At 40.2% G+C, this 144,179-nt stretch overlaps 1 protein-coding gene and 1 long non-coding RNA gene across 5 annotated transcripts; one reads left to right on the top strand and one right to left on the bottom strand.

Annotated features, from left to right (window-relative positions):
- Positions 1–30,101: 30,101 nt before the first annotated feature.
- PIK3R1 (phosphoinositide-3-kinase regulatory subunit 1) lies at positions 30,102–90,725 on the bottom strand. Of its 3 annotated transcripts, XM_075020315.1 has the most exons (17): positions 90,566–90,725; positions 89,383–89,475; positions 84,976–85,736; positions 57,188–57,280; positions 55,353–55,427; positions 52,903–53,034; positions 51,821–52,022; positions 51,542–51,621; positions 41,096–41,198; positions 40,327–40,425; positions 40,021–40,201; positions 39,430–39,555; positions 38,246–38,388; positions 37,802–37,978; positions 37,630–37,698; positions 35,107–35,277; positions 30,102–34,677 (listed from the first exon to the last, which is right to left on the bottom strand). In XM_075020315.1, exons 3-17 carry the CDS (start codon positions 85,307–85,309, stop codon positions 34,488–34,490), a joined length of 2,175 nt encoding a protein of 724 aa, XP_074876416.1. In that variant the 5' UTR covers positions 85,310–85,736; positions 89,383–89,475; positions 90,566–90,725; the 3' UTR covers positions 30,102–34,487. The 3 variants fall into 3 exon arrangements, with proteins under 3 accessions (XP_074876416.1, XP_074876415.1, XP_074876417.1); XM_075020314.1 differs by lacking the exon at positions 89,383–89,475; XM_075020316.1 differs by lacking the exons at positions 51,542–51,621; positions 51,821–52,022; positions 52,903–53,034; ... (3 more) ...; positions 89,383–89,475; positions 90,566–90,725 and adding an exon at positions 42,556–44,595.
- A 298-nt stretch (positions 90,726–91,023) lies between these two features.
- Positions 91,024–140,233, top strand: LOC142026804 (uncharacterized). Of its 2 annotated transcripts, XR_012648915.1 has the most exons (4): positions 91,024–91,673; positions 92,499–92,742; positions 107,701–107,832; positions 140,178–140,233. It is a non-coding gene; the product is annotated as an uncharacterized LOC142026804 (long non-coding RNA). The 2 variants fall into 2 exon arrangements; XR_012648914.1 differs by lacking the exon at positions 140,178–140,233 and having other exon boundaries at positions 91,030–91,673; positions 107,701–108,283.
- The last annotated feature ends 3,946 nt before the right edge of the window (positions 140,234–144,179 follow it).

Genomic DNA, 144,179 nt, shown 5'->3' with positions numbered 1-144,179 from the left:
CAGGTGGCTTGGACAGACAGGTGAGAGTTTGGCATACACTGTGAAAAGATGGCTCTTTTACACCGGATTTAGCAGAGACAGTGCTCTGTTTGAGCAGTGTTGGGGGGAGGAATGCAGTAATACAGATAACAGGGTGAATGAAGAAGTGGTCTGTACACTGCTGTAGGCATGCGGTTTAGAAGAGCAACTTGAAAGGAATATGTAGGCAGGAGAGGCAGTTTCTGGAAGGAAATCCCAGGTTCAGGAGGAGCATAGAAAGCATCAGAGAAAGAGGTGGCAAAGGCATGTTTCCCTTAGCACTGGCACAGCAAGCAGTGAGCAAGCAGAAAGGAACTGTGCAATAAGCTCTGGATAAAGGCCATTTTTGGCTCTGTCACTAGCCTCTGTCTGTGACGACAGCCAAACTATTTTACCTTTCCTGTGCTTTTTTCTCCTTCCCACTATGGAAATGTCTCTTGCTCCAGGTTTGCATGGTTCTAGCACAGGAAGGCCTCAGGTTTTCTGGGGCTTTTGGGCACCATGGCAACAAAATATTACCTAATTATAACAGAAATAATAGAAGGGAGGCAAGGTCCAAGTACAGACCTGGAAAATGAAGGTAATAACACAGAGGGAAAAGACAAAATGTCCATAAACTTTACTAGGAAGGAGCAGCACTCATTGGCTTTGAAATCTCTGGGTCTCCTTCCCTTTATCCATCCCTTTCCCTCTTGTCATTCCTCTTGTATTGTGCCTTCATTTTTATAGGCATCAGCTGACATCCAGCAGCTAAAATCTGCATGTATCATTCCCAACTATAGCTTTCACATTGCTACAAACTGCCTCTCTAGCCCTGTTTCCATGGAAATGGAAGCTAGCAGCATGACAATAAAATAGGAGAAAATCATCAGAAGAGAGTAGTCTAATACCTTTATCTTACTTCTGCTTAGTAGTAGCAACAAGGCAAATGCTTTCTATCTAGAGCCATTTCCAGTGGTGGATCTCAAAGTGCTTTCAAAACATAACTGTAGTTAGCCTCAAAACATCCCCCAGGTAAACAGTACTCCCATTTCATAATGGGCAAATAGACTTTTTAGACTTGAAGCTCCCGTCCCAGGTATGTACAGAGTCCTTGTTTGAGACTGGGCCTTTTAGGCGCTGCATAGCAGTGTCACGCAGCATGTGACATGACAGGACCATGCTAATGTGTTCAGGAATAGACCCCAGGGCTGCCCATCACACCACTTTCCCCAAGAACAGTCTTCTTCCTAGGCGTAGAAGGAAGTAAAATGTCCTTTCCTGGCTTCCTAGGTGTCGTGGTTTAACCCCAGCCAGCAACTAAGCACCACGCAGCCGCTCACTCACTCACCCCCCCCACCCAGTGGGATGGGGGAGAAAATCAGGAAAAGAAGTAAAACTCCTGGGTTGAGATAAGAACGGTTTAATAGAACAGAAAAGAAGAAACTAATAATGATAATGATAACACTAATAAAATGACAGCAGTAGTAATAAAAGGATCGAAATGTACAAATGATGCGCAGGGCAATCGCTCACCACCCGCCGACCGACACCCAGCCAGTCCCCGAGCGGCCAAATCCCTGCCCCCCCCCCCCTTCCCAGTTCCTAAACTAGATGGGACGTCACATGGTATGGAATACACCGTTGGCCAGTTTGGGTCAGGTGCCCTGGCTGGGCATGAGAAGCTGAAAAATCCTTGACTATAGTCTAAACACTACTGAGCAACAACTGAAAACATCAGTGTTATCAGCATTCTTCACATACTGAACTCAAAACATAGCACTGTACCAGCTACTAGGAAGACAGTTAATTCTATCCCAGCTGAAACCAGGACACTAGGATTACAGATTCGAATTAAATACCAGCAAAAGTAACAAAAACTGAGTGTCTGGCTTTCATTCCCACTTCCATTCTCAGACAAAAATGAGATCAGAGAATAGCAAAGCCTTTTAAGCACCTTTAAAAGAATTGCCTATACCATATGTCTGACCTTCTCATTCCCATTTCCAAGGAAACAGAGCAGAAAAAAAAAATGCAGTAGAATGGGACAGAGGACAGTTACACAAGTGTATGTAATAGTTCTCACTAGTAGTCTCCAATTTCAGGTTGGGTGCATTTTAAGCAGGGAAATTTAAATCTGGAACATACATGAAGGTGGATCTCTCCCCTGTACAAATCTTCACCAGCTAGTCAGATCTCTCTTCATTCTTAGCATTCATATCACAATAAACTCTATTGCATTGATTGATAGGTCTCTTCAGCTCAGTTGTAGGTTGCACCAAACTTTGCCTTGTAGTCCTATGGAACAGATGTATTAGAACAGGTACAAATGAACATCACAATCTTAAAACAAGTCTGACACATTGAAAATAAATCTGTCTATTTGTCTATCCATCCAGCTTTGGATTACCTGTGCACTTCTGTGTTTCCACTGAGCCAAGCACGTAGCACTGATTTCATATGCCAGCTGCCATACAGTTCTCTTCGCTTTATGGGGTGATACAAGCATTGTAATGAATGATATTATTCATTCTGGACAGTACCACAGCTTAATGGGAACACAACAGCATTTTTCCTGTGGGTATTTGTTTTACTTGCCTTCAGTGAAAAGTTGTATGTGCATCAGCAAGTCCATGGGAGGCAGCAGGCTTGGGATGTAGGTTCCTGGAGCAGAAGGCTCCCAACTTCCTCCTTTCTTTGGCAGTGAGGTGAGACAAAGTGGCGACCATGGGTTCACACACACTTGTTTATTTTGTGTCACTGACAGAAGCGATGACAGAAAATTCCAGAGCAATCTGTAATATACAGCTGGAATACTTTAAAGGGATCAAACAGTCATTTGGAAAAAAGGAAGGAAAAGGTTTCCAGAGCTTTTTGCTGTCACCCTGGCATGGAGGTTGTCCTGCATGTGCATGAGGGGACACTTCTGCATGGAATGACTGTTGCAGAGGTCTGTCTGGGCTCAGAAGTTTGCCTGTGGGCATCATTTTATGGGTTAAGCAGTCAGGAAACTTTCAATGACACCCTCCTAAATGAGATGTATCCTCCAGAAAAGCAGCTGGTCTTACAGAGAAGGAAGAGGGGGATGCTGACTGTTGGGACTTTACCCAGTTAAACAGAGCTTGCTCTCAGGAAAGACTCTTTGAGCAAGAAGCCTGTGTGGCCTTAAACAAGAATTTTATACGATACTGTAATTCTTCATTACAGCTGCTTCAGAGCTACTTTAGACTCTCCTCTGCCCTCACTGTGGACCATTCAGTCAGAAAATAGGCAAAAAAATGCCCTGAGGCCAGTAGCAGCCAGCTACTGAAGGCTCTTGTTAAAATATCCGAAGGAGCTCAGAAAAGGAGACTGAGGGATTTCAATGTGCAAAGGGGAGTCGCTGAGGACAAGAGAGGGGGAGAGACTCTCAGGGAAAGAAAAGCCATTTAAAGGAGTCCAGCTGGCAGGAGGAGGACAAGGGAGCAAGTCATAGACTATAATCAGTCTTGCAACATACTCATTGGGAAAATGCAAATAAAGAGTAAATGAGGGGGAATTGTGGTCTGCTTATGGATATTCTGTAAGCAGATAAATAGGCTGACTTAATTGGATAAGTTATTAACCATGAATTATTCTTTCCACCTGGATGATTAGCAAGTCTGTTTATTCTTGTAGCCCATTTTGTATTTTTTCACAGATCTCGCAGGTAAATGCAGAACAGGTTACTTAGGTAAGGCATTTTGATAAAGGAACAAGGTAAACTAGTCAACTTGCTTACAATGGCTTCCTGCCCAAGGGCACTTGACACAGATTACTTTACACAAAGAAATAATTCAGATGTGACTCTGAAACAATCACATGACTCACACTGAACCTTTATTAGAAACCTTGTTAATTGTTTACATCTACAATTAAAAAGTCTATACCTCATTTTGGCCTGAATAGAGCCAGTTCCATTCTCCTTGAACTTCACTCAGAAAAGTCTGAGTTTAGACCATGTAAAGCAGATGTTCTTTTATCTGTAAAGCTAAGATGTTTTGGCAAGGTTGATCTGAACTGTAGAGAGATGTTAAGTGATGGTGTCCTTCCACTCCAGCAAAGGAAAGCTGGAACTGTGTTACTAGCTAATTTATTTATCTTCAGATATTGCATGGAAAGAGAATTGCCACCTTGGGAGAGCCCTGCCTTTCTGGTGCTAGGAAACAGTCAGGGCAAGGTTGGTCAGAAAAAAAAGGTGCAGCATTAAAATTCAGCTCCTCTTTGAACTGTTTGGGAAAACCTTGCCTTCTGGTCCATCTAACTTTTCAGTAAAGTGAGATCACAGCAAATATGACAGACTTTTTGCCTGTATGCCAGGGCACCCAGAGCAGTTTACTTCTTTTACGAAGCAAGTCTGCCCTTGGTCTGATTGCCATGGTCACTTGCCCCAGGCCTGCTAGACCTGCCTGTACCTCTGTGAAGGCACAGCTCACCCAGAAACACTTCTTAAGATCCAGATTGTGCTTCAGGCTCTCCACATGGCCTTGCAGCCTGCATAGCTCATGTTACTCCTCCCTCCATTTTCACAGCTCTGCTCCGGTCCTGCAGGGAAGGGGTGTCCTGCAGTGGGTCCTGTGCTCCAGAGTGAGACTGCTCTTGGCCCACTACGTCACCCAGCATTTGTGCTTTGCAGACAGTTTTGGGAGCCAGGGACAGGTCCCTTTCTTAGAAGATTCTCAAACCTCTGGCTTTCTTCTGTGACCTGAAATTAATACACCAAAATGGCAAAGAAGGCATACAGTGGAGTGAGGTATGGTAAATCTGAAGGTATTTTTGGTTTACTCTCTTTCGGAAGCTGTGTGGCTTGTTTACTGGAAATCCTTCGGGTCTTCTGAGGAAGGAGTCATCCACTTACAGAAACAGTCCTGCTCATCCCTGGGTTTCAGGAGCTGTTTTTAAAGCTGTCTCTCTGTCAGCTCAAAGCAGCTCAGTTCTAGCTATCTCATCCACACCACAGTGCCTCCAGATTGCTGTGGTGCAGTGTGGGGTGGTACTGCTGGGAGATGGCACCAGGGATGCCCTGGGTGCACCCTGCTCATTGCTATCAGACGCTACGAAGAATATGGGTGTGGGGCCATCCATCTCCTTAAAGAGATATAACTGCAGCCTTCTTGCTTTGTCTTTACCGCTCATGAGGTTGGGAATGTAACCTTGGAAATGCACTTCAGTTTTGCAAATATTGCCTTTTGCTTCCAAACATTCTTCAGGAATCTTATCAGCAATGCTGAACGGTTTTTGCATTGAGGTAAATTGCCAAAATAGCTATTCAGTGCGGTTGTAACTCAAAAGATCTGATGTCTGTTCAATGCTATGCTATGGAGTTCATCTGCAGTAATAAGCAGATCCCTTCTTCTGGCTGTAATGTAGAGGGATCAGCTAAGAGTGAAGTGGGGGGATTTAATTAGCTAATGTTTTGCTTGTTCAGATGCAGAAATTGTCATGGCCCCATAACATGTTAAGAAGGAAGGCAGCAAGTGAAAAACACTGATAAATTCTGCACAACTTCAGCACAGAACTGGAGGGCAGAGAAAAGGAAGAAACAAGCTTCTAGAAAGTTCCAGCCAGTCCTGCAGCTACCTGAAGCCTCTGGAAGTCTTTTAGCATTTATCAGGTCAGAGCGTTTATCAGGCTAATATTTGAGTTTATAAAAAAAAAAGCAAGCATGTATGTATGTATTTATGTATGTAGTTTTACAGTTATATAGTTGTAATTAAATGTAGGTGTGCTGGTTTAGGCTAGGTATGGTTAATTTTTCTTAGTAGTAGCTAGTATGGGGCTATGTTTTGGATTTGTGCCGGAAACAGTGTTGATAATGCAGAGATGTTTTCATTGTTGCTGAGCAGTGGTTACACAGAGCCAAGGCCTTTTCTGCTTCTCACACCACCCCACCAGCGAGGAGGCTGGGGGGGCACAAGAAGTTGGGAGTGGACACAGCCGGGACAGCTGACCCCAACTGACCAAAGGGGTATTCGAGACCATATGAAGTCATGCTCAGCATATACAGCTGGGGGAAGAAGAAGGAGCCGGGGGGGACGTTGGAAGTTACGGCATTTTTCTTCCCAAGTAACCTTTATGCATGATGGAGCCCTTTCGTGGAGAACGCTTTGCTTGTGCATGCAGCTTTTGCTTTACCTATTAAACTGTCTTTATCTCAACCCATGAGTTTTCTCATTTTTATCCTTCTCATTCTCTCCCCCATCCCACCAGGGGAGAGTGAGCGAGTGGCTGTGTGGTGCTTAGCTGCTGGCTGGGGTTAAACCACAACAGTAGGTTAGAGTTGTGCAGGTAATTTAAAGTTATATAGTTTTTATATATAACTCTACACATACATAACTAGAAAATCATACACACTTACATGTATATATATTTTTTTCTGGTTTAAAGAAAGAGTGAAGACCACTCCCAGTATAACAAGGCTCTCTCCTAAAAAAACCCAAACAACCAAACCAAAAAATCAGCTCAAGTCTATCTCTCTGCCCTTCTAAATGTGGTAGAAATCAACCAATCTATTCAAAAGATATTGGAGACACAGCAGAGCAACAACAACATAATCTTCATTGCCTTAGAAAACAAGCCCAAAAATCAAGCTTAGTATTTGGAAAGATTTCTATAGTTCTCACACTCTACCACTTGAATAAGCAGAAATAATTCTTTTGAAATGTCTTCACAGAAAGACTGTTTTATCAATTTGTTTACCTTTTTACACTCTAATTTTGCTGGATTATTTACTGTGTTTTTCAGACTTGCCTCCCATTTTCTGCCCCTTTCTTTTTTCCTGTTGAAAACAACTTATAAAAGAGCCAGGCAACAGTCTGCATGGCCTCAGACACAGGCTGGTGATACCTTGGATCAGCTCCTCGGTACTTAGCAGCTTTATCTTGGTCTACAAGTACTTTTTAAATTAGGGTTGTCCACCTGGCTGGTCAGTGACTGTACCCACCCTGTGAGATGATTATGTCCAGCTCCCAACCGACTACAAGTGTTTCCTGGTGTGTTGATGCATGCCTGTGTCCTGAGTTCCTCAGCTGTTGTTGCATCTATATGTGTGTCCTCAGTCCCTGAGCCATTGTTGTGTCCAACTGACTGGCCCATAGCATGTCCTCAAAATCAACATCGCAGTTTTGGAAAGACTGGCTGACACAGCATTCAGCTTTAAAAGAGCAACTCCTCAGTTGCCTTTTAGCCAATACCTCCCATTGCCCCGAAAATCCACGAAAGGGTCCTAGAGAGCTTGGGCACATGGAGGAACACTGAGAGAGGTTTGGAAACTATGAAGAAAGTGAGAAAAGGGCAAAACCACCAACTGGGTATGTTATCTACTGTTTAGTTTTGACCCAGAGTGTTTATTCCTTCTTACTAACTCTGATTACAGAAGTATTTTGCATTACTGTCTATATGCGGTATGAAGCTTGCTTGTTCTGAAGAAGAATGTGGACACGCTGCTTGTTGTCAGTGAGGAAGCTTCTCCAAAGTCTTGCTTAGACTCTCTGCAAAAGGAATCAGAGCTGTTCCCTCAGCTTCCCAACTCCAGACTGCTAGCCAAACCTCTCCAAACATTTTCAGGAGTGGTCATAGGGCTGACAGCATTTTCTGGGAACATTCTCACTAAGGAGAGTTCCAGTTATGTTACTTCTCCAATCTACAGAAGACTTTATGGGCAGGACTCTCACATGTGGCCAAAGATGCAGGACTGAACTATTACAGTCAAACTACTTGTGATCTTCAGCTACTCTTGAGCATCATCCTGCCAGAGGCTCCAGCCTGACTCCAGTGGTATTACAGAAAATTGAAGGAATTCAGCACCATGTATATAGGGTGTGGCCCAAATAAAGTCTTAATTGCCTTTGGCAGCAGTTAATTTTGACTGCTTTCAGGGCATGAAAGACACCCTCTAAATAGTCTCTTACAGATGATGCAACAGAGATTAGACGAACCAAGAAAGCTGGAAAACATTTTGCTTTGGAAGAATTTTATCATTTCAGATAGCCTCTCAAAAGTTTACATATTCATCAAACTGTATTTTTTGTCAGAATACATCAGTTTTGTATAACATTTTTTGGGTGATCAGGGGTTGAGAGTACTTATGGCCGTTTTTGACAGGTTCCCATTTCTTGTGACATCTGAGCTGTGGGAACCAGTGCAAAAGCTTCCTTTAAGTTCCACACAGACATGAGTTCCCTTCCTTTCCTCTCTTTACTCCAACTCTGTGACCCCCATTATCAAACACAGTTTAATCTTCCAGGGCTTCATGCTCAGCAGCCACATTTCCAGGAACAGGAGAAGTCTTTGCAGCCTCCTGACATGACCATTTACTAAACCTTGTGTGCTGGCACTGCTTATATTCTAGGAGATTGCATACATGCTGTGCAGGCACTGGCTTTTGGTCACGTCTATACCCTGTTGTAGCAGCCTTTGTTCTCCTTGCCCTGCCTGTTTCTCTCCCCTCCTACTCCTCCACTGGCCTGCCTCAACGCCAGTGACCACTGTCTAATGACATAAAACATAGCAGTTAGAAATATTTACATAAAAGCACTATCTACTGTGGAACAGTATGGCCACTGGAAAGCCCAAGTACTTTACTTATTTTTCCTGTATCGTATTTCTTTAGTTCTTTCTACTTTTTAAAAATTACTTTTTTAAGCTTATGGGGACTAAGGCTTTTCACTTCTGGTCTTGCATCTTGTTGATCATGGTGGACTGTGTTCAGTAATAACATAAGATGTTATAGCAAGATGGCAATGGTTTTGGACGTGGTAGGACACAAGGAAGTTAAACTGCGCCAGCATGAAACAAGCATCATGGTTTTTGAAGCTTACTGGTAGTCTTTTATCCAAGTCATAACTGATCAGAACAACCAGAATAAATGAATTATCAGATTTTGTGCACCTCTTAGTGCTTCAGTAGGTGTCCTGTCAACTGCAGAAAATAAACTTTTGCCTGAAGGTATTCAGTTGCATAAATAACCTATTAACCCATCAGCATGCAGGCTGGTCTAAGGCAAAATATCCATGTGACACTTCATTTCTGAGAGTATGTCTTTCTCCCATTCTTCTTGGCTGTACTACCAGTCCTGGATCTGACAACTTTTTTTTCATCCAGTCTCAAGGGGAAAAGCAAACAAGGATATTTTTGCATCTCTTCCATGCAATGCTGTGAATTACTTTGCTATAATCCTGTTTCTCCTTTGTACAAGAAACCAGCTGCTCTTATTCTGCTTGTGAGAATACATGAAGTTAGGAAAAAAACCAGTTATCTCCAGATCAGTTATGGCCTCTCCCATTATGTTCTGATGGAGTTAGAGTGTAGTTCAGTCTCCCTCTTCTTTAGCTAGGAGTCTTATGGGGAAAAAAATTCACCAAGAAAAACATTTTTTAAATTCTGCATGTCATTAGATGGATTTAGGTCCACAATGTGTCATAAAATGAAGAATATCAGATCAGGTTATATTGATAGAGAATGAGGAAGGGCAGGTAAGCATCATTTAGCTTAGTGAAACACCTTGAAAGATCTCAGTCACTGGGTGGAGTAACACTCAATGGACTCAGCATGCTGTTGAAGGTTATTTTTTGCAGTGCAACCTTAGCCTAAATACACCCTCTCTGCTGCTGTAATTTGTATTGGTTGGCCACGGATTCTTCAAAGAAGATGAAACACTGTTCTCTCCTGAATTTCACATTTATTAAAAGATTTCATCTCCCCCTGTGTAATGTTTGCATCACAACACAAATCATCAGCTTGCTTTGACCCTGACACCATTTTGTAGGCTTAATAATAATAAATCTATGTCCTGAAATAGTTTCTGCAGATTACAGCAATCAATCAAAATTCAGAGAGCCTTACACCATTAATGTCATCAGCAATGATCCAGCACCCTGGGAATCCATCTAAATCAGCCATTATTACTGAAAATGCTCCTTAAGAGCCTTAAGATAAAGGTAGTATTTGGGAGCATAAATTGCAGTTCTATTTTTATAAGCCATTGAGGGATGATTTTCATAGCGATTTTTTTGTATCTATTTTGAAGAAGACAAAGCCAGAACAATTCTTTCTTTTGCCTCATGCAGCTGTTTTGGTTATTGTAATACAAAAATAGAAGCCAATACATAGCAGATCGCTTTACTAGATTGAAACTGAAGTATTTGTTATGTAATGTAGTCTCTGGATTCTTTGAAGGAAAAGAGATGCCATCAAAAGCCCTTAGTGCACTTCATGTTGAAACATTTCTAGCTCGAGGCAATGATCCCAAGAGAAGCCGTGCCCACCTTATTGGACTACAGATATCTACAGGTTTGGTAGTTTCACACTCTGGAGTTCTGTGATGTGGAGAAACAATGCAAGAGTTCAGGACAAAGCAATTTCTTCACTGAGAGATACATCTACAACTCTTTGTCTTGGGATTTTCTGTAGCCATCCATTAGCAGAGTACCTGAAAGCCTATCAGGTAAAATCAATGGCAATAGTGAAATGTTGCAGAACTCAGATACTTTTTTCTTTTGTGGGTAAAATTCTGTTTACTTTCTGGTTTGTGTGTAGATTTTTTAAATTAGTTTTATTTTACCTGTTTTAATTGCATTTGTATGTGATTTTTAAATTTTATTTCTTGCTTAGATGGTTGGGTTAAAGGGTATTAGTGAAACAGAAGGGCCACATGCTTTGGGGTAGGATCTTTTGAAAGTGTCTAAACTATGTCCTGCTGATTATTTTGCCTAATGTGATCTGACAACTTGTTCCCACCCAGCTATAAGTACATAACACATCTCAAACACATCAATGCTGAGAACAGCCATCATGTTATAAAGATCAGTGCTCCATCACTAGTGGGAATGGATTCAAGACACCATTGAAGACTAGGTCTGGCTGCACAGGTTTGCTAGAAGCTAGCTGATCCCCCAACAGCCTAAACTTAAAGGACAGTGCTGAGGCAGTCCAGCAGTCTCCATCTTCAGCAATCAGTAACTCAGCAGAGATCCAGCCAGATATGTGTAAAACATACGAGCAAACTCAAAGTCAGAGGAAAAATGTTTAAGTCATGTTGCGACAGATAGGAATGTAAATCAGGTAATCAGACTGTCCTTATCACAAGGCATGTCTGAAAAGGGAACAACCTTTTTTCCACCCAATGGCTTAATTTATCCACAGGTGCATCTACTGTTATGTTGTTCGTGCCTTGATTTTTCCCCAAAATAGAGCAAACTTGAACTGCATGGATGATTTTGAATCTTAATACCTAAAAAAGAAAAGAACTCAGACAAAACTCTGTCTCAGAAAGCATGTTGTGTGACACTCATTGAAAAGCAGCTTAAATTTTGGTCTAATTCAAAGGAAATATATCTACAGACAGGTTTTCAGCCTCCCATTTCACACTGAAAAGTGGAATATGTAAGAGAATAATTTTCTGGTTCCCTACTTGTGAGAAGCACTCTAGTCTCACTTGGTGGCTCCCTGTTTTTGCAACTACTATAATTCCCTGATTAAGAGGTTAGCTGCTGTTCTGCACTTGAAACATGACATTGGCATTGTTGTCTGATAAAGGTTCAAACCAAGCTTCAGGTCTCTAGGGAAAAAGGTTTCCACAGCTGACTCATTCCCACTGAGAAATCTCTAAACTTTGCTCCCCGTCACCACAGAGGTCTATAAAATTCTGATCCCACAAGAAGCATGCCGAGTTCCTTTACATGAAGCTGGATTATAGCCTGCAGAGTCTATGCAGTAGAGAGAGACAGGTGTAAGGGGAAAACAAACAGGTATTGTTGTTTCTAATCTGTTCTGTGAGCTAATGGAAGAATAATCTATGAAAATCATAACCTAAGGAGCATGCAGCAAAATCACCTTCTCTTATTCTCCCCTTAACTTTGTATTTCCTAAAATGAAACACTTGACCTTTTACATGTTTTAAATTTGATAGCAGTATCTTTCAAAAAGAGACAGGCAAGTGTGACCTCAACAATGTCAAATAGTTTTATCTACCAGTCCTTCTCATTTAACTGATTTGCATTCGGGACTGCAGCTCTCCCTGAGCTAGGTGGCTGTTAATGGTGCCTGCTGCTGTGGTTGGTGATGCAATGAGCTATAAATGCAAGCTTTTATTTTAGCTTTTACTATGCAAGTAAAACCAGTTACTGTAAAAGCTGTTTGGGAAAATGGGTGACGAAGGCCATCAATTGAATAATGTAGCCCATTCTATGTCTGAAACTTTTCTACAGGAATTGCAGTTAAAGACAGAGGGTGGGGACCAAAAAAGCCCCAATGCCAAGACTTTGGAGGTGGATAACTACTATTTTAATGGAGTAGAAGAAAAAGCAACAAAGTTTTTACTAGGTTATTTCTGAGGAAAGATTCCCAGATGTACTGAACAAAGCACTTGGCTAAAAAGGAAAAGCATGTGAGAAGGATCTATGTAATTTCTTGGGGTTCATGAAATCCCCTAGTGTCATGATTCCGAGGCTGGTCTAGGCTCCATCTCATGGCTGCTACCCACATGGTAGGCAGGAGAAATGCAGATTTCTCTGGGTTCTTCCTCTTTTGCACCTCTGTGTGTCACACCTATCAGGCTGCATGGGGTTGCTTCAGGCTCTCCTTTACAGCTCTAACAAATGGTTGTGAGATCAGTATGTAAAGTGGCATTACCGTGCAGGAATGAGCCATAACAGATCCTCAGGCAATGATGAAACCCATGGACCTGGGCTGTAACAGAGCTCAGGGATGTGCCAGATAATGACCTAATCCTCAGTTGAGGATAAAACTAGATTCTGAGTTGCATTTTATCTTCAGCAGAACAAGCAAAGGTTAGTGAAATATGTATATTCACCAAACAAGTTTGGAAAGAGTGAAATCCCTGGAAGCTCTTGGGAAGAACATCTGGACTCATGAACAGCTAACTCTTGACACAGTATCCCTGCTCTCAAAGGAGTGTTATCTTATCCAAAAGAAGTGCTAATTTGCACTGAGTTGTATTTCTATACAATCTAAGCAGGAAGAGAGTATTTCAGAACTGGGACGTCTAGTGTGTGTGGACTCCCTGTGCTTATGAACATTTAGTCTTTTGCTTAACTTTTGACCTTCCAGTTCTGACTGTCTGGTTCTGGAAATCTGAGGGTTTTGATCTGTGAACTCTCATCTTTCACCTAAACTGCAAATTGAGACATTGACATTGGGACAGCAAGGGAGAAAAAAGACCAGCAGGATCACCTGCATGCATGGTATGTTATATAGCAGACAGTCCTTCTGGTAAGTAACTCCATCCCAGAGATTTCTAATGCTCTCTTGTTTCTTTTGAGGAGCAGCCCCAATTCTGTCACATTGCACTCCAGCGAAATTACACTCCAGTGAATTGTTGTATCAGTGACAGCGCGTATACTACAGTACATAAATTAGGTGATAATCTTACAAATCTACACCTGATTTTTACAAATACTTACATGTATTCAATAGAGAGTTCATTGCATTTAGTTAACTGTATGCATAAAATGTCTCGAAGAGCTGAACCTTAATTATTGAATGCATGTCATCCTGTTTTACATTCTCTTGGATTTATACCATGAAGAAGAAATCAGTGAAAAGCTCACAATAGAGTGACCTTCCTGGAGATTAATGAAGACAAATTAGTATAGAAAGACCTGCCTTAAAATTATATAAGTTTTGCTAAATAAATCAATCATGATATTTCTGAGTTTGGATTAGTTTAATCTTAGCAGATTTTGGTTTCCTAATTTCCAAGTTTCATACCCTAGAAGACTCAAAATTGTTCTGCTGGTCCAGGCAGCTCTGGGGGGTCCAAGTTCCGCTGGTCCCAGCACCAATGAGAAGCTATGCCATAAAATACCCCTTCCCTCCAAGTGCACAGCAGTCCTTCATCTAGTGAAGTTTAAGCAGCTCCTCAGGAACATCAGGTACCCCCTGTAGGACCTATTAGAGATGTGAGGTCTTGAGGGATTTGAAATAAAGAGTACAGTTCAGAAATGGCACTGTGGTACCCAACCATTATTCCTGCCTACAGGAGCTAGGCCCTTTAGATCTGCTACAGCTGCAAGATAAAGCAATCCAGCCCACAAGTTGGTAGGGTGTGTTGAAGGGAAAAATTAGAAAATGGGCAAAAAGAGAAGCATAGTCCTACAAAAATGGACATAGAAAAAGTCTTCAAACCTTCTGCAGGCTTTTCTGCTCCTAATCTGAAAACCTAAATCTTTTCCTCAGTGACCTGGTTCTCCCAATACCTGGCTCAGTCCTTCTCAGTATTTCCTCTGGATGAGGACTAGAGAGAAAAAGCAGTAGGTGAAGGCAGACTGGTGAAGTGGGAGAGAGCAATACTTACACTTTTGGTTTTAGTAAGAGGATAACTTAAAAGACTTAATGCTTATTGCTTATTGCTTCTGATATTTCTGAAGCTAAAGATGGAAGGAAGGATTATTATTTTAATTACCATTCTTCTGAACATCTGAGAGAGGCATTTAACAATCTCCAAACTGTCCATGAGGAAGTGTTGGTTCTCCCTGGATTTTCAGGAGATTAGGGAGGCTATCTGGTGTTTGATGTTCTATAGATCCAAGGGTAGAAGAAATTAAGTACAGTAATGAACAGTAGGATTACAGTTCTTTTCCAGAAAAAATAAATAAGATCTTGCATTAAAAATTGTGAAAAGTGTCTCTTAGTCTTTCAATCCTGTGTAGACATGTGCTGTCATTCTTATTGGGTTAAGGTGGAGCCTGGATGGGAGAAGAAAAAGCTGAGGGTACAAAACAGTGTTGTCTGCATGGTTGTAGAGTAATGGTCCATAGTTGGAAAATATTTTAAGCATTTAGACTTGATGTTGTGATGAGGATCTGTATAACCAAGGCCTAATGAGGCCTACAGAACAGATTGGCCATAACAGAGAAGCAACTTTCATCATCTCTTTTTTTAATCCACATTATTCTAGATATAATGGGAAGCAACCTCAAGGAGTTACAGCTCTGAAGTGTCTAATAAAATTTCTTAGTCATGGATTTTGAAATGTGAAGTTTTTCCTTCTTCAAGATGAAATGTCAAGTGGAAGCGTTGTCTGTATTGTGGATGATGAATTCTGAGTGCAGTGAGGGAGCAGAGAGCTGACAACTATACAGGGGAGGGTTTCTGAAAACTAACTGTGGTTTTGAGTCACTAACTGTACAGCAAACCTGTGCTTGGCCTGACATTATGTGCAGCTATTAGCAGAGATGTAACAGAGATATATATCCCATTCAGTGTTTCCTCTGTTAGGGCTTGCCAACTGTTGTATAATTCCCAGTGATGATCAATATGTTTGAATCCCAAGAAGTCTAAAGGATCAGTAGGTGTTCAGTACCTCTCCTCTGTCAGGACTGCGCCAACAGTTTCATTGCAAATCTGGTCCCAGAGCAGTGCAGGTACGGAAGTGCCTATCTGCTGATGGGCAGAGGTTGAAAGGACTATAATCCCCTGATCAGTGTCAGCCCAGGCAGGCTCAGGTGCAGTCCTGGGAAAATGCAGAAGTTTGGCTTTGTGTAACAGAGAGCTGGACTTGGCTGGCAAGGAGTGCCTGACTGAAGTCCCATCCACCCACAGTGGTCCTATGCATGTCAGCTGCAGAACAGCAGTCTTTCATGCTTTCCTGCACTGCAGCACTACAAAGTGTGTTGTGTTTCACTGACTGTGTAAGGATATGGTTGAATTCAGGACTAGAAACCTCACTGGGGAGAGCAAGTAGCTTTTGCACCACACCTATACCACAGCTGTGACAACATTCATGACTATTCAGGATTTTACCTCATTATTTTGCTGGGCAGAAAAAAAAATCCGCAGCATAAGCTTATCCTTTCATTTTAAACTCTGTTCCTCCTTCCTCAGAGATCCTGTCTCAGTAGGCTAAAAAGCATAATTTTTCACTCATGTTAGCTCAAGCAATGCAACTCATGCAGCTCAAAAACTATGTTAGACTGCAGGGTAGTAAGCTCAAAAACTTGTTAGCTGCCCATATCTGGCATGGGGGGGGAGTCTAGGCTACAATGCATTGAGTAATACACCTTTGAACTTTGCTTTGCTCTTAACTTAATATAAATAAAACCCAGAAACCATATGGATATAATTGGATTCCAAAGAGGCACATCCATCACTGATAGGTATGCAGATAGATATACATATACCTTCACTATCTAACTTCTCTAGCAGGTTTCCAGCTGCGTTCACAACAGTGAAATGAAAGACCACACAAAAGCTACTGGATATTAGAGAGATACTAAAATTTTTGCAAGCTGCAGCTATGTACTGTACTGGGCTTTTCAATCACCTTGAGTTAACTTAGCTGCATCTTTTCTACTCCTAAAGAAGGATCAAAGACACATGATCAAAGATACCTTTTCTGTATCCCTGACTTGTGGTGAATGAGGCTTATCTGACTGAATAGTCAAGCTAAATCAGCATGATAGTTCTGCTTTACTTGAATAAGTTTCTACAGGAAATATATCTCCCATTGTTCCTAATGCACATGACAGCTCAATACAGGTAAATTTGTGCAGGGATTTGCTTCCTGGCTGCTGATTTCAAACCCAGACTGAGAATCAAGCCTCAGATTTTCCAGGGATTCAGCTCAAGAAAGAGATGAGGGCATTGTGGATCATTACTGATTCAGACCCCGGGTATCTAAACGCAGAGGTGAACTGTTGCTACTGCAAGCCTATCCCAAACATACAGCATGATACAGGTTTTCTGCCTCCCAAAGCCTTCTGGCAGATGATAATGTTTGCTGTTGCGGTGGCTCAGTTTCTGTTTGAGGTAAATGTTACTAAAACTAAGAAAAAGATTTCCTATTTCACACCAGAATAACATCTCATGTGCACAGGGCAGTTCCTGTATCATGCCCTGCCAAGCACCCTCTCCCATGAGAGAGACTTTTCTGCACCAGCCCTTTGGGGTCTGTTACCCCTGCCCCACTCCTTATGCTCGTGCTTGCATGACTTCCTCCTCCATGCAGCCTCCATCACTAGCAAATCTTCTTGAATGCTTTCTTTGAAAATCTATCCAAAAAATATCCAGAGCACCCTCCTAGTCTTTCCTATTACTCATAGCTTTAAAATACCTAAGCAGGTTATTTTAAGCCACTCCTTCACCTAATTCCATGTCTCTAATCAAATTTTCCTGCTGTTAGCTGTTCCCTCAGTAATCTTCAGAAAATTGTTTCTCAGTTAGGTTGATTTGTAACAAAGTCTCCTCCACAAGCTCAACTCTGGGGCCAGAGGTCTTGGTCTGGTCCCTCCACCCTGACCTGGAGCTTTTAAAGTCTTGAACGTTCCCTCATGGGATTGCTTTGCCTGGATGTAGATAAGACAAGGTGATGCCACACTGCTGAACAGCTCCACAAGCAAAGTCTGCTTCAGGTGACTTCAAAGTCCATTTGCAACAGTCCTTGGCTTCCTTCTATACTCAAGAAATCTCTGAAAAGGTATCAGCTGGGCTGAGGCAACCCACCAGATGGGATGCAGGTTTTTTTGCCACGTCAGTGGCAGGCAACAGTTTGTTTCTTTCATGAAAGTAAATGAAATATAAATATTACTGTTGTTTGGTGAGAGAAACCCAAGGGGAAGGGAGACCAGTCTTCTGTACACTAGAATGGCTAATTGAGCTTCTGTCTCTGAGTCAGTTTAAGAATAAGAAAGCATCTTTTTCACAATGTAGTGGAGTACTCCCACCATGATGCTAATAGGTACTCGGAACAAGACTTTTTCAAGTGAGATGTCTTGTTAGTGCTATTAAAGTAGATAAATAGTGTCTATTAGGATATATAAATAATTAAATGAATGTTGAAGTAGGATCTTGAACCTTGTCCTCCTATATCCCCCCGTGAGAGGTCTAGCCACTGTGACATCATATCTCTCCTAATTGCCTATGCTTGCTCTGGGCCTGTGAATGTTTAATTATTTCTACAGAGAGGAGTAACTCCCACAATAGAGCTTGGTATTGATGGAGTCTGGTAGTGATATTGGTTTGCTGAACTTAGTGTGGGTTATAGTATCACAATGCTCTTTCAGAAATGCAGTGTCCTTGGTCATTTCTCCAGACGCTAAACGTGGAAACTTGGTGGTAACAGAGCCTGTGGAAATTGCTTCTGTTAACTTTCAGAGGTTTTTTCTTTTTTGTGTGTGTCTAATTTTTCACTTTTCATTTATTATGGATTGAATGTTCTCTCATGCCTTTCCTCCCCACCTCAGAGAAGCTTGTGGCAGAAAGCTAAGAGATAAGACTTTGCTGAAACAGAGAAAAAGAAGAAATGTGACCAATTGCAATGACAAGCTTGCACTGGGTAATTTAATACACACTCAAATGAATTCCTGCTTGCCTAACACACTGTATTAGTCAGTGTAGTAGTCAGATGGCCACAAGAAAAGACAAAACAAAATGAAAAAGAAAGTATCTGAGGAGGGAAGAACCCACCCATATTCCCAGGGAGGGATTAATAAATTTTTAGTACATGAATATTTTTGGTCACTTGTCTCAATTTCTCCCCAGAGCCATCTAGATCGAATAGGCAAGCTGATAGGAGTCATCAGTGGGGTTCCCATGAACAGCCTGGTCTGATAGACAAAAAGCTTTTGCACAGCCTCTTGCCAATTAACTCCTATTCTCACACAAGGCCAAAAAAGAAGTAAAATGGCTGCGAGGCTACTGGGTGAAACTGAGGAATCAAAGAATAGGACAAAGTTTATCAGACCCATGTTACACAGTCTTTCCTATGACAGAGCTTCATCTATTGCCTGGAATGAATTCCAGATGTTTCTTCATGTGCCACTGAAGAGAAGGAATTGGGATATTTGCCTTGAAAATTATTCAGAATGATATAATTTGGTACCAGCATGACTCTTTGGTCAAGCTGGAGGGGAAAATTTGGGTTGTCACTGTCTTAATTTGAAAGAGGGTTTTTTTGTTTTGGTTTGGTTTTTGTATTTGCAGTGTTTGGAAATAGAGGGAGATTCCATTCTACTAGTAATTGTTCAAGTAATGGAGAATGAAAAAATATACAAATGGCAGGAGGGAATACAAATTTGGAAATGCATGAGATGGAAATGCGATGACTGACCTACGATAATTCAGGGATGAATGGGCTGAATCTGGCATGATCCTAAGGCTTTTGTTTTCACTCCTTCCACTCCAAGAAAAAAAATTCCCCTTATGGCTAAACACTGGGTAATAATGAAAAAAAATCCTAATTTTTCATCCTTTTTGGGGAGAGTTTTCCAGAATGGAAAGGAGGAGGAAGCCTTATTTGAGTGACTGGAAATTAAAAAGACTAAATGATCAGGAAAATGTTTCTAACAAAGAGAATGTTATTTTCATGCAATATGAGTTCTGAATATATGGGCAGGCAATTACCCAATCTATTATAGGCCACTGCATATTGGATGGCAGCTACTGAACTCTTGGCTTCAACATGTTTGGATAGAGCAGTACCTTAATTCTTCCTCCCCTTTCTGCTAATGGGAAGAACAGCAGCTGGGAGGAACATTTGCTGTGGGCAGACTGCATTAAGGATCAAACATTTAAGCAGAACATTTCAACAGGGATGCAGAACCCATTTAGATTTCAGCTGTGAACATGTTCAATCTTGTTTAAAACTGAGCCTCTTAGAATGCCTCTGCAAAAGCTGAGAAATACTAGAAATTAAGCTTGCATTTACCTTTGAAGCAAAAGGTCATAAGAACACAGTAAGAATATCCCCTTATTTGTTTATGTTGACAAATATTTGGTGTCATTTCAGTATGTGTATCTATGGTACTGTACACCCCAGAGTTGAAAGTAAGTCTCACATCCTTTTGTGGAGATGGAATTCTGACAGATTTTTCCAAAACTTTTATTAGATCAGTCATGAGCTTCTGGAGACTTAAAAAAAAAAAAAAAAAAAAAAAGTAATATTCATGAGACACAAGTTTGAATCAAAATTCTGAAAAAAAGCCAAAGCAGAACACCACCCCACATTTCTGAATGCAGAAGTTTAAATAACTATGTGGAGCTGAACGTTGCAGCTGAAGTTATAATGAGCCTAACCCTCAAATCTTTAACAAATTTGGAATCCAGGTCTGAATTATCTCAATAACTTTTTTCCAGATACTTGATTAGTCCCCGTATAATAGCATCCTTGGTTTATCATTGCTTCAGTTCTACCTGCAGTCTAAGGATTTTACTCCCTGGCAGTCGTAGCAGCATTTTTTTGTTCAGTAGTCCTGATGGATTTGACTGCAATGAATTTGTCTAATCAGTCTTCAGTATTCTGTTTCCCACATCAAAGAATTTCACAGTTCACCTCTGTGTAATTTGTATTCATGTGTTTTAAATCAACCACCTGTTAAGTTCACCTGATGCCCCTGAACCTTGTGTTCTGAGAAGCAGTAACTAAATTTTCTGTTTGCCTTCTGTCTTTCAGAAGTGGTGGCACCTATCAAACCTCCTCATCAGCCTCTTCTCCAAACTAAAGCAACCTAATCTAGCTTATGTCCCCTCTCACTGAAGCTACTCCACACCTTCAACCATCTTCGTCATCCTACCTGGTACTTCTGCTAGTTTTTTCATCTGCTTTTCTAGATGAAGGACACCACAACCATATGTGGTCTAAGACTTCCACTATCTTCGAAAGAGCTGAGTTGCTTACCTAGTTATGAACTGATCTTCTCTGGGTTGGGTAATATATAAGGGCTTTCTCAGAGATTCAGGTTTGATAAGGCAATGGACTGAGGTGTGAATTTCCACTGCCAACCTGAGAAAAAAAGGTAGGTATGGGACTTCTGACTGTGCTTATGGTGCAAGCTGGTGCTGTAACAGTGACAATTACTTGTCCTATATGCCTGTCTACACCCACACACAAAACCCTGAGCAGCTTTATACATTGCACTTTTAGAAGAGGAAATGTACACCTCCCTTTACCCTTACCACTGACGAAAAAACCACTTCCCCCCCTCCCACTCCCAGCTATCTCCACAATAAAAGAGAGACAGAAAAAGTTGAACCTTCCTGATTCAGGTGACTGCCACAATATGTTTTCACCAGCCCCTGTGAATTTGCTCTCTTATCAATTGTTTGTCCCATCCTGAAAGTGACTGCTGATGACTAGGTAAGCCAAGCATCTGATAGGACTACCAATTTGCCCTCTATCCCTCCCTTCCCCAGCTTATTTTTTAGGCAGGGAGGTGAACATGCAGAAGAACATTAAAAAAAGAAATCCCTCCTGTGGGAACAATATTTAAACAAAGTTTATAGTTCATATTCAATGGACAGAGAGCTCAAGAAACTCGGGCATCTGTAAGAATATTTTCCATTGCAAATATCTTTCAGGTACACTGGGTGCATGCAGTCAGGCACACAAGGGAAACAGGTTTCTATGACACTAGTACAAAAGCACTCTACAGGAACTGGTGGCAGCAAAATTAAAACAGAGTGATAATTTACACTTTCTCACTTACAAATGCAGTATCATCAGTGTTAGATAAATTATTGAAAAAGTTATCAAATAAATTGCCTAGTGGATATGATCACCATTTTGCTGGTTGAACAGCATTTGAACACATGTTCCTCCAATACCCTCCAAAAGGGATTATTTGAGTGAAGTTTTAATGTGACCTTCTTCTACTGAACTTTCTTCAATGAATACCCTTGGTGTAATTCTATCACCTGCTCAGGATTTTTGCAGTTTGATATTGCTCCCATGCCAAGGGTAGGAGAAAACTTTCTCCTTTACCGGACCATGCATGTCTTCAAGGCTAGGAGGCCTGACCAGTGACTTCTGTTCAGTCACATTATAAAATGTTGGCAAAGAAAGCAGAAACCATTTAAAAATATTTTAGCTTAGCAAGTAGGCAGGGCTAATCACTTTAACAGTAAAAATAGTAACCTAAATGGCAGCCAAATCTGCCTATAGGGAGTGAAGATAATTGTGGGGAGATTCTTGTGCTGGGATTAGATGGAGTCAGTGAACCTAAAGAGATTTTTGGCACACACCACCCCATCAGGTATATTTGTCCATTTCTAGTTTACATGAACTTGTGCTGGGATTGGAGTAGTCTTGAGTGAAGGGGTTTGAAATGAAGACCCAAGGGTCTTTACTGAATTGGATCTTCCAATCAGTTAACAGTTAGTTACACTGTGGTACATTTTTAGAGCCATAAAAACTTCTAATACATTCATTGGCCTTTTTGTTACTGCTGTGTTCAAATGTTCATGTTTCTGATCCAAAAGACTAGGCAGTATTGAGCTTTTCAGGAAAAACAAGACAAACCAAAATTGAGGATCTAAAATACCTTTGATTTCTGAGTGGATAAAGTACAGTTATGAGAACACCAGTCCAGTCTGGTTTCTGTGTCATACTCAGATCTGGCTGGGTTTGGTTTCCTGTTCTGTTTTTAAGTTACATCTGTTCAAAGCAGAAAGTTTGTGATTTCTACAATTGCATGAGATGGTTTCTCATGGCGGAAAAACCTCCCAGACTTTGGTCCTTTAGAATCCAGACACAGACTCACATTGCAGACCAATTAGGCCTTGAAATGTGAGTATTGATCTAAAAGTAGTTCTGATCTAGATGTCACTTCTTGAGCTATAATACTCAGTAAAGAACCAAGAAATCAAACTGCTTAGAGAAAAACACCACCATCTTTAGAGCTATACAACTACCTGTCTCAGCCTAAGCCTGCTTAGTTTTCAGGAAGCTTGAGGCTTCATGCATACATATGGAGTAACCACTGGAGCAGGGATGTGAATTCAGTCTTCCCTTGTCCTGGTGAGTACCATAATGGCTGGGCACTAAAATCAGTTTTCTTTATCCTAATGAATATTTTTACTTATATGGAGTAAACCTACCAGTGGATTGAAGCTAACTCTTCAGTCTGGTGGGAGAAGTGTTCACCTAGGATGCCTTACCTCTGACTTCAGCCACTGCTCTCCAGAGACTCCCCTAGACCTCACATATGCTAAGTGACTACTGGCATGGTCACTGTAGGCTAACAGGCTATATTAGATGGAAAATGGAGTCCTGTTTTAATTTTGAACATTGATAGATTCTTTTGAATCCATAAGCCTTGTGAGGGTTTCATATCAAACAAGTGAGGTTTTTTTAATGAGAATTGTCCTTGCAGAACTATTCTTAATCAACTCTAGCATGTGCATGCTGAACCTTACATTCCTAGTCTTTTCCAAGGTCCATGACTAGATTAATTTCTAGGAAAGGATGGAGAACGACGACACGTTGTGCTGAGTGGGCCATTAACATAACACAGGAATGTAGCCTTGGATTATTAAATGCATCAGCACTAACAAATACATCAATAACTTTAAATTGATGAAGATGTTGGGCTGGAAAATTTTGCCCTTAATGATCTGCAGAGCACAATTAAACAGATAAGTTAATCTGGGGTTTTAGAAGACTATGTGAATAGAAAAGCTAGTCATTAACAGTCTTGTCATATTTCTCTGCCTTGACCCTTCCCCTTGCATTCAAGTAGGTGTCTCAGGAAATTGATCCACTGAAAATGGGTAGCTCAGGAAAATACTGGAAGAAAAGCTTTTTTACAGGTCTCATGGTCCCTCTCTCACAGTGGGAGCTAGTTCTCAAAGCTCCAGAGCCAGGTTTGCTTCAGAAGCTACAGAGGTGAAAGTGTAGAGAGACTTCAGATGTGAAGTATCTGCTGGCACTGATATCCACAGGTAGCCATTATTTTTCTCGTAGGGAGCATACAGTCAGCTATTTCAGCTTCAAGACTGTACAGAATAGAGCTGACATTAAAAAAAAAAAATTAGAAGAAACCAGCTGCCTAACTTGTGCTGATGCTTTTTGTGAGCTAAAAAGCTTTGATGACAGCTCAAAGTAGAAAACGTACATGTTGAATTGGGCATGCATCTGTCAAGGCTTACATATGTATTACCACATATGGAAGCACTTTCTTTGAGTTTCTGCTGTCAGGCATGTTCCTCAGGTGCATTCTGATTTCATCTCAGGGCATAAGCTAGCTACTACCTTCTCTTGCAGCCCCATTGCCACAGAAAACAACCCAGGTGTGTGGGTGGGAGCAACTTTGGCCTACTTCAGCTGGTTCCCCTGTCAGTGGCTGGAATACTAAGATTTGAGGACAGCCAAAAGGTCTTTGTTTTTTGACTGGAGGTGAATCCAGCAAATCTGATCTAGAAATCATAGATACATACAATAAGGATGGGATGCAGTGATGGAGCTGTGGTAGACTCACTTTCTGAACTCCAGAGTGTCTTTTCTGGAAAACTCCTATAGCAGTCTGTTTCACTCATGCAGCGGGGTTACTTGTTTACTGAGGCATTGACATGGATTTCTCAGGCTTCTCAAGTTGCTTTTCACTAATTTTATATCATTTCCAAGGGATAAATGAATTTTAAAAATGGGGGTAGTGTGGAATTTTGACATTAACATTATTCATTGACACAGCCCAGCTAAGAAGCTGAATACATTCTCAATTAGTCAGCTTGTCTTCAGTCCTGAGGCCATGTTACTGGTTGTATTCAGCTAAGAAATGTCAGGTGAGCCCAGGTGTGCCTGCAGGTATTGTAGTCACAGTGTCTGCAGCATAGACATGCTGAGGAAGCATGTGCATTCACATTGCTATAGATGTTCTGAAAATAAGGGAGGGAAACCTGTTCATTTAATTGCCACAGCTAACTACCTTCCCCAGTAAAAGGAGCTGTCTTGAACCATCTTAAGAGGATGTGCTCTTCTGTATGTGACACCAAAAGGAAGATTCTTGCGAAAAAAATTTCTTACCAAGACTTTAGTAGCCATCCCTTTCCCTTCCCTGCTGCTCCTGTCCTCTGAAAATGGCTGTTTTGAGCCAGCATTACCCAGGAGCTGTCACACACAACTGGCCAGAAGGGTGCACATGCACCCAAGTGACTTGTGCTAACGAAGACAACTTGGGTCCAGCCTCTGGCTGTACCATGCTGGAAGCCCATGTGGCCCAGCCAGATAAGAGGCATTTTCTCCACTGGAGAACTATGGACGAGACCTGGCTTGTCTGTGCCTGCCAAGATTACAGTGGGAAATGGACAGACCATTACAAGATTTCAGTTTTAGTAACACTGTTATTGATAACAAAGATCAAGACATTTCAAAACATCAACACCATTTAATGGTGTGTATTTTTACACCATTTGGACTTTTTTTCTTAATCAGTTTGTCCTCTCATCCCCTCTGAAATACTTACAGCCCTGCAGAAGGGTGGTTGTGCACATTTATTCACCTGCTAGGTCAGTCTGTCTTCACCGAGGAGCATTGTTCTTTTGTTCAGAAGCCTACAGTGCCTACCATAAAGAGGTGCAATGCTGTGAATCCATTCTGAGGATCTTACTCACATATCCTGAGGACTCCTGCTGCTCATGAGTTGTTTGACAGTACATGCCTTTCTTGTTTACATTGCCTGTTATCAGTAGAACAGCTGTTTGCATAACAGCTTCTCTTCTTTCATCTCAAGTATCCTGAAGCTTCTCCCCAAAATGTTGTTCCTGCCTTAGACCTGTCACTGCATCTGCTCTAGCCACTGAGGCTATGCAAGGCCAGATCTTCCATTTCACTGGACAGGGAAACTCCCCATGCAGTCTGCAGAACCTTCTCAGCAGAGCATTCTCCACTGAAAGGTTTGGTTTAACTGGGGGAGGTATGCATATACTCCTGTACCCCCAAAATATCGTGGGGCCTGCCACCTTCTTGAATTTTCCACATAGTAGGTGCATGGGAATTTCATACAGCTGTCCTGCCCTGAGGTAGAGCGCAGTGGGACTGGGAGGTAATTTGACTGAAGTCCTTCCTATCTCAGCTTTATTGTCACAATACCCCACCCTGTGTTCTTGGCTATGGATCAACTGGAAGGAAAGAAAGTCAAGTTCCCTAAGTTTCCTCTGGATAAGAAAGGAAATACAGATGTGGTGACTAACAAACTGATCTCACTTGGAAAAACCAGCAACGTCTTCTTCATATTTGTCTTTTCAGCTGACCACATGGCTGGCAAGAGACCAAATTATCTCCCAAAAGACAGGTCTACAGCTTTCACATAGACAGGCCATTGGAAGGCACTGATAAGCCAGGCCTGAGACAGTGCCAGGGTTTGCCCTGGAGCAGGCAAAGAAACCGTCAGTATCCTGGCATTCCTGCTTATCTGCATTCCTCTGCTTGGAGTCCAGCATTACAGCTCCAAGGAGGATATGGCCCAGCATCTTTCTGAATGTGTCTGCCACCTTCACAATTCTTATGAAAGACCCAAATTCTATAAACCAGCTGAACTTCCAGCCCCAAATTAATTGTCCTTTATCATTATGCCTAAGAGCAGAAGATATTGCAGCTGGTACTGGAAAGATTAAAACCCAACTGCCTATCAGCAGGGGAGAGACAGCTCATTTGACCTTAGCCACCTTAAAGTTGCATGTCTAGCGTAAGCCATTTGCCTGGGCTCCCCCTTCAGTCAATGGAGTGATTCCAGAGCTGATTCACCACATCCTAAGAATAGTGCCTGAGGTAGGTGGGGTGAATCACCCTGGGGAATTGCCTGGCTCTCTCTGTGAAGAGAGCTTTGCCAGATGGCTTTGATGACAAGCCTTTCTTTTAGGTGCTTAAAATTAGATGAGATGAATCCCACCTCAAAATGTTCAACCTCACTATCTTTCTGAAACAGGGAAGAGCTGCAAATATTGCATGAGCATATGAAGAGCCGCTGTTTTTAAGTGGCAGCCTTTACCCAACAGAATAATAATCCTGCACAGGTTTCACAGGGAAGGTGGAAGGTGCCTGGAGCCCCAGCATGGTGCAGTCTGTGTCCCTGCCCAGAGAGTGTGGTGAGAGGTGCGAGGCTGTTCCCTTCACCTCTGCCCCCTGGTATGGCATGGCTGGCTCCAGCTCTGACAGCTGCTGGATTTGCATTCCTTTCGTATTTCCACTTCATGCTCTTTCAGGTCTCTACTCCCATTCAGCCTCACAACATAAAAGCTGCCAAGAGTTGCTATACCCACCTTTTAGATAGGTAAAGCTTACATGTCATTGCCCTGAGTGCAGAGATAGGCCTGAGGGCACATGAAAGGCAGCATCAGTATGAAGCACTGCCATGGGTGCTGGACAGGCAGGTGCGATGGATCACCTTGTCACACAAACCAGCCACACGATTCCTTGCAGGAAGGTCACCAAATGTTGACTCTGGATGTGTCTGTTTCACCTAACATCCTGTGGACAAATCTGCCGAATTACTTCTGGTAGTAGCAACACTAAAAAAAAAGAAAAGGAGTAATCCAGCACCCTTCACAGAACGTTGTTTTACACCAAGCATAAGACATGTGGAAAAATAAAGTAGCCATGTAGGAAACAAACATTTATAGAGGAAGAAATGCTCTCCGGTATGAATTAATTTTCTTTCTTCTTGGGCTACAGTCTTCTAACAAGTTAGGAATACCAGGCACACAACAGTGAAATCATTACCTGAATTAACTACATTCATGTCCTGTTTGTTCAAAGACCTGAGGATGGCAAGTTTTAGATCCTTTTGTGTGCTACCTGTTAAGTTTTTCTCCTGTCAATATTTGCACATTTAAATCAGTGGCCTAAAAGCCTCCTTTTTCAGTATGCAAAGGTAATTTCTTCATAGAGGAAAGAACGGTACAACAAGAGGTGTCCTTGCATTGCTGTTCTGGCAGGAAACATGGCCTGGGACAGCCATGGATAAAAACCTGCTTTTTCAAAGAACTGTCAAAAACGTTTCTGGTTATCCAATTGCTGTTCAGAGGTTAAAGTGCTGGTCCATGCAAAGATTATCCAAAGTTTGAATAGCGGCTGATCAACTGATGTCTGTTTACTCAGAAGGTCCCTACAGAGTTTCTATTTTTGGTAGTCTGTGTATTTGAGGACACAAGTCCTCAAAGGGATTAAAAAAACCCCCACCAGAACCATGTCCTCAGCAGCACTCCCACAGATCATGCTTTTTGTTGTTTCAGAGGCGATAGGAAAGGCCTAGTGCCTTTTGTACAGCCCACGTCTGACGGGAAGCATGTCTGACCCCGCTCCCCCACGTGCCGTCCTGCAGGGAAAGCAGAATTTTTAGAACGCTTATTTTTAGCCTTCTTTCCAGCCAGGGATGCTGGCAGGACCTCACTGTGTGCCATTTCCTCAGTTTCCACCCTCTAAATGAGGGCCCCTGTGGGGTGTCAGGCCCCTGTGGGGTTTCATGACCCTGGGGCAAATGTTAGGTGTATCCTAAACATAAATGCCATCACAAAAGGGTCCCTGTGCGAACAAGAGGGGCTCTTCCCCGTGGTGTAAGGGAGGGCCGCCTCTGCGGGAGGCCATCATGGGCAGTGAGAGGCAGCCCAGGGCCTCAGCAGGGCTGTCCCACAGCCTGCCATTTTGTGCCTGGCTGCCCCCACCTGCAGCCATGGGAGGGCCTGTGTTTGTGCACGCAGAGATGTCTACAGGCACCCAGTCGGGCCCTGCCTGCCCCCCCTGTGTGGCCTGTCTGCTTTACGAAGCCACCCTTTCTCCCTGGCCAGCTGACCAGTGCTGGCGTACAATTTACAGTGGGCCCAGTCTATTCGCTTAAGAAAGCCCCTCCCTGGGCAGCAGGGAAGCCCGGGGGCCGGGGCTGGGGTGGGGTGTGATGCTGGAGGCTGGGGGGGAAGGAGACACCACCCGTCCCATCAGTGAAGCCCAGAAAAGGCAGTGGTGAGAAGTTTTAAAGTTTCCTCTTCCTTTTTGGCTTCGCAGCTCAGACAAAGGGATTTGTGTGAAGTCACTCACACACGACTTTGCACAAGTCAAGTACCTTGGGGAGAAAAAACACTACGACGAGCATTCCCAAGCCTTTAAACATATCTCACCCCCTTTTTCATATTCCCTGTGAGAAATGACCATCAAGACTTAGCAAGAGAGCAGAGAGGGAATGTGGGGGTGTGTTTGTCTGCAGATAGCAAAAATAGAATGACATTTTTGCAAAGTATTTTTCCAGTCTGCCAAGAGTGATTTCTATACAACATATGATACAGGCAAGAAATCTGCAGGTCTGTAGATTTCTGCAGATTATGATCAGCCAGTCTTAATTTCTCTCAATAGCTGGTGATGGACAATGTGTGATTTATGACCTAGGTAACCTGATTTTCAGATGTTTAGCCCTATGGCTGCAGAAGATTTGTGTTGCTTAACATCGGTTCAGGGAGCAGGAATAAGATAAACTTGGTGTCTGTTGAAAAGAATCAGCTTACTCACTAACAATAACTGCAACCTATACTTTCACTGGAGATCTAGCCTCACTTTCTATTAAGCCAGCTAACAATATAATACCCTTTAATCTAAGTTTCTTATAAGAACGTCTAAGGGCCAGTGACAATGTTGTGATTATTAAAAATTATTTTAAGCCTGTGCTACCTGAGTACCTCAGTCAGGGGGTATTATGTGACTAGTGTGAGCAAAATGTGGGCAGATTTTGGAATGGAAACGTTGGACAGAATGGGAAGAGGAATCTCTTTCTGCTTCCAGAGTGGCTGGCTGACTTCTGTGGAGGACGTCTCCTGGGGCAAGATATGGATGGGCTCAAAGAAGTCAGATACCACATACCAATAACGAGGGGAAGAAAACAATGCTCAGAATTGGTCTTGCCCAATCACCTCCTTACTTAATCCCTCTTTTGCATTCTCACGTTGGTTTTCACTATTAGATGCAGCCATGAAGCTGGTAGATGACTTCTAGCTATGAAGGCTGACAGGCTGGCTTCATGGAAACCACTGACAAAACACACACTGATTTCAGAAGAACCAGAACTTCATCTGAGTGTAATAGGCAGATCACAGATCATGAATGTCGTGCTGTTTTCGCAGGAGTATGAGATGACCAGGACTGTCATTTTGGCACTGTTTGGCATGAGACTATTTTGGAGCTACTCAACTACTCCATTCAGTTCAATACATAGGATGGCTGTGAGTCAGCTGAAATTATTTGCTCCCTGGTTCCCTCTAATAATATGAGCATTTGGGTCTCATTTTCAAAGTAGGCCACATACAGACAGGAAGAGTTGGCCAAGGATGCTGGTAAATAACCATCTCGGTCCTTAGTGAAGCCTCAACAACTGAAATGCAGTTTCAAAACAACTTTTATTTTGCTTGAAGACTTATTACAATTTTTAAAGCAACTTAAAAACAAGACACAGCTCCATCAACTCTATAGCTTGAACAAAATTTCAAGGAGGCATGTTTTCACTGTTGCCTTGTAAAGGCAATTTACAACCCACTTTACCCTCCACCTCCTCAAAGACCATTTTAAAACAAAGTAATCTTAATGTTTTAAAGACATTTAACAGAACAGAGCTTTATTTTTAAAAACAAGAATAAAAAAAAATAGCAGCATCTTGGGCAGCTAATGCAATCTCATTAGGACAAGTGCAATGTAACGTTACCAACTCCCACAGTGCAGTTTAGTCTTCAACTGCAGTAAATACAACATGATTCTACACAAAAAATTGCATTTTGGAACCTTGTCCCATGGGAGGCATTGTGCTTTGAGCTGCCCATTTCTAAAGTGACCCTGAAAAAAAATAGTATCAGGATTCACTTTCCCAACTTAATACCATGCATAGCAAAAGCACTGTGTGAAAATTGGCAGAGGTTTTCCCCATTAGAAGCATCTGAATGTTTTCCCAAGCGTTATTATTTCATTGCCAATTACAAGACAAAGCCATTTCTTCACTACAGAACAGTTGACACCAAATAGAAAATGTGAAGATTTGGTTTTACAGATTGCTTGACAAGATTTCTTAGATAACTGAACCATACAGACAAGCTTTTTTTTTTTTTTTTTTTTTTTTTTTTTAAGAAAATATCCAACAACACAGAAACTCAGTTTTCTAACTGTATTTGGAAACATGCTGCACCCACAAAGGTCTAGTGTGCATGTGTGTGTGTCTTTAAACACAGTTAATGATATCACTTACTGAATTCAGCAAAATGATCATGTTTGGTGAAAATGCACCTATACTGGGATCTATTCATACATAAACACAGTAAGTGTGCACGCACGTGCACAGATATATATCCCCAAATCTGCAAATTCAAATTTCAACTTAAGGAAATCAGAAACTTCTAATTTTGCTTGTGGGTTTTGGTTCTCTGTGTTACGTCTTGTACCTTTCAAAGGCCTTGTGAAAGTGCTGCTGCAGCGCAGCATAACTCAGGGATTTAAAGTAAAACAAAATTTCCCCAAACCAAAGAAACGTAACAAAACAAATCCCACCCTTGAATTGTATTAGATGGAAAACTATATGTCAATAGAAATACAGAAAAGCACTGTGTTTCTTCAGTTATATCCACGTGCTTTTTTTCTGTGTATATTAGTCTGTTTGAGATCAAATCAAAACTGGAGTGAACAATATGGTACATTAAGGACAAACAACTCTGCAGTGAATAGGGCCTTTGGCAGGACTTAGCTCTGTGCATTAAGGAGGGAGGGAAATGCAGAGGCCACACAATACATAAGTACCAGTGAAAACCCACTCATGCCAATTTGAGGGCGTAAGTGATCCTTGCAGATTGCACAGACCCTGTGTAGGCAGAATATCCCCTTAAGAAGCCATAAGCACTAATCCTTACAATATAGTGCTTATTTCTCATTGTTGCTTGTGCAAGAAAAGCAAGTGTCAAATTTGCACACACACTATTTTTTTTCCTCTGCTACAGCCACAGATGAAGAGAAGTTGTACAGCATGACAGGAACAAATGATACTCCATCCTAGGCTGGGCATACTAAGGATATGGCCCACTAACATAGCAGAGGTTTTATTAATATGAGGAAAATTAGATCCAAATGCCTTAACTACGATAAAATTTCTTGACAAATGCTACGTGAAACATCAATTCAGATTACATATATTTTGCTTATAGAGAAAAAAATACAATTTTACTCTTAAAATACTTAACATTCAAAAATTAATATATGTCCAAAGAATATCTTGAATTGCTACAAGTGTTAAATTGTTGTATATTGAACTAATTTGTAACTTCAAGCACAGTAGTATAACTGGCATGCTAGAGTAGTTGTTGGTGCTTTTCATAGTAAAAACCAGTTATTAGTAAACCAAATTTACATGGTCCTACAGGCCTGAAAAGAGTGTGGAATGAGGAAGGGAAGGGATGAAGACTAAACTTCTATTCAGAAAAAGCATTCAGAGTAATTTTATAAGTGGTGACTATCTTGAAACACTAATGTTGGTTAAATCTTGTTTCCTGATATAAATTCTAGTACGAAAATACATCTGTAGGAAACCAAAGACAACCCACCCAAAAAAAAAAAAAAATCACAAAATCAAAATAAAATCAAATGCCTTACGGCCTCAGAAATGAAGGAATAATGTAAAAATTAAAAGATAATATAAAAACTACTGGAGACTGGCAAATTTCTTATTATTTCCGATAGCTTAATAAGCACTGCATACTTTGAATTAAAACACATGTGTCTCTAAAACAGAGCTATTATGAGAGAGCTCCATGGGTCTTACTCTTTTGATTGTGTGTGCAGCTCTCTTTAATAGTAATGAGTCTTGCCTTTGCATCTTGGAGGAAGAATCAATTCATATGTTCACTTAGTCAAAACTTTTCCAAGATGTCTGTGAACTTCATTACTTTATCAGTTTGCAATGTATGAATTTCCTCGGTGGTAAGGACAATAAATAACCATTGCAAACCACCCACAGTGAATTGTCCCAGTATTCTTAATAAGTTTGCTTTAATGGGATTCATGTGTTGTTTCCTTTAACTAAACCATAATTCTGTAAGTCTCTGGTGCCTGAAATTATAGAAGTGTTCACTTTGATATTGCCTCAGGCTAAAAACTTATGAAAATAAATCCAAAATGTTAAATATGATAGCCTAATCATTTTCAAAACAGACATTTTCCAGTCTTAATTAACTCTATGTTGTATCCAAACGTTCTCAGTAAAGGTAGGAGCTTTTTTTTCCCAATACTACTCCAAAAAACAAACCTAGGCAACAGATTAGAGAAACTTCCTTCATATGAAATGAAAATACCTTTACATGCTGACAAAAATTCTGCCACTGTCTGTCAAGAAGTCATTTATTTACTATGAAGAATGGATTCATTCTGAGATCCAAACTATCTACGGCAGTAGCCAAATTTCCTGTTTTTTCTGCAATGACTATCAGAGAAGGATACACAATTTTTCGTCTTCCAAATCCAAAGACAATCATGATATAAGTTCAAAATGCTTCAAGAAGCAAACATTGCGTGGTACCGTATTCTAAAGATATCTCTGAAACAATATTGTTGGACTCAGTGATATTTTGTAATGTCCATGTATTTTTAATTGAATAAAGCAGCTTTGAAGCTTATCAGGCACTGCCCAACAAAATATTTAGTCAAAAAAAATTACGAACTTTTTAAATTTTGAGCTAGTTGCTCAATATTCTATAGAAAGAAAATTGTAAAATATTTCATAGTTTTAATTGTGAAGCCAACTCTTGCTGGCTTCCTGTACATTTTAAAAAAAACCACAAACAACAAAATGAATAATAAAAAATAATGATCAGAAAAAATATTCTCAGGCAAAAGAAAGAAAGAAAAAAGAAGACAAGGAAACAAGAAAGAAAAACAAACTTAACCTGTAGATATGCTTGAGAGAAGACTACAGCCTAAAGAAAATTCAGTATTGCATAGCATGGTCTAAGAATTCAGCTTTCAGCAAACAGAAAAGGGAAAAGAGAAGCAGTTTGGTATTGATAGTTTCCATCAATGATAGTTAGTCATCCAATACTATGTACATTATTATATACTGTATGCCATTGAAAGTCCTGTTTTCTTCAGTCTTAAATATATTCTTAAAACAGGATTTTTAAACGTCTAAACAAAACACTTCCTGGCACTTTGCTATTACAATTACTCTGAACAACATACTGTAACTGAAGTCCTTTTAAAGTGTCCCTTAGAAATGAAAGTGCCATTCTGCTACATATCATTCACCAGAAACCAAAAAATCCACAATGCTGTGTGTCTGGATCCACTGAGTGCAGCAACACCAAATCCAAGCCAGGTCGTGACCATGAAATTCCAATAACCAAATGACAAAGACATCTTATACCTTGTGTCTGGAGAATCCAATGTTCTAGCTGGTAAAGCTTGAGAAGTGGTCGTAAACAAGCACCATGGTTAAAGGCCTCTATGTCCCTGCAGGGAGATCAGGTTTGGATTTCTTTCTTTTGTGTTTTTCTTTTCTCAATAAAAAAAAAAAAAAAAAGCACTTCAGATTAGAAACATACAGGTCACAGCTTAGTACTGTGATCTCTGCCACTGCAGATGTGAAGGAAAGCTCTAGTCCCATCTGAAGACAGATAGCTTTGATACTGCAGCTCAAATTCTTGAGTAAGGCTGAAAGGAGCCTTTTCTCTCCAGAGGCCTCAATGTTGTCAAATCCTTCCTTTAGAAAAAAACCAAACAACCCAGAGTATTAAGATCTTCATCGCCTCTGCTGTGCATATACCGGGTAGGCTAGTGTGACATTGAGAGAGTCATTGTGCTGCACAAGTGATGTGTGTTGATAATGTAGCACCAGTTCTTTGAGCGAGTTGTACAAGTTATATGGCTCTGCAAATCCATACCCAGTAGGTGTTTTGTTTATCACACAGTGCTTTACTTCTCCATCCACCCTAAAGAGGAAAAAAAACCAACCAGTTTTTAGTTTGTCAGTACAGTAAAGTTAAGCTAGAAAATAAGGTATTGGCAATAAATCTTAAGATGCTAGTCACTACATAGAATTCCTGTCTTCTGTGGTGGGATAATGGTAAAAGCCTAGGTTAAACCCAAATTCCCAGACGTTGTGTTAGCTTAGGGAGGCAGGAGATAGGCATGACATAGCAGCTGCACACAAAGGAGTGCATCTGTGTGAGGCTCATCTGTGGGAGTGGCAAAGGTTTGAGCTGTGTAGGAAATGGAGCAGCAATAAGGATGGCCTCAGGACTTGTTGGTCTGCTTCTAAGGTCCAATGGGATCCATGCATATGCAAGTGTCTTGCTGCCCCTGGCTCAAGGTAGGTCCCTCAAATGCTGGTTACATCATTCACAAATTAGGGTACATACACAACAGAGCAGGCATAGCAGCCTTGTTTGCTGCTCTCTCGAACAAGGAATGTTCCATCTCGCTTTCCACGCAGCAGATTTTCAGCTTGGCTTCTGTTGATATTTCCCACATTCCACGTTCTCTCATCATGATGGGGCAAGTCCTCATCATCTTCCACCATAGAGTATTGGCTGTTGAAATAGGACAAAATGTGTTTGTGAAACACATAGCAGAGCAAAATTCATGAATTAAGTAGTCCTCATTTCACATTACTTAAAACCAAGTAAGTCAGTGGTTAGTAGGATGCCTCCCTGGTAAAACTAGGGATTGTAAACCATGTAATACTGCACCATTCAAACCACTGAATAAAAATAAAATTAAAGTTCTGGTTCTTGTTTCTTTAAAAAACACTCATGTAAATCTGAAGAAGGATATAAAAGGATGCTGTGCTATCTTTCAGAATCTGCTGTGAGCACTTCAGTACTTCTACCATTGCTCACTGTTTTGGTAAATGGCAAGCCCAATGAAATCAATACCCTCTGAGTTGGCGTCATTTCCAAAGATCAGGACACTTGGTCAGCAGTGAAAAATCATGCAATGTATCAATTACAGCTGCTGCTTGGGAAAGCTATGAACAGTTGTACAGGTAGATGGGTTATTTATTTATAGGGGAGATGGCTCTGTGGAAAGGGTGGAATAGTAGAGTGCCTTCTCTCTCCCTAAAACCAGATTATGAGAAGAGCATATAATATAGGGCTTTCTCTATCAAAACAGCCACCAACTATAAAGTTGATTTAGAGTTACAGAGAACACACTGAGCTAAAGCCCACCATGAAAGAAGATGTCTCTGGATCAGCTGTGTGGACACCACTTCGATATTCTGCAGTTCCAGAGCTCCCCACTCCCCCAGCAGCCTGCACTGGTGGGCCCTGCCTCTTTTGCTCAGCTTACAATCAGTCTGTGTTTGGCTAATGCATTTATTCTCTCTGTAATAGGTTTTTAATCAGTTTTCCTCGGTCTAAGAAAACATGACTTCTCACTCATCCACATTCTCTTTCTGAAGATTCTCAAAGTATTCTACAGAAGTCAGCAATCTCACACAGAACTCAATTTTTCAGAAAGAAGAAGCTTTCTTTTGTTTCAGATGACAGTCTCTCTAGTCTCTTATCCCATCATACTCCTTTGTCCTGCATGATATTCAAATGCATTCAGCAATAGCTCTATTTTCAAACAGCACCTAGAGAAAGCAATTCGCATTTTTCCTGCTGCTCATTATATTGTTTTTTTCTGCATTACAGCTTTAGAAAAAAAGTCATATTCTGAAAGTTTAATTTTTCAGCAGAAACCTGAGCACTTACCAGACTCACTGGCAAGGAGAATCACAGAGTGAGAGAAAAGGAAGATTTTCTTTAAACAGTTTCACTTACTGTTTTGATGCTATGCTAAAACCATGGTCTGGCATTATTCTTTGTCTACTGTTTAAGTGATGGAGGTACTACTGGAAACAGGTGCCTACATATTCTCCATCATACCATCTTTGAGCTGTGCTAAGTTTTAGTAAACAACATGGTTTTAAAATGTGTATGCCATTTTTATCCCCTGCTTCTACCAGTGCAGCCACAGCAGAGCTGCACAATTTCCAGGATAACAGTATGAGACTCAATAAACCAAGCCACATTAAAATAGATGTGGGCAAGCCTAGAGTGTAAATCCACTAAACAGTCATTGTCAGTCTGCTGCTTTTGCTGTATGTTCAGCCAGGCAGGCAGCGTAAAAGGCATGCACAAGAAACTACAAAAGCAGAAAATGTTGATATATTACTCAGACAACTTTGGTTTTCTATTTGTTCATTCTTCACTCTTACTACACTTTTGATATTATTTTGTGGCTTGCTTTTGTTTAAATTTCGTCTACATTCACACCACCCAGGTGCTTTTTGCTTTTTTCCCAGGAATGAAGTGAAACGTATTTATTAGCCAAGCCCCTCTCAGAACTTAGAGTAAACTGAATTGCTTGAAATGACAGAACACTAGCCTGCCACCTCCCAGAAAAAATAAACAGACCACAGAACCAGAGAAGGACCACTCTTCAGCATATACAATTTTATCATCTCCAATAGCAATGTGGTATACTGATGCGGGTGCCACTATACTAGATAGCACCATGGTACCAACATTTGAAATTTGGAAAAAGCCTGCCCATGCCTAAGAGACCTTATGAACAATTTACCCATCTATATGGCATCTCTATAAGATACTAACACCTTATGATCTTCATTTTGCTGGTAAGAATAAAGACACAGGTTATATTCTGGTGCTTTGCTATAGTAACTTGATTATGCACTTAATGGAGCATAGGGGGTGAGACAGAGTCCTTTCTAATACTTGCATTATGTAGGCTGCCATGTGTTAACAGTGTGCATTGTTACTAGAGACCTAGGCTTGGTATTTCCTCTGTGTGGTCCAGGAATTAAATATGCTTTATCTCACTTCTGTGTAAGATGATTTGAAATACCAGAAATATTTAAATCTTTTAATACTTACTCTTCTGTATTTTCATTTCCAAGCCATTCATTTAGCTTCTTTTGCCGAACACCTTTTTGAGTCAGCCACCTGGACAATAAATGCAAATAAAATTAATGTTTAGTCACAGAAGCTGGATACCAATAGAAAAAAAACCTTAAAATTTTTTTTGTTAATTCATAATGATACTCACATCAAGTACTGATCTCTTGTCTTCCTCAGCTGTATGAGGTCTGGCTTAATGCTGTTCATACGCTTGTCTATCTCTCTATACTCAGCTGCTTGCTTCTTTAAATCCTCTTCTAATCTACGCCTGCTGTCCACAATTTCACTTATTCGAGACTTCAGTTTTTCATAGTTGTGCATAATTCTGAATGGAATAATGTGGTAGGTTACACTCTGATGATGTGTTATTCATGATTTTCTAATCTGCAGTGTAGACACTTAAGAGAACAGATTATTTCTCTAGATGTAGCTATACATTTTGCAAGTTCACATCTACCCCATTTGAGTCTTTTTTGCTTAGAACTGAACAACTTTAAACTTGCCATCTTGCTTTAGTTTTAGGCAGATCTATACTTGGCATTGTTTCTTCTTTCAAAATAATACAATTTGAAATGCAAATACAAATACTGACCTTTGTATTTCTTTTTCATTTCCTTCCCGTTTAAATTTTTCAATGTATTCCTTACTGTATCTTTCTTGTGTCTGGCACTGCTCCTCAAATATTTTTATTGTTTCATTAAATGCTTCAATAGCTGTTCTTTTCATTTGAATTTCCTGAAAATAAAATAATTGTTATTACAGTTGTTATCAGACAGAGGGCATGACTTATTGGTTGTATCACAGAAACACTTCAGTATATTGTAAAAGAAGACTTCAATATTCCTTTACCAGAATGCATTCTGTCTGCAGAGCCTTATAACACAGAGAGAACAGCCCTGTGCAAAAGGCTACCGTGATGAGGCTTTCCATGCTGAGGTTTTCCAAAAAAGAAAAATTGCTAGAGAAAGAGCTAGCTACAATCTTTGTTTGGTGTAAGTTAGTTTTATTTGCGACCATTAGAGCCTTATGGCAATGCACTTTGCCCTTTGTATCAACTAATGTCCTTAAGAGGCACATCTGACTTTCTGAAATAGAAGTGTGAGATACTGGCCTGGACAGGTCTCAAGAGGTCACCTAGTCCATCCTCCTGCCCCTACATAGCTAGTTGACAGCCAAGTCTTTTAAGTCATTAGTTGAAGTTGCCTGCACTTCTTCGCCTTTATTCAATTATTTTCAGGCATATTTCCTGCTCATTTTAAGAAGCAATCTTGATTTTGGGTCTGTAAAACTGCACTAATTCACTGGCACTTCAAGACTTGGCTAATAACTGATTAAGTTGAAAGGACAGAGGCATCTTTTTGTTCCTGCACTTTATCTACACATGCCATCTCTCTACCCTGCATAGATGAAACCAGACCCTTCAAAAACTAGTAACAAAATACAGTGCTTCCCTGCAAATGTGCCTTGAAAGCCGTAACTCAGCTTGATGAGGTCAGTATGCAGAAGTATTGGTAAATCAAGATAGTTCTGTGCTGGCTTTGGATGCAGGTGTCAGACTTTGGCACAGCGTGGGTTGGTTACAGGTGGTGACTGTTCAAATGTGAGTAAGCAATTCTACTATATGGAGCAAGCACATCAGGTATGTTTTCTCTTTTGGGCAACAGCAGTGGTGGCAGGAGGAGAGAAAGATGGAGGAAGATGGCAGTATGAATTTACAATATTTTTCTAAATCTACAGAAGTCTTCCACTCTCCCTTTTGTTTCAAATCTAGCTCACCTGAGATGTTCTTGTGTAGTCTTCATAGAGTCTGTCATATTCTCGGCTTTTTTCTTGGAACTGGGTATTATATTCATGTAATTTCTTTCCCACTGCTTCAATGCTATCCTCTTTTACAACTTGATCCTGGAATGACGAGCAGAAGGAAAGATATTCCATAAAGAAACAATTATATTGCACAGATTTTCAGGATAAAAGTGCTTAAAAATGCCTAGATAGTTACATGGTAAATGTGACTCCTCTTTCATCAATATGGATATATAATACACTACATGCATAATATGCAAATGAGAAGTTAATGACAAATAGCAATTTTGCATTGCAAGTGTTCAGCTTTATACTGATATATTTCTTCTTTAATGAGTGGGATATTTATTAATGTAAGTTTATTTCTTAATATGGTATATGCAGTATTTAAAGTTTTAATTATTTATATGCAAACCGTGGAGTTGGTTTTAAACACAAATATCCATTTTTATACCCACTTTATTTTTTCTAATATTAACAGAAGTTCTTCATGATAAACGACTACCCAGTCTGCAATAATTTCTCTGTATTTAAGTGAAACACAAAGAAAATAGACCAAATTACCTGCTGGTACTTAGATACTGGATACAGTAATTTTACATCTAGTTTAGGATTATACTGGGCTAGAGATTCATTCCGGTAGTGGTTTATTAGCTCGACCACAGAGTTGAAAGTTAATGGGTCAGAAAAGCCATATTTTCCATCTCGATGAAATATTTTGATTAATTTGTTATTTCCTCCTTTCCTGCAAATAAAGTTTGTTGAAAAGTTAGGCATACTTCAAGTACTATTTCCTAAAGAACACTGTATTTTAAATGCAGTATTGCATTTTACTGTCAAGTATTACAAACTTAGTGTAACTAATCTTACCTTAGTGTAAGTGTGTAATCCCCATGCATTTTGGTTGAAGCATCTCGTACCAAAAAGGTACCGTCAGCAGTGTCTCGAAGCTTCTCGTTTACTTCTTCTCTAAAATGAAAGCAAAAGTAACCAATCATTTCAGCTATTTCTTATTCATTTATCCTCTTACTGTGCTCTAAATTCTTCTGTTTTAAAATGGGTGGTTTTAGAAGCCTTGACCTCCATATTAATAAATACAGTTATTTAATACCTTATTTAACATTGCTGGAGAACAACTGGAATATAAAAATGGTATATTCTATGTCCTCTCACGCTGGACAAAATTATATTTATGCAAAGGTCTTTCTGCTTGTTCATACAAGCCTGCACAATTGGAGTAGCCAGTGCTGGTCTAAAGTACCTATATATAGTACAGTTAAAAGTGTTGCTAATATATGGTACTTGTTAGTCTGGCTTCTTAACTATTGTGCCTACAGTTGAGGTTCTGGATGAAAGACAAGAAGAAAATACTTATTTCTTGGTGTTGTCCTTTCATGCTAGCATTTCATATAGCTGTCTTAAAGTAACAGAACAATTATTTCACATACTACATTCTAACTGACTGCTAGTAATATTTTAGTCATGTTTGGAGTAAAAAACCGTAATACGTTTGTGTTGGAAAATATCCTAAAATGGTTCTTAGAACTGTAATTTTTCTATACTTAAGCATAATATATACACACAGAATAGCATAGCCATAAAGCCAAACATAAGAAATACATGTCTTGAGCTGATTTACCTTGAGATATCTCCCCAGTACCATTCAGCATCTTGTAATGACATGTTGTTATTCATGCCGTTGTTAGTTACAGTATTAGGTTTCGGTGGCTTAGGAGGCAGTGCTGCAGATGAAAGGGAAAAAAAAAAAAAGTTGATTATAACTTATTGGAAACCTGACCATATATTCCTTGAAATTACACATTATTACAGGAATGAGAAAAAAAAAAAGTTACAAAATAGAGTTTTCCATCACTAACAGTCTCTAAAAGACATCAGAGGAATCAAGATATTTTACTGAAAACTATATAATTCAACAAGAAAGATGTACATTTCAAAGAAGTATGTTACTCTTGCAATAATATATTTTAAGCAAAATCTAACACCATACTCACCTCCTCTCCCTGTGAAGAAAGCATTTGAGAAAAAATAATTCTTTTTTGAAGTTTGCTTTTACCTTCTTCCACTATCTTCAGGTGAATATAAATAACAAAACATAGAAAATGTCTTTTTTTTTTCTCCTGTGTAATGATCTTAGAAGAATATTGCTGCTTCCTTACCTAGAAGCTGAGTAATAAGAGATGCAAACCCACAGCAATACTGTGTGTTTTAAGCAGAAGAATTGGGGTTTTGTGATCCTCAGCATTCTGTGCAATGATTTGCCAAAAAATCACTTCAAGAGACCCATCTGTGACCCAAATATCCCTTGTGTTAATCTTAGTATCCTACAGAATAAATAGTGTTCCAAATGCCAGGACTGATTAAAAACCACATCCCCCTTTTCTCAATGTCAAAGCTGTATATGTATACCAGTGGGTGCTGGAAAAGATACTGCAGCACTCCTGACTTAGTAGCAAGGGGGACTACATTGGAATCAGGATTAAAAATCAACTCAGCTCTTTTAGTTCTCCAGTGAGTACATCATTCCTTATGGACGTCTGTCCTATATATTATGATAGGCTACAAAATACAATGTTTTAAAGTCGCAATGAATATCAAAATAGCATAATATTTTTATATTATATGAAAAATGATGCGATATCAGGTATTCAATTACTATTGCTAGATTTTAAAATCTGGTTTTTCCTCAAACACTGTTTCAGGCACAAAAAGTGTTACTATAGCATCTCCTTTTAGTCACAGTGTGGAACAGAGATAGCAAAAATAATAATAAAAGAAATACAAAATTTTTTATATAATAGCAGAACTAGAATGACATCTGACAATAAAATCAAAAAACAGGTAAATTCAGTAAAAATTCAGTTAAGTAAGCAGACAGGTATTTCTACAGGTTAAGAATCTAATTACTATAACCATGCACTAAACCACAATTTAATTCTAATTTATGAAAGAAAGGAAAAAGAACAACAATTTGTATCAATGTCAAAGTAAAGAAATCCTACATATCCACTAAGAATTTTTCAGCAGCTATTGTAAAGACCAAAATGAATTAAGTCTTCCATAATAAGACTGCAGTTTTACCTGGTGGATCCATTTCTATGTAAAACATCAAGTCTGTGCCACAATTTATATCTGTCTTAGGATATTCTATATCCAGTTCTTCCATATTCCAAACAGTATTGTACATTTGTATGAGTTTCACTGAGTAAGCTCAGATACAAGAAAAGAGTCAGGCTCTCTTTGTAATGGTGTCTTGGAATTCATTTTAAAACCTATAAGGGGCTGCACTGTAACCTATTACATCATAATCCTCAGCCAATCATGTCAAAATAATGTCACCAGACCACTCCTGTTTCATCATTTTGTTCTACATTAATCTTAAAACAATCTCAGTTTCAGAAAGAATCTACATTTAGCAGAACTGCAGTATAAACCTGATATTGCAAACAAAAGGAGCGAGTGGGCTCTCCTCGCCGTGTTCGTGGCTCATTTTCCTGACTTTGCAGCATGGTACAGTCCAAACCTGGCAGGATGACAAAAGGCTGATATGCTGCAGCACGTAGCTCTTACACACAAGCGCACACAACACATGCACACTCACACACAGGGCAGCTCCCTTTAGAAGTAGGTCGGTCACATCTCAGTTGCATTCTCCTGTTTGGATGCCTGAAGTTTACCATTCAAAAAGCTTTAAAAGGCTTCTGGACCTACTGTACATATTAAAGATGCAGAATGGAAAAGAGCACGACTCTGCGTGTGTGTGTATCCAATACACACTCATTTTACATATACATACACACACAGACTTATAAGTTTCCTCATAATGAAATATGGATAATAATTTTAAACTGTGCAGATTTCTATTATTTTAATGGACACACAGGTCTGATATACTTGATATTATCACATAAAATGCATTTACTGCAGAGGTGTCTTCCCCCACCTATAATTTTGTAATAAAATACAATTCCAAATGATCTAGATTAACTCATTTTGAAATCTAAAAAACAAATATTGTAATCTCACATTCAGCAGACTTGCCTAAACCATGGAAGAAAGTAAAAACTGAGCAAGATCTTGAAAAGTGATTTTGCTGAACATAAAAATCCAGTCTGTCAGGATACACAAAGATTTAGTCTGCCTTTTCACACTGTTTCTCTACCCTGTTCTCAATGAGATATTTATCAAGTTAATTGTTTTTAAAAGCAAGAGTCCCTTGTCAGTGTCTCGTTCCTCACTTGACTTTATGTCATCAGTATCCTCCTACCATTTAGAAATATTCCTTCTTAACTCCCCCCCATCGCTGACTGTAACTCTCTCAGACCTCTTGGAAGAAACATGCACAGAACAGACTATTAATTCCAGAGCAGAATGCTATGTAAAGCAATGTGAGTGCTTTATACTTGCTATAATCTATGGGGGCAGAAAACCAGATACCAAAAATAACCACAACAAAGAGTAGCTGTAGCAACTATCTGTGCCTACATCATAAGAAATCCTGGTGCGGCTGAAATGTGCTCTATCTCACAAACACTCATTAAAAAAATTAATACAATTTATATCCTTCCCAAATATTTCACACATACCTACCCCTGCTCTGTGCCCCTCAGCAGCTTACCCCTTTTAGACAAGTATTAACATACAAGAACATGTCTGGAGTACCAACAGCTACAAAAAAATGCATGCTAGTTTGCTTTATATGTTAACAAGCTTAAATTCATTCTGAAGTAGACTCTCCCCTCCCTGCTTAGGTAGACATGCTCCAAAGATTCCTACCATTTCCAAAATGAAATAGGATACTTAAAATTATCCCAGCCACAAGTCCAAACACTGAACTTAGAGGTTTAGCCCACCTGCTACCCAAACAGTTGAGTTGCCAAGGTAATTATTTAAATTAAGTTATAAAGATTTCCTACAAAGACTACATTGCTGCATTTAGGTCTCATGTGGGATCAGTAAGATTTTTTATTCTGTTGAATAAAGTCTTTTAGGAAAAATTACTTCTCCAGGGCTTCACTACTGCCCAAATTTTGGACTGCCTAGACTTGTATAATCAGGTTTGTGCTCAGCTCAGACCAGCCTAGCTTGCAGGCAAGAAAAGACAGGAGGCAGACAGGCAATTCCCTGTTCCCTGTATAACCGGGGGGGGGGGGGGGGGGGTACTGAGGTACTTGACTTTCATTCACGTATCTTAAGACCATGAAAGCTCTACCTGGTAATCAGTTATAGTACAATACTTCCACAAGGTGATGAAGAAAATACACACATAAATTCAAAATCACTTACTTTGTAAATTATGCATCGCAAATGCTTGCCCTTGTATTACAGCCTGAAAATACAATCCAGTAACTTGAAAAATTAATTGGTTTCCACTTATAAAAATCTTGCTTAAACCCCCTCCCCCCCAAAAACTCCTTTTAGTAAGAAGCTTCTCTGCAGCAATGAAGAAAAAAAAAATTCTGAAAAAGAGATTGTTCTGCTTTCCAACCCATGTTCCATAAAAATCCCTAAAAGAGCTGTAACATGCAGTGAGAAAATCCAAGCCCTCTCTCTCTTCTTAACTGCTTAAAGCTCTGTGCTGTGCAGAAGGTATCCCCTTACTCTGGTTCATCATTAAAAAGTGAACCTGACTTTAGTACTGTGGAAAAAAAAAACCCAAACCACCACCCTTGGTAGCTTGCACGTCTCTCTCAGATAAAGATCTTAGTTTCATGATTAACTTGGGCAGGTTCAAATATTTGCTGAGCCAGGGATTTCAGGTGGGGGAGGGGGAACCAGATTCAAAGTAAAAGTTGTCATCAGCTAACAAGTGGCCAATGTAGGGCTAACTTTCTTGTTTTAGCTAAGTAAATGAGAAGACCATTGTAAGAGGCCTTAAAATAGTCTCTGTCACTGGCTGCTGAGTGCAGTATTAAAGTCGAGAAAAGCATCATGAACAGCCAAATACAGGAAGTGGCTAACTAACTGACTGCAGAAAAAAAAAACCCCAGAATCAAAATCTTCCTTGAAAAGAGCTGGATGTCTCAGAGCAGCCCTGTGCAAGGACAATAGCCTGCTTGCAAGCACAGCATCGCCTCCTACACACTCACACTGGATTGCAATTACAGGTGCTGCTTCAAGACCCTTAGCATGATGCTGAGAGGCATTTTATCCGTTTCCTATAAACTGAAAACAGTAGAAAAACCACCTGTCTGTATCCATGGTGTTTTCCAGTATGTCAGGATTGTTCAGTTCTTGGGCAGGCAGGCAGGAAAAGGGACTGAACAGAGAGGGGGCCGTTTAGGTCAAATACATTTTCCTTGCCTTAGAGTTTGCCGGAGATCAGACTTGCTAAAGGAACAGAGCAGGAACTGTAGAGACTGCTCCCCTTTGCCTACAGAAGTTAACTTCTTTGCAAGCTATACTTCTACGAGGAAATAAATTCAAAGGGAAAGGAGAAGCAGACCACAAGATTTAGTTCAGAGAAAGAAGAGAAGGGGATTAATATTTTCTTCCCACTTGTTGGAAACAGTGAGAACTCCTAGTAGCTCTGTTCCTTGAGATCTGCTTGTGCTCCTTACAGCAGTCAAATGGCATTGAAAAGTTTTCATCTCCTGAACACTCCATCTACCAAAATCGTCCTATGCTACAAAATACCACTTGCACCTAATAATGAAATCCCAAATATCTGCAGTACATTTTTGATGTTTTACAGCTGATTGATTAGCTTCTACCTGTAACAATCCCTTGCTTTTCTAGTTTTAGCCTTTGCCTACTTGAACAATTGTCAGTTCTATATATAATTTAAAGCAGCACAGTCATAAAGGTACAGCCAACTTCAAATGGAGATGGTAATCTGTGTTTCTGAACTAATCCAACTTCTGGCAGTAACTGATATGCCTCCTATTTACTGTTAAAATTACACAAGGGGTTGATAACTCTTCTTGGTTTATAGGGCCACAATACAGAACCATATTCTCAAAGGAGAAAAGACAACCCAAACCTTGTTCACTGAAGTGTTTATTATTTTAAAAAGCACAGATACCCACGCAGAGGTAAAAGATAAGGCTTTGTTCCTAAGTCCAATTTTTTTTTGCATTCCAGTGCCTTGTGCAAAAATGAGTACCTAATCATCCTGCAGAAGGGAATCAAGTGTCTTGTCAAAAAAAGATACTGGCACACACCTGCATTTGCACACAATTGCCCTATCTTAACTGTTATTTAAATTTAAATTTCAAAACCTTGAGTGGTGCCCATTGAATCTATATATTTGTATTTGCAGAAAGTCAGCAGCCTACTTTCTTTTGCAGTCATACTCAGTGTTCTTCTATCCATGAAGCATTATTTTTCTAAAAAACGATGTATGAAGCAGGAAGAGAACTGATCAGGTTTGACAGGCTTGCATGTGTGTGTTACACATACTTACATACAAATACACACACATATCAATCTGTAAAAAATTCTAATAATGTCGTACATGTTGTTTCAGTTTTACCACATACTTTCGATTAGGTCTGAGAAACATAAAGCACAGACTACTGTCAAAACCAAAACCAAGAATACAGCGTTCCTAAGTATGGTGGTTAACAAAGCATTTTGCTCTCCGTTAAATCAGGTATAAAGCCTGAATTCTATTAGCTTAGAAGGGGAGCCCTCTGCCGGGTGATGCGCGGACGCGCAGCATCCTTCCCGTGCGGCATCAGCTCTCCCCGGGACAGACCGCCTGCTGCATGCTCCACACCGCGCTCGGCGCTGCTGGCGGTCCAGCCATGCCCGTGAGAGGATGCAGAAAAGTCCTGACAAGGGACAGCATTCCTGCATGTTTGTTTGGGTCCCCAAGGCACTACCGACGGGACTGTGGGCTGAGCCTGGCCACTGCAGCAGTCCAGGGGAGCTTTGTGTCCGATCCCAAGAGGAACAGATCAGCCTTCACACTCCCCTGCTCTGGCTGTTAACGCTACCACACTTGCTAATATTTTGGGCAGCTAAAAGTAAAGCGTCTGCATCTTGGCAATACTGCCAGGACTCTCACCCCATCCCTAGCAAGTGGGCAGTTACGTGTAAGGCAGTCTCACTACCTCACTCGTTCTTCGCTATGACCCAGTGAGTACCAAGACCTACCTCTTCATGCTTAAAACTGCACTATTTCACAGCTTGAGCCATCATTTGCAATGCTCTTTACAAGCCGGGGAAACAGGAATGAACTAGCATAGGCAGTGGAGACGAAGCAGCTCAGCTCGAGTTAGTACACAGGCCATGAGAGGCTCCAGTTCACCCGTACAGGACGGCAGCTCCTTCTTGCCGCTGCAGCAGCTCTTGCCCTGCTCCTCGCCAGCCTGTCTGCCCCCAATGACACCAGCTCCCCGCGTCCCCTCGCCCTCCCGCCATGTCCCCCTTCCTCTTTGCCTTCCTGCAATAAGACACACCTTAATCTCACAAAGCCACTCCACGCTCTAAACACCCCCTGACCCTGAGAGGACCCCCATTTCCCTGAGGTCCCCCCAAAACCACCTCCCAACTCTCCCATTGCCCCAGCTCCCTCTGTACGACCCACCTTGGCAGCTGCCCGCTCCAAACCCCCCGTGCTGCCCCAAGCACCTGCTGGGCCCCGTGGACGCCTCTGGGACCTGCATCCCGGACAGGTCTCCTTCAGACGGGAAAGCCAGGAGCCTTTACAATCCCTGAAAATTAACTGAAAAAAACATCTGGTCTTCTATACCTAAATTATAGCCTGTTTTTCAATATCTGCCTCTAAAAGCACACTAGCCTTCACACCTCTGTATGATGTATGAGATTCTGTGAGACACAAGCAGCACTCTTAGCTATAAACTGTTGTAATTAAGATATTTTCTTCTAATACTACTGTTTTGAAGAGCATATTTAGAGACATGGGCTTTGTTTCCGATTGTCAAATCAGCATTACTCTTTAAATTAAAGCCTGTGTGGCTGTTCATCAAGTTGGGATGTTAAAATGGGATGCTTCATCGCCTAGCTTGCCCACTAACACCATCTTTTGGCTCTCCTACTGATAACCTCGAAGAATGAGACAGGAATCAGAAAATGGGTCTGATTACCAGTTATTCAAAACACCAACCATTTCTCCAATCTTAATTCTCCTGCAACATTACTTTGTCTTCACCTACTACACACATAGGCACAACATGTATTTTAACTTTAGTACTTTAACTACTGTGGAGGGCTAAGCACTATTCTAATTCACAAACTAAAATGCGTAGTTTGCTGTTGAACACTGTGACAGAGAAAAAAAAAATTCAGTCCAGAGCTGTTCTGTGACAAAAAAATCAAGTAACAGCCTAGGAGTAACTCCTGTTTTTGAGTTACAGTGTGCAAAGCACCACGCTAGCTATAAAATGACCAATTAAAGACGCCCAATTTAAGATACCAATTTTAAGATATATTAAGATATGAGGTCCAATTGCATACTTTCTATTGCTTTGAGGCAAGGATAATTAGTGGGTGATGCAATAAAAAAACCAACCCCACAGTTGTGCAAAGATCTCCTCCCTATTCAGATCTGTTATCTCCAACACTACATTTAATGTAGCCAGGTACTGTGTAAGATACCACTAAAACTTCACGCACAGCTTGTTTTAGACAGAATGTTTTCATCCAGGCTTGAGAATAACAGAAAGAAAAAACAAAGAAGGAAGCTATCACTCCAGCCTGTGAAAAAGAGAAGAAACCTGGCAGCATTGGCTTCCCTGTTATCACTTAGTTGTCATTACATTATTTTCAACACTTAAGATTCTTTCTGCTTAAAACCTCTTGGGTTCTGCACTTCTAAAATTCTATTATAGACTGTAAGTCTCAGAACATTTATATGACAAGTAAGTTAACTTTTCTAGACATCTTCATTTTATTACAATGTCTCTAAACAATTTTTATGGAAACCCAAGCTACTACAAGCAATAATCTTGAAGATGATAATTCTGAAAAATACATCTTAGAGTCTTCCATGAGAACTATAAAACCAGAGCACTTCAGATGATCAGGTCACTGAATGATTTTAGTGTGGAAAACAGACTTGTGTCCTAATTTGGCAAACTTACATGACATACTGTTAGGACTCAACTTTTGAAAATTATTCAAGCGCTTTAGAGGCCTAAGAGCAGAGGCTAGCTAACCATAGACTACAAAGCTTGAAAATTTGTATCTGAGTCTTTTTCAGAATATTAATAGATGTGCAAATGTTGTACTAAAAACATTCCACTGCCCAGGATGGACTTTGAAATGCACAGGAAAGGAGTTCTATTTTTGTAACAGATCATATGAAAAATTCCAGGAGGACCCTCAAAATAAACTACTGCATTACAAAGTATTAATCAATGCAGAGGCAATATTAAAAACAAGCAGACATTAGATTATGGTTATTAATGTAGTGTCAAACCCTATAAATATGATGGATACAGCCCTATTTCTTCAAGCACTCTAATGATACTCTCAAGATGACTAGACTTCTTGTCCTTATTAGTAGTTCTAACATCAACACCTTTCACTTTTATGCTTTCCTTACATGAAACAACTCAGGACATTAGGCAACTAAGTGATCTCTCACTTTGAAACGTAAGAACCTCTCACTGGTGACCCTACCTTTGTAACCTCCTAGTCAGTGCCTCTAGCTGTATAAATTTACATACGCCAAAGCATTAGCAAACATATGATTTAAAAAAAATGCTATTACCAAGCTCATAATTTAAAAAAATGCTATTAGCAAACTTTTTAGAATATTAAAGGATTCAATAATGTATTTTGCTTTTTAAGGCTTATAACAGGTGGCAAAGGAAAGAATTCTTTAACGATTTAGCAGTTATTATTAGTAAAATAGGACAAATAGTCATAAAAGTTTGGACTCTCCTGGTTGTTACGAAGCATTAGGAAGAAAAATACACAGTGGTTCTGGAAATGCCTGCTTAACAACTTTGACAAAATGGAACAAAATCAAATAGGTATAAACTAGTTGAAAATAGATGTACATTAAATGTTAGGGAATGGTTCCTAACTAATAGAGCTGACAAGGTTGGGAAAGCCTTCCAATCAAAGCAGTAGGAACAAAAATCTTAGCCATTTTAAATTAATCATCAGTAGTTCATGAAGGGGATTATACAGTAAGCCTAACTGAAATATGAGAAATAAGGCATTTTTCTGCTGCTGTTTTTCTGCTGATGTGTTCTAACTCTTGAAATCTTAACCAGCCCTACAGAACCTACTGCCATGAACTCCACATTATACTTTGAATAGAGAGGTGGGAAAGCTACAGCCTGCCCAATGTTCTGTTCACCATTGCCCTATCCTTTGTTCAGATAGTCTCTGTTAATAAGCTGTAAAAGGAATTACTTTAAGCTAACAGCTAAAGTCTCCTTGCATTAATAGTTTCCTTTGCACATAGTTAGCCACTCTGCCTTGCTCCTACCAAATATTTGATTTAAAAATGGGGATTTTTGCATAAATTAGAGGTGGCTTTTACTGTTTGTCAAATAAATTAGATGCTAACTCACAGAACCAATACAAGTGTAATCTAACTTTCCTGAATGGGGTTTTAATATTTTCCATGTTGTTTATTGATATCGATAAATAAATCTTTTGAGTCTCTGGATTAAAAAATACATCTATATAAATAAAGGGGGAAATCCTACTTTCTTCCGATGATCTCTATGGGGTAATGTAGTTCTAAGAAAATTTGCCTGGGAGTAAAGTGAAAGTTAAATAAAATCTCCAGAATTTACACCGTGCCACCACCGCGACTGTATGATATGCATTCTAATGGTTTACAGGTCTTAAATATTCACGAATTCCTCTTTGCTGTTTACTGAAAAAGAAATGAAAGTCCTAAGGCTGTACAAACTATGAGTACTAAATTATCTTAATGAAAAAGACCATTTCTTATAAAACAAATGTTGCACACCACTACAGAACATACGAACAACTTCTACTTAGTTCTGTAAATCTGCACTTTTGCATGAAGTTTGATTAAAAAGGAGAAACAATGAGCATTTACTGTCTGTAAGTTGAATTTTAGTATTTGAGAAAAAAATGGTATATAACCTTTAAAATTAAAAATAGTTTTTACCTGGTACAGGCTGTCTCTCATTCAATTCACTTGTGATTAAAACCTCTAGGATTTTTATGTGGTGTTCAGTATTATCAGAGCTGCAAGAGATGGATTAGGCAGTAAGAACTAAGAAAAATGCAAAAGTTTACATGAGATTTATTCAAAAAACATTGGAAAAATTTACAACAATGCCCTCCACATTAGAAGTAAGGTCAGAAAATTAATTCATTAAACTTACTTTTGTATATAACTAACCCATATTTAGAGTCCAAAATATAATAAAGATGACCCACATACCTTGCTATCTGGAATTTGAAAAGCAGAGGGCTGAAAATTTCAGCCAGAGACCTTGCATTCAGGAGATTTTTGCTGGAGGCTTTACAAACTCTGAGGAAATGTTTGAGCAAATACTGGAGTGTGAGCCAATACTGGGGAGGTATATTTGGAGACCTGATGAGTTTCTTCAGCAACTGACCATATTCCTCTGAGCTCTGCACTTCTGCAAGCAAACATGTAAAAGGCTCTTGATATCAGCACAGGAACATTCAACAGGTAAAATGAAATTGTATATAACTCCTTTGGAAGCATCAATTTTACAGAAAAAAAATAATTCTGTCCTTCATTAGTGCTGTAAGACTTCTTTCTTCTTTTGACAAAAGTGAAATGCTCAGGGAAGAGTAAAAAACAAGTGTTTAAAAGTCAAATGGAAACAGATATGCATTTTGGTAAAAACCACAATGTGTTCAGAGTGTACTGGTAGAAGTCTGTCTTGTGTTTAGCGTCACACATGATTGGGTAATTCTGAGATGCACTAGATAAGTCTCACAGGTGCTGTTCTAACTTTGAAGGTTACCAGTAACAATATCCTGTCCTGAGATATACAACAGAATACTTGGCCCATGTGCTGAAAGCCTGTAAGCTGTACTTGTTTGAAATGACCACTGTAGATGATGAATCTTACATTCATGTATTTCTCACTTCATAATCTGCAACTCCCAATGTACTGCAGAACACCATGACCTCTAATACATTTACTTTGTCAGCACTGATAAAAAGTTAAAAATTAGCTTTCTGCATACAGATAAGACCTTGATTCCCCCCCCCAGTTTTTCTATAGTCATTCTACTTACTAAAATGAAGAGAACTGTTATCCCTTATATTTTCCATTATGTTTACCTAAATAGGTAAATAAATAATGCATGTCTAGATCTGAGTTGAAACAGCTTTCATTAAAAGTGGTGAAGGTATTATGTTTTCTGAGATGCTGCCAGGTTGCGCAGCATCTTCCCTGTTCTGTGGGTGACAGCTGGACCACCGGATATTCAGAAATGTAATAAAAGCTTTTTTGTCTGACATTTCAAATAATGTGATAATCATACCTTGAGGTACAGAAATGATGTCACTGTAAACAGTTGCTGGAATGATGGGATTTGGCAGGTCCAGGATATACCTCTTGAGAGCATCTGATAAGGTGGGCACATCGTATGTCTCTATATCCAATGAAGAGGCATCTAAAGGGAAAGAGCAACATACTTTTTAGACATTAGAAACAGGAAAAATATACAGGCTCATGATACTAGGGCTTTACACCAAGCCAGAACTGTCAACTTCTATCTGGTTTACGGGATACAACTTGTAAGAAAGAATGTAAGACACCAAGAAACATCTTTGAGATGTAGAACATAGAGTGCTCAGCGCTATGGACAGGCCTCTGGCATCTGATGAACCAAATGGCTTCCACACCTGTGTGTGGCTTTCCGTCATATACAGTGCAGGGCTGAATTCAGAATAATGGTAGTGACTTGCTGCATGTTGGCAATGTTATGGAACATCAGAATATTTTTAACAGGACTCTGTTTTACCTGTAAATATTTTGTGTAAGAAGTAAGTATTAATCAAGGGTTTGTTTTCCCCAAAGGAGAGCTTGCAGTATGAGCTCAATTCTTACCAGACACTAAAGGATTTGCACGAGAAAATTATGCATTATGAATGGCTCAGATGATAAAAAACTTGCAGCGTGGGTATGAATTCTACAAAAGCAGTTATGTGTCAGAGAATCCAACCACAAATTCATAAGAAATAATTTTCATTAGTTTTGTTGCTCACAGGATGTTTTCTATTTCATAAGCCAAGTTAAACCCTGGTTCTTTCAGTGTTGACCCATTCTCTGAAGTATATCCCAAATTATTATAACGAATACATGAGTAGGAATAAGCTTGTGGTACTCTGCAACTCTTTGGGTGTAATGTCATAAATGGACCTGAACTCTTCCATCTGCTGAGCTGGTCAGATGCAAGTTAGCTTTGATTTTGGAGCTAGATAGCACCATGTTGAAGTTAACAGGCAGTTACCCAATTAATACGGAGAGCATTTTAACCATAAGCAGAACAGCACACTAATGCATTTTGCAACTTTGAGACCAAAGCCAACTTTGCTCTCTGAATTAGCACTCTGCTAATTCAAAGAGAGTAGGTGGAGGAGATGAGAGCTGTCTGCATCCATGCATCTGGACACCCACTGCACCAGCTCTGTGCTGGACGATTCTGATCCTATCTTAAAGAGAACTCCAAAAGATACACTGTTACTAAAGGGTAAAGTCCTGTTTTCTTTAATTCTTTAATTACATTTTAAATAAGAATACAGATAAACTACAAGTTCTTGATCTCAGGAGATAGATGAACCTTTCATAAAAGTAAACCTCAGTTTAGAGACTTAAAAAAGGATTCAGACAAATTAAGTAATATATTCATATTGGTGCTACAGAAAATCTGGATTTATCTGGACTGAAAAATCTAATTACAATACCAAAAATATGACTTAGGCTGCTAGCACCACATGCATATCTCCTTTCTCTGCGTGCACTCATACTTCTTCACTCCCACCACAATCAGCAGAGGACAGGCTGCTCTTTTGATTTGGAGGAACAGACAACGCATACTATCAGCTCTTGTTCATTTTGTTAATATTTGCAATTACTAAAAATGAAGACAACAGCTTGAGTTTGCTTCCTTTGTCCTTTTGGCAACACAGCATGTACCCAGTTTCATTTTCTAGCCTTTGTATTTTCGTGCTGTTTTATGCAAGTGGAAGCTCACACCCCACATTGCACCCCAGCTTGCAGAAGTGTGGTCAAGCACCTCCTACAATAGCTCCTGATCTCTCAAACTGCACTCGAGTGTTGCCATGCCAGTATATTCTCGCCTGAAGCAGAAATGAGGAGTACCAAAAAGAGAAGGAAATATATTTCAGGAAACTTGAACGGATATGTGGTGTTAGTGGTGTAGCTGCATTTTACTGTCCAAAACCTGAGAACCCAGTCTGCTGCAGCAACATTAATTCAATTCTCTCCTTCCCTTCCAGAATCATCTCTGTAGCAGGCAAGGAATGTGCAGCTATTGCCTTCCCACCTACTGGACCAAGAAAATGCACACACACACACCAGTATGTAAATACATGGCATTTGTTTACAAAATAACCTGCAGCCTTACAGGAATAGCATATCTTTATCTTGCATCGGAACATAACACCTTGTTTTTCTCTGTACAGCTAGACTGTCAGTCCCTGAACAAGCAAGTGACCAAAAAATGATTAAAATAATTATTCTTGGAAAAAACCATACAGTGAAGACATGAAAAAAAGACAACCTGTAAAAGTGAAAAATACATTTCATATTAAGTGTAAAAGTTAGAAACCTTTTTTACTTATATTTGTCTTTTTAATATTATTCAGAACCAGCACATATATATAAAAGGAGTAAGGGAGCAAAGAAAGGAGGAGCAGTCTGACCACAAAATCTGTCTAGTGCTTTAAGGAAGAGAACTGTACTTACCACATTCAAGAATTTGTCTTAATTCTGCTGAGCTGCTTGAGCCTTGTGTTCCATACAAAGTTGAGCACTCCAGACCTTCAAACCAAAATTGATGGGATACATTAATATTCCAGTGACGGTTGCCATGACACGACATACTTCTGTTTTCTTCAAGTAAGTACTTACAGTATAAATTAGCAACATTCTCCCACCACCACCCACCTACCAGACTACAGAGTGTGAATGCTTTTTAAGGCTGTAAAACACCTCTTTGTACATGCAAACTGCTGTGTCTGCAGAAAGAGCTGGCCAAGGAAGATCAGACATGCCAGCAGTTCCACGTATTCTGTACAGCTCTCCATGGGCTGACTGTAGAAGGCCCAGGACTAGGAGACAGATTCACATACCCCAGGGAAGAAAACAGCTTGCAGGAGCAACATGGGAGCCAGATCTTCCTTTACACTCCACATGCCAGCTGGAAACACCAGGTCTTTCAGGTGGATAAGAAGTCAGCAATCTGAGTCAGGCCACCCCACAGGAATGGGACAGGGACATGACAAAAGTTCTGACACATCCTAATTAGCTTTAAAGATTTAACTGAGCCTTCTAAGTTACAAGGGTGCCTAACCTTTGGCACCCTATGCAGTCAACAGAGACAGAGAGCCCCTTCTATGGGACAAGTAACCCTTTGGTGACCTTTGACTATCCATACAGCCCATAACCTCAGAGTGTATGTAGGGCGAGTGTCACATCACTGGTGTGAGACAAAATGTCTGTATATGTCACATAACATGTCTGATAATCCACCTCAATAAAAGACACCAATACAGTGTTTTCATGTGAAAGATACTGTTTACAGCTTCCCTACTTCAGTGCAAAGAGAGAAGACACAAGGAAAGAGACCACACCCACGGATGCAGAGCAGCAACGATTTAATAGTATCAGCAGTGTTTCCTGGAAGCAGCAGTTGCTTATGCAAACTGTTGCTAAATACTGGCCCTTCTCATCGATATTAGTAAGCTTCCACTCATTCAGGAAAGGCTTATGCTCTCTTAAAGTGTCAGAGCAGTATGTGAGAACCTATGTCCCCAAGGACAGCAGCCTGAGTCTGATCAGAATACCACTTTTCCTTTCGCTCCCCAGCTGTAAGGCCACTGAATGAGCAGGACCCACTGAGCTGCTCCTTACCTCACCAGGACTATGAAGGTGACATCAAAGGAGGAGCCAGGAAGAGAGAAACAGGGCAAAAGAGGCCCTGGTAGAAAGAGGCCCTAGTAGAAGAAAGGGGAAAGCCTCAGAAAGATGGAGAGACATCAGCAAAGGAAAGCAGGAGAGCAAAAAACCATAAAAATAACACTGGCTGGCTCAGCCAGTGAACTTTTGTCATGTCCCTGTCCCATACAGCAGCAATAAAGAATTGGCTCCTGAAGCATAAAAACAGTTCTTTTACAACTTTTTCATATTTTTTCTTCCCCGCTTTGGGGCAAAACATTACTTGTTTGGCTGTGTATCCAATTCAATGTTACGATGGCACTTCCATAACCAACTTAAGGGGCTTATCAGTTAGAAAAAACAAAACAATACTAAATTTTTCTCCCTTACCTTTCAGTAATACTTGTATTAGTTGAGTTATTAAATGTCATTTGAAGTAAGTTTTGGGTTTGCTCCTACAGTCCAAATGGGCTCTACTGAGCAGAAACAAATGCAACAGACCTTAAATGAGATTATTTCAAATCTGTTAAGTAATGTGATGCATTAGCTGCTCTAGAATGGGGAGATGCCAGCTCTGGATCTGATTCTGCAGTCTTGGCTCACATAAGAAACAAAAAACCTTGGCAGATCATTCTTCAGCCTACCTTTCTTTTCAATTGTCTCCACTATCTTGATAAGAATTGGTGGAGCAACATCAGGAGGTGCAAACTGTTCCGTAAGATCTGGAAGTGAAAAAGCTGCAAAAGAAAAAGAAGAAAAAAAAGCCAAACTACAGGTGAATGTTTATGAAAGTCATGACACATAATGCAACCAGTTAATTTTTAAGTATGGAACAAACATCCCACTTGTCAAGTCTAAACAAGAACACTCCACAAGTAATCAGAAAGCTGAATAAAAATTATGACAATTGCATTTTCTTTTAGGGACCTCAGTCAGCCCTAGAATCACTCGCTATATTGCCTAAGAAAAGAAAACACAATAAAAGGTTGCAGTCTGTGGATGGGCAGAAATACAATGAAAGGAAGAAAAGAAAAAAATCTTTTGGTCTGAAATATTTACATTCAGTGTGCACCAGATGAGGGAGCTAAACACATCACCATCTGGGAGTTGCTGATCCCCTGGGTAAAACAGACTTACAAAGGCCTGAAATAGCAGTAGAAACAAGTATTTCACACTCATACAAAAGTTCAAAAACTTCTGTTTGCTTTCAATTTTCAAGCATAATACTATTAACATTACAGTTTTCTTGAAGCAAGAATTTTCTTTTCTACAATGACTGGTTAAGAATAAACAGCAGTATAATCAGAAAGTGAGATTTTGCAGATTCAAACCAACTTGCATACAGATTTTACACAAAGTCAGTTTTCACTCAATCCAGTTTCTTCACAGGGAGAACATACAGTATAAAGGAATGTTCTGGCTCTGTGATGTGAGGGATGATCTATCTCTAAACGCACTATTTTTGCCAAAAGAGCAAATCAAAAGTTTTAGAGTGGTCCTGTTTAACTCTGGGAAAGCAAGAACATTTACATAAAGATATTATTAAACTACTGCTAGAAACATCTGGCACAGTTTGATGGATTATGATTGACAAACAAGTTTAATCACTGAAGTAAAAGTTGCCAGTTGCCTAAGCAATGGTGATCTCTACCCAGTTAAACTCACCACGGACAAAAAGAGAGCAATTCTTAAACACACATGCACATATGTGCCTGCATGCATATGTATACATACAGGCATACACATGCACACACTGTATTTCTAGAAGACTGAAAATGAATAAAAATATGAGGATTACTAAGTAGAAGAGAAAGAAAAAAACCCACAACAGCAAAATATGAATAGAGTTTTTAATGAAAAACATTGAGGTAGCAAAAAAATTAAATATACCACAACTGCGAAAGAGAAAGCAGACAATTTTGGCTGAGAATTCACCCTATTTTGGAAGCAACAATAATGTAACTATCTAAAAACTCAAACAATTTAAAAGTGGTAGGACAGCAAGGAAGGTACAGAAAAAGTTTGGAAGTGCAAAAACTGAGGAGAGAAATGAAAGACAATAAATAATAATTATTTATGAACTAGTAATGGAAGTGGAGCATACTGGGTCACTGAGACATGTCCTTTGCAAAAAGAAGCAAAGTGATGGTACAATAATGATGGAATACTTTCCAGTCCATTCATAACTGAGAAGGACATTAGAAAAACATCTGTTAGTCATAACAGTTTAACTTAGGAGGCCTAGAAAATGATAATTCAGGAGTCCCAAAAGGGTTGCCTAAGCAGATCTCTGGCCTGCTGATGTTACTTTTTAATGACTTGTGGAAAATCAGAGCAATTCCTGGGGATCAAAAGAATTCTAATGCCCGATCTGCACTCTGAAAAGACAAGTAAGATGACTACATGCTAGTTACATTATCAGTCCTGGGCAAATAGAGGAAAGCCTGATACTAGACTACTATGATAAAGCAATAAAAACCAACAATGTAACTAAGGATTGTCTGCATAGCTTCTTAGAGGATAGGTTCTGTTAAAAACCACACTACTTCCCTGGTGGCAGTTAGCTTAGTTAGCTGAAAAATGCAAGTAAGTAGACATAATAAACTCTAAAGTTTTGTCAAGTAGTTGACTTAGTGTAACACTGTGATTAAAAGCTAAACTCTAAGAAAGCATATGTTATATAGGTGTAGCTGACCAGCAGATCTCCAAGTAGCAGATGCAGAACAAGCTGCTCAGGGAAGGAATGGACTTTTCATTTCCTTACATCTTCAAATCATTTTCAGGTTCCATTAGGAACACCTCTTTTAGCTTAACATTGTATCTGGTTTATCAAACACAATTTGGGCACAAATGGAAGATGCTACACTCCAAACAGCCTCTGCTGAGGCATGCTGAAATACAGACCATTTAATTTGTAATATGCAGATCAAATAGTTCCTTTTGACCACAAACTGTGAATGTATCTTATGATGAAGGCAAATCTATTGAAAGAATAAATGAAAGATCACATCAGTCTCATATCAAAGGGTATGCTATGAAAATACTCAAATTATGACATACTCATAGACTCACAGAATGCTAAGGGCATAGAATGCATCCCTTACATGGCAGCAGAGGAAGAACAGGTTTTAAGAACAGCGTTTACATATTTTTATTTATGAAAGTAACTTTTTGCTCCCTTAGGTAGCTAGTTACATTAAGTACCTTTCTTCCTCTTGCATAACAGCAATGAAATTGCATCACCTCTGAACAAATATGCTCATCTCATAATTCCAGCTGGAGGCAGCATGAAGCAACAGTCACCAGTCTAAATTGAAGCTGAGGAAAGAAAGGAGATGAAGAAGGAGAAATAGAGACAGAGGACGGAAGTCAAACCTGACAGACATTTGAAACATTTCAGGTGACAGTTCGGCAGTTCAGGGATGGTCCATCCAGGCTACTGAGCAGCAGAGAGAACTATGCTTTCTTGCATTAACTAAACTGTGCCTTGAAATGATAACAAAGCATACACTCCAAATATCTATAAACAAGGTGTACTTAGAAAAATTATTCCACTTCCCACTAGATTTAGATTTTCTACATGATGGATAGAGTTCAAGCAAAGCAAAAAGGAGAACTAAATGTCAGGGGAAGGCTTCAGTTCATAGGGAGAAGCCCTTGCAGGGTGAAGAAAGACACTACAGAAAACGGTTTGTCTCCATGGGACATAAGGAATGGGGTGGATGTAGACCTTACTCAGATTACCTAAACACAGACTGCCTCTTCCTGCAACCTGCCTGATGCTCCATGCTTTTCATCTACACTTTAAGCAGGATTAGCTTATAAACTAGTATCATACTCTGTTACTGAATCACTCTGTTGTACAGTATTCCTGGATCAATAATATTCCTAGTGAAAGTGAAAGGCTTTTGGAGGCTATGCATTTACCTTTATATTTATGCAAAACCTGTAATATGTCTACAAAACATATGTATGTAAAACAAATGTCACACTGGTTAAAATGAAAGATTTCCAACAGTCCTCTGCTACCCTAAAATATGCAGTTTGAAAAAATATTAAAATTATAGGAGTTCAGAGGATTCCTGATGTCTCTTCCTTCTTATATCTCAATCCTTTCCTCCAAAACTGGAAATTTCTATCTACCAAAGACATTGCTGAACTTTTAGATATGAAGAGAGCCTTTAAAATAATTACAATCTATTCCATAAATACATAAACTGTAAAATACTTGTGTATTTGACTGAAAACTCAGGATATTCACCTCTAATACTAGGCACACACTGGTGAGTAAAAAGCTCTACAGCAAAAAGACCCAACGACACACATACACACAATGGCAGGTACAAAACCTGCAGTCACCTTCAAGGCAGCAACGACAGAAGACCACATCTAAGTCATACAGTTATAGTGCTCAGCAACATTGAAAAAAACATTCACTTCATCAGCATGTAGGAGATGGTGTTAACAAATTAAAATCACTTAACCTCCCACCTGTTCTAGGATTTCTTCCTCATTCCACCATCTCCACTATAATAAACTCATAGCATCATACTGCGTTGTACTTTAAACTTCCCAACTTTTGCACAAAACAGAAAATTATGTTCATTTACAGATGAAACGCCTCATGAAACACACATCTGTCAGAAAAAAAACTTAACAGTACTTATAGAACCAAAGCCAGTTTTTAACATTTACACAGAAGACAGCCCAATTTAGGAACAGTGCTCTTCAATTTCAAAATGCTGAGAGGAAATGGCAGAGGCAAAGCTGAAGAAAACTACACCTCATTTTGTAAAAAACCAGTCTGACTCCCAGAGCTAGAAAACAAGATATCCTTAAAGAAGTCCTGATTCTAGATCAGGTGTTCCAGAAGAAAACTCAACATACATATTAAGATCTACAGAGGGAAAGGAAAACTTTTCAGATAGCTCAGTTTTAGTAAAAGAGAAGTGAACAAAAGCTCACATGTAACCTGCATTTAGTACCTGATTTCAAAAGTATCTTTTGCTTTGAAGCATGCTGTAGCACAGCACAGAGGTTTGGAGAACCAAATCCACTCTTAATGATTTGAGCAACTTTGTAGATCCCTTTGGTACAATCCAGTATCAGTCTTTCACTTAAAGCAATCATTTTCCCCCAAAATTCCTGTAATTTTTAAAAATTCTGCTGTCTCCAAAATATTAAGGTTCTGAAAAGCTGTCATACAGTTTTCGTGTCTTCTTTCTAGTCACAAGTCTGGCAGTGTGTCTCCAGATACTAAGGAAGCTTCTGATGACACATGATAAAAGCTGGATTTTCCACTAGCTCTATTTTTACCTTGCACAGTGAGAACCAATGAGATGAACCACAAGCCAGGGTTTGTTCCAATCTGCAAACTCTTCCCTTTCCCTGATACAGACAGGCCTGAACAGCTCTAAGGCAATGGCAACGCGTGGGAGATGAGAGCATACCTTAGGTTCAAGAGTTGCCAACATAGCTACAAAGTGCAAGATGAAACCAGCACACAGCTGCACCTTTTGGAAGGGTTCTCAGTAAAAAGAGATACTTTAGAGTTAGTACCTGGCAACGACAAGTGGAAATTTAAAGCTGGAATTTGGCTTTAGAGGCTTCTGAGTCAAATCTTTCATTACTGCTACAAGAATGGAAATGAATATAAAAAAAAAAGAACATAACTTAAAATGTAACAATACACACTATGGGAAGGAGTTTAACTTCTAAATATTTTACAGGAACTAACATTACTTGATTTAGCTCTCAGTCAAGATTACTCAGTGCATGTTCTTCTTTTTTCAGAAATGGCATTTACGTTTGTGCATACAAACTGCATTTGATGACAACACAGCTCTATATAAAAGTCTAATATTTGAGAACTCGGGTCTTATGATCATAACTGGCTTATGTGCATGCAGATACACACTTTATGAATCCAACAGTATCTACTAACATAGTGAATTATACAGATTTACCCGTATCCTTGTCTGAAAGTCATACAAGATGTCCAAACGTGAATGGTGTGACCAGGACTGAAATTAACTATAATAAACATAAGCATATTAATTAATGCCGAAGAAGAAGAAATGCAAAGGTAAGGGTCATTGTCAAGCAAGTTGCGATAATGCCTCCAACAAGACCAGCCAGCAAACTATAAAGAAACAATGGCTGATTGAGCACCTAAAATACTTTTGCCAGTGGCACCATCAGTGGCATAATGCATGACAAGTTGTGGACAATGGAGGGTTTTCCACAAAGTTCAACACCCATGCTTGCTGTTGAAAATTCTGGGAAACGTGGGAGCTTGCTTTCTTTATTGAAATGCTGTTATTTCAGAAGTTAGGTACTCTACTAGGTATGGGAAGTGGAATTAAAAAAATGTTCCACTATTACAACCCATCTTGCTTGAAATAGAATCTGAATTTCAATAAGGATCTGTAATGGCTGAATTTAATCACTTGTCAGTATACAATGTCAAATTCAAGTGAAGACGCATTGGAAACGAGAGCAGTTTGGCATTCCTGCACAGCCTTTAAGGCAGCGGTATGAACTGAGGCAGTCCTCTGTACTCCTGTGCGCTGACTGCTAGGGATGCCCAGACCAGAGACAGCAGTGCTTCAGGAGACTGCGCTGAGAACACAGCAAAGCCATGCCTGTGGAAACATGAGTTCAGATCCTGTTAACACTGGAAAGCACCAGGAAGTGCCTGTGCACGGTGATGGCCTGGCCCGATGCTTCTCACTCACGGCCCTGTGGTGGCAGCCGGTCCAGACGCAGAGCCTCAGCTGTTGCGGCCCCCCCAGTACCTGCTTTCATCAGCTGGGGAAGAAAGGCCATACAAGCCTCACAACCCGTAAGAGAGTGAAATGACTCTTCCTGACACAAAACTCCTAACTTTTAGTGAGAGGGCATTTCACGGTCCTTTAAATGTTTCTTTATAGTCTTAAGAAGCCGCAAATTCCTGCAGAAACTTTCAGTACAACAGTATGAAAGACAAAGAAAACCCCAAATCCTAAACCCTATCGAGAGTTTCCATCGAGGTTTGTGCTTTGGGTTCAATGCCAGACCAAGACAGAAAAAGATGAGTCTGGTATTACAAATAAATACCAGACAGAAATTCACTCTGGGATTTGAGGACCACAACCTTGCCTTGGCATTTGTAATTTCAGAGAGCCTAATGGCATTTACCAAAAGAACAGACAAATAGAGTGTTCAGAAATGCCCAACTGCTATTAGCAAAATGTTTTCACTGGGCAAGAATGAAAGGCAAGAAGGTGAGAGCGAAGACAAAGAAGGTGATGTCACTGTGTGTGTCTCAGATAAATCAAGGACTGCAATAGATAGTAAATTCAGCTGCAACTGTTCAAAGAGAAAAATACCTCTTCCTAGGTCCTACTGACCTGAGAGGATTTAGTTTGGCTATAGTTAAATTCTCCTAGACGCTGAAAGCTTCACTGAAAATGGCAGGAGGAAGAGCTGTTCAGGGCTCAATCACCTTCTCCAGTACTGGTTTCATTAGAATGATTTTAAAAGACAACACTATTCATGGAAAAATATGAAAGAGATTTAAGCTTCAGTGAATTTGACACAGCATTACAAGCGGCTTAATAAGTCTGTCTACTATTACTTGTCTTTTATTTTTATCAGATGTCATCAGTCAAGGAGACTGAGGACTCAGCATACCACAGAAGCCTTGGCAGCCGGAGGAGACTAGATCCGGGAGAAATGAAGAGAGGTAAAGACTATCCCGGCACTAGAAAAAGGAACGGTCTGGCCCACCAGCACTATGAGCCTTCAGGTTCACAAGAGGCCCATTTTTATGGAGGCAGAAAAATGTCTGCGAGTCAAGATTTACTGAGATATGAATGATCCCAGTGCTATGAAAAGGCATAGGGAAATGATGCCTCCTGGTGACGTTACGTGACTGGAGTACAACCAGGAATCCGGATGAAAATACTGCCAATTCCAAAATCCTTCAATACTATGTGGCCAGCACAGTCTACTTCTTCCATCAGTCAGTAGGTGTTGGGTATGAACTAGCAGACAAAGTGACAACTTCATTCAGATACTCTCTGTTAATGGTACGCTGAAGATTTTAGCCACACAAGGAAATACAGATCTGTACTGAAAAAATGGTTTATCACATCAGCTGTCACTCCTCTTTTTCCTTCGTCTTCAATGGAGAAACACCTGAATAAAGCAGAACACCCTTCTAGGGCATCTCAGTGACAACATTTAACCCTCATGGATAAACAGTACTCTGTTAATATGCTTCTGGACTTCAAAGAGCTTTTTAAAGCATCCATACTTCCGCTGCGATCCTACATCAGTAATACAGAGTGACAAGAACTTTTCTAGGGGGCTTACTCCAAAGGATGATGGCTGCAGGAGTTATCACCAGCGTGACCTTCTGAACTCCAGTCAGTCCCAGTGTACTGCCCAAAATACAAAGCCAGCATCTCCAGAACTCTCTGTGTGAGGTAGGTACTGACAACATCACCTGTAAGCTTGAAAAAGGGCATTTCAAACTGACTTTTGTAGAAAAATGTATACAACTTGTTATAATATATGTGGCACTTAACAAAATAAGACCAGGCAGTCATTTTTTCCAGGATGAATAGATGTATATTATGATGGGGTCCACTGAATCTAGGGGGGTCGGAATAAAAACTGAATGTTACTTCATTTTATCCGGGCTACACACAATATGTCAAAAAAGACATAGTTACCTCTATTAACCAATGCTGTAAATCAGACAAATCAAATACTTTGCCAAGACCCTTTCCAGATTATCAGCACATATACGCAAGCAATGTCTGATTGATAAAATATCATGTGCATGGTGATTATGCAGGAAGTTTGGGGGGCCAGGAGAACTAATTCCCCTCTTCATCCCCATTCATAAAGTTGCACCAGCTGCACTCTCAGGGCTAAGGAGAATAAGAGGCAACTATAGGAACAGAGGGGAAACAAGCCCAGGTGAATACAGATTAGCACAAGAAAATAATCTATAAACAATAGATGGCAGAACTAGACAGAACAAAGCTTTGATTCAATATAGAAAGTCATACTTTATAATGTACCAATTCTCCCAAAAGAAATCTGGAGTCTCTTTACCCTTCTCTGACCCAAAAATGAATGCCTGTCACAGAGCTGCTGCCTTAATTAACAAAGAATTCCTCTAAGACAAAACAAAATGAAAGTGTGGAGAGAAAGAAAGAAAAGACGACAGTGTCTGGCTTGAGGAAAGTTTAGCTACACAAATAAGCAGAAAAATAAAACCACCCAGCAACATAGTATAGGGTACTATATTCCTTTATATATAGTTTAATACTTTTAACAGTGGCTGCTAATCATCTTTCACACACATTAATTTAATGTTTCATAAAGCCCTATTTCTATCATCTGTTGAAAGGGAAGTGATACTGTCTGTACCAGGAAGGAATTCTGTACATAATACTCTATCAGATTAAACCTCAGTAACTTTATGAATTATGAGCTGTCAGGCACTTTTCTGATCTGCTACAGAATATACTTCTTAGAAATAGGAACTATAAATAAGATAACAGATGTTCTTTGTTGGCTTCAACTGAAGCACAGATAATTTTTTAAAAGCAGCCTGTAGTTAACACTGTTGTAAAGACAGAATTCTGCTTCCCTCTGTGGGTGATCTTTTGCAATACTTCGTTTCAAACTAGAACTGATTTTAGGATTTGAAATGGCTGCAATTATTTACAATTAGTATTAACGTAATTAGAGAAATGAGCAGCCCTGTTCTGAAGAAAAACTGCAAGGCTTATAAAAAAAATATTGACTAAGTGCAACATTCTGGCACGCAGTAGGCTGCGTTATAATGCCACAGATAACACATAAACTGTTTTGCAAAAGACACCCCCCCCCCCAAACCCAAGGAAGAGATGGGAAAACCACCTGCTTATTCAACTGTTCTTTCAAAGAGCTATGACATAAGCAGAAACAATAAAATAAGAAATAAGCAAGGATGTAGTAAAAGATGCCTTTTTCTTCTAAGTATAGGAGGGCACTCAATAAGCTGAGGAGCACAAAGAGGACCCAGGACAGACACTGCTGGAGCTGAACCCCAAGGAGGCTGGCCCTGGGGCTTCGATACTGCCGGTCTCCAGGAGAGGTGCATCTCACCTCATTCCCACAGTCTGGAGCATGGGGCACGGCTAGAGGTTTCCCACACTTTTCTCAGGGGTGGCAGACTGATGCGTATTTCCCTCTTACCCCTCACTCTCAGGGATCACCCAAAGCCCTGTGTGACATGCAGAAGCACAGAGGGTAGCAGTGTTCTCACAGTCCCTAAGAGCATCACTTTAAATGGAAGAGCAGGTTAATGTCCCTAAATAGAACAAGCCAGGATGGTCCTCAGAGCATGATTCTGAGGACAGAGAAAGAGAGTATTTTAATAAGCCAACACCTATTTTTCATGTCTTGTTGATGTCTGCAGGTTCCCTGCCAGAAGTTTGCAGTCAGAGGTTGATCAGCAGATGAGAGGTAAAATATGGTGTGGTTACCAAGTTACTGCATCGCCACAAGCAAGGAGATGATGATAGAGGTGACAGTAAGGGAGGGACAGGACAAGGTCAACCAAGAAGCTGGACCAGGTGAAGTGCAAAACATTGCCTTTTTCATCAAGTAAGGGTTGTTGTATTTCCTCCTCCTCTTTCAGGATTGCTGCTCCAGGGCTCTGCAAGAATTTAAGTAATTCTACCCAATTCTCCTCAGAGATACTAACTGGCAATGAAAAGCTTACTATTCCAGCTTCTGGCAGTGGTTTGACATGAAACCATACATGATATCAAAAAGGAAAATACATGACACTGAATATTCAAGCACAGTGTAGATAGCACAGGTGGAGGACAAGCAGCACATTCCACTGGTAGCTGTGTCTTGTGATCTACTTATCAGGTTCCAGGTGTAACCCAGTGCAACCCCTGCAGGGTCATTGTCATTAAACATCCAGACAGTAGCACCTAGAAGGCCTTATCAGAATCAGAACAAACTTGTGATAGTTCTCTACAGACAAAATCTTACTTACTGGTCTTAAGATTAACTAAGCCATCTCTTAGAATTGATGCCAGCTGTCTTCCCACAAACTCTACCTCATCTTTCCCAAGGGTATTAAAGCCATGATATTCTATTAACTTCTGCACTCTAGACTTAAAAAAAAAAAAAAGCAACAGTGAAACTCTAGTAAAAGCATTATTTATTTTAAAGAGACCATATGTAAGTTAATACATTTACATGGTGTTTTACTACAGTCACTCTACAAGGAATCAGCAGCAAAGCTCCCTCTATCTCATGCCTGCTATACTACACAGTCACATAAAACTACATTGAAAGAGCATCAAGACCACAAGGTCAAGCACTCAAAACTTAAGACAAAGAACTAAGGCTGCATGTGCAATTTCAGTTCTTGCTTTCATCTTTTTCAACATAATGACATAGCATTTTTCCAATAAAATTACCCTGGCCATTTCAGCACACAGAGCATAGCGCTCTCAAGGGACAGAACCCAGCTGAAGAGCTGATGTATTTATTACCGGGAGCATTATCCAGATTGTACAAGGACACATGGTCATCCAGTAGACTCATGTTCTCCTGTTTACTTGCCTCTTCAAACCTGAATTTTCTATCATCTCATCTCAACTTGGCTTCCCATGCAAGAGTATTTTGCTCCACAATTTGTTCTTGAGTTCTTCCTAGCAAGTGGGGAAGGAAATACATACTTGGTTGTTCCTGGAAACTTTTGTCACATAAGAGAGAGACAGCTGCCTATCTTTTAAGGCAAGGAATACTGAGGTCCATCTCAAGAGGCACTTGAAAATTTGGTTCTGGTAAGCCAGTGGTGAGATGATTTCAATGACCTCCATCAGGTAAAACTTCACAGATAGAGTGAGTTCCAGTGCTGGAACTGTTTTTACCTAGAAAGCAGTGACATGTATTTTCTTCTGAATAGTTTGGCACTAACCTACCAACATTACTAACCTCAATTCCCTTTCCACATAATCATGGTGATGGTTAGTAATGGTGCTTCAGTAGTGTCTGCTCTTTGTAACCAAGATAGGACTGCTCGATGGATGTTCACTGTGAGATACTGGGGATGCTGCAACTCTCTCCAGAATGACTTGACCCACCTGTATAATATCCCTGTTCCTTACTGCTGTTTCCTTTTTTTGATACTATGTTGTTTCTTATGCAAGGCCATTCCTGGTTTGTGATAATAACTCTGAGAAGCATATTTTAAAATATTCTCTTTTTATTCAATAATCATAATACACAGTATGAGTATGTTGTTCTGCTCTGAAAGAATACTTTGTTTTGCTGCCTTTTTGCTGTGGAGAAACTAATGGGGGAAAAATGCCAACAAATCCCCCTCAAACTATCCACAGGCAAGCAGTTTAGAGGAAAAGAATAAGCTCTTCACTACTTCAAGAAAAAGATAATGTGTATTATGGTGCTTGAGAAGTCAAGTTGTTTAGATCTGGAAGATTTACATAAAAGCACTGACAGAACCCGCTGACAGATAAAAGCCAAAACAGCTCCTTCATCTTTTGGGAATTATGGGTAACATTTGTAAACACACAGAAAGTTAAAAATAATGAGTGTATAGCAGTCACCCAGGAAAAAAAAAGTAAACAATGGTAGCAGCAATGCAGCATCAGAAGGACTTTTTTATTCTGGAACTGAATGTATTTCAAATCAAGCCTTTTTCCTGCTCTTCAAAAAAAAAAAAAAAAGAGGAAAGAGCTTAGGGCTCTAGCTGTAGCAACAGAAATACAGCAATGCTGAAAGGCAATCTGATAAGAAAGTAAAACTGGGTTAATCCTTACAGCCATTAAACCACGGGCTGATCTGACATAGATACAGAAACAACAACATTATTAGGAAATTCCTGAACTGGATCTACAGAGAGTTTAATCCCACCATGGTCTTTAATTTCAAATGAAGAAGAAAACTCTAAGTTTGTATGTAATAAGATTTTTTTGACCCATACCATACACCTGTCAAGATTCCTCTGCATAGCAATGTCAGCATTGATTTCTCATTCCAATATATTTCACACTATCAAGAAGCTACACAAAAAGGACATCATGGAATATGAAGTACATGTACTTAATGCATGAACTTAAAGACTTCTCTTCCATAAAGCACTGTTTGTTCACACTCCACTGCTGAAGTAACTTTAATTTAGATCTTAGCAGTTAAAGTGGTGAATGAATTTCACGGACCTTTACAAAGCAGTCAGGGTCTCAACTAGCTGCCTAACTGCAACCGGACAAAGACCTTCATTTGTGTACTGTCTAGCACACTGTGTTGCAGAAATTCATATAGTGCAAAATCTGTTTATAGGAAGTGTAAAAAAAGAATTGAAAATAACAACAAATGTGGCGCTAATGAAAAGCTAGCATGAAAAACTGGCTATGTTTTTACATCACTGTCTGCAAGCCAAAGATTAACTGAAGTCAGGGCAAGGAGGTATGGAACAGGATTTCATTCTGCAGTGGGAGTGTTCATTTACAGAGACTAAAAGCAAGAGGCAAAGCCTCTCTTTAGGAAAACCCAACCATAATTCTAAGCACTTGAACTCACAGAAATCCTTTTGCAACCTTCATGCAACCCTACAGTGTTAATGAGCTTCTTGGGGTCTAAAACAAAGAAAAACGTGTCCCTCTTGAAAACAAGCAGCGTCTTGTGAAGGAATGAGACTGAGCAGAAGAGGTTTAAATAACTGCAAAAAATATTTTGTCAGTGGTCTTGGAAAGCCTAAACTGCAGAGGAACTGTGCAAACTAAAAAACCATACACGTCTGGTTAAGAACTGACAACATGTTCCCTGTGATTTTTTACTCAGGTGGATCAAATGAAAGCTGCTCTTCCAGGGAAGAAGCCAGGGAGGCAGAAGCTCTTTTTACGTCCTCTACAAAGACTCAAGAGGTGGGCAAGAAGCACTCTGACCTGCTGCTTCGCCTCCTTGCCTCTGCCACCAGGCAGCTACCCTACACTGGCCTACTCCAGCACAGGGGAACATGCTGTGGACATTCTCCAACTTCCCTGTAGGAAATCCATGGGGAGCAGGATCAATGCACAAGTTGACTGCCTCTGAACTTAGGGGAGTAGAGTGTATAAATGAGCATGCCAAGAAATACTAATCTGTTGAATATTTAAGTGCTGGAAGTCTACAGAACTTCCACAGGTCACATACACAAAACACCCCAAACAGTTTTTCCACCATCCTGCTCCTGCCAAGAAAGTTAGCTAGTGTTCTAACCCATCCATATCTGAAAATATAATGGCACTATCTATCTATACATGTATCTCTATTTCCACATAAGTACAAACAAAGCTTAAAGCTACAATCAGTCAGCTGTTTCAGAATGTTGATTATAGGATGCAATAAAGGAGTAAAAATACAACCCTGACTTGCACAAGATGTGATCAAACATGTGAAAATGTCTTCCAGCTATGACTCACTATGAAATGGGTGGACATTCGTGAGGCTGAAAGGCTGCTGGCTGGAAGGAGTAAGCCTTCTTCCACACTCGCCAGCAAGGACTGGGAATTGGCTGCTATTCTGTCAAAGGGCCAGGTATATCCTGGTTGTTTTCCTGCTATCCTACTGGGAAAACAGAAAAAAAAAAGGAAGTCTTACATGTCTGTTTTTGTTATTGTGCTCCAGAGGAATCCCTTAGTCAACTTGCCAAAAGAACCAACCATAATTACCTTTATTTGACCCTACCGGAAGGGAGCACCTCTTTCTCGTTTCATTTTACCTTTTTTAAAGGAATTTATTTATTTATTTATTTAAATGTGGGCCATGCCAAGAAGGGAAAGGATGTCTCACTTGACTCTCAGATGGAGAACCCTTCCAAAAAAACAGTTCCCTATTGAGAACAGAAGGAAAAGGAATGCATTAATTTTAAATTGACCTGATTTTTCTAACAGGCTTATGACTCCCTGTTTTTAAGCATAGTTCACATGAACTGCCTGCTACAGCAGAGCAAGCATCTTTCTACCTCGCTCTCCTTCTAATTTCACCCTTCCAAATTGTGCATGAAGCTGGAAAAACTTGTATCCTAATTAGCTCAGCCATGGAATCTTCAAAGAACTTTACTGAGGCTTTTACAAGATAAAGCTCCTTACAAATGGTAGATGCAGCAAACAGCTGGTATAACTCACCTAAGCTCTGCTATGATACTACCAGGTACTTAATTCTTGCAGGACTCAGAATTGCTAAACAGGAGCCTGCTGCCTCCTAAAGGGTTCTAATATTTCATGGTAAATGTGCCACTAATAGCCTCTTTTAGAGAGATCAGTATGAGCAATCATCTAAATCTAGGTCTTGTTTTAAGGGAAATGCTTTTTGTTTGGTTGTTTTTTTTTTAAATAGCATATTTATTGGTCTCTCAGGGGAGCAGCCCTTCTGCTTCTCTTTTTCTTGTGTTTCACTGCCTCAGTCAGCTTTCCACATTTCAAATCTTGCTCTCAAACTGAGAAGTCTTAGGAGACAAAGCAAGTCAAGGTTATTCTAATGGCATTCAGCTAGGAATAAATAACGCAAAGGACCAAGTGAATATTCTAATCTGTGCTGCCTGAGGTGCGAAGGGACCCAACTCAAGCAAGCAAGCAAGCAAGCAAGTGCGAGGCCACAGATGTAGACTTCTCTTGACTTCTCAAGACTCAACTTGTTTGTCTGTTGCTTCCAAAACCTTACAGGACAGTTTAGTTCTAAAGTACTATGTATAAAGACTGGGTTGGTTTTTGTTTTGGTGTCGTGTCGTCCCCCCCCCCCCGCCCCGTAGCCACAAATTACATATCACCAAATTACATTCAGAAATTTAACATATACTGGGAGTCAATACTGTAGTCTTGCATCAAGGTAATCAAGACTAAGAACAAAGTTTCAGAGCCTATTTTTCAGAGCCTATCAGCGAGTCCACTTATGCCATTGTCTGACAGTCCGTTGTAAAGCTTCAAAGCAAGCTGCTGCTATTGGCTTTTTTTTAATCCGAGTCAGGAAAATAAGCATGGATTAAAGATTTCTAACAGGCTGCAAACGGGTGACCAAATCTTACTTATCATGACAGAAAAATCTGTCTTTTCCAAAACATTAAATTCATATTGAAATGAGAGAACTTCATGCTTTTACTTCTGCATGGCTATCAACTTAAGACCAACAGAACAAATTGGAACCACATTTAAGTCTACTCTTTCCTGCTGGCTTTATAGCTTCCCCTTGCTTTCTGCACATTACACATTCACTCTCTTTCTCTCTCAGCATTTGGTCTCTTTCTCCTTCAGGCATTCTGTAATCCTGCCAGCCAAAGAGCTTTGCTTTTAATAAGTAGATCTGCCACCTTAAACACCAGTCTCCTAAGGCAATCAAATAATGAAACACACATGTATGTACTTGCACGTAATCTGTCAAATGCCTCTCTAGCCCACTATAAATGATTTTTGCAATTCAGGATTTTCATAGGAGCATGCATTCATACACTCTTGGTTTTCAAAGATCAAATGCCATGGTTCTTCAGAGTCCTGTGTCTTGTTTGTACATACAAACCCAATGACCCTGCAAACTCCATATCAGTATCCCAAAGACACAAAATAGGAAAAACCTAAAAATACAAAGGTTGTCCAGACAACTTCATATGGAGTGGGCATATCCTTCAATTTCTCCAACATGGCATAGGGGTCTGGTGCAAGACAACACAGGTTCCTCGGTGGCAGAACACTCTTCTCATGATTCTAGTGTGTCTGGAAAGTTAATGAATAACCATTCCAGGTGTCAGAATATTTTTCATACCTCCCCCATAACTCATCTATCATCCACACTGAAACCGCCTTGATTACCACTTTCTAAACTAATATTTCCCAAAAGAGAAATGTAATGTATGATGCTAGCAACAGAGTAATCCAGGAGAAAACTGTCACACTAGGATAAAGTTGCACTGCCACACTCCTTGATTAAATAAGGTTGCAGTTTACAGCATGGCAGAATAAAGAAGGTAGCAAAAGCAACTTTCCAGTAAGCAAGTTACTGATTTCTAACAGAAAACTAAAATCAAGTTTCAAGGACTGTAATTAACTACATTATGTGATCATTTGCAAAAATCACTGCATTGTGAATCACAACTACAATACAGTGAAAAAAAGCAAAACTACTAGAGATACACCATATAAACCTAAAGCAAAAGGTACTTAAAACGTGCATGTCCCTGAAATGCATATTTCTATTGCAAGACATGCTTTACATGTACAACGAAGTACTGAGAACTTGAAACTTTGAATTCTCAGAATTGAGAAACAAGTGAGAAAACACTAAATTGTCACCACATCTGTTGAATCTGTGCACTCACATTCTAATAATTCTTTTGCTTTTGATGCTTATATTTGGATTCCAGCTGGTGAAGCTGGATGACGCAGGCAGGGGTATGCCAGGAAGATTTGTTCTGCAAGGAATCATCCTGGTCACCCAGTACTCAGTAACTGAAGCCAGACATGCAGTGAGCAGATGGTACTCACTGCTTGTGACAGCGCCTTACAATGTCAAACCTAAGGCAGTTCTGGTTCCTGGTTTTGGTTATCTCAATGAACATTTAAGTGTTAGAGTTAAGAGTTCTTTAAGAGTTCCATCCCCAGATTCAGCTTTTTGAGTTGTGTTTCCACATGAATTCCCTATTACAAAGAGATTAAACTTAAACTATCTTAAAACAGTAGTTACTTTTTAATTGTCTTTTTGATCTACCTCATTCCTCACAGGAATTATGATACCACCTTTGCTCACAACAGCGTCCTGAAGACGACTTAATATTTGTGAATATGAAGCATTATGAAGCTGTTATCAGCCACATCACTGGAAAGAGCAGAAGAGGCAATGAAGAAACCTGTTTCCAGTGAGAAGCCTGAAGGCTGTGAAGGAAAAGCTGGCCTAAGACCACAAACTAAACAACCAGAATGAAGCAGTTCTCACTCAGTGAAGACCTCAACAATGAACAAAGCAAGGATAAGCAGGAAAAGGGGTCAGGCAACTATGTAATTAAAAACTGTATCAGATGGCATATGCTAAGAGAAGGCATAATTACATATATAAACACAAGTTTTAGATGCATGTTTTTGCAATCTTAACAATGTTCTCCTACTATAGTGTGTAATTCACTGTATACATGCACATGCATCAACATAATAAAACTCTATTTATTGTAAATATAATAATTTGTTACAATAACAATATGCAATTAAAACTCGTCACCATATCATTTCCTCAATTATAAGAAACCCTCATTACCATCACACATGGAACATGCTTTAAATCTCTCTAGGAGTTAGGAGCTCCATACAGAAATTGCCAAGTGAAATCCCATGCTGTGCATTAGCCCAGGACCTCAGAAGAGATGATTGTAACAGTATTACCCTTCCATGTCTTCAAAATCCATGAAAGGACAGTCAGACACTGTTCTGTACATAACTGTTTATTGTGTAGTATTTCATATTACATGCAATCTGGTATACTGGAATCTCTTCAGAACAGAGCTAGCAGTTGTGCTCCAAACCCTAAAAGCAATGGGAATTCTGCCTGAGAGAAGTGAGAATAAGAACTGTGGGATTTGTCCCAGTGTTGCTAAACCTTGACTATATGTCTGATACTGTTACTTCTGTAGTCAAAATGGGTTTTGTCACCAACTTAAGGGAAAGTAAAACAGCAGCCTGCTGCTTCTTGTATGAACAAGTCTTTTAAGTAAACAAAAAAACTCCAACCATGTATAATATTCTCAAGAACATCAGTACTTTAAAATAATCTTATTTTTAGTTTGCATCCAAAGGGATTTTGAATAAAGCATTTTAACACTCTGTTTAGAAGAGAGCAGCTCACATTAACAAGCACGGGCATGTTCCATCTAAACTACCAGACAATTTACCACAGTATTTGATTGACTGGCTATTTAGATCAAACAGACAATGAAAAGCAAAAAAAAAACCCCAACCATTCTCATCTTATTGGTGTGTTCTTACTGTGTCATAATAAAACCCTAGATATTTGTCTTAGAGGAAACATCTGGAGAAAAAGCATAACAGTTGGTAACTGTCTTCCCCTTTTTTGCTTAACTGTACATGCAACTTAAAGTCCTGCATCTTAAATCACTGGGGAAGGCACCCACAGCCCAAGTTTTAATATCGAAGATATAAGAGACTTTGAACTATCACTACGAGAGTAGTCCAAAGCAATTAGTATTACATAGATGAGTGCCAACGGTTCCTTTAGCATTCAGAATTCTCCCAAAGGCCAGAAGGCAGCTCAAAAGAAGTGAGACTTCATGCTAGTCGCTCTGTAGTAAACATTGTTAAACCAGTGATTTAATATAACCTCCAAAAAGTGTCCTGACAATAATACTGTGAAAATCTCTCATTTCACGTAGGGGGCTGCCACTTACACAGACTACCAGAAGTGTTTTGGAGTTGTCAACACTAAGTTTGACCCAAGAGGAAGTTAGAAAAACATGAAAGCAGTGGGGAATGCACGGTAATCTTTCAACCAACAGTAATAAATTATAAATACAGCAGAGCAAAGAGAATTCAAACATTCATCCCTCTGTGCCCTTGAGGACCCCTCACTGAGTGAACAGAGTTCCTTTATTTCCAGATATTTGAGATGAAGTTTTTGCTACTTGTTGTTCTGAATATGCGTTCTTTAACACTTTCTCTATTGTCCAGGCCAGATTGCGAGGACCACTACAAAACCCCTTTATTCTCAGAACTGGCTTGCACTGGAATAAAAGGCGTCCCTAAATCTTTCTCTCCGTAAGAAAATTGCTTATGTAGGCTAATGACTAGCTACACCATTCTGGCTTAAGAACAATGGAGTAGATTTGGACTGGCAAGAATATATTCTAAATTATACTCAAACATCTGTACAATTTGACTCCAAAGTACCCAAAATAACTTGCTTCAAAATGTCAAGGGATGACATTTTCTGATGTTTCTCTCAAGGGAATGGCTATATTGCAAACATTGCAGTAAATATCAAATGAAGAATGAAAGATGGTATTACAGTAAGAGGCACAAAGCTGGGTCAGCCAAGAGCATCCTGTTTCAGAGGAGCTCTTGAAAGGCATCGACCCCTCAAAGAAGACCCATGCATCAGCGGAGATGGGAAGACCATGGGAGCAGATGACACCTTGCTGCACCCCATGGTGCCCTGGAGCCTCACAGCCTTTGCAGACCACTGCAGGGCAGATGCCCCTCAAGCACATGCCAGTCAACTAGGAGGAAAGCAGGAAATGATGGAGGGCTTTGCTATGGCCTCTGCAGCTCCTCACCTGTGCCAAGCAGCTGTGTCTCGGCAAGGAGACAATTCAAGGCTAAGTTCATAAACACAACAGACATTTTCACATCTCCATCCAAGCGCAGCACATGAAAAATTGCGAATTAGCAATAGAGGACTGGAATGTGTGGTCACAGGGTTGAACACAATGTGCAAGTAGGAAAAGGACTGCAAATCTTTGCCCTTAACTGTTTATTTCTGGAATGTTCCTGGATAGAAAGATAATGAAACCAGACACAGCTGTGCAGCCTTATCTACCACTGTGCATAATTAGTGGTTTCTTTCATTAATTGCCTAATTTAAGCGCTTTGGTCTACCTCCAGCCAAAAACAGCTTAGGAAGAGGGCTTTGAAATCAAAAAGTACCCTCACAAACTAAAAGCCTTCCCTTTGAGACAGACTACTGGAGAAGCCGTAACATGCTTTGAAACGTGGGTCTGCAGCATTTCCATTTAAAAGTTTCTTCACCACAAATAATCCTCCATGCCTATCTGCTGCCTACTAATCTTGTCCAAGTGGGATAAGGAGATCTAGGAAGGAATTGGTGAGAGGACAAAACTTTTTTCTCCTAACCCCAACAAATAAATTCTACTGTTATAACTGTAAACAAGACATACAAAACTGGTGCAGCCACGCCTCCTGGGAAGTACATTCCCTCCTCAGACTACAGATCTCAGGTTGTGCTCCTCTCCCTTCCTTCCCAGCTGGTGAGCAGGAGGCTACAGCACAGGACTGCTCAGATATGACGCATCCAACAAATCCAATCCCCCCCAAAAACAGGGGAGAAAGAGTAAGGAAGAGACCACTTGAATTACACCAATCTGATGTGTTTTAAGTGAAATAGTTTGGCTTTTGGCCAGTATCTTTAGATTTTTTAAGTGTGCATGTTTTTTAGAAGAAAGCATCAAAACTTTAAAAGAAAGGAGAGTTAACTTTGTCTGGTTTTCCAACACACAGAAACTCAATTAAAAAAAAAAGGCAAAGACACCACAGAGAAAAAACAGCCTCATCTACACCTTGCTTATTTACTGAAAAATACAAGAGCTGCTCAAGAGCTTCTGGAAGCAGAGTAGACCAGAAGTAACTGCTCTTCCTGCCAACAGGTCTGCCTTCTGCAGCAGCATCCTCCCATCCTGGACACGAGTGATCTGCCAGCACGGATGGAAACTGGCATGTTCAGACCTGCCAAGGGTAGATCTCACTTCTTGCCCTCGACATCCACAATCTCTAGTGAAGAAACTGTCTCAGATATGAACGTCTGGGAAATGCTCTAACACGGCAAATGATGCCAAGCGTATACAAACACATCCAGTGGATTATACAAGCAAATTTTCTGACAGCTAACTGAACTGTTAAAGACCTTTTTCACCATTCATGCCATAGTTTATATAATAGTTTTGAAATACAAGACAGTCTTAAAAGATATTTTTAAAGTGTAGCAACCATATGCAATTACACCTTTCCCTAGCTCAGGGCAGTAGTGTGTTTTTGAAACTCTGTCCTGAGGATTTTGATTATAGATCCTGACTACCTAAAAAGCTGTCAGATTAAATACTATTTTTAAATGCTGTTTTACATGCAAACTTTTTTGTAAAGGGGATCAATATGTGAAAACAAAGACTAGTGCTTGGGTGCTATTCTTGTGAACTGCTGCATGCAGCATTCATAAAAGACTGAATAAAAACCAGTAAAGTTAGCACAGAAAGTTACACCTGCTAACCCTTTACCAAAAGACTTCAGGCAAAGTCCAAGGATGCAAGCATTTCTACAACAACGTGAAAAAAATTTAATACATAACATAAAAGAAAAATACCAAAAAAATCTCTTCTATCTCTTCTAGTAATGCAACCACAAAATAGGATTGTATTTTAGACATATATTTTTCTGAAAGCAGGAACAGAAGTTAGTATTAACCACAGTTATTACTTTTTTTTTGTTAAAGCCAAAAATTCTCTTCAAATACTCCTAAGTACCTAAATTCTCACTAAAGTATTCTCAGGATTTAAAATCCTTCTCCAGTTAAAATAAATATTTCTTTAAAATCCTGTAATTCCCCTTGTCATTCTTAGCTATGAAAATAAAGCATTTCTTTGTATTCTAGCCTTCAGATTGATTTCATGGATGTTCATCATGGAAAGCAGCTTTGGAGCAAGACACAGATGTGAAAGAGTGCACAGCCAGCTGCAGTTACACCACCTGTGTTCTTTCACACAAGAAAATCTGGATGCCTATATGGCATCACACAACTATTTAAGTGGGCATGGTTATTTGCTCAGGGTGCAGAATGATCCATTCTTGGCAAATACTTAGCACCATGTGTTGCTGAAACTCACAAACTGATGTTATCACATGTAAGCCTAAGTAAGAAATATTTGCTAACCAGTGGGTTTTTTCAGATGTTCCTGGATCACAGCTACAGGAACAGATCAAGATTATTCTGAGGGAAAAGAACAGGCTACTTCACCTTTGCCTTGTTTTATATCTGCCCCAGAAGCATTCATGTCAGCAGGAGGTATTAACAGGCTGAATCAATATTACATAATGCTAAAGAAAGGTAAGCAAAGTCACCAAACATAATGCCACTGTTGTAACTATAGAAAGGCATATTAAAATCAATCTGATACAAAACAGATTAATATTTTTTATAGCATCAAAATAGGAATATCTTATTCTTTCAGTTTCTTAAAGCAAAATGTGTAACAAAAGGCAGGGGTTTTTTAGACCAATTGATACAGCTGCAGAAAAAAGATGCATCTCAGCCACACAAGCCTTTTCAGGTCTGAGGTCATCTTTAAGGATCAAAAGGGGGTTATGTGTGCCCCAAGTAATATATTTTTCCCAGAAATATCAATTGGTCAAATAAAATATTCTTTTCAAAAGCTCTCTCTCACTTTTACTCTTATCCTGTGACGATTAAAACACAACGTGGAAGATGCTGGTTTTGAAGCTCCTTCCTCCTCTACCAGCAGGTGGGGCCACGCATCAACCATGAACTTGCCCAGATCCATCCACTGTTAATGTGCAATTTGTACTAGTACTTGCAAGTCTATCCCTATGCTCACAAAGGCTTTTTTAGTTACTATTGTCCTGATTTTATCACCTAGAAAAAAATGCTCTGCCTCACTTTAATGCAGCTTGCAAAATCTTTGTTTCCATTAGCAATAAAGCAGATGGCAAGAACTTTGTTTTCAGATGCATGCACTCATCTGGCAACTAGAAATCTGCCTTGTACACCAAGAAACGTGACCACAAGTAGCTGGCGAGGCTATCTGGCAGGAACCTACCCCATTTCTCAGTGCAAGTCAAAAGCAACCGACTCGTGAAGTTCATGACTGCAGGGCAGTTCTGACAACTGCAGCAGGACCAAGGCTTATGCTCAAACCAAGCTTTTTACAATGAATCCAAGGGCTCTGGCTTGGACAGCAAATACAGTTACCAAATGAGATAGTGACTCATCACTTCACTCCATAGTTTCCTTCTACCATCTGCCTAAACCAGGAGAGATGATGACTGTTTTCTTCTGAATGGAGGCTTCAGGCTCACTGCATTCCAATCACTCTTATGTCCCCTCATCTACAAATGTAAATAATTTTTAGAAAAAGCAATCACGCTGCTGGCTTTATAGCAAAATTAAAGAAACAAATCCTACAGCATATTCAGTTCAAGCATGCACAAATGGTTTTATGCTCTCTATCAGTTTGGATATTTGTCAGACATTGCATAACTTGGTCTCTGAAAGGAAAGAGTTTCCAAATGTTCTGTGTCACTATTTTCATCTAATATGCTGATCTGTATCTGTTCTAAGAGAAAAGTGTAAAGAAAAGTGTGGGTTTCTTTTTTTTTTAAAATAAATCTATGTTATAGTTTCATCACACAAAGGAAGAGCTTTGGATTATTTTTAGGCTCTAAACCAGCTGAAATGGTATGAAGTGTCAACATACACAACACTTTTAAGTTACACAGGAAGCTGAAAGGAGGCTCCAAAACACCAAAACAGACAAATTATTCATAAGAAGTTCTGGTCTGCCCGTCTGCAATCTGATCTTCATTTCAAAGTGCGAATTTAACATTCCAAGTTAAATCTGAAAGTATTTCTGTCGATCAAAGCTTTATGCTCCAAAGTCTGCTTAAGATCAGCCTTCACAAACCAGGTAGAGAAACAATAACTCTAAACGTACACAGCTGTATCAGATGAGCTAAATCAAAGTTCACAAAACTCAGCTGGGGTCTGTACATCCTACACACTTTCGTTTTCAAAGAGCTGGGGCTAAGTGGGAGGAACCAGACCTATGCAGCTCCAACTTAAAAATGAAAGCATTTCAAGAAAAAAAGTAAATTTTCACATTGAATCTTTATTGCTTCACGTAAACAGATGTCTAGTGGAGGGCATAAAGATGACCCTGTGCTGGCTGTCCACTGTTGCAAGTGCCTTGATCCCTCCAGCAACAACCAGTTACCCTCGCCTGGTGGGAGAAGAAACCTGTGGAAAACGCAGGTTGCACCAGCGAGAGCCTCACAGCACAAAGAGGAATAAAGTCTTCCTTGCCATAGCTCTGATCTGCACCAGGCCTGAAACTGAAAGGTGCTAGAGACTTCCTGAGTATCTTGTACCCCCTTTACTTTCATACCTTTTCAGATGCAATTAAAAAAAAGCCCCACAAACTCAGATTAAATCTACTTTATTGACAAAGTTATGGGGGAACACAGGCAAAATGCAACAGTCCTAAAACTTCAGTCAAGGAGCCCCAGGTCTGGTCTTGACCAATGGTTCTAGGAATTTAAATGGGTCACGGATAAAATAAAAATCTGGGGAAAGATTTGACTTGTTTTAATAGAATTTGAGACCACCAGTAGTTTTATTTGTTTTCAGATTGGCTTTTAATATTTAAAAGGCTCTCCATTTATAAAGTTAAGACTGTGATTGCATAAGACGCAGGCCTGATGAGCAACTCTGCCCATGTTACTGGCCTCATTGACTACAAAGTCTGTTCAGATGTCTATGATTATTTGTGTATGAGTACTACGGCACTGTAATATGGACAGCATTATGCCTAAATATTGCAAATTTGATCTAATACAAAACAATCTGGACATTGATGAGCAAGTGATCAAGCTTAACAAGGCCAGAAAAAAAAACATTCAGAATAAATAATTAAGTATTAAAGAGTACTGAAATTATTAAAAAGTCTTTTCTTAAAAAAAAAATCTATATATGTGGTAAGATTAAAAGAACTCATATGATTACATATATATATTCTTTAAAATCTCCAGTCAAGTTTCTAATATTCAACATATATACAACAGGGGTACATATAGAATTGACTCTTCACAGAATAAAAAAAAGGTATATTGATTACAAACAACTGAGGTACATTTAAGAAGTCTCATTCCAGTTTCCCATTAATTTGTCACTTTGATCCACAGCAGTTTAAAATCAAGTACTGAAAAATGTAAACTTGACTGTATATGGTCAAACAAGTGTCATACCACACATTAATTTGTTTGAAATACACTCTGGGGGTGTAGAGAGAAGTATCACCCTGGGAAGAATAAGAATCTTCTGGCCTGCTGCCCATTATGTTGGCTGCTGGACAATATTAACTGTGCTATCCCCTGTACCAAATCTTATATAAAAAAATGGTGAAGCCACCTGAAATTCAAATGTACATTGCTACATTCTTCTTTATCTGAACTGTACTTCTGCCCGCACCTCTGGTTTCACCATAGGTATCATTTTTGTATCATTCTGCTCACTTAAAAATTTCACCTTCATTTTTTTTTTATAATACTCTTTCAGTGCAACATTTCCCAAATTTGTTTCTAGGATTTAAAGTGCTCTCTGCCTTAGTTCTTTACAGTAAAAAGATCTGTAAAGAGACCACTTATTATTACTTTTCCCAATTTCTTTTAAGTAAACATACATTATTTTAAAATTAATTAAAGCTAACTCTTGAGCTATTTGCAGTTCAAATTTCAGTGTTTCCCCTACTTCTGTTCAGGGGGGTCTAATCCCTGATCCTATGGCATTAATGAACGTACCCAGCCTTTTACATGAAGCTTAAAATCTTTAATTCAAAAGGAGTTATGGGAACTTAACCTACCTTTTTTTAATCAGAAAAATACAAGGCTGGATTGCAAGCTGATTCTTAAAACATTTTGGAACATGGCAGGATCATGCGTGCAGACTTTGAGATTAAGATTCCCAGTTAAATTAGCACATTTTCTTGTTTCAAATCCCCACAGTCCCAAGCTATTAAAAATAAACACATTGTATGTAAACAGTACTCTGTCTAGAGGCTATACACTTCAGTATAGGAGAGATCCAGTCACTAAGACTTGCGTCACTGTCTCATCCCAAGGAAGCAGAAAAGCCTACATTTAAGCAAAGCCCCCCAAATCTGCAGCAGAATTTCCCAGAGTAACGCCCAGCCCCTGAAACTCACATAAATGTCTGTTACAAACACAGTCCCAGGCAGACTTCGAAATAGCAAGATTAACACCATGACTTCCCAGCACAGTGCTGTGGCCAGCCCCACAGCGTGGAGCTGTGAACAGGAGCATCAACTAAGCACGAGTAGAGACCAAGCAAGTTACAAAGCACTACTACAACTTTAAAGCAATAAATGCATCAAAGCCCGGCAGGCCTGGCAGTTACTTCACCACAGCATGCACATATAAAGAATGAGGTTCTCTTTCCACCCTCTGCCTCTCAAAATGACCTGTCAGCATTGAGGTGTCTATCCAAAGAGTCATGCTTATTCTACAGTTACATATGATGGAGACAACCACCTCTGCAGGTGGGTTAAGAAAAAAGTCAATGTTATCTGCCCAGCACATATTAATATCCAATAAAAGGAATGATCAAAGAAGTAAAAGTGTCTTCCTTCAAATGCAAATGCCTCATTTTCAGAATTAATCTAATGAGAAACCAGGAGGCTCTAATGACTAGAGGCTGAGAGTTTGAGGACCTAAGAAATACAGTGTAACCTAAAATGCCACTAGTAGAAGCTGGTAAACTAATACCACAACTTTGCAAGTAATGATGTAAACATTTATATGGAGGCAGAGGGTGATGATATTATTCAGGACTATGGTGTCATTGTGAGAATCAGGATCACATACTACAACTTGTACTTCCTAAAGCTAGAAACACTGAGAATTTAAGAAGTATTAGATGTTAAAGCAATATAAGCCATTCTAGACTTCTGAGAAGGGAAAGACCAATGTAAGAATCTTATCTTAAGATGGACTTGGCTTGTTAATATGTAAAACCCAAATATCTAAATATCAGCAGGTGAAGGAGACAAATCACTTGGAAGAAGGGTGTTGGGTTTTTTGTACCCTAAAGTTTTTGCAATTAAGAAAAGACTCTTTCTTCTGTTAACAGGAGAGTTCTGATCAAATTCTGAGTTCTGCCCAACATACTGTTGCAAATGTAGGTTAGAAAGCAACTTATGTTTAAACTAGGAAATATCTTCCTTTGTTTATATAAGTGCTATTTTTTCTACTGCATGGCCCACCCCCAAAACAAACGTTAAATCTGAACTTCTCCATCATTATTCCATTGTGCATTTTAAAATACTTGCTCTTACCTTTAATGCCACAGGTAAACCTCCATGACAAAGTACTTTTTTTTTTTTTTTTTGCTGTTAGCAAGAGATTTATGATAGGAACATACTGTTTATTTGGAAATCATACTGTCCGATTCACCAAGAAGCTTCTCACTATTGAGTTTGATGAACCACAGAGGCAAATGCTTCCACCAGCTTCTTAGAAACCTAAAATAAATGCTACCCTGCTTATTCTCCATCTAAGTCTTTAGAGTTGTGAATTATAAGCATACTGTCCAATCTGTGAGATGTACCTCACAGTAAGTTATTGGTCTCTGTGGTGCCTGAGACAAAGCACATGAAATTACAAAGTGCGTGAGCTCAATATTATGAAGTAGAAACAGTTCTTAATTGACTGAAATGAGCCATGCACTAAAAAAGCTGACCAGCAGGTGTTATAGACATAAATGTAGTCAGACAAGTCTATGAAACGAAAATATCTGAAAAACATGGGACACACACATGCCTTCTTAGAACAGTACTGACCTTGTTGCTCACCCTCTGCTTCAACTTTTGCAGGACTTGGTGCTACAGGAAGGGGTCGAGGAGGACGAGGCTTCGGAGTAGGGGGAGATATTTTTTTTCTTCCAATGTACTCTACGTAAGTTCCTGGGAAATCCCCCCTCTCCCCTGTGGTTTCATTAAAGCCATTTAACCAACCAATTTCCTCAGGCTTTGCTTCTTCCCCTTCACTGAATCCAAGTGCTAGTAACGTACCTTTATTCACAGTTAATATATCCCCTAAGTGCAAGTCAATGTCTTCTTCTCGCTCTTTTTTGTAGTCATATAAAGCTCTGTACTGATATCCTTCGGCACTCATCTTGGCAAATGATTTAGCATTCAGAAGTGTTATTAAACAGTATCAAAAGGCAATTGTCCAGTTATATTTTTACGTACAGAGAGATTCAAGATGTACTAAACAGGATAATAGAAATGTCAATAGTAATGTCTAAGTAATAAAATCCACCAGAGAATCAAAAAGCACCAGGATCTGTCATTTCACTGCTAATGCTTTTCCTGATGTATTTACTGTGAGTCAATGACTGTTGCAGAAGTACGTGTTCCACTTCTACGTCTAGCAATATTCTTCCAATGAGTTCCTCTTCTGGGCTTGCTGGCACTTCTGGGTCTCCATACTCAAGTTCAGCTGATTCTTGTAGCCGGTCACACCTTCTTCAGATGTAATCACCGCAGATAGCTCACGTACCTTAAATATTCTGCCACAGAACTCTGCACACATGCTCTTCCTGGAAAGAGAAGAGAAAACTGGTGAAATAATTTCAAATTCTCTTGATGATTGTGAACTTGGGATTCCACTTATGATTTAAGGTTTTTCCAACCCTGGCAGAGGTTGCGTCCTACAAAAGAGCCCTAAATAACAATAAAATAAAGCAACCTCATAAAAAAACCCCTGCCAGGTAATGCTTGTATTTTTATAAAGGGTGTATGTCTAATTACTTTAAACAGATTTGCACCCCTGCAGTATGAGGCATGCTTCCTTCTCTGTGGCTTACGGCTGCTGAAGTCTCAGAGTGAGAGGGCTAAGCCCTGGAGCTATCCCTGTAGTGCAATATCTAACCTGGCAGCGAGACTTTACATGTTATCTCCCTGAAGACGCATGGCCACAACCCTTCCCCACAAGAGGGCTGCCAGGACAGAGGAGGAGCTCACTGTAACTAGCGCTGATGCTCACCACTGGGGTACTCAGTCTCCTGCTACTTATGCAGAGGGTAAGGATGGGCAACAATCCCCACCCAAAGCCTATATTCCAAAAACCTGTTGGAGGGAAGGGTCTTTTCATAATCTGCAGGAGAACCAAAAAGTCCAAAATGCTTTTACTTGATGAGCACCATGTTTCTTTTTTCTTATAAAGAGGGGCTTCCCCACTCCCCCACCTTCCAGATGTTTTTTAATGTGTTTATGGTATAATACTAGGGAAACAATCAGCAACTGAAACAGGCACACCCAGACCACCTAAGCAGAACTAGCAGAAGGAAAGTATCAGGGTGTATGCTTCAATTATGCTAAAGGCAAGAGAATACAGGCCTGAACATCTGACTCAAGGTTGCCCAACTATAAAGTTAAAAGGAAAAATATGACTAAAAAAATCAATTTAGAAAACAGTAGCTTAAAGACATATAGAACAGTGAAAGTTTTCTAAACATTATTTCAACTGTTACTCATTTTCATCTACTTAAATCAACAAGCCCAATCATAATGTGAAACGCTACACTGGGAACCAAAAAGTGCTAACTACTCAAAGTTGCATTGAAACTCCTCAACTACAGCTGAACAAAAGACCCAAGGGGGGCTATGTAATACCAGTAGGTAAAATATTGACTGTGTACTATGTACTTAGTGTACAGAAAACTGATTTTTTTTTTTTGAGAAACAGTCCCTTTTACATTGTGAAAAAAACACCAGTAGACAGGGCTGGAACAGTGAACCTCTGACAGCTCTTTTCCACACATTTTCTTTAAGTCTCAGTCATCAAGTCCCTGGGACATGACTAACTGACAAGCTAAAAAGTATTTGTAAGAATGTGTATGGGCTTCCTTTGCCAGTGAATGACCCTGTTCCCTAATTTGCATGCGGCTCCTCTCCAGCCCATCAGGTCTAAATATAATTCCCTGCAGCTTATTGCACAACATCTCTTGTAACAGAACACAGAGGAAAATCTTGTAAGTTCTCGAAGAACTTCCTTATCATCCCTTGCAACCAGTTTTTGCTGTAGGAAAGAATTATCTGAGGCTGAATTAGGCTTCTCATTTCAAAAAGCCTACACACAAGTATTTATTTTAACAACTTGCAAATCTATCCATGTGGATTAGGCATCCAGCTACCACCAAAATTTTAATGAGAAATTTCTGCAGCCATTTCTGAAAAACAAATCAAGCTGCTTAGCTCACCCTACCAAACATCACAGACTTTGCAATTAATGTGAAGAGAGTTTCACTGGTATTTCTTTTCGCCTCTTCTACCAGAGGAAAGCGTACAGATAAGAACTAGAGGGAAAAAAAAGGAAACAAGAATCTAAAGCACAAGTATCAATTAAATTGTACAGAAGCCTTTTCAAAAGCATGGGTTCCTCCCATTTCATATAGCAAGGGAACAAAATGCACTTACACACCTTAGATCTAAGTGTTGGAGCTAATGTAAATGTTTCCAATCAAAACCAACTATGCACAGCAAAACCTGCTAGAAAATTACCACTTTGACTACATTAAATATTCCGAAATATTTATTTTCTTTTTAAGAAAGGTTCAACAAGTGCTCTGCTACAACTACTCATTTCACTCCTACTGCCTACAGGCATTTTGGCAGTCAACGAAGTAAGTCTTCTAAACACTGCATAATTTAACTGACTTGACCTGCTCCTCTGATCTTTTATTATCAAAGGTATCATAGCAACTTTATGGCCAGATATTTAAAATGAGTACTTGTGTCTCTTATGCTTGGTGTGACAATACAGAACTGGAAATGCTGTAAGAACATAAAAACTGCTTATGACAGTTTTTAAGTGTATTTTAAAAACACAAAACCTAAATCAGATACAACAAAAGGTCCTATTTACTTGCAGGTTAGAACAACTCAACACAGTTACAGTTGCAAATTTTCCCTAATCCAGTTTCCCTGGGGCTCAGAGCTGCAGTACCAGTTCATAGTCGCTCCTCAGCGCTGCCCTCAGTACAGGGCCCCCAGCATCCTATCTCCTGACTGATCTACGGTTCATGTACCTGGAGACATTCCCGTGGGTGAGCCATGCTGAATTTCTTGGATTTATGCCTTTTTCTATTCTCACTATCTATCAGGTTTGGGGATGGAGAAAGATGCAGACTCCAAGAACCGTGCAGACAGCCTTAATACAGGGACAGACACCATTTCTCCACACCAGCCCGGTAACACTGCAGCATCTCCAAAGAGCCCTCTTGGACAGTTCTTTACTTACTTCTCTGTTAAGATCCCTTATAAACAAATTCCCCAACTGAAGTTACATGGTCCTACACTCAAACATTTTGACTCAAACTGGCTTAAGCTCATTAGTCTTAAAAGAAATAGCTTGGAGACGATCTTAAGTAGAAGGAAAAAACCCAAACCAAACACTTTAGGCAAGAAACATTGTTATATTTGAGATGATGTATTACGGGATTTCCATTTGGCTGGTGGAATGGAAAAGGGGGAAGAAGTATTGTACAAGAATCAAACACTCATTTGTTTTTTATTTACTAAGAGCTTGATCCCAATGAAAGATTCCTGAGTTCAGGAAGAATCCTGGCCTCTCAGCAGAATGGTTTATATGCTGGGCATTTCAACAGTGACAAAATTTAAAGTTCAACAGAAAGATGTTAAGAGATTCTTGTAAATTTAAGTGAAAAAGGAAGGGGACATGAACGCTTTCCCTCCACTGCCCTCTTCTCCCCCTATTAAAAATGATGTCTGGCTCCCACTCCACTGGTACCCAAGCATTTCCTCCCACACTGGCTAGCATTCCTTTAGTGACCAAGAATAAAAACTTCTGCTCCATGAATCCATGTTACCTCCAGCCCAACCAGAGGGGCGCGTGTGTGTTACTGATACGGTGCCCCTATACAAGACAGCAAAGATTTTTTTCACCTTTGTATTAACACATTTAATAACCATATCTCCTCATACTGACATCTCTCTCATATTTATTCCAAAAATCCCGAGGGAAACACAAACTTCCCTTCCACCTAACGCAAACTTCCTAACACAAACACCTAACACAAACTTCCCTCGCTACTGCAATTACGAGCTTCGTCAACAGAAGAGCAGACAAAAGTACTTAGGGAGGCACTGAAATAACAAGAATTGAAGTGTAAGCACAGCATTTCCTCAGAGACTGACTCTCCTCCCCACTAGGTGTCTACACACCTGTAACTCAAACTGCGGTTATCTCTGAAGTACGATGCTGCTGCTCTCGAAATGGAGATGATGAAGGTAAGCACCACATCGGACCACTATTTTCTGCAAGAAAGTGAGGTCCATGATATATCATGAAGGACATGCATACTTGTAATACATTTATACCACTGCCTGTCTTTGAAAGAGTGACTTTGAGCCTGCAGAGATTCTACCACCAAACAAGTTCAAATACGTACACATGGAAGAAGTACATTAACTTCACTGTGGACACTGTAAAGCACGTACCATTCCGAAACATCTCGGAGACTTTATACGGGCTGCAAAGCTATGGAAGAAGGCAGGGGAGCATCGAGACCACTTCAGAAAAAAAACATTAATACAGCAGTAATTTAAAAAGCTAGGAAAGCAGTACAAACTGAGCTTCCACCCTGTTAAGAGGCCGGCAAGTTAAGCCCTCCGGGAGTCCTGCACCAACACGCACCCGAGCGGCGGTCCCCGCCGCAGAGTCGCCGCTCTCCAGCGGCCGGAGCTCGGTCCCCGCGCCTCGGCCCCGCTCGGGGCGGGGGGGCGCACGGCAGCCCCTCCGCCGCCGGGGCAGGGCTGCGCGGAGACGGGGCTGCGCGGAGACGGCGCTCCCCGGCCCGCGGACGGTCGCGGAGCCGCCGGGACCGCCCTCGGCGGAGACCCGGCGACAGGCAGGCTCGACGCCCCGCCGCCCGCTCCCGCCGGCGAGGGCCGCCTCGGTGCTTCCTACGGACGCCCCTTCCGCCGCCCCGGCGACGCCAGCCGGGCGGGGGGTACCAGCCCGGCTCCCCACGCCGCACGGCGGGGCCGGGGCTCCCGGGCAGCCCCGCGGTCGCCGGGCCCTCGCCGCCGGCACGGCGCGCCGCCCGCCCTGCCCGACGCGGAAGCGCCGGGCCGGGCCGGGCCGCCCCCCGGCCGCGAGGGGAGAAGCTCCGCCGCTCCCGGGGCTCGGCGCCGGCCGCAGCGGGCGGCCCGCCCGGGCCTGCCGCGCCGGAGGGCTCGGCGGCGCCGCAGCCGGCCCCGGAAGGGGGAAAAAGTTGCACGGGGCGGCGGCCATCCCGCTCGGCCTGTCACCCCGCAGGGGCGGCCGTATGCCCGGGTCCCGGGCGGCCGCACGGCCCCGCTCCCCGCGGGGCAGCGCCAGGTGAGGCGGCGGCGCTCGCTTTACCTCAGCAGCGGCGTCGCCGCCGCCGCCGCCACCGTCTCCCTCCCGCCGCCGAGGAGCAGCAGCAGCAGCCTCCGCCGCGTCGCGTCGCCCCGCTCTCGGCCGCAAGTCCGTCCCGCCGCGCGTCCGCCCCGGCTCGCGTCCGCGCACCGCTGTACCGGCCGCGCTCACCGCCCCAATGCCTCAACGGCGCCGTGCCCGCCTCCGGCCCTGCCTCCGCCCCGCCCCCCGGCGCGTCCGCCAACCAGCGCCGCCGCCACCCCCGCGCCGCCCCGCCCCGCCCGCTGACTGACGGTGGCCGAGGGGCGGCGCCCGCCGCCGCCCGCCCCCCGCCCCGGCCGCGGGCTCCGCGGAGACCGGCCCGCGGGGCCGGCAGCCGGCGGCGGTGTTGGGTTGCCGGCATCTCCCGCTCGCGGCGAGGGGGGGGGGGGAGTCCGGGGTCGCGGCCCCCAGAGGCGGCTCCCGGCCGCGCCGGCGAGGCCCGGGCGCCCCCTCGGCCGCGGAAGGCCAGGCTAGGCCGGGGAGCGGCAGCGAGAGGAACACGTGCTTCTGCCTGGTTCCTCTCCGGGGATTTTTCTCCTCTTTTTCCTGCGCCCCCCCCCCCCCCGCCGAACCGACGTAGTGTAGTGCGCTGGTGGACTGTGCCCTGAACGAAACAGCCGGCCCTGCTCCCGGTACCCGGGCCGTGGGTGTCCGGCGGCCGCCCTTCCCCGGGCTGCGCGGGGCACCAGCTCGGCGTCTGCTCGCCCAGGGGCGGCCTGGCGGTGGCCAGCCGGGGGCGACGCGCGGCGGCGGGCCACGGTCCTCCCCTCGGCTCGGCCCTGCCCGGCCCCGCGCCGCGCCGAACGCCCCTCAGCCCCGGCCCAGCCGGAGCTGCCTTGCAGCGGGCGCAGCCGAGTGGGCGGCGGTGGTAGGTGTCTGCAGCAGCAGAGCCCGTCGGTCGGTAGCGTTAATTACCACCGCACGGTGCCCGAGTTCGCTAGGCTCCATGCAGCGCGGAATAAAGTGACATATTCCCTGCCCCAGGGAGCGCACAGTCTCCAGTGGATCTGAGAACACGGGGGTGTGACAGAGCACCACGGGCCTGCAGCAAGAGAGTCGTGTTGCTGAGGTACGTGCTGTGTTTGATCAGGTCTCTGTTTATCTTCGGATACTAAATACGCGTACATATGTTACTGTGACTCAGTCATTGTAGGTGTCGCTGTGAAAGAGGAGAAAACGGTTTAAGCAAAGACATAACACATCCAGGCTGGCAGGGCATGAATGCAAGGGCAGCTGTGCAAGAAGCAAGGTTTATCGAGACCCGTTCTGTGAAAGCGAGTGCCAGGGGTCGACCTGATTAAAAGCAGCCAAGTAAGAGACATCAAGTAAGAGATTACGTAGAACATCAAAAGCATTAGTCATGGACAGAGTGCAAGGATCAGGCCTTGAAATATCCTGTGAGAAACTTTAGGACTGGTGAAGTAAGACAGCCCGAAGTCTTATGATCGAAAGAAGAGTTATGTGTTGGTTGGAGGGGAGGTAAGAGCCCGCCTTGCTTTAATTTGGCAGTTGATCGTTCTGAAACGGGGAATTAGCTTATGGTCTGATCATGGACAATGGAGAGAAAAAGTGGAACAGTTTTACTCCAACAAGTTGTCATTAGTTGTTGCCAAGTGCAATAGGTCAGTGAGCATGGTTTTGGAATCCTTAGACTTTTGCAGGTATTTTTCCTGAAAAATGTTCTAAGCCAAGAAATCTGGTTGTACTGAGTATGGGGGGGAAAGTGGATATCTCTTATCAGCTATAATTTCTTTAAAAGATGCTCTTCCATGGCCTCTTGTGCTTTGGAGATTTTACTTTTTTCCCCATTGAGTTCCTAACTTTGCAAACTTCCAAGAGACACTAGAAGGATGTTTCCTGACACCCATTAATCATTTCTGCATTGATTCATTAGGACTCCGTTCACTTCAGGACTGCAAATGAGAGAAGACAGCACCTCCTAAGGCCTCTGGAGTGACAAGTGTGGATGTGACCCCATAGGGGTGTGACAGAACACTGCAAGGCTGCAGCCTTGGAGTTGCAGGATCCAGTCCCTGGAAAATGGTAAAAATGCCATCATCAGCCTGTATGGCAATCTAAACACACAGAATTACTTTTAAACTAAACATTCCTTTTGGAACAGACACTGGTGTTTGCAGGTAAGCAAAACCATTGCTGCAATTTAAATACTAAACAGTGAAATTGTTGAGGGACATGGCAGCTCTTGTCTCATACATTTTTTTGTGGGACTGAAAATGCAGGCAGTAGCAGAGTTAAGAAAGAATGTTCCATTTCTTCTGTCCAGACTGCTGTCTCTGGCATTTGCTGTTGCTGAGGGCAAAAACAGCATGGATTTTGAAGGGGATTAGACAGACTGGCTGGTTGGAATGCCAGTCCTGGGCACTGGCCTAACAATGGGTATTTAAGGGAAATAAAAACCTCTCGAGTAATGGGTCCCAACTGGTGAGACTAGACTTGTCCCACAGGTGAAATGCAGGACTAGAGTCAATGGCTGTGCTCCCTCCCGGCTTACACGGTGCCCCTCACTGGAGGTGAAAGTGTCCAGGACAGGGTCCAGGACTTCCTTCCTGTCTCCCCTCTGTAGTAGCTGAGCATCTTGCTCTCTGCTTTCTTTACCAGCTTTCCTCCCTGAACTTGACATTTGAGTTCACCTCGAGCACCTCACTTGCTGCTTTCTCTGTTGATCAAGGAGAAAAAGGGACCCCAAAGAGGGAAAGTAGGCAATAGCAGCAGGTTGCTTTGTTGCACCACTTGCTGGCTTTACTGTGATGCCTGTTGTGACTTCTGTCTCAAGGTCACTCCAGCTCCCTCACATTCCTTTCCCCACAGACCCCAGCATTATCCCAGTGTCTCCAGGTGTAATTTCCTATGTCTAACCTTGGTAGGTGAAGGCTATGCATTAAGGTTTGCACTAGGAATATTGAGAAGCAGTACTCTAGTGTAAAGCTTGATAAGGAGGTGGGTGCACAAGCTGAAAACCTGGGTTCCTTCTTCATTCAGCTGCTTTTCAGGAGGTGCTAAGGACTGCTTAAAGCTTTTGTATATAAAGCTTACAACGGGCACAATGCATGTAGATATGTTTGATTAGGCCTAGATTTGTTGAGAAGGATATTCTTGACTAATTGAATGGTTAAGTCATTGAGGCAACATGTAAACCTGTGGGATTTAAAGGCAACAGTCAATGGAAAGAAGAAAAGATGGAAAGGTGAAATATGGGTAGAGGGCAGGATTATCAAGGTACAAGCAAACACCATTGTTCTTTCTAAGGAAGACAACTGTAGTCTCCAACTGTTGGGAGATCTCTTGAGCATTTCTGCCAGAGGCTGCTTAGGTAAATGCAGTAAAAACGCGAGCAGGTCTTTTGTTCAGTACTAGTAGCAGTCAGGTGATTTGAGCCTTTGCATCTTACCTCTGGGTAAGCTTTCTGTGTTAAAGATCATGCAGCGCTGGAGAGAATCTGCCCTGGAAGTTCCAAGTCCTCTGGCAGAAAAGTTCAGCTTGATCTTAGAGAGGAAATTTTAAAGTATGGAAACTGAGAGGAAAAAACGCACTCATCAGAGAATCTGTAGGGAGAGCAGAGTTCCCAGACCATCAGATCTCTTCCACTACAACTGGCAAACTCTGTTTTTCTTCTTTACTGGCACATTTTAAGGAGGGAGATTGCCTTCTATTTCTTCTAAGATCCATTTGTACAGTAAGATAGCTGGATTAGTGGATTTTATCAGTACCGAATCTGATCTCCTGGGATAGCATGGGCAAAGGTTGAGGAGACTGTGCAGGGGAGTTTTATTGGAATATACCTTAGGTGTGATGAATGGTAATGGCATATGTCATTTACTAAGTTCAGAACAGAGTTCTGTGATTCGTGACATAATGTCATACCATCCTGCAGCAGTGGGGTTTTCAGCCAGCTGATGTGAAGATTGAGGTTGGAAGAGAATCAATGCTTACATTCTTTCTTACTCCCAAAGATGAAAATGAACTTGTACAGTGTAACTATGGTGTTCTACTAGCACGCATTGCTAAATGACTCATGTAAAATTCTCAAAGGAGTGACCATAGTGGGGAGTCAGGAAAACAACAGGAAAAACTGTCCATAGTTATTGTAGACATGAATTAAATACAAAAGAAATAAAATGGATCACAAGAAGGACAAGCATCAAAGACTGAATGGTGATGTTTTCCTGTCACAGCTAGGACAAAGAAAATATTGCTGTTCAAAAAAGTGGTTTTAAGTGTGTTTCAGAAGACAAAACAGTAGCATGAAAAGCAAATTCCTTTGCTGCTTAAAAGCATTTTAGCATATAAAGGAAAAGAATGAGCTAAAAATAAGGTATAGGAATCCAGCAAAGAAAGAAGCAAAGCTTGCTATCATATTAAGAATCAGAGAAGTAAGCCTGACAACCTTCATGTTAAAACTGGAAGGAAGCTGATTAACAGCATGCCAGTCATGCTGGGCATCACAGCGTGATTTGATTTTAATTTATTTTAGTTCTGTGGAAGGATAGAATGGCTTCTATCCGGCCAAAAACCTGACATCAGCAATAAATGTTGGTATCTCAGCTAATCAGACATATCTCCCTTTATAGATATTTCCAGTCTATGATTCATTTCATGCTATGGTGGGCATCTAAGGCTTTTTTCCATTCTTCAAGATACAAGGTGACTGAGGAAGTGGTGGAATCTCCATCACTGGAGGTTTTTAGGTAGGCTAGTCAACCAGCTGCCTGGAGAGATACGGGTTGTCCTGCCTCAGCCAGAGAGATGGAATAGATGACTGCTGGAGGCCTTTTGTGGTTCTGTAAGTGAACGTATATATGAATTATCAGAAGAAAACACAAACCCCGAGAAATCATACTTTCTCTTAATTAAATTTTCCCATCAGAAGCAAAGGGGCCCAAAAATCGCTCCCCTGCTCCCACCTGATATCTGAAAACCAGATGACTGTAATTATAAAAGCAGAGGGCCTTACCTCTGCAATATGGTCTGTTAGCAAGGAGTATCTCTAGTTTGCTTTGCAGCATATTTCTGAAACACAAAACTAGTGGAAAACAAGATTTCTGTGTGCAAATCACAGCCAGAAACTACTTTGTGTTCATAAAAGTCTTCAAAATATTACACTTAAAAACCCCAAACTATTTAACCATCTGAAAGAGTTGACTTTTTATGTAATTCTTTTCTTTAGTCTCGTAAATTTAACTAAATGTATGAAAATATACATTTCGTCAAGAAACGTTTTAAAATCTGGAAGAATTTTTTTTTATCTACAGACTATTAAGACAAATAAATAGACAATATTTTTCCATGTCTGAAGCATAGTGTAATTGATAAAATAGTGCTATAAATATCGTATCTTCAAATGCAACATCTGTGTTTATCTTTCAACCATATAAAATTACATAAACATGGATTCTGCTTTTTATGAAATCTATGAGTAATTCCTCCTCTGCTCTTTCAGTGCTTGTACGCTAAGTGATAGAAAAGTCTAGGTTTGACAGCCGTGCAAGACTCACGTCTTCTGTGTAGCCAAGTGGTGCAGTATGAACAGCAATCTTGGAAGTTTTCACTTGCACTGTATCATTTGTGCACTGACATCTATCAGCACTGCCTGACCACCAGGAGTAATAAAACCCCCATGAGTAATAATGTATCTAAATTGCCAGGGCCATCTGTAGACCTGTTTTCTACTGAGACTGTTTTCCTAAAGATGCCATTTGTAGCTTGTGGTATTGAGAGCTGATCACAGGGAATTCTGCATCCTGCAGTAGTGAGCTCAGTCTGAGAAGTAAATGCAGTTCCATTTAGGTTGAGACCATTTAGTCATTTTGTGTCAGTTTGTATAGAGTAAGAGTTGTCTAATTTTTTCCAATAACATCGAGGCGCAATAGGTCACATCTTACTACCAGTTGTCTGAGATATCCTGGACCCTTAAATCAATTATTCATAGGAGTCACTCATCACAGTAAGTGTCAATATGGGTACTTGATAGGTGGCACCTCCCCTTCTCTTGCAAAGTGCAAAAGATGTAAGACCAAGCCTTGGAAAGCTTGCCAATTTAGACGTGTTTTTGTAGAGCCTGTGAAACTCACTGCAATATGGGCATGAATAATCCAAATTCTGCCAGGCAGAAACATGTGCTGTTGCTCCTACATAAAATACATCTTGAGTGACATCTCTAACAATTACAGTACTAGGAAGCAAATACAAAATTAGGGCTCATCCTGTGAAGCTAGTAGGCGTTCAGGGCCAGAAGAAAAGCGTATTCAGTTTCCTTTTGCTGCCTGGCCTGGGAGAGTAGTTCTTTTTTATTGCAGCAATAAATGAATGAATCTTTGCTGTTTAATCTGATGGGCCAGAGCTATCATTTTGTAAACTTTGAGACGAATTTGCAATATGATTAATTAGCTGTATCATGGTATTCTGTTGCTAACTAACAGTGCAGCAACAGGGCTTCCACCCATTCATTGCAAATATTATCACATATGACAGCTGTCATTCTTGCAAGCTCAAAATGATATATAGGTGCTGTGAGCTGCACCTTAGAAGGTCAGGCTTCCTTAAATCTCACTTAGCTGGGAAGGCTGAGAACATTTGCCCCTCACTTTTTCAAGGGGAGATCCATGGCAGTAAATTGCCTTTATTATTCTACTACTCTTCCTTGGTAGGAACAGCAAGTGGAACTAACAGTGCCAGTTCCACCTTGCAGCTATAGGACAGGATGATTCATCGTGGGTCTCCTCAGTGCACATGTACTAATACATGTGCACATGTAATTGATCATTAACTTGCCTGTCATCTGAGTAGGGTGTTTGTGTTGTTTTGTGTCAACGTAGTTGCTATACTACAAGAAGATATGTCTTATCGTAAAAATGTTACAAAACTATTAAATGAATGTCAGTGTAAAACAAGCAATTATATGAGCAGTTGGTGTTTGGAACCTTTTTTTGTTTACCTGATCTAACTTTGAAGCTAGCCCTGCTTGGAGCAGATTGGAAAGGCTGGACTAGGTGGCCCTCAGAGGTCCTTTCCAACCTAAATTATTCTGTGAGTCTGTGATTCAATGAAATTTGAATTGCTTTTATTGTCATTTGGAATGTAGTAGAGTCAATATGTGACATTTCTAGAAGAATATTTATTTGGTTTGTGCTACTAGGACACCTTTTTAATAAGATGAAAAACAGGATTTGACAAAGGCATGTGAGCTAGTATATTTCAGTATAAACGGAATAGTTGTTTAGAAATGTCTTCCTTTGCAAAAATAAAAAATAGGGAAAAGAAGAATGTTATTTTGGGGAAAAAATGGAGGTAAAAATTCAAGGAGCTCATATCAAGACAATTGCATCAAGAATTTGCTAAACTGAAAAACCCAACCAAAGAAGCCCTCTGTTACTAGGAGAACAAGAAAATGCTATCCTTGATGTTCAGTTGTCATCTTCATACTATCAGCGAGCCTCAGAATAACAGAATAATTTAATGTTTTTACATGCAGTAAAAGCAGTAAAACCTCCTCCCAGTCCGACTTTATCTGTTAAACCACAAAGAAAGGGGTGGGGGGGAGAAAACCACAGTTTTAAAGTAAGGTTTTAGGGTCTGAGGAAAAGAGTGGAAATTCAAAGATAAGGATGGTAGTTTCTGCCCATTAGCCACGAATTTTTGCATTATTATTGCACGTTGCATCTGAGAACAAGTATTCACTTTTGTATGACTTTGGAAATGAAATTCATTTTGGAAAAGGAGCATCTCCCAATCACCTTTACAAGAGAGGGAAATGGACCTAAAACAGAGCCACATCATCTCCAGTAGTATTAGTTACTGTGTAGGGGATTGGGGTTTTTTTTGGATAGGCATAGGTTTGGAAGGCAAACAAAAATCAGGGGCTGGTGCAAAGATACCATGATACCCCTCATGAAAGTGAGCTATGGTGTCTGCAGCAAGGTTTGGTCTCTCACTGCCCTTGTTTGAGTGTGCCAGCTGTCTGAAGCAGAAACTATGTTATGAAGTGCAATTTGCCGCTGAAAGGAGGACCCTTGATGTGATGCAACTGTGGCTTATGGTAGGGTCACCAGCCTCTTAAGAGACAGGACTGCCCTCTGGCCTGTTTCCTGAAGCATCACTTTTTAAAGTAAAGGAGTTTGGGGAACTTATAGTTCATCAGCTGTGTCATATCATAAGTGAGACCTCAGAGGGATCTTGTGACAGCCTTGAAGATGTAAGAAATAACTGAACTCAGTACAGAAATGGATTGAGACTGTAGCTGACATAAAACATCTTGAATGTGACACAGAAAAAAATGGTCTGACTTTTGTGAGTCCTTCTAGAGATGAAGTATTAAAAGAAGCAGAAGATGCTGATGGCTTGAGTATAGGAAAAAAACCCGCAAAATGTACAGACTGTGGGAATAGAGTGATATGGTGAGGTGCACTGTAAGAAACATCATGGTTAAATGCAGGACAGAAGAATTGCTGCTACAGCAAAACATTTTCTTGGAAGCTGATGAGAGGAAGTGCTATTAAAACAGTGTGACATGTTCTGAAACTGTGGCTGTTCTTGTATGTGACTGAATTCAAAACTGCCAAGTGGCTGGACTGTGGGAAGCAAATCCCCCATCTCAGATTGCCCCACAGCACCTGAGGACTACTATCTGTTTTTTTCTGGAAGGCCAGGAGGGAGAAAATGGTGGTCCAGGGAGGGCCAGTATCCCTGCAAGGTTGGCTTCTGTCAGTGCTTGTGCAGCACTCAACACAGAGGCCTTTAGATATTTAGATAATAAATATAATTTAGATATTCATGACTAAAGTGTCACCCAGAGAAACTCCAAGTTTGATGAGCCTATGATGTGCCTTGCCCGAGTTATGTGCCTTAGTCTAGCCACAAATGACTCTCAGTTGCTTGTAGTAACAGCAAAAGGGAAGAAGCTGGAGAGCAAAAATGTGGCTAATATAAGCCACGTGGAACTTGAGCTATAGGGACATGTGTGGTAGATTCACCTCTGAAAAAAGTTGTAAGCTGTTGTCATTGGAGAGCATTTCTGCTTTCAGTAGACAGAGGTGGAGGGAGGTCTGGGTGAACAGTGTGTGTTGTGTTGCATGTGCTACCCCATGGTGCTACACTCAGGAGAGCTGGGGGAACACAGGGCCTGTTGAATTCACAGGCCAGTATCTCATTTTTAAATCACTGAAAATTTCTCCTATGTCTTTTTTTTTTGTGTGTATGTGTGTGTGTGTGTGGTTGCTAATGGTCTACAAAATAATGCAGAGAATGCTTAAAATAGCATTTTGGTGATGGAGTAGTCAACTGAAAAAAAACCCCTTATTCAAAAGAAAAGTCAAGGAGCTTATAATCTACAGACATTCTTCACTGTGGGCTGGGAGTCCTACCTTATTTCAAGTTGGAGAGTATCATGTATTCTGGGTTTTTAATAAAGCATTACAATTCTCTGTAAGAACTGTGATCATATAATAATACAAGCTTGATTTTCTTCCACTGCTTGTAGTGGGAACAGGGACAGGCTGGATGGATGCCTGATCTATGTATCTGGGTCCCATACAGTAATGTAACAGCTAAAATGGGAATTAAATAACTCCAATAAGCCTGGTGAGCTTGTTTCCTGCACAGTGCTATGTTTCATATCACATCAGCTCTGCATGGAATCTTAGTGAGCCTTGGCAAGAAAAAGCTGAAGGGAGACAATTTTTGGAGGTACTCTGAAATAGATTTCACTTCCCATGCCAGTATTCATTCTGAAGCCCCAGTATTTCTTGGAAGAGTCTTCCCTCCCTCCATGAAGACAGCAGGATATTCAGTGTGTTGCTCTGGCTGTCTCAGTCAAAGGAGACCTCCTTGAGATAGCTTGTCCTGGGTGATGAGGCCAGCGTGGTTGTAGAAAAAGGAGAAAACTGCTCTTCTGTTACTATTTCCAAGTAAAAAGACAGATCCCTTCAGTAGTTTTGCTGCAGAGATGTCTTCGCAGCAACAGATGTGATCCATAGCTCTCAATTTTTGTTGGCTTATGCCCTGTGGGTAGATGCATCAGTGGGATCCAAGGCCCAGCTGTGCTTATCTTTGGAGCAGGCATTGCAAAAAGAGGCCCACTCTGGAGAGCTGTGAGGTGAGAGGTAGGTAAAGGGCTTAGCTCAACCAGTGCCTCCCTCTGTGCTCAGTACTACTGGTGCGCTCTTTCTGTCGGAGACTTCATTCTCCCTAAAAACTGCGGTTGGGGTTGACTTGTGCACACGGCCTTGATTCAGTGGTGCAGTGTGGTAGAGCAGGGAAGCATGGCAGCCCTCAGGGTTGTTGCTAGGAGCGGACAGTCAGGCTTAGGATCAAGCTGAGGACTTCCAGAATGAAAAGCCTGAGTCTCAGTGCTTTCCCTGCAGTTAGACTCCAGCTAGTGGCAGTAACTTCTGTTCCATAATGCATCAAGCAACACGCAGATCCACTGGAGGAGAGCAGTGCAAAGCTGAGACACCTGCTAGGAGTCTGCATAGCCTGGTTTGTGGCAGGTGAGATCACACTTTGCATATTAACTTTATCCTGCACCTGGTCTATAGCAGTAGAGTAAGTGTGCAACTTCTTCTTCCCATATGTGCCCATGGGACATAGGCCTGGGTTGGTAGGTCTACATCTTTGCCAGTTCAACAGTCCTGGCTTCTCATCAGCCTTTGTTTATACTATAGTCTGAGCGGACAGTATGAAGTTCTGTGTTTGCAGTCTGTTCTGTCCAACTTACCTGGCCACAGCCTGTGTGCTGGAGCCTTCTCATCTGCAGAAGAGCTGGACAAGATCCTGGTGGGGCACTGTGATCAGTCACCAACTCTGTCCAATGGGAGCTTGATTCATGAGTAAGAAAGAAAAAAGAACATTCTCTGGGATGGCTTTGATGTTTGAATACAATTTTTGATTTATAGAACTGAAGCTTTAAGAGGCAGGTACAGCCCGCTGTCACATGCCAGAAAATTGCTGACTGATATTTTATTTGCATATGTCCACTACCTTGCATGATAACTCTGGGTGGAATATATTCCACTGAATGTTCCTTATAATTTCAGGACCTACCCTACCTGTCCGAAAAGAGATTTTACTCCTTAGAAAACCATTGTCATATCTAGTCCCACAAAGGAATCAAACCACTTCGTCCCATGTCCTTGTCTTGCACCCTGTTGAAGCCTGCTTGTCAGTCCTCACCTGAGGTGAACCAGCATGTATTTATTTATGCCACTGGGTTATTTATGTATCTGGGTTCATTGCTAGTAAAAGGGTATAATGCAGACAGATCTGTTTAAAGGATTCCCTTTCTGGAATGTTATGAAGTTAAAGTGTTAAATATTCTTGTCATAATTATTCATCTTGTCAATAGATAAGATTTCATTGGATTTTATCATTAGCTTACCACACAGGTTTCTTAAATAGTCACAAGTGCGTGTAACCATATTCCTGTATCTACCAATAAAAGTACTCTCCACTATAGGAGGGAACAAAGTACAGTCTTAGTTATAAGTGATACATAACACAGAAATAGTGTCCTAAATACTTTGATCCATTTTTATACTACCATGTAGGAAAATTAAGTCTTCAGCAAATCTTTTTTGTATTAAGACTTATTCCTATGAAGAATTATTCCCCAAATCTCCCTGCTAAGTGCTAGTATTGTTCCTGGTAGTATCCACTTTATACTTGAGTGCTAACATTTACAGTACATTTTCTCATTTGTTTTTAAGCCATGCTCAAACTAGCAATTAACTAAAATAGTGGCTTTTGAAAGTGGAGTATAAGAATAGTTAATAATTTATATTTTTCTGATTCCAGAGGGCAACATGTGAAAATGAATGACTAATTTGTTGTTGATATGGGAAGGAATTTTAATCTTTTATGAGAACATCTTGGCTCTGGGTATGCTTATCTCTTAGAAAGAGAGCTGGAATTCTTCAGTGGGCAGTGTATGAATATTATCTGAGGCAGCGTTGAAAGTAAAAATAATTGAGCAAGGAACTAGTAACAATTTCCTCTTCTGCAGCTAAGATTTTTATCAGCCTCTTTCCAAGCAATTTGTTAGCCCATATGGAACTGAGTATTATTTCAGAACCATAACCATTCATTTATTAATTGAGCATTTATCTGCTTCTGTGATAGGATTCAAAAGTCTGTTGTTACAAATAAATGAAGAGAGAAATTTGGCTCATTTTTAATAAATATTCCTAAAAAGGGGATTTCATGATCAATATAAGTGTTACTGCCACTTCAGTTAGGATTTCAGAGGAGCTGGTTATCTTGTTGCATTCTGGGGCCATTTCCCTTTGTCCTGCAGTTAGGTTCATGCTTCCTTTAAAGATCAGCAGCGTGACTGTAAGTGCAGACCTGTTGACTGTAGGGGCAAATCAATGCTCTCTCCTCACCACTAGCACTCTCTGGTGCAATGCCCTAAGGATATTTTTATGCAGCCTCCCTTTTTATGGGTATAGCTGGTAGGCAGAAAAGAATAATGAAGCTGTGGTCAGCTCCAGCAGTCTCAGCTCTCTGTTTGCCAGGTGTGCAGCCCAGAACCACTCTCCCACATGTGTATTTCCAAGAAATAAGTAGAGCCTATTGATACTAGATATACTACCTAACTCACCCAGTGAAACACAGCCTACAGAAGGTAATTAATTTGAAGTACTGCCCCTCATAGACTTTTGGTACTACTGTTGATATAGTGGTCAGCAAATAAATGCAGGGGACAGCAAAGAAATCTTCCTAGCAAAACCCAAGAAAGATGACATGACCTCCCCTTCACACACATGCACGCACCCCCACGCTACCTGCATCACTTTAGCAGTCTGCAGTTTTCATTATCAGATTCTCTCCCTGTATGAGCCACTCTTTTGTTCAGACAAGGAGGTGAAATGACTAAATGTGCTGCTAAGCTCATGGACAGTATCAGCTGTCTAAGTGAAGTGTTCGTTATTGTCTTAGGCAGAAACAGTGACTTGAGACTTGTTTCTCAGCCCCTTTCTTTGGCACGTGCTCTAGCTGCTGCCTCCCTCTTCTTCTCTTTCACTGGTTACCACATCCTCAAGACACTTATTTTACCTCATAATTCCTGCCCCAAGGAGAGGTTGCCTTTCTTTGTGCTTACATAGCACCTAAGATTACAACACTTCAGTCCACACAAACCTTCTGAAAGATATTGTAGTAAAAACAAACAGTGGCTGCTACCTTAGCTAGCCACTGGACTAACTCCAGTAGCTGAGGCAGATTTCCTTTATTTTCATATTGTGCTTTCCTGGTGTAGTGACAAATTCCAGACTTTGTAGATCCCCAGAGGTAGTGGTTCATGGAAAGACATTTCTTGGTCCTTCTCATTATAGTTGTATTCTTTTGTCCAGGTGGGGCAAGGGTGAGAATGGAGATGAGTGTGTTGGGAACAAGGAAAGCAAAGGCAAAGTAAAGGAAAGGAAAAATAGGTTTAACATCTTCGTGTGACTCTAAGTTGCCTTGGAAGAACTTGTCCAGGGGTCTTGGGCTATTGCTTTTCCTAGTTTTGGCCTTCTCTTCTCATTTTATTTGAGCTAGCATGATCTCGTCAGCTTTCTATGACTGACTTCTTTGTTTTCTCTCTGGGAAACAATACAACTGGAAATTAAAACTGTTGTAGAAAAACTATCAAATGTTAACGTTTGCAGTGACATAGATTTTTATTATTTCCTTGCTCATTTTTTTGGTGGAAAGCCTGTTCTTCCTTTCTTCTTACAGTCTAACATCACTTCTTCCATAATTGCTTGGTTTTAGATTTAGTGCTTCTCTTAACTGATTTCATAGCATTTCCCTTCTCGTAACAGAAAAGTAGAAAAACATTCTGTACCTTTTACCAGTTTTTTCTAACAATGCACTTTCAATTATGTTAGATTGTGGTGAAAGTGGGGATGGAAAGGACCCATTTTACTTCTAGTTCATGCTCTCCACACCAACATTGTTCCATATAGCCTATTCTCAAGTGCCTTGACCAATAGCATTGTAAGTGGTTCTCCCAGTCTTCTATGTGGTGTAGCAATTCATGTTCCTGTAGAAATCACTAATAAAAACTTTTCTTGATATGGCATCCTAATTTAGCTCCACTTCATACAAGTCACATCCTCGTGTGCCTACATAGGCAACTTTCTCTTTTTGTTTTCAGAAGTCTTACTCCAATAACTTTCTGGAGTGAAGAGTCCAGTGCCAAATAATATGCATGAAGATCTACCAATTGAAGGAATCTAGGGTCCTAAGCAATCCCGAATTCAAATACCAGAAAATTGTGAGAGTGACAACTTCAGCTGTGCTGGAATTATTAGGTGTTTGTAAGGTTTCACCAGAAGTATGGGAGAAGTGGTGTGCACCAACTCTTCTATGGGACAAATATTCTTTTATTTTCTTGTAACAATATATCTTTTTAATTTCTGTCTCTCCTGTGTGTTTCCTTATAAGGACTCCAGAGATGGAGGATGACACTGAGACAGGGAGAGAAAAGTAGGGTACCAAAAAGTCAAGTTCTTTCATTAAATAGGCTATCTTGCCTCCTTCATTCCTCCCTATGTACACCATACTGATATTGTGCTGCTTCAAGCTGCTGAAAAGAATTTTGTAGGGGTCGGCGTTCGGAAGATCTTGCGATGTCACGGAAAGTTAGAGGGTTAGTCGCAGCCTTGTGATGTACCTGTAACCCCACCTCCCCTTGTTAGTATAAAAGGAATTAACTGTGCAATAAAAGGCGGAAGTTGGCGCTCACACTGTGTGTGTTATCTGTCTCTTTCCCTGGTCAGGGCTGACCAGTGATCTAAGTGTGGCACCTTGATATGTAGCGAACGCTACAAATTTTCCTGGGAACTGGGGAGAGGAATTATTCTGCTTAATTTTCTTTCATTTCCCCCCAGTAGTTTGGTGAGTGAATGGAGCAAAAAGCCCTAACTGTCCAGTTGTTTTTTTGTTTGTTTTCTTTCTTTTTGCATGCACCAGAAAAAGTGGCATCAAAGCATGTACAGTATGCAAGTTTTTTTGTGCTTATATACTAACATAGACATATGAGTACATACACAAACATTGCTGCTGCCCTGTTGGTTTTATGCTGCAGAGTGGATGCTATTGTTGGCTACAGACTCAAAAGTCATCTGGGCTTGTAGTCTTCCAGCTTATGATTTCATCTTTGCAAATGCTGATTTTCAGAAGTCTGTTTATATGCACTGTAAGCTGAAATGTTCAGTCTGAAATAGTTTCAGACATTAAACGCTAATCAAAACATTTTATGGCTGAATTATGCGTGCTTCCACTGTTTTAAAAATTCTGCTAGTGAAATCATATCATAGTATTTTAGATTAGATGCCTAACACTTGCTTGTTCATGCATTTCCTTCACCCAGACAAGCCACCATGTTCAGCGAGCAGGACTTAGGACTCTAAAACGCACACATTATTTCTGGAACAAATCAAACAAAATAACACCATTACTATTACCATTTCCATGAAAGGCATAATGTTGGGGAATTCAGTAGTTTAAGTCAGTTGCCACCTTTAATTTGGTAGCTACCTTTAAAGATCATGCAATTCCTTTAAATTCTAGGATAAATGCTATTATATGATGGTACAGAATGGGGGTCGGTGATCTTTTGAACGTCTCAGTGGGCAAAATAGGTGACAGGAAACAGTTCTGCCCACTTAGAGATTCATCCAAGTCCTGCTATAAGGACTGGAAAGACACCCATTGACTTCACTGGGAACTGGATGAGGCTCTAAACGTCAATAAAATCAAAGAAGTCTCACAGTGAATCGGCCTATCTGGCACACATTAAAAAAAACGATTGTAAATTTTGAAAATGAGTCTTCTTGCAATGTAGGCCAATTGGTCAGCTGCAAATTTGGCACAGCTATGAAGCATGTGTCCTGGGTAGTCTGCAGGAACATGATGTTCTTTTTCGCTTCTGAGAGCTTTGGAGACTGAAAAAAAGGATTCAACCCAATGCTGAAGACTAAATGCTGAAATAATGGAGCTTACTACAGAAATCAACAAATACTTTAAAAAGGTAACACTTCTTTTGGAAGAAAAGAAATTAACAAATCCCCCCAAAGTTGAAACATTTTTAAAGCAAGTGTACTGCTTCATTGTGTGTCCTAGAAAAAAGAACAAAATTCAGAGAATTCTCTGGCAGAAGCTGATGGAATTTGACCTTTATATCAATGCACTGTAGAAATCAGGCAGAATTCCTGAAAAAAAAAAAACAAAACAAAACCCAAACCCTAAGCATGTAATTTTCATCCTTTAACCATCTGCAAGGGAAGTGAAACTCATCCAAATTGAGGAGAAGCTACTGAGCCCTAGGCATCCAAACTGCTGTGTTGTTCTGTCTTCCAGTAGAAGTATGATTTTGCAGCACAGACTCCTAGTTGATGCTTTTAAAGCCTTGTGCAGTGGGTACAAACTCCAGAAAGAACATGTAGACCTTTAACTGCATACAAAGAACACAAGAGCAAAAATGGCAGTCGAATATTGTGGTTGATGTAATGTGCAAATAGAGCACAACACATACACACTTAGGCTTGAAAGCAGCCACTGCAAAACTGGTTTTGATTGCCCTGATTTCCCACAAAGGAAGCTTCTCATGCTTAGAAAGCAGGAGTAATGTCATTAATGGCAATGAAGCTTCACCACAATAAAAGAAATGTGAGATTCAGTATCTGCACCATGCTGTTAAACCATAATCTCAAGAGACATCAAGTCCAGCGTTCTTACAGCTCAGCATTCTGCAATTACATAGCAAAAGACACTTTGGAATTCCTTATTTTACGTCTTGGGAGGTAGACTGCACTGGTAAAACAATGTATTACAGTATATATGATTAGTAGCTAAGTATCCCCCTGACCTAGATAGCTGCTTCTCTCCTGTAATTGCACCTTTCCAAGGAAAGTGAATTCCTGAAGAGTACAGCTGCAGTTGTTAAAGGGACTTGAGAATTTGGTTTTCAGAGATATTAAAAAGTCACTGTTAAAATCTGTAAAAAAATCAAGTCTATGCAATTTTAAATCAGCATTTTAATTTGGAGGCTTTAGAACCCCAAAGTTTCATCTACCTTTTGTTTTCCTTTTTACTTCCAGCCATTGCCTGTGATCTGGATTTCTCATCCTTCTCCTCTGCTTCCCTGCTGGCTCCAAGTGCCTTTGTGACTGTGTTCCACAGAGACCCAGCCTGGCAACTGCACAAAAATACATCAAAAGATTTTTTTAAGGGTAATTTTAAAACTCCCATTTTCACTAATTCAAGCTCTTTTTTCAGTGATAGAAATTGACCGCTAGTAGCTTAAACTGAGTCATGGATGCTAATGGTCCATTTCCACCTCTGTTTCTATGGAAATGGTTGTCAGCCTGGAGGGGAGGGGGGAATGATTTTAAACATATACTTCATAAAATCTGTCACCTACCTGATGTCCTTTTTCACTAAAATCTGACTTAGAAAGGTTTCTGGTAACAAAACCAAAGCACTGCTAACTGGTTTCAGCTGCTAGTTGAGGACTGGGCACCAAAATGTGTTTTTCAAACACACACAAAAGAAAAATCCCAAGTCCACTGGCTTCTAGATCCTGCTTTGTCATTGTCTTGCATCCTGTGCTATAATTCACCATATCAGAATGTGTGCATAAAATGAGATGAAAGTAGAATGGGAGAATAAAGCATTACCAAAGTGGGATAAGATTGCTTCGTTTCTGCTTTCAGTGTTCTTGTAAACAAAAATGCAAGATGTGAAGGAAAGGGTGGAGAAAAAATGGCAAATTTTAAATATCTCCTCCTAAAGGGAGCACAGAGATATTTGGGCACCTTGGCTTTCCAGAGAGGTTTTGCAAGTAAAGTCTAATGCAACATTTCTTTCTGAAAGGTGTTGGCTTGCAGCAACATTCCCTTAGGAAGAGTAACTTTTTTTCCTTTCATGGATAAAATTCTGTTTGGCTCAACAAATAGCAGTATTTATGTAACTGAGAGCAAAATTTGTCCTAAATATAAAGATAAAGTGTAAAAGGCGCTTTTTTCCCCCCCCAGCAGAAGATTGAAACAATAGAAAACTGATTACGCTTTACTGAAAAAATCGCATCCGTGTCTCTGATCTGTGTATACGTGTGCACACATGATCTCAGTCTCATATAAAATACTGAGGAAGAGTAACATGGAATGAGTATTTACACAGATTAATACGACAAATAAAAGTCACTCTTCCACTTTTCTGATTAACTTTTCTGGCACAGTGTGCAGAGGAACACCTGTCCTGGCATGTGTGCTATTTCAGCAGATTTTGGAAAATTGCCACACTCTTGTTTTCATGACTCTTTGATGGGTTCTCCCATTGGCTATCACCTGTGTTTAGGTTATTTGATTCAGATGTAATCTAACATGCAGCATGCGCATTTAATATCTGTAATTGGGCATACTGCAGTCTCAACAGGGTAGCCCCTGATAGATTTAGCATACTGAGCATTTTGCATAGTGCATGACCCATGGATTCCATATGTGGTTCTTATCACCTGAGGTCCTGCCCTTCATGCCTCTGTCATTGCATACCTTGTCCATCCATTCCATTGATCAAGTGGCAACATACTTCATTGCAAACAGAGCGCTGACCAGTTTGTACCTGGTTTGAGCAGCTGATTTTATGTTGATCTTAATGCAAATAAATGTTTTTGACAATTTGTCACAATAATTTTCTCTGAAAAAGACCTTTGCCCTGGAACAGTTCCCACCTGGAAGAATGATGCACCCTTATGTGGCAAGTTTGGATTTTCAGATTCACTGGAATAGACTGGAGAGAAAATTCTTTCCTTGATAGATTTTTTTAATGCTTTTGGAAGTGGGGTAAGAAAAAGAACCTTGATTTTTTTCCCCCAAAATGCTGCGGTGTTATCTGAGGTAATGTTTCTTTTCATAAGTTACAGTGCCCCAAGAGATCACACTTCTCTCACTGAGCTGCTAGGATGTGTCACAAGAATCCCTGATCATAGTACCAGAGAGAAAACTGAAGTCCCAGGGCATGAACATGCTTAGCATCTATCAGATCAATCAACTTTGGCAATGGTGAGAAAAAGAAGGATTCAGCTGAAAACCAATAGCATATTTAACATTATGTTGAAAAATTGTATTAGTTGAAAAAACGGTTTTCTGTCGAAATGAAGTTTGGACAAAAAGCCCCTCTCAACCAGTCATATCTGAAAGGCTAACACTCTGCTGATGGCAAAGTATTTGGTTGCTACTTTTGTACAGATGGCTGCATAACATTCACAGAAGGAATGATTCTAGGAGCCAGTTTTTCAAATGTCATCTTCTACATATGTAAGTGCAAATGGGTCCCTGCATATCACTTGTGCATGCAAATGATAGACCTAGCATTTGCACATCAAGCACAGATCAGCTTTGGGCATTATCATACAGATGGACAGATAAGGTGTGAATTACATTTTTTCAAAGAAAGGCAAGCTACAAATCCATTTAAAAAGGTGGTCTCTGGGTTTATCTACTCCCAGCAACATGGAGCTACTGAGGTAAACAGTTACTCGTTTTTGTGAAGAGAATTTTTTCATCATCTTGGTATGCTCTTATTATCCTGTTTTCCAAAGATCTGGTACCATTTGGTGAGGCCCTGCATTGCAGAAATTAAGACAGTTTTTAAAATTAATATTGGCATGGGCTGTCAATAATTACCCACTTACCTTTGCACAAAAATTGGCAGGAAGAAAATATGCTGGGTCCATATTAGGACACTGGATTATTTAAAAACATTTTGTGATATTCTTGTCTTTATTCGTCATTATGTCATTAATGATGCATCTTTGGCTGGGAAGTTACCTTATTGGTGCTTCTGATTAAGTATAGTCACTGTGTGATATAAGGGGGTTTTTTTCAGTCTACTTACTTGTGAGAATAGATTTCTTACCAGAATAGCTAAGACTAAGAAATTTGGGGTAGAGGCACTCAGCAAGTCTAAACTGGTTCCATTGACTTCTATACCAATTATTCAGTCGTAGACTGAAAATAAATAGCTTCATTGAGACTCATAGTAATTTGGAATAGTGTTAAACTGCTAATAGGCTGCTATAAATAGATGTACAACTACAAATGTGTTAGCTGGACATGCATCAGATGATACCACACTGAGTTTTATCACTGCTTCACTGAATAGTAGAGAAGTAGTGAGGTTTCACTCTTACTTACTGGGAGTAGCAGCAGTTCTTCAAACAGTATCTCTTTAAATGCGTAACATGCAATAAATTCCCTTTTGCCTGACTGATTTTACTCAGTATTTATATTTCAATGGAAAATGTCACAAACCTTTTCTCTGTCTAAACACAACTCTTTCCATGCCTTCTTTCCGAATTTGATGAGAAAAGGGAGGCAGAACATACAATTTTAATTTTTATAGATATTTATTGTTAGCCTTGCTTCAATATTCTTGGTATTTTTTAAGGTACTCAGTTAATCGTGCCTTATTGGTTCATTTGCCAGCTATTTGACACCAATAATGTTAACACAGGTGAAATAAAGTTCATGGAAAGTATTGTATTTCCAAAAAACAGACTGCTTAGCAAGTTCTCTGCCAGTCTGGTCATATGACAAGGAGGCGCTTATCATGACACACTTGGTTTTCTAATTAGAGGTAAACCTTAAGTAAGAGTGAGCTATCTGACTGTTATCGTACTGCATTTTGGCTAGTGAGCCATAAACATGTTTGTTGGGCTTCAGATGTATAAACAATTAAGAACATACATAATCACCCATGAAGAAGAATAATTGAGTGCAACTTTTGTTTGGATTTTGTGGGAGCACAACTCAGATGAGTATTAGCTTTCTGATTAAAGGCAACACATTTGTTTTTAGATCTTCGTGTGTGTCTAACTTAAAAAAGACAATACCAGAGAAACGAGTTTCAGAAGGCTTAGTGCATTATTATTTTTTTTTGTATTGATGAAATTGTAGGGCTTAAACAATGTAGGGTGCGGAAGACACTGAAGGAAATCTACTTCTGAAGCCGAGGGAGAAGGACCAGAAGACCCAAAATAGTAGACAGTGAGTAAAGTTTTCCTAGAGGTAGTAACATGCCAATCAATGAAGCGTGCTGCTATCAAGCTGGATATAGCAATAGCTAACACAGCTGTTGGTCTTCTGAATGAAAGGGATTAAATGAATAAAATGAACATTTCCTTCCTGTCCTTCTCCCCACAAATATATTCAGAAAAAAAGGCCTTGGGACGTCCTTCTTCCCCCTTGAACTTAAATCTTCAAGGCTTGCTTTTTCTGTTTTTCAATTTCTGTAGCCATCTGTATAGTAAATAACACATCATCTTTGCTCAGAAAAGCGCAAAGAAGTGGAGAAACTGAGCCTCATCTTTAGTAATGAATAATATTGAGCGGGAAACAAACGGACCAAAGAAGTACTGAGGGACAATTAACGTTAAGACATGACCTTCATGTTTCACTACATAGTCATCTCCAAAGAGTGGAATGTGTAGTGGAGTCCATCTCGTAATTCAGTTTGTAGACAGCATCTGAGAAGAGCATTTCTTTCTACCATTCTCCCAAAAGTCTCATCCTACCATGCATTTTACTGAACACAGAAGACAAACATTTGACATGAAAAATGGAAGCATGTTTCTCCTACTTCGAACCAAAGTATTGGACTAGATAATCTCTTGAGATCCGTTTCTTATCTCATTTTCATTGATTGTATTGTTGCAGGCAACTTGCCAGTGATCATACAGTTTACTTTGAATAATGGAAAAGCAAAATTACAATTAATTAAAATTAAAGTCCTATCTATTTTGGGTTCAGAAATTCACTAGTCAGAAAGTAAAATGCAGTTGGAAAGAAGATGGTCTCTGCTTGGATCAATATCACTCTATTGCCAACAAATTCATTCCTTGATGTGGAGATACAGTTTCTTCTTTCTCAGTGCAAATCTTAGTTCAGGTCTCTTTTGCTCTCCATTGCCAGTGATAGGTGATTGAATAATTGACATTTGACATATTTGCAGCTAAGTAAATTCAAGATCAGTTCATACTGTAACATGGAACTGTGCAGCAGATCTGAATTCTGTGCTGGGCATATCATTTCCAAGATAAGAGACTCATTTCAGTTTGTTTAGTCTACCTTTCGCTTATGGAATATAGGCATCCTCTTGCAAAGTATCTACAAAAGATAGAACTGTATCCAAGTACTGACAGCTATTCAGAAGGGGCAACAAACTAACGTGATCTCATCTTGGAAGTCGCCAAATGCCAAGATAAGTTATTGTCAATCCTGCCAAATTTACTGAATGCTTAATACATGTGGTAGACACAAACCAGGCAGCATTCTGCAGGCAGACATGCTCTTAGAGAGCAAAGGCTACTCCTCCTCTTTCCAGTGCTGTTGCTCCATATGGCAGCTATAGGAACACTGAAGTCTCAGTGGCATTTCAATGTGCCTAGCCTCTCCACATACTGCTGAGTGCCATGTTTCTTGTAGACAACTCTTGAAATGGCAGGTATCCTAGATCAATAGTTACCGTCTAGATTTCTTGAATTCAAGTTCTTTGACTCACAGGTGGCTGTTAATGGCTTCAGGATAGTTTAGGAGTGAAACATCTGTGGTAAGGTATGGAAGAATGACAATCTGAGATAAATATGACATAGGTCCTGAAGAAAGGTGGGTATGGGTCTATAGATTGTTATTTCAAACAGCAGTTACAACATCTTTGTCACCGCTCTTCAAATATGAAAAAGAAAATAATGCTGTAGCCTGAAAGTTTGATCTGAGCAAAATGAGCAGCAGTTATTTTTTCTTTGTTGGGTAGGGAATTCTACCATTCCATTCCTTGGATTGTGTACTGAGAAGTAAATGCAGGTATGGAAATTTTACAATTGCTCAGAGAGAAAGTCAGGCATGGAAATGTGGCAGAGGAGAGATGGTAGATAATTACTTTTTTCTTTTATATTTCTAATATGTCATGTTTTGTCCTTGAATTGTGAGATGGATTTCGGCATGGAGGTGAGAAAGGCAACAGCCAGAATGTTTAGGTTCTTACTGAGATCAGTCTCACTCCATACTAAAAGAGTGACCGCAGATGCCATTTCCTAAATTTTTAGCATTTATTTTTACCACCTGACTTCTGTGACTTGTATCTCTTGTATTCAAACCCTAGTTCTAACGATTGCATAGGCCTTCACCGTTCTCTCATACATGTTTTGCTGCATTATGCCTCTAATTGCAAAGTGAACAGCTCTCTCCTGTACTTCACACTCTTTCCTCTTTCAAAGGATATCACCCTTCATTCCCTGGCATGACTTTATAGCCTCTATAGTCAGTCCCAAATCAGCAGTCTTCTTTATGCTTTTCTGTACTCCTGGACCGCTTTGGAACTTGTTCCTGGGGGTGGAATGCACAGTAATAAAATTCCAGAGTATGTGTGGTTTATAAATAAAATACTCTCATCTGAAATACTTAGAAGGATATTTGCAAACACTAACTGTGGGCAGGCACAGGTATATACCACTTACCATCGCTTTTTGACTTCTTTAAACAGTTGATCCACCCAGTAGTTTACAGGAATAAGCCACTAGTGTAAAACTTTCTCTATTCACAGCATGCATTGCTCTGCATTTTAGCAAACACCATTTGGAATCCCATTGGTAGATGCTCCTGGAGCCACATAGGTGAGAAAATTCCTACAGTAGACTGCAACTTTTCCCAAATTGTTTTACGAGCTTCTTTGGGGGAAAAGTCATATGTTACTTTCACTGCCCTATGTGCAGTTTTAGAAGTATTTTAGTAAAAGAGAACTGAAGGAAATTTACATATCCAATCTCAATCAAACATCTTCACTAAAATCTATGCGGAACTTTCGACAGTGGAACAGAAACTGTCATTTAGGAAATCCTATATTCCTCATTTGCTAATTGCTCTCCCACAGCTACTTCAGCCATATAAGCCAGTTTATGGCTTTGGAAATGGAAAAAAGTAGATGAAACTGTAGATATAATAATCAGAGTGATAACCAGATTTTTTAATACATTATAGGTTGGACGAAGAAGAAGCCTCTCTTTTTCTGATAGACGACAAGTTTTTTTGTCTCAAATTTGTGGCAAGGCTGGGTTTTTTGTTTGGGGTTTTTTTGTCTGTTTGTTTTAAGTCAGCTTTTTCATGTCAGAAATGTCAAATGACCAGTCTACTCAATTTGCTTTTCTAAACATGATCATAGATTCTGCTATATCAGGTCTTTGTGATCCTGTCACAGGGCATAGGTAAGGCAGAACGAAGCTGCTGGATGTGGGATGTACACGTGCTCCACTGCGTAGGTTGCATGCCAGGCAGGTTTCAGGGTGTACAGGAAGATGTAAATCCCATGCCTGTTCACTCAGGCTTTCTGCACAGAAGGGTGGATTTTCATTACAAGCAGATGTTTGCTCTAATCTGAATTGTTCAATGTGCCTTATCACACCTTCAAAGAACATAGGGCCTTCCTTATGTCTCACCAAATCTCAGCTCCCACTGCAGAGCACTGTACAGCTCAGTCTACTGCTGACTGTATTTCTGCCTCAGATTTGCTACTGTATCTTAAGTGATACTTCACCGTTTAGATTTTTTTCCTCTGGCTTTGATCCCATCACCAGGAGTTTCCATTTTCAGTCTGTAGCAGAAGGCTGCCACAAAATACGTTCAGCTTTCAGGACACGTAGAATGTGTGAATCCATTGAGCTTGTCAGGTGGAAGAATGGGGCTTCGATAGGTTTAAATAGATGCTATAAATACTACTTGTAAAAAAGGCTGCTCCTATTTAAAAAGTTTGTTTGAAAAATGTCTATGCTTTACTGGCACTAAAAAATAAAATTAATGTAGAATTAGAATTTCAAAGCAAAGTGAACTGTTGCCTGTTCCTTTCTGCAACAGGGCAACTGTAAGTTTATTCACTAAAGAATCATATGACAAGACAAGATGTACTAACCAACCAACTAGAAGATGGCTTTTTATGTGCTGACTCTCTAATTGAGTTTGGAAACATCCCCAATAAAAATATGATGGCCAGAGGCCAGAAGCACAGCTCATCAAGAGGGGTGGGAATCAGACTGTAGAAATAAGACAAAACACAAAAAATTTATTGTGGAGTGAATTCTTAAACCCCAAAGTGTTGCTTTTATCACTGTGTTAATTTCAGTGTTATCACAATACTTCATTATAATTTGGATTTTTTTTCTAAATAGAAAATAGGATGCTTAATTCAAAATCCGGTTGTTACAGTAGAAAACTGCAGAAACACAATGAACTCCAAATGAAGTATTTTGCTTTTGTTGAATCGGCATGTTTTGGCTGAACATAAATCAGTGAGGAATTTTCACATCTTCTGCAACAGCCACTGTACTAGTAATTATTTTTGTCTTATGTACCCTAAAAGCCAGAAGGCACAAATGTGGCCTCCTTTTTTAACATGTCTCTTTTTTCTGGATCAGACTACTTGGAAGTGTTTGCATCACTGAATAGCAAGCTCCAAAAGCAGAACTTCTTTCACTTAATTTCATAAATTGATTTCTACCTTAGCTGGAGTAACTTTTGAAAGTCAATCTGTCTAGACTTTTAAAAGGTCTTCCATCTCTGAGCTATTACTGGTATCACTAACACAATAGCAAATTGATGCAGAAGGCAAGAAGTTCCCTCAACAATACCAAGCACTGGGCCTCCCAACTGCAATGATTTTTGTAGCAGTGTAGTTGCCCTGTGTAGCATCAACTATTAGAAGCAATTGCTTCCGATATGGTTAAGCTGTTCTACAACAAATATCTCTTTGTAGTTCTGGGTGCTTCCAGTGCCTGAAACCCTGTTTGTAAAGGCAAGACAACTCCCATTATCTGCAAGGTGCAATACATTTATCATCCCTTTGCTAATTAATCAGAATGTTGGATGGAAAGTATATAATCTCCATTATTTGGAAAAAAGAATTGTCAATGAGAACCTGATTTGTTCATTTGTAGGTAGAGCTCATAAATGCAACTGCAGAAATTGGAGCTAGAGAATGGAGATTCAGGGTCCAGTCCCACCCACTGAAGTCATTGGCAATTATCCCATTGCTGTGGAGAGAGTACGACTAGACACCAGCTAGCAGCTTTGTGTCGTATTTAACTTTCCCAACAGAACAAGTAACAATGAATGGCTTGAGTCCCTAGCTTAGTCAGTTCTGAGGTAATGTCCAAAATTAGCTTGATCTTCCTGCCTGTCCACAGGTGATTAAAGAACAGCTACATCAAATTGAGTCGCTATGAACAACTCATTGGGGATTGAATCCACAGCACCTACATGGCTAAGTGGATGAATCTGGCTATACGTCTTGACAGAAATCCCAGATTGCAGATACTTAAATACATTACCGTCACCTCTACCATTGTGAAGTACTTATAGCTTAGGATATCTGGGCCTAAGTCATCTAAACTGGGAGTTGCAGCAAACTCCTCATATATAAGGCACAAAGCCAATGCCAAGTAGGTTATTAAAGCTTCCATCCTTAGTACAGCTGACTTTAGTATTTTAACATCCTTCCCCTGATCGAAATCAAAACAGACACCCTTTGTAACTTGCATGGAGGTAACTGAATCTGTCTAGCAGCATGACTTACGAGTTACTTTGTTGACACAGGGCAAATCCACATCACCTTCTTTGTCCCTGGACAGAGGCGATGCTAGTTAAGCATCAAAATACCTTTAATGTCCAGATATAAGGCCCTTAGCTAGTTTCCTTTTAAACACCACCTTTAGCCCAGTGCAGACATTAGCCTTTCTACATGTGTGTGGGGTTTTGTGCTGTAACTGTAAGTGGCTTGAGCTGAACTGGGTATTTTTATTCTTTTTAATACTCAAAGCCAAAGTACTTTGAAACACTTCTAGATCTTCCACTAGAACTGTCAACCAAGGTTGCTCATTGCCTAAAAAAGAAGAAGGTCTTAAGTTTTCAAAGCACAAAGGTGTATTGACCAAAGAAGACCTAGTTTAAAGTTTCCTATTCATATTACTTTCACCTGCTTTTCTCACTATCTCTTATTAAAAAGATATTTTGGCAAATATGATTTATGCAACTTCTCGTCAAGAAACTTTCAAAAGTAGCTGATAGAAAGTATACCTGAAACTTTCAAATGCTTTGTTTTTCATGCTATGGCATTTAAAATTGATCTTAAGTTATAAAATAAGGCCAGCAACAAAATATATTTTGCTTATCATACTTCTAAGCCAACACAGCTCTTTCTAGTCCTACTTCCAAATAATTACTCATTTTTATTTCTGTTGAAGAAGTTAATAAACCGTTAGTAACCCAGTACTGTCAGCTTCTCACCATTCCTTGTCTGCTCCATGTAGTTCTTAATGCAGAATTGCAGAAGCAGCATAAATGATGCATCACATCAGCCAGTCATAGCATTATAATTTCTTGGTGACTTATTAGTACAATTCATCAGCACATACATTCCTTAGCTTTGTTTTCTTTGTAGTAGCAGTAGTTAAATAGGATTTGGGGTGTTCTCTTGGTGAAAACCATTGGGATTTTTTCTGGAAAAGCCATACAACATTACTTCTTGATGTAAGTAAAAACTGGATTTTGAAAATGCTCTGAGCAATGCAATGAAGTTTATTAGCCATTAGAAATGCTTAGCATTCATTTTAGCAGGGAGCAGGATGACAATGTGAGAACTGTTCAGGCAGGAACGGATGGAATACAAAGTGTTCTTCTTCACTTCATGTTACATATAAATTATTAACATTCCTAAAAATTTCTCTCTCCCTCAGTCATCTCCTGTTAATGCAAGAAGACTTATATATTTCCTAATACTTTCCTTTTATACAGTCCACAGTAAGGGACTTCACTGTCAAAATGGAGGGATTGTGCCAGCAGTTAATTGCAAGTACAATAAAGTTCCTTGCTTTGAAGAATGACCCAAGTTCTCCAATCTATTCTGTATTGCATAATGTTGATTCCAGTACACAACTCGGCACACAATTCAGGAAGTGAAAACCATGCCCTAATCCTGAACTTTCAGCTAAATCATAAACTACTCTTTCCTGTTCCCTTCTCCTTCTCCCCAACCCCCCAAAAACCTGAAAGCGAACGGTATATTGCTATTTGTCTGTCATCAGCAGGCACTTGTGTTAAACACTGGTAGAATACGCATCATTACCCCTTGTCATCCTGTATGTGGATGAATGCTAGCCTAGTATGGCTATCAGTTGCTTCAGTGACCCAAGTGACAGATCCATGTAGTTGAGCAGAAGCCTGCTGTGGGGTAAGGCTTTCCAAGCTGGCAGCATACCCAGCAGTATGTGCAAAGCAGAGTGCAAAACCCATTTGATATTGCACCGTCAGTACTTTTGTCCTGAACTAGCAACTGTCTTCCATGCTCAGGTCAGTGATTTGTTTAGTTCAGCACCTTACTTTACCTGGAATTTTCCTTACTGCTATTGAGCTGATAATGCTAATTACTTGCAGTATAGTTAAGCAGACAACTTGAGATAGGACTTAAAAACCTAGGAATCAGTCTCCATGTAATTCAAGTATATGAATTACACTAAGTTCCTTCATCAGGTACTTGGACATGTAGGATGAAAACCTCTACAGAAAGCTGAAACTCCAGCTGGCCTCAGGTGTATCCCCCAAAGCTAAGGCAATTCTGGATTTAATCATTCCTCCTAAACTTCAGTTTGCTATTTGAGAGCATACTGCACAGAGCGTAGAGCAATACCCTCCTCCCCAAGATGTTTTGATGTTTTGCTGTGATCATGGTTCACACTGCACTGCTGCCCAGCACAGAAGGGAACTCCCTGTGTGCCAGCTATGATGATATCTGAGCAGCAACACTTCTCGTTTTGCGGGTTTCCTATCAACAGCCAGCAGTTGCCCACTGGCCTCAGAACACACCTCACTAGTACTCAGCCACATGTTTCCACGCAAATACTACTGCTTATCTCAGCTGGCAGCAACGGCAGCTGGTTTCCCAATCCAGCTGCAATCAAATGAGTTGTTGATCAGGTATTATAGTCACAAATATGGCAGTTAATGGCAGACAGACCCTGCAGATGCTGCTGCTTTTTTGCTCCTTTGGTAGCTGTGCCATAGGGCAAGGTGATTTTTTTCCCCCAAACATTTTGAACCCCCTCATACAGCTCCATACTGCTTTCTGCATTTTCTGCTGCTTCCCCTGCCATCCACCTGCCCTCTGGATCATCCTTTTCCCCTGCTTACCTTTGCTCTTGTTCCATACCACTAAGAGTTCTCCCTTGATCGTTTTCCTCAGCTGTCCTTGTTCCTTGAAAGCTTCCTATAGGATTGTATATATTTCTCTCAGTGTGTCCTATAAGATGGAGTAATTAGTTCCCCAGACAATCTGATCTTTACATAAGAAGCCCTTAATGTCTTTGAAGTTGGACACAGAGATCAGGTTTTCTCACCTGACTAAAATTTGTCTTTCATTTTTGGTTTCACGTAAATTGTACGAGTCTTTCTCTACTACCCTTCTGTCCAGGATCACAGTATGCAGACAGACACCTGTACTGTCTCTGCCATAGGCTGAGAGCTGGCAGCTGGGCCTCAGGCAATTCATGGTCCTTCCTAGTCTCCCAGAAAGATAATAAAAACTTTTTGTTCTTACTTTTCATCTTTCATCTACATCCCCCAGCTTGCTGTGTAGATAGGCTCTGATCTTGTTTCATGTGTCTGCAGAAGCACTTGCTGAGGACTCCAGGTGGCCACTGAAGCTTTTGCTGAAGTCTTTGTTTAGTGACAGTAAATTTAAAGCCAGAAGAACAGCCTAAGTTCCAAAGGGAGTGAGTAAGAAGGACCTGTATTTGTGGAGCTGGGTACAGGCTGTATATGTAAGACATTTTGTCTTTCATAAGCAGTTTGCACACCAGTTCTGCTGTAATTATTCTATGCAGAACTGCAATAAAATCATAGTCCCAACAATACTGTAATACATTTTACAGGAATAGTTGCAGAGATTTTCTACAACTGCATCTATACTGACACAGTTGGGAACAATTTCTCATTCATGCCTCTCAGCCCTGTTTTAATCCCATGTCAAGGCAAGACACAGACTTTGATGGGGACAAATCCTTTCCTTCCCTTCCCTCTTCTGGTTCTTAGAACATACCTCAGGCAGGAGTTACGCTGTGCTCCTTGTAGATGCCAGCCTCTGGCTTTTATCAAAGTAAGTGTTCCCTTGTAATTTACTTGGTGGCATGATGTGGTTGAATGACAAGAATGACATGCCTTTCCTCCAGCTGGATACAAAGCTAGCTGAAGCAGGCTTCCAAGATGCTGGATGTAATACAACCATCATGCTAAGGAGTTTATCAGGCTCCTGCTTGCAATGATAGCATGATGTGACTTGCTACAGACCTGTGCTACACACTAGCTAAAAGCAAGTTGCTGCTAATTAATCAAATTCTTTCAGGGAATTACAGTCTCTAATCTTTATTTGCCTTACCTATGGTTCAGGAATAATGCAGGTTCCTTCATCTGCTCTTCTTAGAAAGCATTTTCATCCATTCCCCTCTTAAGAAATCACCCCCAGAACTCAGCCTACATGCCAAGTCTAGTTAGAATCCACGAGCACCTTCGGTCTTTGGGGAAAATAAACAGTCTGCTTCTTTGAAGAGCCACAGAATCTCCTCTGTGACAAACTAGTCTTGAATATATGATTGCCATACACTACCTCCCCTATCTGTTCAATCATAACTATAAATATCTTTGTGTTCTCTTCCATCCAATTTGGAAAGAGTAAAATTGCAGAGTAATGATCCAAAACCTGTAACATCCCATATATTTTCCTGTCTGTATGGATGAACAGTTCCCTGTGTTCTTTGCCACTGAGTTCTTAGAAAGCCACAGCAAGATAAGAATGCTTTTTAAACATATTTTGCATCTTGGAATCATATGAAACAAAAAAACCTGTAGAAACCCTTCATTACAATGTAAGATCAAACCCTACCCTTTGAATTTCACTAGGAGCTGCCTTCCCCTTTCTCTCCTTCTCTGCTGCTGCAGGCTGCTTTCTAGGAGGCTAATAAGCCACAGGTGACTGTGACCTTTGCAAATTGACCTTTGCCTCTCCAGTCCTAGCCCTAAGACCTTTCACCCTGGTCGCGCCCTTGCGATAGACCTTGCCACATGTAGTTAACTCATCAACGCTATGCCATATTTGAAATCCTGTTATTAGATAACAGCATTAAAACCAGCACCAGCAGCAAATCCTTTCAGCAAATGAACTGTAGATTCACTTTTAATTAATATCTGTGCTCTTAAAGGCAAGAGTTTGATTGTTCACAGAGTAAGAACATGCAAGGGTTGCAAACGCAGCTGAGAAATTAGTTAATGAGCTGTAATAATATATTGGTGGGAAGGGTCCCTGTTCCTTGTGCTGCACTAGACATTGTTGTGGAATTTTATAATGTACTTCCTATATCACATACGGTAAACATAATGTGCTAAGAGAGAGCCGTATATACTTTGGTCATCGTTTGTGCTTGACAGCTCTCAAGGTGACACCAAATTTTTCTTCTGATCTTACGGATTCCTGTGGAGCTGCTTCTCGGATGTTGATCTAAGACATGTGAGAAGAGTTTCTCTTGAAGTAGTATTGTCAGACAGCATATGGAGTTTAGACTAAATGTAGCTCAGCTTTACCCTATGGAATCAGATTCATTAAGGGATTATCCAAAAACCTTAAGTATCTGAGTTGCAGGTGTTTGAGCTCTGATGTGTACATGTTATGAATACATATGGCCAGCCAGCTTCCTTCACAGAGCGTGAAGGCTGACACATTTCTTGAGTGAAAGTACAATCTGTAGAATAACACATAGTCGTCAAAATATCTCCAGTTAATATTTTCAGAAAACAGAAGTGGTGTATGTGGTGCGCCCTCTGAGGAAGCACATGTTTGAGCAAATCTTACTGCCTTTCAGAGGTCATCCATGACAAATGATAGGAGGTGTGCACATCTGGCCTTAAATATATTTCAGAGTAGGAAGGAGTTTCAACAAGAATAAGTAACATTTTCAGCTCAAAATATGTGCCACATGAAAAACTCTGTATCTGACAGCAATCTGTGTTTGGTGTTTCATATGTATTCAGTATGAGGCGTGTTGGGAAATTTGACTCAAATGTGGTGAGATTGCTGACCTAAGGTGAGGATTACTAGGAAAGCCACATTGATGTGGGAAGATAGCTCATACCATTGTCAGTCATTGACCACTTGTTGATAACCAGAAATAGTTTATCAGGACTCCAAGAGGGCCTCAGCCTTTTTAGTAATGCTAGTCAGTTCAGAGCATGGTCCTACATAGCGCAGTGCACAGTAGTCAGCTGAGAGCTATGTCTTCCTTAATTAGGTATCTCTGACTATTTTTTAGCATTGCTTGAACAAGATGTACATAAAACTAGCTGCTCTAACATACTACTGTGAGGTAAATGTTCCTTTCCGAGAATATAAAAACTTCTTCACAACAGGAAGGGAGGTTAGTACTTTCAAGAAGTGGCAGAATTAGTTTGGAAGATTAGTGAGGGAAAGAGCATTGGTTGGTAAAGACCAAGCAAACGGATGCGATATGAAGGACCCAGCTCGGAACTCAGGTTCAAATAGGAGCTGTGAGCTAAGGTGTGTGAGAGGTAGCAGGATCTAATAAGCTGTCTACAATGAAAATTAATTCACCCCCCCCAAAAATCAAGGGAATGTGAGATAAAAGGAAAAGGGAATAATGTCTGATTTTATGTAACCAATTTTACTAGAACTGCACAGAAATTTCCAAATTTATCTTCTTTTTCTATTAAAAAATGTGAAATAAATAGCATGAAATCAGCTCACAGGAAAATACTGATCTGAGAATCTGGCGACAGACTAGGAACTTTTCCTACAAGGAGAGCTGCAAAAGTTGCCTACCAGACAGATGTCTATCAGAAGTTTGCCAGTTTGCTCAACTGTATGCTTGGCCCACCTATAATGCAGCCTCAGGTTCATGACCTAAGTTTTAATAGATTGGCACCCCTGGAAGCTCCCATCCTGTGTGCTGCCCTAGAGATCATCAGTGCAGGGGTTTTCAGATTTGCTAAGTGCGGCTAAGTGGCACCTAAGAGCTATGGTTGCTTCTGTTGTTTGTAGAAGTTTGATTTGAAATATCTGAAATGAAATGCTTGCCATGATTTCAAAATAAAATGTGGTGGGAATTTCCCCTTTCCAAAAAAGCTTTGAAATTTCTGAAGTCATTTTGGAACAACGTGGAATATCTTTCTTTTCCAATTTTGCAATACCTAATGGAAAAGAAATTCTTACTTTCATCAGCTCTAGCAGTTTTATAACAGAATGGCCTATGGTCCCCCGCTCACTTGCTTTAGCAACAAAATGGAGTTGTATCAGAAGATAAACTTGTCAGGGTTAGCAATACAGGTCCTGCTCGACTTCACATAGCTTGCTTTATGGTATTTTGTTTCCACTTTTCACTTTGTTTTTTTCTTAATATGCATTAAGCATGTCAGATTAAAAACCTTCTTCCTGAAAAGTGAATGCATAGCCACTGGCAAGCAATTAGCAAACACGAGAAAAGACAAAGGCACCAGAATGGGGAAAAGGTGAGTTATTCAGGGCAAATGTAGGCCAGGAAGAGGAGTTGCTTTTGAAAGGATGCTGTAATGGTTTATCAAACTTAAACCTCCTATCCATTATGAGCTAGTACATTTTTTAAGTTTTAAGCACAACTTCCTTTCGTAGCTTTGATTAAGTAAACCTAGAGGTTTGGGCTAAGGGGAGGTTGAACCACTGAACTTTTCCAGATGGGAAGAGGAAAGGGGTTAATATTATTACCAAATTACTTATTAAAAAAACCCAACAAAACACAGAAGAGTCTTAGAGATCTAAATACTGAACCTTTAAATAAAGAAACAAAACAAGTGAAATGCTAAGTAAACATAAATACAGCTGGAAGCGCCTCCCCTAAATACATCATATAATCAGTCACATTATCCTATTTTGGCTAGGATAGCAGAAACCTTTGAGAACTATCATAGTTCTCTGTGGTGAAATCATACACTCCATGTCATAACATGCTGTGAGCTGATTACTCGTGAATGCATGAAGGCTCCTGCTACATTAATGCAAGGTTGTTTTTCTGTTTGTATGTCCACTGAGGATCTGGGAAAGTCCCTATAGTTTGAGCATCCTTCCAGTAGGCTGGACTTCTGACTTGACATGTCTGATACAATTATTACTCAGTGATATAAGAGAGTGCTAACAAAGATCCTTTGCTTCTGGGTTGCAATCTTAAGCAATTGATGTTCTGCAAGCAGCAATGCATTTTACTGCTGTACAAAATGTAGATCACAGCTGCAGTGGCTTTTCATCCTCTCTGGCTGTAAAGAATGTAATAACGGTGGTCTGAAGGTTGTAGGTCTAAAAGAAATCCTTCTTTTTCAAAGTAAAATTAAATCATAGGTCAACAATGAAATCAAGATCCTTTTGAGGTCAGCCTATCTCATGTCCTTTACATTCATGAGGGAAAGAGTAATCTCTTTTATTAACATTCAGGCTTTGCCAAACAGATTGTAAGAAATACAGATGTTGCAAAGGGCACTTACTCCAACAGCTGTGCAATTACCTTCTACATCTGACTGGACCCCAATCTAGAAAAATGGTGTGGGACTAATTCATCCAATTTCCACTTGTCCAAACATAAAGGGAAAGACAGTGGAACATATATATCCGATGCATTGCTTTATCCATGTATGTTTCTCATGAGGAATATGCAATAAAATTAAACTCATGGTCAAAAGAGAAAGCAAGGATATACTTCTGTCTCTGACCCACTCAAGGGTCTCTCTTAAAAGCTCTGAGAGTTTGTCCAAACAAGACGATTATCATTTCACTGTAAGAGGGTAATTCAGATGCTCATCTCTTTCATATCATCATTGGCGATATTGAGAATTAAGGCATGAAGTTGTCAACAATATAAATGTTTGCAATCTTGGTTCTTTTCATGAACCTGAAACAAAATCAGTTTCACTGTTTAGGAAAATAGATTTGCTCTGTATTCCTTGTGTAAGAATTTTTATGTTCTGTGTCACTTAGTTACAACGCTGTAACAGGGCTGTGTTGCCCAGCTTTTTGATGGAGAATTATATCAGTATTCTGTGATTCTGGGCTCTCAGTTGGAAGTACAAGAAAAAAATGGAGCTGTTTTCTAATCTTTTGTTGTTTTCGGCTTCAAGGAAAACAAATCCAGTGTCAGTGTACACAGGTGAAATGAGATTCACAGGCTAATAAATGCTTTTGTTTGCTGTAGTAGTCAGCCACTGAGCACTCCTGTAGGACAGTGCAAATATAGTCTCTGTGTCATATTATTGGCTTTCAAGGCACGAGTATAGGATTCCTCATAGTGTTAAAGCCTTTCACAGTAAATGTCTACACTATAAATTTTGATGTGCTTCCCAGCTGAATGGATGCTTTGAGTGGAGACAGACTGGCTGGAGCTAAAGCAGTTAGCTTTGATTTACCTCTTCTCTATTATTCAGTCCTATTGAGAATTTGGAGTAGTGATATCAAGGCATGTTGATTGGCTTCAGTTTATAGATTGAAATAAAGTGAGTGCTATTTAACCTTGGTCAATACCATACAACCTTATAATGATATTAGTGGGATGAAGTAATGTGTAGATTTATAGGACAGAGACAATGAAGCATGATGTTTGCAAATAAATGCATTGACAGATGAGTTTTCCCTACTAATCATTCAGTGTGTGTTTTTTGTGCAAGTCCTTGAGGGGTTTCCAGAATTAGAGAAGTACTTGTGAACAGTCTGTATGTGTGCCATTTCTCAAGCACCATTATATTTAGTCTGATTCGTAGTGGTTGGTTTGCATATGTTGGCCATATTCATGCAGTGCATCTCATCTGCTGCTTTTCCTAGAGCTAAAACAGTTCCTGCTCTCCAGCATTCCCAGGATATTCCTCCTTGCTACAGTTTGTTAGCTGCAGATGTACTGAGAGTGAGTTAGTTATTAGTGGGCCTAAAATGGGTAATGTAAAAGAAGTGATCCATTTTCTAAATCCTGTTCTGACACTTTAGGCTCCCTCATAGGTATCTGGGTGCTTCTGATATTTCTTCTCAGATGAAACCGTAGATATTCATGGAGTTGAGTAATTTCTTCAATAGTTCTATCTAGCTTCCTAACTAAGAAGCAAAATATGATTTTTCTTTCCTTCTGGAATCAACCAGTGATATCAGGGTTACTTTCCAGATAATTATTAATGAGATTGATTAACAGTTTTGAAGTCATTAATCCTGTGCAAAGCTTCTTTGTTTTGCTACAAATCATAGATGAATTTTACAGGGCTATTAATACTGACACTTTTAAGTACTATGCAGTAAATAGGGCAAGTACTGGTAGGAAAAAAAGACGGATGTGCAACTGTCCTGAGAAAGATCAGTGGTCCTAAAACTGAGTAAGTCCTTGCCAGCAAGATTTCAGGGGGCAGTGTGTTAGCTATGTGTGAATCCTTAGGGGCCTTCTAAACGGGAATGCCTGTCAACTGTGGCAGCTATGAGTTATAGTCCTCCAAGCACATATTTGGTCCTCTGCATATTTGTCATGCAGTCTGGTGGCCCAAGGTTAAGCCAGAATTAGGATATTTATATCCTGAATATTATTGTCACCAACCCACACCAGAGTTAGACACAGTTAAGCCGTATTTGGCCATTGCATTAGACACCGTGCACTCGAGGGAAATTTCCAAAAAGAATAGGGAAGGGCTGAGCAGTATCAGCTGTTACCATGCAGCAAAGTGACAATTAAACATTCTGTGTCTATAAAACTGGTTAACGTCTATGTATGCAGAAATCTGACCAGCTCTCACTGAAGTATCTGTTGTTACTGTGCACCATGCCATGCTGTTCTTGCTCGGGCAAAACTGTCAGCAACTGAAGGTGGAGCATGACGCTGTGCTCTCAGGCCTTACTTTTTGCTCTTCATGTCCTAGAAATGAACTAATGTAAACAAGGTGAAATATAGAATCCTTACGGCCTTTCATTAAAATAGAAGTCTATAAATGAATCTCAGTTTATCCTTTCTCATCTCTGTCAATATTCTCAGGCCCACCCTTCCCATAGACTGACAAGAATGTTTAGCATTTAACTGCAGAGCTATATCAGGCTCCAGCTGAATTTGAAATAGTAGCAACCCTCAAGCCTCCAGGTCTTTCAAGACTACGAAAATCCAGAGAGTGTGCGAAACACCAACCCCACAGACAGAGTGAAGCCGCAGCAGACAATTTACCCTGTCTCACGTGTCTTGAAGGCTAACTTATTCAGATTCATACTTGTCTTTTTACTCCAAGTGTGGAAGATAGATGTGAATACGGAGAAGTCTGCAGACAACTGGAAGTTTATGGAGAAGAACCAGATATAACTCACAGAGCTATCGGAAGGTTGAGGTTCCCATCCATTAGTTGTAATGGATGGGAATTCCCTTTTAAAAGACTAGTACTACAAGTTTTAGATGATTTGCTCTGATTGGCTGGCTCTGTATTTTGGATGCTATATGTAATGCTGGTTAGAATATTCTTAAGATGGTACCTAGGAAAAAAAAAAAAGGTATAATTATGTCTTTTTTGTAAAGGATTCACGTGTGAAAAGCTGTGCAGCCAGGTTCTAGCATGCACCAGCCAGCCCAGGAGAGTGTTTAGAAAAGGTGAGGAGAGAGAGAGTCCTCGCACATGCAGCTCCACAAATGTAAAACCAAGAGGTAGGCACCTGACCACATCCTTTGAAGTGGTTTCTGAACCAGATCGGCTTGAAAGAGCCTGGGAACAGCTTTCATCATCTACCTCCTTGGTGCCCTTCCTTGATTAGTGTCAATGAGCTTGAGAGTGAGAGCTGAAAAGGGCTTGCCTGTGCACCACTCCTTGTTCTGTCCCTCAGGCAGGATTCAGAGAAATGCAGGCAGTGAATCTTCTTTATTTTTAAGTATTTTGCATGTGAGACTAATATAACCACCTGTCTGATTGGCTATATACAACACATAAAATATATGTGTGGTTGTGTTGCAACTGACATAATTATTGTATTGGCAAAGTGCCAGTACCCAGTATAATTTGAATATCCTGGACTATTAGTGCTTTGCAGTAGCTTGTCTTTGAGCAGACTAACTTTGCTGATATTTTTAAGTAGCTCTTGCTACATTATTAAGTTTTAAATCTAAGATGGTCCTGTTTTACGCAGTAGAGTAGATCTAAGTGATTGTAGTTTGCCTAACATTTCTAGAATGAATGATAATTATTCAGGAAGGCAGTTGTTCTCATTTCCTGATGTGCCTCTGAACCGCTTGAAATACATCTTGGAATTATCAAACCATGCTGCTGTAGAAAAAAAAAGCTAAACTATGACTCCATCTTTATGGCCTTATATTGATAAAACATGCTCAGAGATTTGCATGCATTTTATCATATCACTGACCAATACAATAAAATACAGCACATTCTCTCCTTGGTCAGTCTTGTCTTACAAGGGGTCTGGTTCTAAAATCCCTCCATTACTGATTTGTCATAATTGGTTGTAATTGGTCACTTATTACAGTTTCCCTCCATTTACACTAACACTGCAGTTCGGTAGCTTTAGATATAAAACCACAAATCTCACAGAAGTAGCTAGTTGGGAAATTCCCAATTCCATATTGGTCAAAATACCCATTCATTCAAACCAAAATTGATAGAACTTCTTTTTAAAGAAATCTCCTGATTCACAAATTGGCCAAACCATCCCCTGTTGTCAGAATGAAGTTAAAAGAAAGTGGGTTTTGGTTTAGAATTGTTTTCCATTTCAAATTTTTTGTCAAATTTCAGTAAGAGGGGGTAGGAGGATGAAACTAAACAAAGCTGTCAGATGAGCAGACATAAATCAACACGAATTCAACTAAGCTAAGAAATGGGAGGAACTTCTCATATAGCAGGGATATAAACAATTTAAGGCTTCATACACCAAATTAATACTTCAAATACATGCTTGAAATCAGTGGGCTAACATGGCTCATGCTCTGTACTGTGACAGTCAGGGATAGAAAGAGCCTTTTCTGGCAGCTTCTACCACCAAGAATAATTTCCTGGAGATTCCCAGGATTTATCCTGGTGCATGTGAGCCTCTTGGAAACCTATCATCCAGCATTTAGGATCCATCTCCATGTGACAAACTCCAACATTTTTCTTTTGCATTCCTTCGCTGCTGTTGTAACAGTACTGTTGATTAGCTTTTCTGTTAGCAAGACTCAGAACTTTGGATTGTGTTGGACTACTCAGCTTATTTCAGAGACTGCTTTCTTAAAGGGCATGCTTTCTAATCTCCATAAGTAATACCTCTGTGTTTGTAGCTGAGGTCATCTATTCTAATGCCAAGTCAATTGTCCATATGCACTATAACCTTACTGTTTTAAGAGAAAAAGCCCAGCATTATATTGAGCCACTAAGTGCATAATTTCTAGTAGCCTTGCATTCACAGTAATGTCAGTGTGCTACTTAGTGGGTATATTTGCATACATGTCTTTCTAACTCGGGCACCACAAGTTTCAGGGACAGTTGTTACTGTACTTTCAAAAATCTACTCTAAATGATAGAACTCCCTCAAAATTGGTTAAAATATTCTCAAGTCAATGATAATTACACACCATCTTGACCGCTCTCACAGTTTAACACCTCTCTTAAGGAGCTAACAACTACATCAGAATCTCATCTTTCACTAAAAAAATACATACCTAAATAAATAACACTCCACAAATTAGCCATTGAGCAAAACATGAAAGAGGAACACTGCAGGTTCAAACACCTTTAAGTAAATAAACAGGCTGCAACATGTATTTTTATTTAAAATATCATTGTTTTTAAACCAACATCTTCAGCTTTTTGTGAACTAGATCTTTTTCTTTTTCTTTTTTTTTTTTTTGAACACTTGAGGCTGGCAAACACACCATGCTGTTCCATGGCAAGAAATTCTAAAGACATTCCAACTCTATAGTTTTATCACTGAAAAAATGTCATCCAGTACTAAGATTCAGATGCCCATGTAACTTGCACATAAGCATGTGTCTAGAACTGTTAGCATTTTACTGCTTAAGATTCATTATCTTTATTTTATATTTGGTGGAGAGACAGAAGCTGATGATTACAGATGGGTTTTGGTAAGCAAATATATAGGGATACATATACCCACAACAGAAGATATCAGATGTACTTTAAAATAAGAGCAACTTTCATTTCCGAGACAAATGCAAAGAGTTTCAATACACAAATTTCAATTTCTGTTTACAAAATACATCTATGTTTGCAGTGTTCTTATATGCATAATGCTGGGTACTGACATTTTCTTTGGCATGGGATTTTTAGTTTAAAGTAAGATTAAAGGGCAATTCTGAAAACCAGGCCAATAATGCAGTCATTCTCCTTTCCAAAGTGACTTCTCAGTGCTATGGTATTAAAAATACAATTGTAGAGGTTGTTCCTTGGTGTGGAAGAAGTAATACACCACATTTTCTCTGCATTACATTTAAGAATTTTGCAAAACTTATACCCAAAGCAATTCTATGCAGTTATTATCAAGTCTCATGTCAATTATCAGAAAGACTAGGATAGGATGAAGAATCAATGGTAAGGGCAAAAAATGGTTTTGTGAATTTACTTTAAGTTTTTACATTTAGAGAGCTATAAGAGTCTTCTGAAATTCCTTAAATTCATTGTTAGTTTAAACTGGATGTTTTTCAGAATATCCTTTGTATTTTTCATGCTGACTCAGATGTAAAAAGATCCAAATGAACGATTTGCAATTAGTAATACTAATACTAATGATGTGATATACAATAGACTTTTTACTGGCACAACTGTTCAGCATTTTCTGTGCATGGGAAAGCTACAGAGTACTTTTCAGAGCACTGTAAGTCAGTCCAAGCTAAAACTTCTTAGCACCTCATGCTATCGTGAGCACTGCAATGAAATGACTCCACATTTTTGGGAGAAAAATCATTTTTTTTCCTAATGGAAATTCTTAGTACTTGGATTATGAAGAATTTGACCCTATAGTGGATCATAACAAAAAGATCAGTTGGAAATGACTTGTGAGGAGTAACAGCTCAGTATGAAGTTGAGTAAAGAATAGCTATAAACTGCCAAAGCGATGCAGTCAGAAAGAAGGGCAAACATGATACTAGCGTGTATTAGAAGTACTTCCAACAGAAATTCCAACAGTTACAGTCAGAGTACCAAGAACGCATGAAACCTCTTTTATATGATTAAATGCAAACTTGGGTGTCATATTTGAGAAAGTTTCGTTCAGACATTAATGACAGAGGAATGGAGGGAGAGAGGAGATTAGGAGAGGCCACAAGACAATAGAAGAACCTAGTTTGCTTTATATCATAAAACACAAACTATGAAGTAAAACAATCATTTTCTAAAGCAGGGAGGAAGAGTTATATATATATAAAACAGCAGATTACACTGGCAGAACCACAAGTGTAGCCATGGCTTCACAGCTGTTAAATTAAGGGGTCCTTTCATCCAAAACAGTGGAGCAAATCACCTAAGTAATCCTTAAACTGGTGATCACTATTGTGCATGCGATAGTAGAAGTCTGGGCTTCAGCACTGAGGAGGTCAAATCCAGCATGTCCTGCTATGAAGACCAAACGTGAAGACAAGAGCTGATTCAGATTTTTTTTCAGTGAAATCTGTTTCTTGTGGCAAATTCCAATTTATCAAACAAAAAATTTCCCAGTCTGGTTTGGCATTTCCTTTTACTCTGAAACTTTCAATTCTTTTTTTCCTTTCCTCTCAAGATTTCATTCTTCACCCTGTTTGGGGATAAGCATTTTCTTGTGAGAAAGGAAAACTCTTTCCTTTGGGCTTGGTTAGCAACCATACTTACACATTGCCTGACTGTACTGAGAGGTACTGATTTACACCTCTATTCCATTTGCTTTACAAGATCTTCATTCTACTTCCCAGTAAGTAGAGCACTTCTTTGCGTATCCTCTGTAATAGCAAATACACCTTTTCTGCTTCATTCTGACTGTAAACCAAAACATGGGGAAGAATCAGATGACACCAAAATCTTTATGTTATGGGGATTTGATCAGGGATGATAGGATATTTAATAATCAGCCTTCAGAAAATAACTAAAAGCAGAAGCACAGTAGCTGACAGAGCTAACAGGTTTAGAAATCTATCCAAAAAAGAGTGAAAGAGGCAACATGCATAGAGACTTTCCTACATAAGGGAAGGCTGTCCCTCATTCAAGAAGGAATAATACTGAAAGAGCTACCACTAAAAGCCATTTTGGGGGATGCAAAAAGTGTGTTTTAGTTCAGGTGATCTGACTCTTTTTCCTTTCTCATTTGAAAACCCATTTTAATCCATTTTAATCTGAAAGACTAAAGAACTCTTCCAACAGAGATAAATGGAGTAGTGTACAGGATGGATCCAATCCAGACTTTAGAAGTGCTGGACATGTGTGCAGTCCAAACATTTGGGCTACCCTACAGCTGCTGATACTAGAAGCCCTCGATTTCTACATTTTTTAACTCTAAGTCAGAGACTCTAGGTCCTGAAATTCCATGGAAGCCCCATGGCAAAGCTGTCCAACTGCCCTGCAGTGCTTGTCCCCAGGCACACGCTGGGTGATGGGCTTGGTACCCCATCCTTTTAACAGAAGCCCAAATCTTCAGAATCCAACTGGATGTGCTGGAAGGAGATTCTTTGAAAATCTGAATTATTTGAATATCCTATCTATGAAATGTATCCAATCTATATTTATATGAAATGTTGTGGGTTGGGACCTTTCCTGACAACAGTGTAATTCATAAGATAGTTCTCCACCTGACTGGAGAATGGAAGGACATCAGGATGCCCTAATATACAGCCTAAAGTAATACCACGTTACACAAACTATGTAACTCTGTAGTTTCCTTTGTCTTCCTTCCTTCCTTCCTTCCTTCCTTCCTTCCTTCCTTCCTTCCTTCCTTCCTTCCTTCCTTTCTTCCTTCCTTCCTTCCTTCCTTCCTTCCTTCCTTCTTTCCTTCCTCATAGCCAGGCACCCACTGCCTCCATAAACACAGAATCCAAACAGATCTTCTTCTGCCCTCATCAGAACCCCAGCTTTTGCTTCGGTGTAAGAGCAAGATATTTTCACTTGCATTACTCAAATGAAGTTCATGGGGCAGTTCTGGTCTGAGGTTTGCAGCCCTTTCTGGCTTGTACAGATAACCTTAACATATGGAAAACATGCTTAATTGTCCAGTTGAGTTTGAGCTAAAAAAAATGAAATAACAGCACCAATAGCTCTGTTATCCATCTTTCATGCTAAAACATTGTTAACTTTTAAACGTCCATTAGAACAGGCAGCAACAGTTAGCTGAGCAGAAATGTGCAGTAAAATTAGACTGGGACATGAGATACAATTGGAATTGCCTGCCCTTTTCTGTTTCCAGATTCGGATTAATACTTGACTGTCTTCTGCAAACTGTTTCAAACCTCTGATCCATTTTTCTGTATTTTAGTTCACTGCCCCAGACTACTTGCCACCCCCTCTCCAATTCCACTTGAGCCTCCTCCTGTGTTTCCCGTTTCCCTATCTGTAGCTTGGCGGCAGTGTCAAAACAGGCGACAGGGAAACAGGAATGCTCCCTAGGGCTCTCTCCTTGCCCATCCCTCTGTGTGTGCCTGCTGGACTTGTTACCATGTTGTGCCCATCCGGATCACAGCTGCATGCCAGTGTTTCCTCTCCCTGGCTGTCAGGACGGGTTGCAGGTGCAGCAACAGGGCAGGCAGAGCGATGCCCAGAGGAGCAGCACAGCCAAAAGGCTTAGAACAGTTTTGAAAATAATCACCTTTTCTGTAGCCAGAATGACAGAGGTGGCAAGTGGCAGAAAAGAGGACAGGAAGAAGATATTGGTAGAGCTGGTTAAAAACTTTCTAACATTTTCTATGTCAACTAGTCAAAATGAAGCTGCCAGGGAGAAAGGAGCTATTTCAGCAAGTCTTCTGATTTAAGAACTATCCTGAATTTTGAAATATATTGGAAGTTATTAACACCATTCTCAAACATTTCAAACCCCCACAAATTTCAATTTACCCCTTCATTTTCATTTTTCCCTAACACTTTTAACTCATTATTATAATAAATAATCACATTTAAAAGGCCACAATCAAGATGAAAGATTTCTAACATGCCTAAATAAAATGATACAGGTCATCCTGTCCAAATTATTTTTCCTCAGTGTATCAGTTTGTGATATTTTCCTACCCTTCCATTCTTTCTCCCACTTCAGCATGGGAAAAAAAGCTGCAAAATCTCAAAAACTCTTATGGAATGGGGGGATAATTTTCCATTAAGATTTGGAGAGCTGATATAACATGAATAATATTGTTCTTTCCTCTTCTTTTAGTTTGCCTTTCCCTTAGTTTCTCTTCAGTCACATGAATAGGGCTAGAGCTGTCACAGCATGAAGCATGAGAGTTCACTGACATGGACAGAAAGCATACATCTTCCTGCTGTATGATGAGAATAACCTTTTAATGTTATTTCTCAACTAAATACCTGTGATTACAGCACATGAAAAGCTCTAAAAGTGTAAAAAGGAATTAAAATCTGGGAACACATCTAAATGTAATTCTCTGTTCAGTTCCAGAATGTAAATTTGAAATGGCATCTCACTACATCACTCGTGCTTTTTGTTATATCTGAGGTCTTTTCATTAATGTAAATGGCTGTGTAGCTATTGAAACTGTTATTCACGAAACAAAAAATTAATTCACAATCTGAAAGAAGAGAAAGCCACTGCATTTTTCTCCTCTGACTAAACTGAAAGTTGTTATTGTATTTACAATATGCAGTATTCTGGAGAGAGAAGGAGGTTTGTGTGGGACTGGTCTCCCAGAAAGATCAAGCAGCAATGGCAACAACAACTTTGTTGTTTAGTGGTTTTCAGAGGCACATTCAAAGCCCTTACAGTAAGAGTATATAAAAAACTTTTAAAGAAACACAGTCAAGTATTACAGTTAAAGCAGAAGTGAAAACATGGTTTAAAATAGACTAGGAAACACATTCCAAAGAGACACCCTTCCAGGCTCTTGAATGACGCTAAAGAAGATACCTGCAAGTTACTGCTGAGAGTGATCTTGACAATAAAGCAATCAAGCATTACAAGAGTAATTCTAAGAACCACTTTTAGAAACAATTTTTTTGCTAATTTTGCATAACACTAAATATTTCTGTACAGTGCTAGAGCACAATATAACTGCTGATAAAATGTTCTTCCCAAAACTTGTAAGAATAGCCACATTGCCTACATTTACACTGCTAAATAAACAGAATCCAGGAAGCAAACAGGACTGTTGGATTCCTGGTTGCTGAGACTGATTGATTACTAACTCTCTCCTTTGCTCTATTTGAGCCACTCTGACTGGCCTTGTCCAAGATGAAGCTACTCTTGGTTCTAGGAACAGGTATCTTCAGGGACCATTCCCCCCAAATACGAGTGTAGGTGCTGCACCAGAGTTCACTCCCTCCACAGTACACAGTCCTCCAAAGCAATCCTGTCAGCCTTTACATCCCCTGATGTCCTTTCATACCTCCTTTCTACACCCCGGGGCATGCAGCCATTACCCTGAGTTTCAGCCTATAAAAATCCACTCTGGCATAGCACATTCTTCACATTATTTCACAGAGTCCCTGGCCCTCTTTCCAGAAACCTTGACATTGTTCCTTGAGCCTCTTGTGTTTAGTTGCACAGACATACCAGCTGGGTCAGTTGAAGGTCCACCCACACAGCCCAATATCCACCAGAACTTCTTCAGCTAAGAATATAGGAGCAGAAGTATAAGAACATGCAACCCAGTCACAGAGTGATACTTCTCTTCTTATCAGGGATTTTCTGAGGTAGAGATTGTTTACTTCTGTTTAATAGCTTCTACAACATGAATACTTGTCTATAATTACAAGAAACTGAGCATGAACTTTGATTTGCCTAAATATGTGCAAATGATACTCCAGCCTTACTCCACAACCTTACTGGAATTTGAAAAAAAATAAACTTTTAAAACAATAATATCTTATAATCAACTTCCTTCAATAGCTTATGAAAAATACTATAAGCTGTAAAAACTGTCATTGCTTTCTTGCATGAAATGCTAACACTGGCAAGAGTACTTCAAGCAAGTTGAAGCCTGTTTATCATGTCTCTTGGCAATGCCTAAGTCAGGGCAATGTAGTAATCTATTCTGGAGAAATGCTGTTCTTAGCATTATTTTTGGATGCAGATGAAGAAATTGAACTTATGAAAGCATTCTGTATTGATGAGTATAATCTTTGTCCAATCTAGCAATCTTAACAGGCAATGCCAATCAAAATCAGTACATTTTTTATATGTAAGGGCAACAAGAATATATTACTGCAGTTCAGAAATAACAACAAAAAAATCCCTGTATTGTTTTAGTTTGTCTTTCACAATCATTTGCCTGTTTCAGTCTGGGTAATGCTTTGTCTCTTTGTGGCACACCCAACCCAGGTAGATTATGTGTATATTTCCCTATTTATAGCACTGAAAACACACACACTTGGGTATTCCATATGTTATTATAACTCAAACAGAAGTTGTGGGTGAACATTGAAATTATTGACTGTGACTCTACAAACTGTTATTATGCTGAAGGTGTAACTATATGACCATGATGGTCCCTTTTGGTTTTAAAGTTCTTGACTAAATGTGGATTACTAGCAGACTCTTCACTGGTGCATTTGAAGAAAAAAGGTGGATTCTGCACAGTTTTTGTAAGTGAAAACCAGCTAGCCTCAAAAGGTAAATTAAATCACCATTAAACCAAGATATAACCCTACAGAGTAGAGCCTCCCCACAGACCAACTGCTGATTACAAAATCAGTTTAATGCTTTTTGGGAATGGTGCAAGAAATGGTTGAAGAGATTCCTTTGAACCACAGGAAGGGTTTTGTTTACATTATTTTCCCTTGCTGGATCCAGGTTTAGACTGGTTCTCATTTTATCTGCACCCTGTTCCCCACCTTCACATGAGTACACACAAAGCGGGGGCTTCAAAGCTGACAGCACTGGTCTAACTCTGTTCTCATTAAAAGCATTGGCAAAACTCCCAGTGGCTTCAACAGCAACAGGATTAGGACAGCTGTGAGTGCTTTGAAAAACTCACCCAAGGCAATAAATCTAGCATCACAAAAAGGAAAGCAAACAAAAAAGGTATGAAGAGAGGGAAAAGAAGAATCATCATTCAGTACTCAAAGTCCTTTAACAGAAAAAGGACTTTAATGATATATTGCTGTGTAGGGTCTCGGTGGCTGGACATGAGGGTTCGCGTTGGGTACTTACTTGTCTGCTTAAGCCTGTGCATGAGGGCCAAAAGAGTGAGGATCCTTTTCCTGGTCACCATGTGCAGAAACTGCTGGTAATGATGCTATTTACATGGTGCAAGAGCAAGCCAAGCTCACAGACCGGACTCACCTGGCAGCAGAGCTGGCCTGGCTGGGGCCAGCACAAGTTTCACCCTTTCCCATTGCGAAGCACAGGCTGCTCTGGCCTGCAGTCTCCTGATGCACTTAGCTGTCATGTGTTGGACATATCTGCATCCAGTTGTTCTCAGCTCACCTTGCACATCATCTCTTTTACCGCTCTAATAACTACCTGTGCCTGTCTTTGAATTACTTCCATTATGCTGGCACTTTTCTGGCACAGAGATAAATCACATAGCCGTGAACTTTGTCCACAATGAGGAGCACAAGGAAAACCATTCAAATGGCACCTGACACTTCAGTCTCAGGTTATTTGCGTTTCACATGTGACTTGTTATCCTCCTCATTTTATTTCACGCACACCAAAGATATGGAATTATGAAACCAAAACTGTAAAAATGTTGTTTGGTTCTTCTGAGTTTTTTTCACTAAAGATATGAAGCTTGGAGAAATGGGAAAATAATCACAATGGGAAAATAATTTGGGCTTGAAATCAGCAGAACTGGATTTTTGCCACTATTTGCACTGAATAGAACCTCCATCTGAACTTCTCTCTTTTCTTCCACCCCTCGTATCTCAGCAGGCTTTGCCAGCTTCTCCAGCTAGGCAAAGAGCAGTAGATTCAAGTCTGTACTACCACGAAGTTAGTAATGCTCAAAGCATTATTGACAACACTCTTTCATGAAAAGGTGACTTTGGAAATTGTCCAGACCCTTCTCACCTCTCACAAATGGTCACAATTTCTCATCTTTCACAAAGTAATTTGCCTCTCACAAATGCTGACTTGGTGGCTGGCATAGATAGCTGGTATTTCCCCCTTTGCTGTTCATGAACACTCTGCACTGCCCTGAAAAACTGAAAGGGCTTTGCATAGGCTCATGGCATGCCAGTATCATTGTCCAAGGATTTGTCCTGATTTTCAGAGGAGAGCACTCATATCTCCTGCTGCCATCTGACAGGAGAACAAGGATTTTATGTAACACAGATGTTAGTACATATCTTGCCTTAGGCACTTAATTGTCCGTGATTTTTATTTCAACTGTTAGTATTATGATAATCCCAACAAATTTTATTTAAAAATTCTTCCTTCTCCATTTATGTCATGAGGAGCTGGATCCAGGGTTTGAAACAGTAAAATAGAAGTGGAAGATTCTGGCATCCCCTTTAAGCCACCAAGGCCTTCATATTTGCATTGCTGTAGATCAAAGCCAGATACTCCTTTTTGGCCTCGTATTAGCATCATTCTTGCACAATTCATGACCATGAGTTCTATCTTTGTATATTTTCAACGTGAAAGCAGAAGTACTGATGCATGATAAGCACAAACAAACAGAGAGAGTATTTGGAAGAACAGTCACTTGAAAGCATACCCTTAATCTATCTGAAAATGACCTAGGAGTTTGACACACAAGAATTACAGCTGGTGTTTTTGCCAAAGAAATGCTCCTAACCAGACTTCTGTATCCAGAGCTGGGCAAATAATTGATTTGGGGGGGCTCACTGGTAGATCTACAAGAATTCATTTTGCATTAATCCGGAATGAAGTGTTCAGCCAAATGAAAAGTAGGAAAAATAATAATTTTTGACTGAGAACAAGTTTGGGGTTTTGGAAGGGGTTACTTGTTTCCTTGTTCATTCTTTCATAAAACTGAAGTTGATTTCCAAATGCTTTGAACAAATTTTAAGACTTTTCTTTTTTTTCCCCCTTAAGTAGCTAACAAAAAATGGACATCATTGAATCACTGTTATTCCGGAAAAACATTTTGTCCAAAAAAGTTTTGCCCAGCTCTAGCTGTATATCAGATATCTTCATATGGTGCATCTCCACTTTTTTAATACGCAGTGGGAATGTGCTGAAATACAAAACTTAATGCAACTTCAGTAAAACTATGCAAAAGGGCAAGTCAGCACAGGAGACAAAAGGAACTATGATGCTCAGCTTTTAGTTAAAGCTATTAAGCTAGTGGATATTTGTGTTCACATCAACCTTATTAAACCATGCAGGACTGCATAATTGTTTTTTCCCTTTCTTTTAGTACACCCTGGGATACTTCTGACACATCTGCTTCTCCATATGCTCAGAAGTCAATTGTGATCTGGGAGTGGGAAGAGGTAAATGTTGTTAGAACATGAAATCACACATGATATAAAATAAATGCATTGTCATTTTTATATTTCCTTGATATTCACAACTCATGATTTATATTAGTGACTCATTAAAAAAGTAAAAGAAAATCTTATTTCCTGAATAAGTGAGATGGCAGTTTGGATCAAATACATATTTGAGTACCAATGAAGTTCAGTGAATACAGCAACCAACATATTCATAGATAATCTTTTCAATTGTTAATGTGTCTTTCAGCTTACTTCATACCTCTTTTCTGTCTCCTTTACATTAATGTTCTAGCAGCCAAATTTGTACAGAGGAGTACTCTTGAAAGTAGTGAATTTTAAATGGTTATTGAGAACATACAGAGAGAGTAAATTTCAGATTCATAGTAATGATAATCTGCACTGAAAAGATGGTGCATAATTTATTATTGTTGTTATTATTACTATTATTCCATCAATGAACATGACCTACATGTTAAACCAAAGCAACCCGAGATTTTAATGGCAACTATCACACAAAGGTGCAAACAACAAATATCTATAGGCTATCAATGGCTATGAAAACAAAGAAGAATGCTGAAGAGAGAATGAATTTGGGCGAGTTTTTCTTTCTTCACAGACAATTCACAAGTGAAATATAAACATACAGTGGAGAAGTGCTGCGGTGTACTGGTCACTTTTATGGCAACCAATGCACATTCAATACGAGAACAGTGACAGACTAACTGGTGGTTAGGAAAAGTGGTTCCTTAATTTGGAGGAATGCTAATGTCAATGAGAAGTTTTCCATTACCTTCACTGGTCTTTAGACAAGGCCTTAAGGTAGCAGCTGTAGCAGCTAGGACATTTAACTTTTACTGGCAACCCTACTTTGAAATAGAGGCTCAAATCTAGCCATTGTCTTGCTATGACTTATTACAGGAGACATCAGAGCTGCTTTACTGCATTTCTCCTTTCTTTGGTCTTCAGTAAACCTCAGAGCATGCCAAATAGTGGCATAAGATAGACTCTGCAAGTCTGATGCCGACAGTAGCCTGAAATAGCTGCAATACCCAGACCCTTGCTGGAAACCAACAGCACAGTGAGCTAATGAGCACAGAGGTGATATCTGAACAGTAGGATAAATGGTGTGGGCTGGAGCGGCTATTGCAGCTGGGAGAGGGGACCGGTGAGTATCAGTAGAAAAGGCTGATGTGTCAGTACTCTGTTTAATGATCTGGGAAAAATGCACTGGTCTGGAAGGTGGGTGGAGATTACTGCGACTTCCATAGGTTTGGGTTTCCAAGGCGCTGTTGATCACTTATTGGGGTATAGATGAGCATTTCTTTTGAAGAAATGGAAATTCCCGTTCAGAGATGTGAGTGAAAATAAATGTTATTTTCTGCTGTTGCATTTGGATTGCAAAAGGAAAAGGTATGAAAGCTTGGCAAAGACTGAGATGCTCTGGGTTTATTCCTCTGCCATCTCCCATGAGATCTGAAGCTGGCTTTTGGTTCTCCAGACACTCTAGAGTATGTCAATCCAGGAAAAACATATTTGAAAACTATCCTACATTCCTTTTCCAGAACTGAACTTGGTTTTCTGCTGAAGTGGTTTGAAGTAGGCTCTTAGCCAGCACATATCTCAGCCCTTTGCTGCTGAGCACAAAGCACATAATCAGAAACCCCTGAACTGAACCTAGATAGCATTCTATCATGGGGCACTGGCAGATAAAAATGGGTGAGTTTGGAGTTTCCTGACTCCATATGAACAGCAAAAAAGTTGTAGTTTAGAGTTTTTGAGCTAAGGATGAAGTATGTGGATTAAAGAGCAAGACTGATATCGACAAACAGACCCCTGTTTTAATAATACCTTAAAAAAGCCTCAAACAATCCTAGAGAGCTGTGCCTTCCCTCCCATTGTGGAGTCCTCCCAGGAACATCCAGAAGAACAATGTGATCCCCATGTCCACTCGTGTCCTGTACACTTTGATATCTTGCAGGCAACAGGAACTTTGCGTAAGCACCCAAAAAAAGTAGTTGCAATGTACTAAGCCACTAAGTGAGAGGTACCAGCAGAGCCACATCCCTTTGAGCACAGCCTATGTCCATACTTTAGGCTGTGATTCTGATTGAATGTCTGGAGAGGGTATATGGGCTGCAGGATGTCCTAGAAATGCCCTTCACACTGTAGTGTAGCTGTATCCCTTTGATCTTTCTTACATTTTTATGCACCTAGTTTGTATTTGCTAACTTCAGGCAAGATTTTGGCCTTGAAAATGCACATCATAATTTTCTCTGCAGTCAAAAGGACTTCAGACACATATGCTACAACTGATTTCAAAACAAAGTGTTCATTTCATAAAGTAATTGAATGACTACCTGGTACATATTTGAACTCTGGCTGATAACTGTAGTATTTATTTTGGTATTTTCTTGCTTCCAAATCTGTGCACTCTGATGAAATCCTGACCACTTCATAAAAAGCAAAGGACAGCATTAATATTGCCAGTGGGAGGGTGTAAGCCACTGCCATTTGAAAAAAACTACATGGCTATTTTAGCTAAACCACCCACTGAGAGCTCATTGCTAAGGAAGAGAGAGGTGGGAATTAGCCACTTCTGTTATGAATGTCAAGGTTCTTGGAAGGTTCGAGTAACAAGAGGTGCTGAAAAGTATGGCAACCAAATCCGTATCTCCTGACACTAAGCTTGTCACTTCTGTGACATTCTTGGCCTCTTCTAACCCAGTGTCTGGGAATTTAAGACTTAATCTTTGGTCTACCACATGTTCATGCAGAATATAGCTGCTGCAAAATGAGACCGACCTACAAATGGGGAAAAGATCTATTTTAAAATGAAAAATCCCAGCCCCCTCATTCTTCCTTAGCACAGGTTTTTTTAGAACCAAATTTCAGTCTCGTACTGGCCACTTAATACGGCATGGGCTGTGTTTATCACTCCAGACAGGCAGGAATGTTTTGCTGTTTGTCTTGACAGCCAGCATGCATGCCTCTGCTGGGAGCATCTACTTATCATACACCACTATGCAGTTCATATTCTCATTCTTCACATCAGGAAAACTCTGTCTGGGTAGTTTAAATAGTAGACCATACGGGAACTGAAATATTATCATGGTAATTAACATTTCATCAGAGTAACCAAGACTTTCAGATTTCATTGATTAGTTTTGTAAGATCATAGTTCATGGCCTGAATAGGTGATGACCTCCTGGTAGCCCTTGTAGTCCAAATTGCCTTCCCATTTGGTCTGCACTGGTAAGAACTTAAATGGGGTGGAGATCCCAAAAACTGGCATGCTCTTCATTCACATTCTGTGCAGTTTATGGTGGGACCATGGTCAGGGCAATAGAGATGCATTACTGTCACTGTACTGTAAGGTTCCTTAGCTTGTGGGAGCCTGTAGTGCTCCAAGAAGCTACCTGCTTCTTCTCAGTACTGCTACCATGAGTTATGAGGAGGTGGCTGTACCAGCATAACAGTAGCTTTACATGCCATAATACCTGACACGTTTGCAGTGTTGCTGGGTAACAGGTTCAGACTTTATATCTTTTTTATTATTAATGAAGTATATCATACCCTCAGCACAAGATATCTTCCTGGAGTTTTTAGTGTAACTCTTGGAGGTGAAGTCCAGGAACATGCCTTTTCCATCTTGCTCAGCAATAAAGCTCATAGCCTTTAATATCAAAACTTGGGCTGCTCTCTGGGAGGTTGAGATACTGGCATAGAAATATGAAGCAACAAGTTCACCTCAGAGCTGCTTTTCAGCCCCTGCCTGCTCCTGATGGCTCTGCCCTAAGATGGCTCTGTCTAGAACATCTCATTCTCCAATAGCTGACTCTCTGGGACTCCTTTGCACTTTCCAGTTGTCCTGTCCACCTCACTGAGGGCAGAAGATGGGATGTAACAGCGAATCTGTGCAGGGA

This window comes from Buteo buteo, chromosome Z (assembly GCF_964188355.1).
Source record: "Buteo buteo chromosome Z, bButBut1.hap1.1, whole genome shotgun sequence".
Lineage (NCBI taxonomy): Eukaryota > Metazoa > Chordata > Aves > Accipitriformes > Accipitridae > Buteo > Buteo buteo.
This window is presented reverse-complemented; position numbering and strand designations above follow the sequence as displayed.

Coding starts and splice junctions, on each gene's coding strand:
- PIK3R1 (XM_075020315.1), bottom strand. CDS start 85,309: ATGAGTGCCGAAGGATATCAGTACAGAGCTTTATATGACTACAAAAAA. Junction 57,281..84,975: donor AGCAGAGGGTGAGCAACAAG/GTCAGTACTGTT, acceptor TTTCTTTTGCAG/CTTTTTCACTTCCAGATCTT. Junction 40,426..41,095: donor TACTGGGGAGATATCTCAAG/GTAAATCAGCTC, acceptor CTTTCATTTTAG/AGAAGAAGTAAACGAGAAGC.